General features: G+C 39.6%; 1 protein-coding gene across 1 annotated transcript; it reads right to left on the reverse strand.

The window, feature by feature from the left end:
• Positions 1-4954: 4954 nt before the first annotated feature.
• LOC119791919 (uncharacterized protein K02A2.6-like) lies at positions 4955-81585 on the reverse strand. The gene is made up of 7 exons (XM_038298306.1): positions 81417-81585; positions 81265-81367; positions 26127-26235; positions 15043-18528; positions 5477-5674; positions 5240-5346; positions 4955-5081 (listed from the first exon to the last, which is right to left on the reverse strand). The coding sequence occupies exons 1-7, from the start codon at positions 81583-81585 to the stop codon at positions 4955-4957; spliced, it is 4299 nt and encodes a 1432-aa protein (XP_038154234.1).
• Positions 81586-144179: the final 62594 nt, after the last annotated feature.

Here is a 144179-nt window from a genome sequence, read left to right on the forward strand (position 1 = left end):
CTGAAAGGCTGGAAATAAAAGCACTTTTCAAAAAGTCTTTAATTTCTTTTATTAAATGGAAATAAAGACAGAAGTTGATAAATCAGATTTGGGATTGCTAAAATATAAGGGTTTTTGTACTTTGTTTCTTGAAACTACTGTCTGCCCATTTCATAGACCAATAGGCAGAAGATGAACTTTGATTGATAAACAGTTCCATGTGTGTTCATAATGGTTTACATTGACAAATCATTCTTTATTCTTGGATGCATGGAAAATCCCTGTCTTTTCTGTGTTTTCAGCTGCTTATCTGCTGACCAGAACATGGGTTTACTATTGATTTCCAGTCCAATGAGGAAGATTGTAAAATCGAGGTTCGCCATCGTGAATTAAATGGACAAGTAGATAGACACCTTTCCCACCTAATGACGCAGTGAAGTATTTGTGCGAAATTTCAAGGGAATTTGTTTGTGTGAAAGAAAAGGAAAATGGCAAAGTTTGCAACATTTCTATCCAGTGTGAACACAGTATTAGAAGAGAGTGTGTTTATGGTTGGTTTATGTTGTTTGCTTTTGTGTGGCCCCTGCTGTTTGTACACTGCCTCTATTTTATCAGTAGGAAGAACAGAAAAATATTGTTGAAGAATTTCATATTGTAATTATGTGTCTACATGAAAACTCTCTCAAAATCTTGAGCTCTGTGATTCTTACACTGAAAGAAATTAAAACGTAAATATGTAATTTTTTTCTTAAAATAACTGCATCTGTTTTCAGGTTTGGTGGAAGTTAGTTGAGGACCTAAATGCAGAAATGATCTGCCCTGATAGCTAATCTTAATTGCTCATGTCGCTTACCTGCCAAACTTTACCCGGTTCCTAATCACTGCAGATCTCATCCACCTGAACGTTCTGCTCTATATTCAGTTTAGCCTAGCTATGGGGGCCAGATCATTGTTTGTTCCTTTATGCCGTTAGTTTGTTTGTTTTGTTAGTTAGGTTTATTCTTATGTTCATCTCCCAATTCCAGTGAGGAGATTGTTCTCGAGCCAATGTCTTCAGGCGAACTTCTTCCATAGCCAGTAGTGAGAGTGTTTCAAGGTGTTGTCTAATTTTCTGAATCTCTCCCACTGGTCCTGTCTGTCCCCATCTGATCTGTTGCCTTAACCATCTTTGGATTTCATGCATAGAGCTCCTTGCTCGATGCGTGGAGTCCATGGCTTCCTCCTAGGTTTGTATTTCAAGTTAAGTTAATTGTGTTTTTAGATGGCTGGTCTACAGTAATGACACCATATCAATGCTTTGGAATTACAGAACCATACCTGAGAAATCCTACACTACAGACAATACTTGAAATGAGATCCACGCCTTTCTCCGCCCACCAGTGCTCAAATACTTTCACTTTCCATTTTGACACATATAGCGCTGTTGTAGAGGGAGGCCATGCGCGCTGAATGGTGTGTATGAATTCTTGCGAAAGGCCAAGCCTCTCTAAGCCCTACCATTCAGCAGCCAGGCCCAGAGACACTAGCCTATTTCTGGATAACTTATGATCGCTCCTTCTGCCAGGAGGAGTGCATTCTCCCTCTACGGCAGCCACCACGGGTGGCCTGACAGCAACTGCTGCAGGAGGAGGAACCACAGAGCACCTGTGCGAATGAGGGCTACTACCTGAAGCCAAAAGGAGCCGCAATTAGCAGGACCGGAGGGAAAGCATAAGGGACTTTATTGGGTTATGGATGGGCAAAGGCGTCCACTCCTAAAAGTGGATCCTTTTTTGGGTTCAGGGAGAACCACAGCGGACATTATGCATTCTCTCATGTGGTCCACCACTGGCCCACTGAACCTGCTTCAGATCTGAGAGATCAGGATCCCCTCTGGACATGATGTCTGCTCCTCTGTGCAAGACACCGGGGATGTAAAATGCTCTGATGGAGAGCAGATTCATGAATGCACAGCACAGCAGCCATCTGGTGACGTTCAGAAGCTAAGCTGAGTGTGCGATGCTGCTGCCAATTTGTTGTCGATGTGGATCAGAACATGCTAATTCCCCAGCAGAGGAAGAAAATGCTGAGTCATCTTCAGCACCACGAGGAGCTTCAGCAAATTTATGTGGAGAGACATGTGGTTTGACCACTCTCCCAATACCTGAAACAGACACACCCTGCCTGATACGTTCCTCCCTGCATCTGTGAGCACCAGGATTTGGGACATAGGTCTGCTGAGGGGCATTCCATCTGACAAAATGTGGGGGGGTCCCCAGTGGGCCAGGTCGGCTCCCACTGACTGAGGGACTGCAATCACCTGAAGCACACCCAGCAGAACCACTATGTGGGCGACTGACATCATCCCCAGCAGCCGTAAGATGGACAGAGCTGTCACTGTGTTGGGAGTTTTGAGCAGCAGTGCTGACAGCGAGTCTGCTCTTAGTTTGTGAGAGTCGAGCTCTCATTGTCGCGGAGATTAGCTCCACCCCCAGATGAATCAGACAATCAGCTGGGATGGGAGAACAGAACTTTTTTTCCCCCAGTTTATGGAAAAGTCCAGTTCTGTACTGATAGGGAATTCCCTGGAAGGAGAATCGCAGATACTTGCTGTGTTTTGGGATGATGGGAACATGGACGTAGGCGTCCTTCAGATCTATAAGGTGAATTAGTCATTCTGCTGAATGTGGGGAACAGGAACTGCAGCCTGTAACCTCTGCTTAAAGGTCTGTCCACATGCCAGACCAGACGCTCTTTTTTCTGTTGCTTATTTTCTTCTTGCAGCTCTTCTGCCCAGTAGCTGCTGCTGCTGCTCCGTCTGAGGGCTGCCTAGTCTCTCCTGTCCCTTTAATGTGGCAGCGTACATAACTGTGCTTCGCTGTTTAACTCCACTCTCATTGGTTGTTCTGCCATACATTCATGCTAGAATACCGCGGTTACTACAATTATTATGAGGCTATGAAACTACTCCCAATAAAAAAAACTGAATATCATGTACGCTAAGAAACAAAAACCTTTTTTTTTCTTTTATAAAAGTAAATATTCTGAGTCAGCGAGGAGTTCTGAAGACTACTGGAAAAATGGGCAAATAAAGGCTGTAAGCTGTCAACATTTCTGATTCTTAGCCAAGCCGACCAAAAAACGAAAATGTGAGGGTTTCCTTTTTACGGAAATTTAGTTGGTATTACTGTTTTAATTTTTTAATGACTCTTTGAGGAAGTTCAGGTATAATTATTATCAGGTGTTATTTCTCTTATAGAGTATAACAACAAGAGATGGTGCCTAAACATCTGCTATTTTTTGTTTAAAAGGCATAATTAGAGTTCCAGAAAATTACAGTAGGCCTACTATTTAATTGACTATTTCTACTTCTAGAAACGGGATGAATACAAGAACAAACAAAGGAACACTATTAACATTGATTTTATCTTAAATAGATTTCCTCACAGTCTATAAGTAAATTAGTACAAACATTAATGTCTGGTAAATAATGCTTGAATCTGGCTGTTTATTTTGGATATTATTACATTACAGATAAATTAGTGTTATATTGCCTTTTATGATGAATCTTACATGTTTTGCCCACATGCAGAAGCACTCACAGAGTCAGAAAGAAGTTTAACAGTTCATTAGAACAAAGGTGAACAAAGTGACTAAACAACTGGTTTCTCAGCTTGGGGGAATCGAGCAGTCTGATAAACCAGAAGCGGAAGCTCTAGGAAGAGATCACAAATGGTGAGTTCAAGGTTGATGGGAAAACAGGCCAATTACTTCATTATAGACTGGCGAAGACTCACTGTTGTGGTTTTGAGGTTGCTCCAGTGTTCCTGTTTGTGGAGGCTTGAACTGTTTTAAGGGTTTACTTAGCTGGAGGGCGGACTGGCAGACTTTTGGTGGTCCTAAGGAGCAGCGGAGGAGACTTTCACTAGTTTTCCTAAAGTTGGTGGCGTTCTGATAAGGTGAAACGTTTCTTTCTTAGATGAGAGAATTCCTTCCAGGGCTTGAAGGACCAGCTTTTTTCACTGGATCTATAGGAATCCTGCCAAAGATTCACAGAGAATAACTAGGTAAGAACTTGAGGTCTCAGAAAAAAACTAAAACTCAAAGTATTGACTCAGCAAAACTCAGAGGGGCAAGAGTACCCAATACTGGCAAACCCTCTGGCGAGGAGATGGTGACAGTCTGCTACTCATATACTCCTCAGAGGGTGATGACCAGCTGCAGGTGTGAGTAGTTTAGAGCAGGAAGAGACCGTGTTGTGTGTTGTGTTTGTAGATGATGCCACTAAAAAAGAAAATAGACATAATGAGCTATTTAAACACTCAGACAGTAAGAAATATTGGATGACGATAAAAGGTTGTGTTACATTTAATCCTTTACTAATAAAAACACACTTATACATTATATGATTATAGGAAACATAGATATCCAGTAATAATGATGCAGGGCAGCTTGTAGATGAAGCATTGTAGATAAAAATATAAGGGTTGGGTTTCACTCTGCACAATTCTATATCTTCAAAAGAAAATACTGTATTTACCTTCTGTCTCAGTCGTTCAAATGAAACAATTCTCAAAGTGGAAAACAGTCCTAATTCCACATTCATCAGAGCCGGTGATACTTCAAACATTGATAAATAGCATCTAATGAGTGTAGTGCTCATAATTTTTTTATTAATGTAGCAAAATGCTGCTTTTCTCTTTAAACAATGAATTTCTCTTATCAGTACGGATGCTCACGTCAAGCATGAAAAAAAGGGCATGCATATTGCATAGCACCAATGACACCAGACCAATAGAGTCCCTACCAAAGTTCAAATCAAACCTACGGCCTTGTTTTAACCTGTGGACCCGCCTCAGGGTTTTGAGGGGTAGAAAGGCCGTGCTGAGGGGTAGTGTGGAGATCAACTCGCTTCAAGGCAGGCTACTGTGATGACAGCAATGATAATGATCAGAAAACCCCACAGTCAGATGATTGTGTTTGCTGGGGGGACAGGTCACTGTCCAGTGAGACCATTCGTCTTTGCCCCAAACACGGAGGTGAAGCGGGCCTCCAGAGGAGGAACAGGTGGAAAGCCCTGCTCGGACAACACTTCCACCACAGTTAAAGGCAGACACCCGCACCTTTAACATGGCGGCATCAGCAGCTGAATCTGACAGGTATGCTATGACAGCAGGGTGCAGAGGCCAGATCAGGTCTGGGTAACAGACAAGAGCCGAACCGAGCCATTCTGCCAGAACGTCTGATTGTGGCAGGGTTTGGGGCAACGGCACAGCCAAACCATAACGCTTCAGGGCATTCTGGATAATCGTTGGCAGCGCGCCAACAGCTGGGAGCAGGGTGGTAGTCTTCGCCCAACTGCTCCTCCTCTGCTACCATGCTTCCCAGCTGAGAGGCAGGAGCGGGCTGCTACTGCCATCATCGCTGGGGCGAGAATTGTCTGATTCCCTCCCAGCGTTAAAAAACACAATCACTTTGTCCAGCAGGTAGCTGTCTGCTGCACAAAAAGCCTCCCTACTCTCCATTGCTTGTCCTTAAGCAGGAGGAGCTCACATAGGGAGTAGGACGATTGAGGCGTGAGAGCGAGGCCTGCATGCCATGGACCGAGGCAGTGCGCGCAGACGGCATAGAGGTCAAACCCCATGCCCTTCTGGCAGGAAAGACACAGAAGGATGCTGTTGTTGCTGGAGATCTTGTTCTTAGTGCTCGTCAGTCGCTGAAAAAATGGGAGCAGACAGTCCGGTCTCAACGTTATATATTAAACTGACCGGAGTGGGGCAGACACAGCAGGTGGGTGTGGACTAAAGTTAGAGAAGGGCAGAATCATGACATTTGTTCTTGTATTGAGGAGGTAAATGAGACACTTTGCCAATGGAACAAGACCATTTATAGTCCATGTCAGAAAAAAGAATTACATTGTCTTATTTCAAGTGCATATTATCTAATTATATTATTTTAAGAGAAATAATACTCAATCCATTGGCAAATCATCTTATTTACCTGCTCAAATGAATGGTAAATTCATTTAATGTAAGAACGTTGTACTTATTTATTGATCTTTGTAGCACAAAAGTATTGCAATCAAATTGAATACAAATTAAACACAGTCAATATTTTTCCCCACTTGGTTTAAAATAACAGCATGTTTAGTAAATAGAACTACAAAAATATGATGGACAGAATAAAGTGAATGTTGTCATATAGCTAACTGTACATATCTTCAATAAGCCCTTAGGCAACACATTGCATTGCATTAGGCAACACATTTTCTTTTTTAATTTATTTTTATCCATACCACTATGTGCCAAACACTTCAGTGGAAATCACCTTCATGGTACTCTGTTGAGGAAGCCTAAAATCTAACACTTCCCACTTCTCCACCCCTGCTGTTATCCCTTTAAAGCATGCTCCCTCAACTCCAGCATTCACTCCTAATTTCAGCCTCCCCAAATCTCTCCAGATAACCTCCTTTAAAACATCAGAGCAGCTATGCCGTGTCCTCCTCCCTCCAGCCTCATATTCACCCATGAGCATGAAAAAAAAAGCTTTTGTTCGTATTTAAAATTTCAAAACAGCTTTTTCACTTTGACCGTGATGTATCACTGCACTCACCCCTGCAGCGCAAGCTTAATGTGCACGTAGTATGCAGGCTAAGTCCTCATTAAAATGCTAAGTGTGTAATAGGAATGTGTGAGAGAGAGAGAGAGAGAGAGAGAGAGAGAGAGAGAGAGAGAGAGAGAGAGAGAGAGAGAGAGAACCTTTGTTGGGCCATAAACTTGGAATTGTGATTTGTTCCAACAAGCGTCTTTCAAAATGGAGTCGGATACTTCCTCCTTCTCTGTTGCTTTGTCTCAGGAAAAATCAGGTATCCTTTGTGGTGAATGATGTAAAGCATTTTAGCTGAATTGGAGCAGAACATGTTACAGCAGCCCACAGATGGCTTTTAAATAATGCAACTTTGAGGAAAGAAGCAATTTTACACATTTAGTAATGGATAATCCCTGTTGTAGTCCCCACACGTGTACAAAAAACACACAAGCCCATAATGTCACACTATCCTTGAGGGGACATTCCATTAACTTCCTTTCATTTCCCACTCACTTCTATGGCCTAAACCAGACCCTTACCCTAACCCTAACAAGTTCATTGGAACACAATTTAATATATATGGCATTTAATAACATACCAACATGTTTCATTCCTAACCCTAAAATTGTTTGACTTCTTGCCAGACCTAATACTTAATTACTTATCATGATAGTTTTATTCCAAACCCTAAATTCTTTGGAACCCAATTTAATATACAAGATACTTAATAACTTACCTAGATGGTTTATTCCAAAATGTAAGGTCTTCGGACCTCTTGCCTAAACCTATTTAATATACAGCTATTCAAAATGTCCCCACTTTCCTTGATGGGCCCTTGGCTGGCCCTTGGTTGGTCCCCCAAATATAGTTTCTGTCCTGATTTGTGGACATTAAGATCAAAAGAGAAGCGTAATCTCCTGGTCAGACCCTGTATTTCAGTGAAAGGGTGGAGTCTGAGTAAAAAAAATGTGCATGCACAGGAGAAGGAGGGGGTCACTCCAGTGGCTGGAAGTTGGCTGCCATTGGGCATTTTAAATGGCTACCACTGTACATATTATTACCATGATGGCTTATCCCTAACTCTAAGGTCAGAAACAAGAACAGAGGACCCAGTATACTGGCGAGACAGACAGTGGGATTACTCAAAAAGTATTTATTTAAAACCTGCATGTAGCAGTTGTTAGGGTATCTACAGTAATGTTGGAACCTCTGCAGGATAGAAACACAGGTTAGTGACCATGACAATCTGACTGAGGATGATTATCCATGTGAGTCAATAACCCGGTTTACAGGTTCAGTCCATGCCCAGAGAACGAGCTAGTCCCAAGCCACGTCATGCAAGCAGATAAGAACAGGAACAGGCAGGCTCGGAGGTCCATGAATCCAAAGACAGCTCAGGCAAACCATTCAGACAGGAACAGGTAGGTTCAGTGATTAAGAGGCAGACCATGTAAGATGAAGTAATCAGAAACAATAAGGTAATGCTAAAAATACTCTCACCACTGGCTAGAGAGAACAAAATGATCTCGCCCAGCTGACTCGGAGCAAGTACCTTAAATAGAGGCAGGAGCAGGTGGATCAGATGAACAGTGATTAGAAGCCAGCACATACACCTTGTTCAGTTATGAAAACGGGAGATTCCAATGAACGTGCATTGGTCCGTGCATTGCCTTTGGTTTTTTTAGTCATTTGACTGTGTTCTGGGAGTCATCAAGAGAGTGTGCTTCACTTAACAATTTCCAACACATACCTAACCCTAAACCTAAACTACACTCAACTCACCCCCAAGTCCTAAACCTAACCCCCACCCGGAGAAGAGAACCTTTCCTCTTTTGAACCAATCGTTGGTCCTCACCAGAGATGGGAAGTAACGAAGTACAAATACTTCGTTACTGTACTCAAGTAGATTTTTCTGATATTTTTACTTTACTTTACTACTTATTTTTATGGCGACTTTTTACTTCTACTCCTTACATTTTTACACAAATATCTGTACTTTCTACTCCTTACATTTAAAAAAATTGACTCGTTACTTTAGTTTTGAATCATTTCAATGGAGTTACCGTTATTATTTTTCCCGTCATCAATACCAAATTCAATCTAATTGGATGGGAATCTACGTTGCATTTGACGCACCGCTACAAGATGAATGGACAGATTCGGCGGTATTCATTCGCGGCAAATCATTGCAGCTTGGTGGCGGTGGCGTTAGCATAGTAGCATGGACGACGAGATGATTGAAAATGAACACAACGGAGATCTAGTCCTATTGGCAGGCATCCATTTAAAATGTAGGCAACGGCATGAAAAAAGTGGTTTCTACTTTTACTTTTATACTTTAAGTAAATTTACAAGCCTGTACTTTGTTACTTTTACTTGAGTAAAGAAGTTTAATCAGTACTTCCACTTTTACCAGAGTATTTTTTAACACAAGTATCTGTACTTTTACTCAAGTACGGAAAGTGAGTACTTTTGCCATCTCTGGTCCTCACAAGTATCTATAAGTCCCCAAAATGTAGCATATTCCTGGGAAATCATCCCCAAAAGGTAACAAAAACATAGCTACACACACAAAACACTGCTGTTGTTTATTTATTTACAAAGTGCAATCCTTCCACTTCAGGTCCCACTGTGTTAAATATGCAGCAGAATGCTTTCATGCTATTGTCCTCAAAGTGCACTGAGTTTAAGTGTGATGCTAATAGAAAGAGAGCGGACCATTTAGTGAACAGAAAGCATAATTTAGTTATTTTTCCAACCTGGAGCCCTCACAAAGATATGCTGTTCATTCAGTGTGTTGCTGCCTGTGAAGAATTGTTCAAAATCTATCAGAGCACAGTGACGTTAAAATTGTGTGTTCAACTTATATATTTCTGTTTAAGCAGGCATTATATTTGTTGAAGGTTACAATGGTGTAAGATGACCTGGCAGAAACTTAGCAGAGTTTCTTAACAGGATAAACATCTGAGCAGAAGCTGGGACCAGTCAGTTTGAAATAGGTGTTGTTTAAACAGTAACAAGCAAGAGCAATTAGTGGTAAAAAAAAAAAAAAAAAAAAGAAAAGTTACTATGAAACACCTCAAGAGGTCAGTTCTGTGGTAACCATTGTGTTGTGCAAAAAGGTTTCTCTCAATGTTTTGTAACTTCTTTGAGCCACCCCAGTCAGAGCTCACTGACAGATTCTATGTAACTGTGAGCTGTCCACTTGCATGTGTTTAAATTAAAGGGAAGCGTTGTTTCTTGCAGTCTGCTGTGTCTTGACTGTGACTTCACATTAATGTGCTGTGAAGTCACAGCATAATCCTTTAATTGACCTCTCTTTTTACAATTTACACATTCTATCGTTTATTCGGCCTCATTTCTACATATTCTATTAGTCTTTTGTATCTTCTATGTTTTTCCACCATTCAGTTAAATATTTTAATTAAAATGTATTGCCTTATTTGAGAATCAAAAAGAAAAGGCATCAAAAAGGACACTAAAAACAGTTTAATGTTCCTTAATTATAGGCTTGTTTTACTTTGAAATATATATATATATTTTTTTTTTTTTTGCTTATGTAATACAAGCACTTGCTTTACAAGCACTAGGATTTTGTGACAGAATGAAATCCAACACTTTTGACAAATAGTAATATATACAACTGGAATCCACTTTTCACTCAGACTTTTTGTGTGAATCAATTTGATTGATTTTCTTTGCAATTATTTTATGCACTCTAAAAAAATAAAATGTGAATAATTCACTTTTTCATAAAATAAGTGCATTTGTTCTTGAATTGAGGAGGTGAGACACTTTGACAATGGAGCAAGACAATTACATTTAAAATAAGAAAATAACAATTACATTGTCTTATTTTGAGTGCATATAATATTATTATTTTATTTTAAGATAAAAAATACTAATTTCATTATGAAGTCTTTTTAATTACCTACCTAAATTAAGTGTAGACACCTTAATTTAAGAAATGTTTTCTTACTTCTAGGTGGTATTTTGGGAGTATTTTCTGAACCTAGATACTCATTATATCTGGTCGGGCGCAGTTTTTTAACTGCCATCTAGCAAGTCTGAGTCTATGTGTTTTTCTTATGTATGTGCAAATAAGGAGGTAAAAGTGTATAAAAACACAGTTTGAAGCCCATTAAAATTAAGCCCTTAAACACAAATTAACATGTAAGCTGACATTTTAACAGAATCCTGGGAAGAAAAATTCAAAATGTTTTAATGATTTTTTTAAAATGTGTTTTTTTATTCCTTTTTTTTAGATCACACAAAGTTGAATGGTAAACTTGTCCCTGTATTAGTTTACATCTCAAATCTTTAAGCAATCTGAATGAATCACAATTTTCTGATTTATTTCAACATGGAAAAAGAAAAAAAGAATCAAACAGCAGAGATTTCAATTAAAAGTTTTAGTTGAATGTTTCAAATAAACCCAAGGACACAGTAGAAACAATAAAGGAACTGCATTACATGGTTTTAATGCACATTGCAGGACCTAGAAAAACAGAAAAAGCGGAGTGTTCCTCCCAGCACAAAGTGCTTCAAAACCGTGCAATGCACAGTTGTAAGTTGCTCAACTGGCTTATAACATGGTCCAAATCACTCAACATTTTAGAACAAATCTTTATTTATCTTACAAAAGATGCAAAATTCTTTTACTTGTCACACAGCCTAGAATAGCACTTCAGGATGGAAAAAAATAGTTTCAAATGAGAAAGCTCACCAAATATGCTTTAAGGGGAATACCATTTGTTTTTACATTGGCCTCTTGATTTTATTTTATATACTGTTCTGAAGAAATTCGGTTTTGTTATATCCAAGTAATGTCTTCCTTTGGGGAATGAGTTGAAGGCACAAACTAAACTTTTCAAAATTTATCATTTATGGTACGCCAGCATTCAGAACATGTAGGAGAATCACTGTCCCCCAGACATCCGCCGTTATATTATTTATATAAATATCCTTTGAAAACAAAACGGCGTCATCTGCGCATGCCGGCTACCATTCATTCTTCCTGTCCGCTGAACTGCTGCTAGTTTTCCTCACATGCCTGGAAGATGTCTAGTGCTACTACCACAGATGATCTCACTCTTGAAATGGAATTGAACGATTCAAATTAGCAAGACGAACGAATAGAAGGGGTAGAGCTAGCCGCCTGTGGCCCGGGCTGCCTGACACAACATTAGTCTGAACTTCTTGTGGAGGCCTCAAATTTTATCTCTAAACAACCATTAGCATGGCTTTTATATCAGATTGATTTACCTACAGAAAATAAAACAGCTCTGAAGGAAACCATGACAATTAATGTTATTTTATGTATTAATGTTCCTTAAATATTTCCATTAATTTAATATTGTAGATATTGTAATATGTATTTACTGTTGTTTTAGATGAAATGAGATTCAATAAACCATTGCATTGGATTGGATGAAACACAACGCTAAATGAAACTGAACATCCCTCTTAATCGCAAGGTTGTTCAAGATAGATGTGTCGTTTTTTTGTGGGCCTCTTCCTCTGAGACTGGATATGCAGACTCTTTCAGAGTTGAGCCCGCTCTAAGAATACTTCTCCTTTTTTCCAATCTTCATTTCTGCACTGCAAAAAAAATGAGATCTCAATAAGTCATTTTTTCTTAAATAAGTGCATTTTTCTTGAATTGAGAAGATAAGTGAGACATTTTGCCAATGGAACAAGACAAATTACAGTTAAAATAAGAAAAAAAAATTGCTTTGTCTTATTTTTAGTGTATCTTATGCTATCTTATTTTAATAGTAGAACAATTGATTCCATTCAAAAATATTCCTATTTACCAGCTCAAATTAAGGCTAAATATATTAACACAATTTTTTTTACTTATTTATAAATCGTTTTTGCAGTGTGGGATGTAGGAAGTGCCGTCTATAGTGATCAAAATTGTTCCTTACTCATAGAACTTTGTTCAAAAGAAGGTTCAGCAGTGATAGTTCTTACTGAGGTAATTTAGGTTGGACAATCTTCCACAGGAGCTGTTGTCATCTTCTTTTCTTCATTTCTATCAAAAACAAAACAATCAATCTACCTTCTCCCATGTTTCTGTAAGGGTAGCGGTGGAGCTGGTGCCTATCTCCAGCATTTTATGTTGAAAGGTGGGAGTCCACCCTGGATAGAGACAGAGACACACAAACACAAACTCACACCTAAGAACAATTTTGAGAAAATCACCTAAAGCCTCTTTCCCACTGAAAATATCCAGTTAAAGCATGTTTTTCAAACATGGTTGGACCCGCTAACAATCAGCATTTGGTTCTCTTTCCCACTGGCCAAAAAAACTGAGCCTAACCCTTGGTGGCAGCTGCTGGCCTGTGTCCCCCCGCGCCTGCGTGTTTAGTGACACCATAGCGCTGACTTAGTGTTGATGATGTCACCAGTGCCACAGAAAACAACAAAGTAAACTATGAAGAGTAACATGGAAGGAAGCCAGAGCGTATTCAGTGTGCTTTATTGTTTCTCTCTGAATCCCTCTCACCAGAGCTGCTCCATGTTTATCGAATGTAAACAGATTTGATTCTGCTTGTTAGATCAGAAGTGACTGGCGTGGTGTGTTGATGTCCGTATGTTGCGTTCAAGGTATCAGGTAATTTATCGGGTCAACCCAATTCTGGTGTTCCCACAGCATGCCGTTCAGAGCAGAGGCAATATTAACGTTAGTCACTTGCTGACACGCGTCAGTTAACTTTTCCCACTGCCACTAAAAGATAATAGCTCCTGGGTTCAACCGGGTTTTTGCCAGTGGGGAAAGGGGTATAACACTCATACTTTTGGACTGTGGGAGTAAGCTGGAGAACCCAAACATCCACATGGAGAACATCCAAACTCCATGCAAAAAGATCCTCAGTCAGGTATCAAATCCAGCGCCTTCTTGGTGCACGACAAACTGCAGCACTGTGTAGCAGCTACTATGGAAGGAGAAGTAATCATAATTATTACAGAAGAAATAAATTTCCTTCACCTACTGCACAATTCTAGCACTTAGATCTGCTTGAATCTTTTAAAATAACATCTTAAATAGTTGCTGATGCCACCTTGATCAATGCAAGTTTCTTTGCAACCATAGAATAGTTATTCAGAACCAGAACCCCATCAGCAATGAGTGATCAACATGATATATATCAGGTCGTTACTTTGAAGCCTGCATTGTTTCGGCGTCTCTCCATAACTCAGCCCTTGATGTTCATCCACAGAGCCAATTATGATTACATGAAAATGCATGAAGCCCTAAAGGAACAAACCTAATGCAGTAGCTTGAACTCACAATGGACAAAAGAATGAGTAGAGATTTGTAAGAAAGAAGATCACAGAGCCCTTCTGATAGCTCTCATCAAAACTAATTGGTAAATCTTACTCCCACCACCCCCTCTTCTTCTCTCAGTTGAACTGTGTCACGTGGAGATACTGTGCCTGCTCATGCAAAAATAATTTCATGCATATTTAAGTTGGATGCAAATTAGAGTGCACAATGAACATGACTTTTAGCTTGAAATTTAATTACAAGTGTAGTTCCCCATTGAAAATGAGTTTACTTTTTACCCTGTCTGTCTTTATTTTTTCTTTATTTTTTTTTTTTTTGCTGCTATTCATTTTGCATGTGTCTTGCAACCCATTATGAGAATCCATGTCATGAATTCAAATCTCTGGTGTGACAGAAGAAGAAAAGAAATGAAGCCATTCCAAACACCCATCTCATATTTTATACAACAAAGAGGCTGTATTCACAGAAATGGAGACACAGAGAGAAGCACATATAGAAACTTTTGGCTGTGCGTTTCTTTTGATTCTCTGACTTTTCTTACTATATTTCCAGAAGTTCTTTCTTTTTTTCCACTGCATTGTGACTCACCTTGGCCCAGAGACTGGGAGGACAAGCTGTCAATGATCACTGCACTTCATTGGGGTTGGTTAAGTGCGAGCTACCCCAACCCCATGTGGCCTAGTTTCTCAAGAACACTCACACTATGTGACTGCTCATTACCACGTCCCTAGCAGAGCCTAACATGGATACATGAACTCTGAGAAGAGTTCAAGGACGCTCCAATGTCCACCACGTTTTTCCCTTTTATTTCCCCTCCTACCACTACTTCATCACCAACTCCCATCTCTTTGTCCTTTTGTGGTAAATTACAAGAGACTTCTTATTCCACAGGAAGGTGGTTTATTTTTATAACATGAACAGCATACAGCTTCACACGGACTTTTCTTTTCTACTCTCTTTTCTACTGACCGCACTCTTCTTCTACGGTCCATAACAATACCAACAAGTAACAGCGCTTCCTAGTGGGCATGTATGTATTACACTTAAACTCCACAGTTACTACATCCCTCCCCTCTTAAGCATTAACAACCAAACTTTAACTGTTCCACTAACAAGCTTATCTTTCATTTAGCTAACTGGAAATCTTTAAGGTAACTAGGCAACCTTATTTGCCTTTTCGATTGTCTCTTAACTGGAGTTACACTCTTTTCAGTTCCTTGTTCAGTCTCTGGTTTTTTCACAGCTTCCACAGCCGTTGGCTCCTCCAACTTCTCTCCACCGAGAACGACCTCCTCAGCTTCCAGCCATTCTTCATTTTTTCCTTCAGACCCACTAGAATTAACAGGGTCAACCGGTTGGTTGCTGTTGCATTTTTCTGGTTTCGGGTAGTGAGTGTGAATCTGATCCACATGTCTCCTCACTATCCTCCCATCCCCAAGCATCACTTTGTAGGACACCGGTCCAGTCACCGACTCAATGATTCCTGGGATCCACTTTGGGCCTAAACTAAAGTTCTGGGTCAACACTGAGTCTCCTGTTTTGAACCAACGTCCCTTCGCTTTTTTATTGTGATCTTTCATCTGTCTTTCTTGGTTCCCTCTCACTCTTTTGCTCAGATCTGGATGAATGGAATCTAATGTACAACATAGTTTCCTCCCAAGAAGTAACTCTGCTGGAGATAAACCAGTTGTAGTGTGAGGAGTAACCCTGTAGCTAAATAACACTCTGGCTACTTTGGTTGTCAGGGTGCCCTCTGGACATTTCTTCATCATTCTCTTGAATGTTTGTACACCTCTCTCTGCTAACCCATTACTCGCTGCATGATAAGGAGCAGAGGTTACATGGCGAATGCCATTTTTGTTCAGGAAGTCCTTGAATTCCATGCTTGTGAAACAAGTGCCATTATCCGATACCAACAACTCAGGCAAACCATGGTTACTAAAACTGGTTCGCAGGCACTCAATTGTAGTGGCTGAAGTAGCGGAGCTTACTGGATACACATCCATCCACTTTGAATAGGCGTCAACCAGCACAAAAAACATTTTCTCCATAAACGGTCCTGCATAATCCACATGTATGCGGCTCCAAGGCCTATCAGGCCAATCCCATGGATGCAATGGAGCGGGTGCAGGAATGTTGCGGTGCTCTTGGCATGTGGTACAGCTCTTTACAGTGTCCTCCACATTTTTGTCCAACCCGGGCCACCATACATAGCTCCTAGCCAATGCCTTCATTCTGGACACTCCTGGGTGGCACTGATGAAGCTGCCTCATAACCTGTTCTTGACCTGGTTTCGGCACAATCACCCTCGAGCCCCACAACACACACTCGTTCTGTTTACTGAGTTCATGCTTCCTTACTTCGTAGGGGGCAAACTCCTCCCCTTCCCGCTTTGATGTCCATCCATTTCGCACCATCTCCCGCACCCTCGAGAGCACCGGGTCTCTGTCCGTCCATTCTTTTACTTGATCAGATGTCACCAATGTTATGTCAGCGCTCTCCAGCATGAGTACTGTCTCTTCCCGTCTCTCTACTTCTGCTTTCACGGGCAAAGGAAGGCGGCTTAGGGCATCAGCATTACAGTGATTTTTTCCTTCCTTATACACTATTGTGTATTCATAGGCTCTCAATGTTACTGCCCACCTTTGGATTCTAGGGGAGGCCATCTGTGGTACGGCTCGCATCTCACTGAACAGAGACAACAAAGGTTTGTGATCTGTTACTATAGTGAATTTACGTCCATAAATATACTTATGGAACCGTTTTATTCCGAACATCACAGCTAGTCCCTCCTTATCCAGTTGTGAATAGTTTTTTTCCGCTGCGTTCAATGTTCGTGAGGTGAATCCTACGGGCCTCTCAGTTCCATCTGGCATGTGATGTGACAGCACCGCACCTACTCCATAAGGTGAGGCATCACATGACAGCACAATGTCTTTCTCTGGGTCGTAATGCACTAGTACTTGTGCAGACTGCATCATTTCCTTTGATTTTTCAAAAGCAACTTGCTGTGCTTCTCCCCACTGCCACCTCTTGTCTTTTTGAAGCAGTTTATGCACTGGAGCAAGAATTGTTGACAGATTGGGCAGGAACTTGTTGTAGTAGTTTAACAGTCCTAAATATGCCTTCAACTCTGTCACATTCGAAGGTGTAGGTGCCTCTTGGATTGCTTGCACCTTTTCATGAACTGGGTGCAATCCGGTTGCATCCACTTTATGACCCAGGAACATCACCTCCTCATTCATAAACAAACATTTTTCTCTTTTGAGACGTAGACCAGCCTCCTCCAGCTGTTCCAACACCATGGCCAGCGTCCGCAGGTGATCTTGGTCATCTTTCCCTGTGAGCAGGATGTCATCCAGGAAAATTGCCACCTGGGGAATGCCCTGCAGCAATCCCTCCATTATCCGTTGGAATATCGCTGGGCTGGATGATACCCCAAAAGGTAGTACTTTGTATGTGAACAATCCCTTGTGCGTGTTTATGGTCACATACCTCTTTGCTTCCTCATCCAGTGGAATCTGGTGATAGGCGTGACTCAGATCCAACTTTGTGAACTTTTGTCCACCCGCCAGCGTAGCGAACAGGTCCTCAATTCTGGGAATTGGGTACTGCTCCAACTTGGATATTTGATTTACTGTCAGTTTGTAGTCTCCGCACAGTCTTACTGTCTCATCTGGTTTTAACACAGGAACAACAGGCGCCGCCCACTCTGCATGTTTTACTGGTTCAATGATCTCTTGGGCAAGGAGACGATCCAGTTCCGCCTCCACTCTTCCTCTCATGGCATAAGGAACAGGCCTAGCTTTAAAAAATCTGGGGACTGCTTCCTTGTCTATGTATATTTTTGCTGGGGGGCCTTTAAATTTCCCTAGTTCTTTATTAAACACCTCCCCGTATTTTCCCAAAACCTCCTCTAAAGTTTCCTTTCTAACATGGTGGATTTTGGTTTCTGGACTCCCCTGTACCTCTACTGGGTTCCCCTCCAGGATGTGGTGGACTTGGGGGGTTGATCTCCACTGTAGGCCTAACTTTTGAATCCAATAACGGCCAATCAGACTGGGGCCTGACCCTGCTACGACTACTACCGGTAAGTCATGCACTCGTCCCTTATGATGCACCTTAACTAGTGCTGCTCCCACAACTTTTACTCTATGACCAGTGTAGGTTTTGAGTTGCACTTTACATGGGTGTAGCTTTGGTGCCTCTTTCCCTCTCAAGGTATTGAATACGGAGTGGTTCATTACTGTTACTCCGCATCCTGAGTCCACTTCGAACTGAGCGTCCGTCTCATTAACTGTTAGTGTCTCTATGAATGGAGCTACCGCTGGTACGTCAAGTTCATCTATTTTGTACAATGTGAACATGACTTCCTCTGCATCCATGCTCTCTTTGTCGTCCTCCCTCTGGCTGACGTAATGGGCTCCCTGCGTTCTCCCCTGTCTACTTGTCTGCCCACCACCCCCTCTAGTCTTCGACTGACCACCTGGGCCTTTGGACCTACATACTTTCTTAATGTGGCCAATTTTTCCCACATTTGTGACAGGTTTCTTTAATAAACCTACATTCACCCGCTGTATGGTGCTCACCTCCACATCTGTAGCAACCTTTATGCTGGAGCTGCTGCCGACTTGGGGTCTGTTTTGATGAAATTTTATGCACCACTTGCGGCGTCCTCCCATGTGATGCTGAAAAATCCAAAGATTGTAAGTCTTTTACATCTTTGCTGGCTGTTTCAATCGCCTGAGCTAACTTCAACGCCTTGTCAAAGCTCAAATCTGGTTCGGACAACAGTCGGCGCTGAATGCGGTCATCTCCGATGCCACAGACCAGTCTGTCCCGTATCATCTCCGACAACTTATCTTCTTAATTGCAGTCTTGCGCCAATTTCCTCAGGACAGCAACATATTCCATGACTGTTTCACCATTTTTCCTGTTTCTGGAATTAAACTTGAAACGTTGCACAATCTCACTGGGTTTTGGGTTGAAATGGTCCTTTAATAACTTGACCAGCTCATCGAACGTCTTGTCTCCTGGCTTGGCGGGGCTTACCAGATTTCTCATTAGGCTATACGTCTGACTGCCCACTGCACTGAGCAAAATAGCTTTCTGCCGACCTGCATCATCGATCTCATTAGCTTCAAAAAAATGGTGGAGCACCTCACAATATTCCTCCCACGTCTGGGTTTGGGAATCAAAAGGAGCGGTACTTCCTACCATGCCCGCCGCCATGGTCCTCTGTTGATTTACACGTCCGTTCTTCTTTTTTTTTAAACTTTGCAATTTAGCCGAGAGGCTTGCTCATTTGTCTGCCGAGGAATCCGCTGTGCCTTTATCCTCGGCTTGACTTTATCCTCGTCGCCATTTATGTGGTAAATTACAAGAGACTTCTTATTCCACAGGAAGGTGGTTTATTTTTATAACATGAACAGCATACAGCTTCACACGGACTTTTCTTTTCTACTCTCTTTTCTACTGCCCGCACTCTTCTTCTACGGTCCATAACAATACCAACAAGTAACAGCGCTTCCTAGTGGGCATGTATGTATTACACTTAAACTCCACAGTTACTACACCTTTAAACTCTCACACTGCATGATCTTCAGCTCTCCAAACGTGTCTGATGTATCCTGATCCATCGCTGAGTGCCAGAGGTCTGTCATAAATTTGTTAGACAAACCTCTAGCACCAGCAGAGAGTCATTAATGAAATCAAATCCTTTGAAAGCAAAGTTCTCTATGGCTTTAGTTTCACACTGTACCGATAGAAGCTACATGGTACAGTTTGCGTTTATAAAAGAGAATTGATCCATAAAGGTGTAAGAGTGAATTGACCATTCTGCTGTGTCATGGCCCACACAAAGTAATCAGCTGCTTAAAAAACGACTTGGTGAGAAATCATAAAAAAAAACATTTATAATTTTTCTTCTGTGAGGAAAATAATGTCAGTTATTCTGGCCATTGGTATATCTCCTACTCCAACTGCGGCAGTTACAGACGTTCTTAATTAGACATTGGAAAATGTTTCCTGTGGCTGTGAGGCTGCATTTGATCTGTATAAAAAAAGACTCTATCAGTATTTCTTTTGAGAAGGTTGGAAATCCAATGGACTCTGAGGTAGAAACTTAAATTAAAAAGTTAGTAAACGGCCTGTACCTGTATAGTATTTTTTAAGTCCAAAAAACATCAAAGAGCTCTATGCTACATTCAGTCATTTACGAGGGATTCACCTTTTTGAAATCTTTTAAAATCAAGTATATACTCCTGTGGATTCTGGACTATCTCACTGGCCGTCCTCAGTGTGTAGGACACAGGGATGTGTCTCAGCAGCACTGGGGTCCCACAGGGAACAATGTTAGCACTGTTCATCTTCACCCTCTAAACTGCAGACTTCTCCATTAACTCCCCATGCTCAAAATAAGTACTTAAAGGGATAGTTCGGTATTTTTGACATGAATCTATATGGCATCGCCATCACCAGTGTCATGCAATCACACTGACTTACCCCTGGCAGCGTCCTGTGAGCAGAGTTCTCGTCCAGTTTTGGTCAAGCCGAAAGTAGTCCGGCAGGTTTGCTAGAGCCAGCGAAATAAAACGTTTCTCTTCCCAAAACATTATGTGTTCAAAAGAGTGATATTTTTGCATCCCAAAAACGTTGTAGTGGAAAAAGTCACACGTCGTTATCACTTGGTCCTATTTTCTCTCTGTTCGTATCAGTGCGCGCCGTCATTCAGACAGCGAGCTCAACAACAGCCAGATGCATGTCTCCCTCCGCCTAGCTCCTAGCTGGGCGGAGGGAGACATGCATCTGGCTGTTGTCAGGTTAGTAGGCCCTAGCTGTCTGAATGACGGCGCGCACTGATACGAACAGAGAGAAAATAGGACCAAGTGATAACGACGTGTGACTTTTTCCACTACAACGTTTTTGGGATGCAAAAATATCACTCTTTTGAACACATAATGTTTTGGGAAGAGAAACGTTTTATTTCGCTGGCTCTAGCAAACCTGCCGGACTACTTTCGGCTTGACCAAAGCTGGACGAGAACTCTGCTCACAGGATGCTGCCAGGGGTAAGTCAGTGTGATTGCATGACACTGGTGATGGGGATGCCATACAGATTCATGTCAAAAATACCGAACTATCCCTTTAAGTACAGTAATCAAGTAAATGTATTTTTTTTACTTTCCACTACTTAACGTATGAGATCATGAAATGCTATTTGTTGTTGATCTATTTGTTTAGAATTCTGTTCTTTATTAATTTATTTAATATAAATCTGAAAAAATGACAAAAACCTTGTTTTTACTTGTTTTTTTTTTTGTTTGTTTTTTTCAAAAATGAAATAAAACAGTATCTGAGATTTCACAAATATGTTGTCTTCACAATTTTTAGTCAAGTTGTATCTTTGACTGTTGATCGTGATTTTTTTTGCACATTTTTTAACTACATGCCATAGAGAATTAAATAGGTATTGGACAAAGGCAAATCAGCTGGTGTGTATTTGTGTAATGAAGGAGTTAACCTCCTTCATTACACTAATGCACACCAGGCTGTCATGCCTGTTCAGCCTGAATCAAGGTGTAAATTACTATTAGGAAGCTACTTTTTCTTGGGCAAAATGGGCTATAAAAGAGATTTAAGTGCCCAAAGATGTAAAATTTAAATTCAATTGATCTTTAGCACCAAGGTAAGTTTCAAAGACAATTCAATCAGGTTATAGTCAGATTGGGTCAAATTTCCCTGTATCTCTTTCTGTTAATCTAGCAACACTTTGCTCCTTACCACTCTATTACAACAAAGGTGTAATTTCAAAATGTTTGTAATATCTGTTCTTATGAGGGAATTGGAACATCTCTTATATCCACTATAGTTGTTTGACCTCTACTTTCCTTCCTCAACCTCCGCATACACTTAACAAGTGGGTCAAAGAGATTCTGATCACTCTCAGCTGGCCACAAAACACTCAAATGTCAGGTTTTAACTATCCACCTACACACTTCACCTTTTCTCAACTATGTTCATCAAATGCTCCCACTCATCTAATCAAATATTCCCTTTTCCATCTTTTGTTCATGCTGTGTTGGAGCTGTGCCCCTATTTGATATTTTACAGCAAATTTGACATCAACTCTTCACAGGTGTGAAAAATTACTTTAAAGGGGCATAGCACAAGTTTAAAAAGGTAAATATTATAATTCATTATTTTCCATACATGTCTTTAAAAGCCCCTGACATGTATAATGAGCTTTTTCTTTTTAACCGTAGTTGCCTCTCTTAGACAGCTGATGGGATCAAATTCTCTTGCTCGAGGGTGTGACATGCTGGCTTCTTTTATGAGTTTCTATCTTTCTGAAGATGGTGCACAAAACACAATCACAAACTTCAGACGAGATTAGAAAAAATAATTTTTCTCTGGTGCGACAAAAAGGAAATAAACTCTTACTACAAATGATGTGGAATAAGATGACATTAAGTAAATATTGCAACTATTGAGAAGAGAGATAAAGAATGAGAGCAGAAAAAAAGATTTTTTATATATTTTTGTTTATATGCAGACAGTCTACAGAGGCGGTAACAGCTTGCATGTAGTCTCTTGCTGAGTTTGAATCCAGCGGCTGTGTCCTCCGAAGGCCAGATTCGTTGGCTGATTACGTCATAGTGCCATCAAAGTGGCGTAACCTGTTCGGATTAGAAGACTACTTGTTATCTGGCAAAACAGACAAATGTTTGTCTCTTTTTGCCCATTTTGAAGGACGAGTCCATTGGATACTCCAAATCGGGGTAACCTTCAGGGGCGTGCATCCATAGACACTAGGTGGTGCTAAAGCACTAGGAAGTTTGCCCTTTATCAAAGAAAATGCCCTTTTGAAACTCGTTTTTTTAATTATTATTATTAATATTAATAAGATTTTACTGAGGTCGGTTTTGAAATGATCTTTTGAAAACCTGAGCCATTAAAAACGACTGAAACAATGCCCCGAAATGAGCCACCTACTTGCGCACAAACGACACTCTCTCACTTCCTTTGTCACGTGAACTCGCGCGGTCGCCCGCAGGGCATGCCAGATGCGCAGCATCATAGCAGTTTTCAGATAGCAGGAACGGTCGCTGACAGGCTGCTTCTCCCGTGCCCCATTAGCCAGGTAATATACAGATCAAGCAAAATCATTTTGTTGTGCATTAAAATGTCTCATTCAGCAGCACCAAACAAGCATTTTGCCAACTGGTCACCAGATAAACTAGTCGTCTCCTTGTAAGATGCTATTTTACTTTTTATATTTTATATCCATATTTTTATCTTAAGTGTATATATTAGTCTATTTTATTGCATGACGTATACCCACAGTTTTTAGATATTTTTATAATTTTATTTACCTATTCCATATTATATGTTTTATGTTGTACGATTGTACCACAAAAAATTCCTAGTTTGTGAACTCCTTCACTAACAATGGCAATAAACCTGATTCTGATTCTGAAAGTTTTACACTGTAGCCCAAGTCAATGACAGATAACGTGAGGACGACCACATAGGCTACAAATAATTTTGGTAGAGTTTGCAATTGCAAATCTACAGAAGAGGATTAGGGCCACTGAAAAAAAAAAAAATAAGTTAACTGATTTTTTTATTTTATTTCAGTTTAACATGGGAAAAAAGTCAAAATTCTGACTTTTTTCTCAGAATTTTGACTTTTTTCTCATAATTCTGTTGTATAGGTTTTGTTAGGCAACATAAATTAACACATTTTGGTCTCTTTATTGTCTTAATTGTATATTGATTTAGTAATTGCAGTACAATGCCAAGAAAGGAGGGTTAATCGTATTGAAAAATCTTAGAAGCTGTTCACATTTTATTTTTAAGTGGTTTGTGAAGCAGGTATTAAAATAGCTATTATTCTGTAGGCTGCCATAAGTCATATCCACGTGACAAAACTTCCAGTCATGTTGCCCTAATAGCCCATTATTTAAACTAATCTGGCATATTTGTTAAAGCTGTTATTATTATTATTATTATTATTATTATTAATTATTATTATTATTATTATTATTATTATCATTATTATTGTCATGATGGTTATTATTAATATATTGTAGCCAGTCACAGCAGGGAAGCTCTATACCATCAACATCTACCAGGACAGGAGATGAGGAAGAGTTCAGGGAAGACACAGAGACAGAAAAAGACCAGGATGAGGGAAAACAGCAGGATGAGGGAAAACGGGGAGATGAGCCAGATGAAAGAAAAAGAAAGATGAGCTTTAGTCTGTTCTGTTGGTGATGTGACTTTTTTTCATTGAAAACTCACGTTTAGAGAATGTTACAAATAAAAGTCAAATTTCATTCAACATGCGTGTATTTTTTTTTTTATAATTAAGTGTTCCACGTGCGCTAAAAAGTGCCCCAACCCCCCCCCCCCCTCTCCTGAGCACCTGCCCCCCAAAATGTCTGTGCACGCCTCTGGTAACCTTATATAAAAATCAGCGGGGTCGGAATAAAGAAAATCATCAACCAGTAAAGGTCTGGAAAAATTTTGAATTATAATCTGTTACTTTAAATAGAATTTAAAACTGAAATAAAATTAGGTGTTTATGCATTCGTGTTATACATTGAATTTTTAATTAAAAAAACAAAAAAATTAAATTTTAAAATCTTAAGTGATTTTTGAATTAAAGAACAACAATGATTCATCAGTTTGGTATATAGACAATTTCCTGATTCACATCTTTTATAAAACACCTGAACTGAATGTCTGTTTAGTTTTTTTTTTCTTTCTTTTTTCTGTCTTAACGTTGGCAGTGGGCTTTAGGCTGCCCTGCAAGGCTTTAAACCTAGGTTTGAATGGAGACTAAGCCATTCTCAAGCACATATCAAAGTGCTGGTTTTGAGCCCAGATCCATGTGTATTTATGATTCTGTTCATGGTGGAGAATCCTGATTCACAGGAGTAAGTTTAACCAAGCATACTAAAATGTGCAGGGTCATCTTTCACTTTTCTTTCACCGCAGTTCTTCCAGCAGTCCACACTTTCTCTGTTCTCTTTTTCTCATTGTCTTCTCCTTCTTTCCCATCGCCTGGCTTGCCAGGTTTGTCTGCTGTGTCTAAAAGTAACTAGCAACCAGACTGACAGCTCATCGGCAAATATCAATGACGTGCAGCCTGGTCCTGGACGCTTCGGATGGCTTTACCGTATTAACAGGAGAAGCGGTGCAAGTGAAATTAGACAATGTCGTCAGACAACATGCAGTAATTTATTAATATTTTAAAACAGGTTGGATCCGGATCAGCCTACGGGTGGGTCTGGATCCGGACCGTGGTTCACCAATCCGTGACCTCTGCTCTATAGCCTTGGGTATCCCATGATTCATTGCGAGTCCAAGCAAGCTGGCTGCTTCGTGTTCAGAGGCAAAAGGGAAGTGGTGAATATTGGAATTTCAGTTATTTATAATACAAGTATGTGACTAGTTCCATCTGAAATTAATGAAATGTTTGTTTTAAATAGTTATTGAGTCAGATATGTGGCTGGTAATGTTTGGTTTATTGAAAGCTTTTTTATGTCCCTTTGCAAATGGGTTTTGCTGACATTTAAGGTCAAATTTTAATATTTCTGCAATGTGGGGACTATAAATGTGATATTCCCGATGTCTACTGCTGCTGAAGCTCATTAAAAATGTTATTAGTACCCAGAACATTAGTGAGAAGTTTGGTATCCATTTTTTGACTGCTTTGTATGTTAACTGTTACGGTTGCTAGGCGACAGAGCTTACGAACAGTGAAAGCCGGGGGTAGGCTGGACTTGTTTGAATCTATAGCTAAAACTCTTCCAGACTCCTTAATTTCATTGTCCTCGAAGTGTAGGTAGACCACTGAAAGTGTACACACCCTCTGTGTCCCCAAATAACTCCTTGATCAGCTTTTCTGATGTTCTGATGCTCGGATATCAGAAGCAGAGTCCGCTTGGATGCACCTCTCCTGATGCATGAATCTGCCGCTGGACCTCTTGACACTGCTTTGACACCCAAAGTGCTGGGTATAGGATAAGGAAACAGTAACTTAGTGGCTAGGAACAAGCTTTTTTTGAAAGGAGCATTCCCCCTTCACCTTTGTCAATAATATATTCTCTACCTTCCACTTTGATAAAAAAAAAGCTTGTCTCTGATGCGTTTTTCACTTAAAAAGTTCGACTTTTTCATCTCATAATCTTTATACTTGATAATACAATGTCAATGCACATTAGACAACATTAATGAAGAATTTATGGAATTAATCCTAAGATATAATGTAAACAAACCTTTTCATCACTTGTGGAAATAAAGCTGACATTGCGGAAGCCCATTTGTACAATGACGGCCTCCGTATTGTTGGAGCGCTGGAAGCAGTTGGGGGAGGAGTTCATGGTGCTGCATTTGGACCATAAGATATCACTAAAAATTATACACTGTTGCAACAGTGGTGTCAGATGCAGGAGTTTGCCCTGCAACTGGAGGCTAATTGGTTCTGGCTTTCAAAGTTGTGTCCATTAGCTCAACACTTCACCTACGTTGCCTGCTGATGATGTCAGAAGGCCCAGTTGTTCCAGTTTAAGGCAGCCTATAACAGGCATTAACAGCTCTCATCTTGTCTGTCAGTTTTGGTCACTGGGAAGGTCTGGTCTTGTGCTTATTCTTAAACTGATGAATTAACATTCCTATTAAACCTAGTTACCGTAAATTCTCTAATATTGGCCTGTATACAGTGCTGATAGATGGCACTGGTCGGACTCATTAATCTGGAAGAAGATGAAGAACTCACTTGTTTGCACATGCATAGTGCATGAGGTTCTGGTAATTCAGCTCATAGCTGGGAGCCGGCTTGGAGCACATCTGCCTGGCTGTGTGTTTCCTGTCACGGGTCTGCCTGTGGAGCTGGTTGAAATTTGCCTTTTGTATCTCTGCCTCTTTCTGTATGACTTCTTCTGTCTCCTTGAACCCCAATCAGCCTCAGCAGACTCACACTGAGCCTGGAACTGGTGGAGATTTCTTCCTGTTTAAAGGGAGTTTCCTCTCCACTGTCGCTACAAGCATGCTTAGTGTGAGGGATTGCTGTCCAATCAATGATTTTATGCAAGCCCATTTTCCTTAAATGGAGAACTTTGAACCAATCTGACTGGATGATCTGGTTCAATTGTCTCTGTAATGTGATTGAGATGAGATGATGTGAATTGGGGCTATATAAATGAACTGAATTCAATTCAATTCAGTTTATTTATATAGCGCCAATTCACAGCTCAAGTCATCTCAAGGCACTTTACAGTTCAACCAGATCATATAGTCAAATTGATTCAAAGTTTTCTATCTAAGGAAAACCAGTTGATTGCATCGACTCAAATGCAATCCCTCACACTAAGCATGCTGGTAGCGACAGTGGTGAGGAAAAACTCCCTTTTAACATGAAGAAACCTCCAGCAGAAACATTGGGTTCAAGGAGACAGAAGCAGAGATACAAAAAGCAGCTGTAAAAGGCGGCCTGGTCCAGGAAACATACAGCCAGGCAGACGAGCTCCAAGCCAGCTCCCATGCCAGAGGATGAAGAGAGCACATCCAGTTAGTCACAGTCAGAGAAACAGGACTACACTGGAAAACAGGCTTATTTCCAGCATCTATAAACAAAGGTGTTGATGGTAGCAGCACAGCTGATATTTCTCTCCAGGATGGAGTCACAGCCAAACAGGAACAGACCAGATGAAGCTACTATGAGAAAAAGCAGAGAAAGCAGAAGGTTGAACTAAAAGATTCTGCAGAGTGGAAGAATCTGGCTTAACGTTTCTGGATCCTGGGCGAAAAGAAATGGATAGGTTAAATCGAGAGATTGATTGACAAGGGTTAAGCCTCTTAGCAGACTGATGGTAAGATAAATCCTTATGATCCATCGGGACCACCACAGGATGTTCATCACCCTCTAGCCAATGTCTCCACCCCCCTAGGGCTAGTTTGATGGCAAGCAGCTCTTGGTCCCCAACATCATAATTTCTCTCTGCTGGGGACAGTCTGCGAGAAAAACAACCACACGGATGAATCTTGTGATCAAGGTCAGACATCTGGGAGAGAACTGGTCCTACTCCTGAGTCTGAAGTGTCCACCTCTAAAATGAACTGTTTGGTGGTATCTGGTTGGATGAGAACAGGTGCATTAGCAAAAAGGTTCTTTAACTGGGTGTATGCAGCATCAGCTTCTGGGGTCCAGATGAAGGGGATCTTGGTGGAGGTTAAGGCTGCTAAGGGTTGAGCTGTCTGGCTGTATTTGCGAATATATCGCTGATAGAAGTTAGCAAACCCGAGAAACCTTTGTAGCTGCTTTCTGGTCACAGTAGAGACAGCTTAGAACGCATTCTGTGCTGTCTCTCCTTTTGAGTCAACCTAGTGTGACCAACATGCATGGGTTCAGGACTCAGCTGGACTTGTGGGGCTGGAGAGAGTGATCTGGGTTTAGGATTTATGTTACTTCTTTTCACAGCGCAGGCTCAAATTCTATTATCCAGTCGAATAGACAGATTAATAAGGTCCTCCAAAGTTTCGGGTTCATCTAAGGTGGCTAGTTTGTCCTTGATGGAATCATTTAAAAGATTTGAAAAAGCACATTTAAGTGCAGCACTGTTCCACCCTGAAGCAGCAGCTTGAATGCGGATCTTAGAGGAGTCTTGGACAAACTTACTGGGAGAATGATTAAACTGAATGGTGCATTGCATTAAAAACCCCCGGCATTTCTTAGGATCACCATCAAACCTGGGTGGATTGGGCAGCTGGCATTTGGAATACGTGGTCAGGACTGGAGATTGAGGAGCTGAAAGCTGCGAAGTTTCACTGACTGGATTGGAGGACTGTTGAAAATGAGTACGGAGAAAATCAGTTAGATCCGCTAAGCTTCTGTTTGTTTCGGCTTGTTGGTTACCCAGAGTGCGTTCTCATGCTTCTGTCTTGAAGTTTGAAGGGCTCTCTGGATTGTTTTTGCTGGGCCTTCTGTTTGGCCAGAGTGTTCTGTCATGACGGGTCTAATACTTTTTGCACACATTCACAGAGAGATTGTCAAAGTTTGAAAGTTTATTTTATTTTTATTAAAACAAAGAGACAGAAACTGGGATATCTCAGCTTGGGGTACTGCAGCCGGTGTAGATGTACTTTAGAGTCTTTTCCAAAGGAGGAGGTGGCTCTGCTGTGTTTGGCCAGGTGCCTGTGGAGAAGTTGTTTGGTTTCTCCAATATAAAGATCAGACCATTCCTCACTGCATTGAACTCTCTTTAGTCTCTGTTTAAGGGTTTACCTGCTAACATAAGCATTTAGCCTCTTTTCTATAAGACAAAGCATCACTGGACGCTCTGCTGCGGGTTACTTGTTTCTGTAAAAGTCTCTATAAAACTCTTAAAATCCTGACCAGTTTTTTCTTCCACCTATACAAATATATCTCTGCACTGTTAACACAACCTCCTTAGTCGGTGACCTTAATTGATTCATCATATTAAGTCTGCTAAACTTGGTCTTTCTTCCAGAGCTCCGGCATGTAAAATGTTTTTCTATTGTCCTAGATAATAACGGGATCAGATCTCTCATTCAATATCCTTTCAGAAGCAGAACCTATATAAGGATTGTAGCTGATGATGAAAACTGTGGAACCTGCAGTCAACTGTCAGTTTGCATGTTGAAGGTAAGAAGCAGGTTGACCTGGTAAAAAAATATATCTGAGTAATATCAGAACATCTAGTTAAGACTTTTGTTTTCCATCAGAATGTATCAAAATAATAATAATGTCCCTTATTTAGCTCAAACTTGCCTTGAAACTGTACTCTCTGTAATAATCTAGAGCTGCGCAACAGCATCATAGGCTGTAATGTGTTGTTTCAAGTGAATTCTAATACTATCCTGCTCATAGCCAAATGAGTTATAAGAAGTTTATGACTCTGCAAACAGGAATGAATGTTTCCTGAGAGACGGTCTTCTGTTCTAATGCTTCCTTTGGTCTTACTGATTGGCTTGGACTAATTAATGTGATGAGCCAATCTGAGTTTAATTTAAGAACATTTTACTCAATATGGTGCTTCAAGATTGTTTTGGTTGTTGTTTGGTGTTTTACCAATAAAACTAATGACTGTTTGTTCAAGTTCTTAGCGTTTTATAACCCTTCAATACGTTAGTGAATGTTTGGTATTTTCCTCAATTTAAAATACAATATAACATTTCAATGCTTCTCTAACAGAAAATCAGACCTTTACTTGACTATTAATGATGAATGTTGGCTTCAAACTCACGCCAAGTCATATCCGATCCAGGGGCTTAAGTATTCAAAGTAAGACTATTGCATCATTCACCTCAACGAACCGAATCTAATTGGAAACCAAATTCATTACATCATTTGTTTGTGTATGTTTTAGCTCTATTTATTGATACATTTTGGGCCAAACAGGACTTGTTACTGCTATTAATTCAATAATCTACATCTACTGTTTTCTTTACAGCTTATCTTAGACATACTGTACATCCATCCATCCATCTTCTAACACACTTATCCCAAATGGGGTCACAAGGGGTGCTGGTGCCTATCTCCAGCCGTCGACTGGTGAGAGGCAGGGTACACCCTGGACAGGTCAACACAGAGACAATAGGGGACTTTAGAGAAGCCATTTTAACCTAACAGTCATATTTTTGTACTGTGGGAGGAAGCCAGAGAGAACCCACGCATGCTCAGGGAGAACATGCAAACTCCATGCAGAAAGACCACAGGCCGGTAATTGAACCCAGAACCTTGTTGCTGCAAGGCAGCAGTACTACCACTGAGTACTGAGCAGCCCACATATTCTCTGAATGTGTCATTGTTCACTTGGGTTTTGATTAAGGGTGTCAGTGCATCGAGTTGATCTAGAGACCATCTGGATTCGAAGATTATCCATCCAAACTGCAGGGGAGCGTCAGAACAGTGTTGCCACCCCCAACAATTTGTGGCATATTGATGGGAATCACAAGCTGATCAGGTGAAATTTTTGTACATGGTAGACTGAACACTGATCTTGAAAGAATGGATATTCATTGTCTGCTGCATCCTTCAACACATGACACTGGTGCAGACCAATGGTCCCTTAATTCAGAGCCTTAAAAGTAAACTCCGGTCAGCAAGGAATAATCAATGGATCATTATCTATACCTAGAAACAAATACATTTACGGGGATTGAATGAATTTAGCATTAAACAGGAAATCAGTAATTTTCGTCAGGATCACTGAGTCTGGATGCGCCCATTTTTGCACAAATATAGTAACACGGGTTACTGCAGTCCTGGTCGTTGGATTGGAAGAGGGAGGATTTGCCACCGAACTTCTGGCCAGAGAAAAAACACATACTTGATCAACAGCCGATACCGCACCGTGACGTCACAAACTGTTAGGTGGCAGTAGTGTTCTTTGAAAAACATGGATGCCTCCAGTAAAGTGCATTCAGATGAAAATTACTCTTAATTAAAAACACTTGTCATTTATTGAACTACTTTCAGAAGTTTAATTCTGAATATGACCAGACTCTCCCTTTAAACCTAAAATCTGCAACTTCTGTGTAAAACAAAAAATACATACTTCTTGAATCCGTGTATCATTCGTTCTTTCTATTTTCAATTGTCAATCAAAAAACAAAAAAGAAAAAATTGACTGTTTTTTTTGTTTTTTATGGTTAAACCAAAAACGAAAAAAGGATTTGTTTTTCATAGATCAATTCTAAGCTCAGATCAAGAATACGAAATGGAAAAACGGACAGCAACGCAGAATTTGATATTAATATTTAATCGGTACAGTTTACGTGACCCGGAAGTTTGGTGGAGCGTTAGCTAAAAAAAACAATTGGCTTACCCCCACCACGTTCGATCAAGCTGCACCAGATAAGGCAGTCGGACCTATCAGCCATGGACAGTTACGCTCGAGGATCCAAGCGTGTGACTCTTAAGGAGGAGGACATGACAACGGAGAAAATCAGCAGGATTTTCCAGGTATAACTTTTTTCTTGAAACTTTTCTGTGCACTGTACTTTTAACTAGCAACAACAAACAGCGTTCTAGCGTCGCCATGGTAGCCACTTCATCACCCCACTGCCACGCAAAGAGCTATTTCCGGGTCACGTAAACTGTACCGATTAAATATTAAAATCAAATTCTGCGTTGCTGTCTGTTTTTCCATTTCGTATTCTTGATCTGAGCTTAGAATTGATATATGAAAAACAAATCCTTTTTTCGTTTTTGGTTTAACCATAAAAAACAAAATAACCAGTCAATTTTTTATTTTTTGTTTTTTGATTGACAATTGAAAATAGAAAGAACGAATGATACACGGATTTTCTTGAAACTATCACTATATTGTTACAGAATGGTATGAGACATTGGCGTGAAACAAAAAATCGAACCCCTCACGGCCACTGAAAAAATGAAACAAAATGTTGAAACATTTTGCCCTTTTCACTGCCAATAAACCCGCTTAAACCCAATCAGCTTTTAGTTGTAGTTGGAAGAGCTCTCTGATGCTTTTCTACACATTAATATTTGAGACTACGTATGAGGTTATATGCCTTTTTTGTCAGTGGTGAGGTCCCAGGCTGCTAAGAAAAGTTCTCTGTCCACTCTGAGATTAGGTAGCTTAGATGGTTTGGATAAAACGTCACATTAATTATGAAGGCTGAATTATAGATCTGATCACCCTTTTAATTAACATAGCCCTAATTTAATACATTACTTCATCTTCATGTAATCTCTGTTAACCCGGTTGGAATAAGACTCCTAGGACTAAAAATCTGTCTAAAACACAATTTTCCTTTTTCTAATATTTTTGTTAAGACTTTATCTTATATATTAATATTAGTTCACATAAATTAATTCTACATATAATGTGTTCATAACTTTTAAAGACTTTTATTTTCAGAAATAGAACAAAAGTCTCATAAAGGTTGATGCTTTAATCTTAGAATAACTGAGTAAGCCCTTGACAATTTGGCTTTCAAATGCTGAGTTGATTAGTTCTAATTTATTTAAAACAAAAATAGTCCTTTATCCTTTGTTGAATCAATGACAGCCCTTCACCTCCATTTTAGATTGAGAAAAAAAAATATGGGAAAGTCTCAGCAAAGCTGTGTTGGGGAAAAAAAATTACATTAGTATCATGATGACATAAAAAGTCGAAAGTAGGTAAGAAAACAGTGAATAGCTAATAACAATAGCCTTTAATGGAGCACTCACTGATGTTGCTACTGCAAAGATGTATGGATGTGAAGCTGGATCCAGGGCAATGGTATAAAAGAGGGATTAAATGTGGAATTAAAATACAGACTACAAATGCTTTGAAATCAGAAATGTATGTAATTTACTACCACATTTGAAAGTCTCTTAAATTAGATAATAAGAGGTAAAAAAAACAAAAAAATAAATCTGAATTGGACTGTTTGGAGTGCTGTAAAAATGTGACGTGGGACGTATTTTGGAAAAACCACAAACCACTGGATTATTATTCTATCATTTCAGACTTACTAAGTACACTCAATTTAATACATTTATTGATTACTATACTGAACTTGATTCATGAATGTAAATAGATGTTTCTCCTTGGCTATACCTTGGCCAAACTGCGCCTTTACCTTTCTTATACCTCACCCAAAATATCTAGGTTATCCTCAGAAATGTTCTGCATTTGTGCTGCTATAGGCTTAGACATTCCAAAACAGTTAAAAACAATCTTATGGACTTTGTTTCCAAGTTGGAAGAGGTTTCTCTTCCCATCCAGGAAGCTTTTTAAATTCAAACAGGAAAAGGCAGACTAAAGGCTTAGACTAGGCATCCCCCAAAGTCAATGCATGCATCCCCAAAATGATAACAAAACTGAAAATATCTGTTTATGGTGAACAAAGTGACACCAATACCATGGTATTAAGGGGGAGAGCTGGGTAGCGCTGTGGCTAGCTGTGCCCACTAGCAAACAGGTTAGCCTATTTTAGCTTGGTTAGTTAGCCATATCAAGCTACACTACTTTTAACTTTGTGTTAACAGCAACGTTCGTATTCTAATAACTGTTGTTTTATTTGTCTAAAATCTCAACAAAACTCATTTATTAAGATGTCCCAGTTGTTCTCCTCTGCCGTCAGATCTTAATAAAAATAATAAAAAGAAGCTGAGACTTTTTTGCCACCTTGTTAAATGGCAGAGCTCAGGCTGTCTTAGAACGCAGTACTTGCTTAATTGTTAAGCAAGTACTACTAATTGTTTTCAACTTTTAGGTACTTTAGATTGCATGAGATGAATAAAATGTAAAATCATAGAAAATATAGCTAATAATATGTTGAGGCTTCAAAAGAGAGTTGATTCTTAAAAAAAGGATGCAATACAGTTTGTCCGAGTGGAGTTGCCATATGATGTGTCATAGGCTAAGAAGAACGGCACATTTTAGTGGGATAATAATCCTGATGAACTGATGACCAGAGGATGTTTGGAGGTGGACTTTCTTGTTTAAAAACATGTTAAAACAAATTTCCAACTCATATAGTAATAACGCCAAGGTGCTCTCTAGCTTGAAATTATAGAACAGAGCAGATAAACATCCATAGCGCAGAGCAACCAGATTGTCAAAGCGTCAAAACTACTTGACCACAGTTTGATTAAGCGTTCTGAGGCAGCATAAAAGCAGAGCCCAAGATGATTCAGTGCAACTGGCAGCTGTTAAAGCCTGACCAAAAGCCCTGTATTGTCTTCCCAAACCCATCTTTTTTCCCCTGTTCTCTTCATATTAACTTTTTATGAAATGTTTTAGTCTGGAAATGCTTTCAAACTGCCCCGTATAGATTCATTAGATGCTGCTGGATTTCAGCTTGCCTGAAAACAAAGCTGGATTTCTCATGAGGCTCAGGGAAACAAACCAAGATTAAATCTGCTTCTCCTCAACTATTCTGCTATATGAATGCCAGCAGAATCAATTTAAAGATTGGTCTATGTGCTGCCAGGTTGATTGTGTATAGCACCATTTACTTTATACTGAGAACGGGGGGATCACTTTGTGTGTTAGTGAAATAGAAAGCTTTCTAATAAAACTGACAGTAAACTCATCTTTCTGTGCATTGTGATATTTACACTAGAATAATTTAATATAGCTATGCAAGGCCTTTAAGTTTGAAATTAAACAGCAGTGTTTTCCATGGTTTCATTTTGTAAACTGGATTTCACCCACACTGTCAGCATTTCAGTGTTAAACACAAGGCAAATACTTTCTTAGTGGAAGTCAGACCTTCTCAGAGATTATGTATTTCAGTTTGTTGCACAGAAAAAAAACTTCATCTGAGTGATTTTGTGCCTGGAATCAACTAACACGCACTAAATACGTCAAAGCTATTTACCTGTTAACATCTACTACTTCCTACTGAATCTGCCTAATGATCATTAGGAGTGTATTAGCTTGTTGGAAAACGGATACTTCTCATCACCATCCGGTGCTCACCATGCCAACACTCCCCAGTATCATTAGGAGCGGCTACAGAATGTCATTTGTCTTAAAGTCATTTACTCTAACCAGTCTCAGATCTGCTCGCCCTCTTCCTCTCCTTCACCCACACATCTTCATATCATAACCTCCTAATTAACATTGCTGCTTAATTAAAGAGTCATATTTAAGGAATGTAACAGGGGGGAGAGGAGAGTGGAGGAAGCTCTCACGCATATTATTAATTGTCTCGTTCATTAGCTTTTTTTTCCCATGTCACTTCAGTACCCGCTAATGAACCCAAAAAAAAAGCAGATTTACTCCCTGGAATCCGGATGCAGTAATATGAATATAATGTATAAACTGAACCCTTCTGTGGTTAAGCCGCATAAATAAGATTAGCTACATATTCTAAATGTTATTTCTTGTTCAGTTTTTGTAATATTTTACATATGCACTAATTTACCATGGCACCACTATAGTTTTACACTTAGCAAAGAACATCTGCATGCATTGACTGCTTCATAATCGAACACCTTCTCCAGATCCACAAAACACATGTGAACTGGTTGGGTTAACTCCCACAAAAAATAAACCGTGGGAGTTATTCTTTTTTTTTTACTTCTTAATTGCTGTTAATTACTGCTTAATTTGCTTAACTACGTTTTTTGTTTTTTTGTTGAATATAATAGATTTTGCAAATATATATTTGTATACATATATTGTTTAGATTTACAGTACTTAAATCTTTCTTTTCCTTTTATATCCTTACATTTGCTTTTATTTTTTCTGTAACACTTTGTAATAACTATCCTTTATAACTAGTGTCGTGGGAAAAAAGTATTGAACTATTCATCCTAGTTAAATAAATGGAGATCGATGGATTTCACTCAGTCGGCACATTTATTGATAATCTTTGCAAACAGAGAACAGTCATCATATAGCCTTCATGGCATAGCATTCTGCTCTGTTCTGATCTGGGCAGGGTTCGTCCCCCCTTACTTAAGCAGTCAGAGTCATAACAAGTTACACACACTTTGGTTAACAGTAAACCTTGAGAAAGAATCTGGATTGTTATGGGAAGAAGCAATGTCTGGTCTACAAATACAAGCCTGGAGAGAAATGTGTGGCATTGAGAAAGGAACAGACAGAGTGAATTCTTTTATAGTGAGTAAATATGAATATTAATATATAATAGAAGAAAGATAAAAAATTTTCCCACAACACTAGTTAATATATAAATTGTAAACTGTTAACTAATGAATCATTAATTCAATTCAGTTTCAATTCAGTTTATTTATATAGCGCCAAATTCACAACACATGTCATCTCAAGGCACTTTACAGTTCAACCAGATCATACAGTCAAATTGATACAAAGTTTTCTATCTAAGGAAAACCAGTTGATTGCATTGACTCATTGACTCAAATACAATCCCCCACACTAAGCATGCTTGAAGCGACAGTGGAGAGGAAAAACTCCCTTTTAACAGGAAGAAACCTCCAGCAGAACCAGGCTCAGTGTGAGCGGCCATCTGCCGAGGCCGACTGGGGTTCAAGGAGACAGAAGCAGAGATACAAAAAGCAGCTGTAAAAGGCGGCCCCGTCCAGGAAACACACAGCCAGGCAGACGAGCTCCAAGGCAGCTCCCATGCCAGAGGACGAAGAGAGCACATCCACTCAGTCACGGTCAGAGAAACAGGACCACACTGGAAAACAGGCCGATCTCCAACATCTATTAACAAGGGTGTTGATAGAAGCAGCACAGCTGATGTTTTTTTCCAGGATGACGTCACAGCCAAACAGGAACAGACGAGGCAAAGCTACTCTGAGGAAAAGCAGAGAGAGCAGAAGGTTAGAGATTGAACTAACAGATTCTGCAGAATAGGAGAACAGAGAGAGAATGAAGCAGAATGATGAAATGGGGGTCCCTATGTCCTCCAAAAGTCTAAGCCTATAGCAGCATAACTATAGAGATAGCTCAGGATAACCTGAGCCACCCTAACTATAAGCTTTATCAAAAATGAAAGTTTTAAGCCTAGCCTTAAAAGTAGACAGGGTGTCTGCCTCACGGACTAAAACTGGTAGTTGGTTCCACAGGAGAGGAGCCTGATAACTAAAAGATCTGCCTCCCATTCTACTTTTAGAAATTCTAGGAACCACTAGTAAACCTGCAGATTGAGAGCGAAGTGCTCTGTTAGGAACATAAGGAACAATCAGATCTCTGATATAAGATGGAGCTTGGCCATTTAAGGCTTTATATGTGAGAAGGACGATTTTAAATTCTATTCTTGATTTAACAGGAAGCCAATGAAGAGAAGCCAGGATAGGAGAGATGTGATCTCTCTTTTTAATTTTCATCAGAACTCTGGCTGCAGCATTTTGGATCAGCTGAAGGCTTTTAACTACAGTTTGTGGACTTCCTGATAGTAAAGAATTACAATAGTCCAGCCTTGAAGTAACAAATGCATGGACTAGTTTCTCAGCATCACCCCTGGACAGGATATTTCTAATTTTTGCAATGTTCCTCAGATGAAAGAAGGAAATTCTAGAAACCTCTTTGATATGGGATTTAAATGACAGGTCCTGATCAAAAATAACACCAAGATTTTTTACTTTATTATCTGAAATCAGTTTAATCCCATCCAAATGAAGTGACTGGCTAATCAGTTTCTTTTTCAGAGACTCTGGTCCAAAGACTATAACTTCTGTTTTGTCTGCATTCAGAAGCAGAAAATTAAGAGTCATCCAGGTTTTTATGTCTTCAAGACATGCCTGTAATCTATGTAATGGGTTAGCTTCATCTGGATTTATAGACAGATATAGCTGGGTATCATCAGCATAACAGTGGAAATTAATCCCATGCTGTCTAATAATTCTACCAATTGGGAGCATGTATAAAGTAAAGAGAATTGGTCCTAGCACTGATCCCTGTGGTACTCCACAGGTAACCTTTGAGCGTGTTGAAGATCTATCATTAACATGAACAAACTGAATTCGATCAGATAGATAAGATTTAAACCAGTCTAGTGCTGTTCCTTTAATTCCAACAAAATATTCAAGTCTTTCTAAAAGAATATTATGGTCAACTGTATCAAATGCAGCACTAAGATCCAACAGGACGAGCACAGATACAAGTCCATTATCTGAGGCCATGAGAATATCATTAGTGACTTTCACCAGAGCTGTTTCAGTGCTATGATGAGCTCTAAAGCCAGACTGAAACTCTTCAAAAAGTTCATTATGGTGGAAGTGATCGCAAACTTGTTTGGCAACTACTTTCTCAAGAATTTTGGATAAGAAAGGAAGATTGGATATAGGTCTATAATTGACCAAGTCATCTGGGTCAAGAGACGGTTTCTTAAGCAGAGGTTTAATTACAGCAATCTTAAAAGCTTTAGGTACATATCCCTGTAACAGAGATAGATTAATCACATCTAAAATGGAGGAGGAGATCAAAGGGAATACCTCCTTAAATAACCTGGTTGGAACTGGATCTAACATACAAGTTGAAGGCTTAGATGAAGACAATAATTTTGCTAATTCAGAGAGTTCAACTGGATCAAAGCAGTCTAAACCCGGTTCAGATTCCATGACTACCTCAGGTACAATCGCGGATAGAGGAGTGCTTATGATCTTATTTTTAATAAGATCAATCTTATTTATAAAGAATCCCATAAAATCATTGCTGCTAAGAGCAGGTGGAATGGACAGTTCAACAGAGCTATGGCTCTGGGTGAGTTTGGCAACTGTATTAAAAAGAAATCTAGGATTATTCTTATTCTCCTCTATTAATGAGGAGAAGTATGCTGCTCTTGCTTTACAAAGGGTCCTCTTATACAGCAGTAAACCATTTTTCCAGACTAGGAAGGACTCTCGCAGGCCTGTGGAGCGATATTTTCTCTCCAGTTTCCTAGCATTTTGCTTCAAAGTACGCAGCTCTGCATTAAACCAAGGAGCAAGCTTTCTATTTTTAACGGTTTTCATTTTCAAAGGAGCTGCGTTGTCTAAGGCAATACGCAGAGAACTAGCAACCCCCTCAACAAAATCATCAACCTGTGAAGGGGAATAAGCTAAGCTTTTGCACTCTGCAGCACTGCTCAGTGACACAGAGCAGAGAGAAAGTGAAGCAGATTCTTTAAAATTTATAACTGCACTATCTGATAAAGATCTACTAAAATTGAACCTTCTTTTGGGGGAGGAGAACTCTGTTAAAGTAATCCTGAAGGTTATTAGAAAGTGGTCAGAGAGGACAGGGTTGTGAGGAAATACTGTTATTTCTTCACATTCTATGCCGTATGTCAGCACAAGATCCAAAGTATGAAGATGAGAATGCGTGGGACTATTCACATTTTGAACAAAGCCAATAGTGTCTAAGATAGCATTAAAGGCTGCTCTTAAGCTATCGCCTTCAATGTCAGCATGGATGTTAAAATCTCCCACTATGATGACCCTGTCAGTATTTAATACCAAATCAGAAAGGAACTCTGAAAACTCATCTAAAAATTCAGAGTAAGGACCTGGTGGACGATACAAAGTTACAAAAAGAAGAGGTTTTCTTGCCTTGAAATTTGGATCAGGGAAATTAAGGGTTAAATGTTCAAAAGAGTTGTAGGAATTAATTGTTTTGGGAGTAATCAGTAAGTCAGACTCGAAGATTGTTGCTACTCCTCCTCCTCGCCCAGAACTTCTGGGGATGTGAAAATTTAAATAGCTTGAAGGAGTTGCCTCATTTATGCTCACATAATCCTCTTGCTGCAGCCAGGTTTCTGTAAGGCAAAACAAGTCAATGTGATTATCACAAATCAAGTCATTAACTAGTAGACTTTTAGAGGAAAGCGATCTTATGTTAAACAGACCGCATTTAATTGTTTTAACTTTTTCCCCAATTGGAGTTATTTTGATTTTAATTAGATTATCATGATTTACTCCTTTGGGAATCTTTGCTAATTTATTAGATTTTGGTCGTGGGCAAGACACTGTCTGGATGGAGTAAAGAGTGGGTAATAGTAGAGAAGCTGCAGAGATGTGTGTTAAACTACAACTCTGCTTCCTGGTCTGCACCCTGGGTGGTCAGGGTTTTGGAGGACTAATAAATGTGGCCAGATTCCTAGAAAGAAGACCTGCACCATCCAAAGTGGGATGGATGCCGTCTCTCCGAATCAGACCAGGCTTTCCCCAAAAGGATTGCCAATTATTAATGTAGCCCACGTTGTTTTCAGGGCACCACCTAGACAACCAGCGATTGAATGACGACATGCGGCTAAACATGTCATCACTGGTCAGATCAGGGAGGGGACCAGAGAAAATTACGGAGTCCGACATTTTTTTGGCAAACTTACACACCGAAGCAACACTAATTTTAGTGACCTCCGATCGGCGTAACCGGGTGTCATTACCACCAGCGTGAATAACAATCTTACTGTATTTAACCTTATCCTTAGCCAGTAGCAGTGACGTGCGGTGAGGTTCATAGCTGGTGAGGCACTGACGTCATCAGAATCAGATTTGCAAATAGATGCATAGATTGACAGCAGTTTACAGGTTATGTTTCACTTCTGCATCCTTACACATACAAACTGTAGCTCACAAAACACACATTTCCTTAAAAAACAAAACAAAATAAATGTTATTACTGTCTTACCTTTACTTATAAATGAATAGAAGTCCTCCTTATCTTCCTTCAGTTTTAAAAGTCTCTCTGTCTCAATGGAGATCACTGCCAGGGAAGAAAGCCTTCCTTGATCCGTCCTGTTCCTGCCTTATGTTTTCAGTCTCTTGAGCACCCCCTGCCATGAGGCAAGAGAACTGCCTGCCTCACCTCGAACTTGTTCTCTGCCGTTTATAATCGCTCATTACACGAAACACGTTACACAAACACAGTTGGTGACAAAAAGCTCTGTACATTATATACATAAGCCAAATTATTAGAAATAAGTTCACATATTACATTTGTTTAAACCATTTTATTGACGCCGTACAGCAACATGCTCTCTCCGCTTTGCAGCCAGCGCAGAGCCAGGGGTTGCGCAATCCAAGGTGAGGCAGAGCTCGCTGCTGCCTCACCGGCATCGCTTCCAAGCATTTGAATGGGAAAATAAGAAAATTCAGCGATTTTGAACAAATAAAAATCGAAATTGGTGAAGCTACATGAAAAATGAATATTTTTTAGTACAAACCACCGGATGAATATAACAATTTAAATTACTTTATGATTATATATTTTCTTTCTTTCCATGATGGCTGGTGAGGCACTGCCTCACCTGCCTCCCCTGACCGCACGTCACTGGCCAGTAGTTTCAGGTAGGATTTGATGTCGCCCGTTCTGGCCCCCGGCAAACATTTGACTATGGTCCCTGGTGTCTCTAATGCCACGTTTCTGACTATGGAGCTGCCAATCACCAGAGTGGGCTTCTCAGTGGGTGTGTCACTGAGTGGGGAAAACCGGTTAGAAACGTGAACGGGTTGGTGGTGACCAGTGGGCAGAGATCCACGACTACGCTTTCTGCGTACAGTTACCCAATCGCCTGGCTGCTCAGGCACTTTTGGAGGACAGCTACGTGGGGGGCCTACTTCAACAGCCTGAAGCCTGGATTCTAACTCTGACACCCTCGCCTCCAAAGCTACAAAAATACTACACTTATTACACATCCCATTATCACTAAAGGAGGCAGAGGAATAACTGAACATCTGACACAGAGAGCAGGAGAGAGGAGAGGAAGAAGGAAGAGTTGGAAAAGAGTCAAGGGAGGGAGAGAGAGAAGCCATAGCAATGCTAAGCTAGCGCTAGCCTAGGCTAGCTACTTCTTGCTATCAGAAATAAAACCGTGTGAAACTGACAAGTGCTCAGTAGAAAAGTGCAGCAGAAGGTGCTATGTTTTAAAGTAGTCAGTTAGAGTTACTTAGATACAGAGATATCACAGAGAAAATAACTTAACTTCAGATGGAGATCCTCTAATCACTTGTTAAGTGTTTGTTAATAGTTTGCTAAGGATTAATAACTATAGTTAGTTAATAGACAATTAATAAACTGTTAGTGAATGATTTACTAATGCCTTGTTAAGGATCAGTTAATAGTTTATTTATGTTATTGGGACGTTATTTTAAAGTTGCAACAATTCCTTATTACTAACTGCTGGTAAATGAGGAATAGCTGCAACTTTAGAATAAGCTTATAATTAATACTTTACCACTACATTAATTCAACCTTTACATGTCACTTGATAATAGTTTGTGAACCAGCTACTAATACCAGTAAGATTTAGTAGAACAACAAATAGGTGACACAAGGTCAACGTACAGAAATGTAATGTGATATTTAAAATATCACATTTTTGTATCTCAACCTTCTTCCGTCTCTAGACTTTTATGTGAACTATATATTTTTTTGCCCTTTAATGTACAAAAACAAAAATAGTGAGTCATCACATGGCAGAACACTAGTATACAACAGTATACAAACTTTTGAGGTTTGGGCACTTTTTGTGCAGGAAATGAGAAAAAAGTAAATCAAAATCAAGCCATTGGCATTATTGATATGAACATACCCACAACCTGCTATACTCAATGAACTCGACCTGAGCCACAACCGAACTGCTTAGGGCACCATCACACAATGAAACAACACTAAGTTTTCTTAGACAGAGGAAGCAGTTTCCCCTTTTTTTGATGTTCAGCATCCCTCAAGAGGTTTGGATTATCAATCAACACCTCCAGACATTTTCTGGCAAAGTCCTGCAGTCGTTGCTGTGTTGTATGAGCAACCAGCAACTCCTTGTATTTTTTTGGTTCCACACAAGGGCGTAGGTTTGATTTGAACTTTGGTAGGGACACAATTGGTCAGGTGTCATTGGTGCTATGCAATATGCATGCCTTTTTTTATGCTCGATGTGAGCATCCGTACTGATAAGAGGAATTCATTGTTAAAAGAGAAAAGCATCATTTTGCTCCATTAATAAAAATTTTATAAGCACTACACTCATTAGATGCTGTTTATCAATGTTTGAAGTATCACCGGCTCTAATGAATGTGGAATTAGGACTGTTTTCCACTTTGAAAATGGTTTCATTTGAACAACTAAGACAGAAGGTAAATACAGTATTTTCTTTTGAAGATATAGAATTGTGCAGAGTTAAACCCCACTCTAATATTTGTACCTACTATTCTCTCTCTGTATCAAGCAAAATAATACATTCATTAAAATATTAACTTCACTATAAAAGTTGAACATCTGGGCTGTAGTTACTCTGTGTAGCCCAAAATGAATCGTATTAATTGATTATTTCAATAATCGTCAACTAATTTAGTATGTGATTCATCATTAACTGGAGTATAGAGACTTTAAAACATACAGTAATATAAATGTAAAATGTGCCTTTCCCCACTTAGATCAGTAATCATACCAAAATTGCAAAAATACAATATATACATATACAATATTATATAAGATTAAAAATTTTTTTTGTCTCTCAATATTCTCCATCCAGAACTCCTCATGGGGAAATATTTTAGTTTCACCTGGTTTATTTAGACATCACCTGAAGCACTGAAGGGCAGCTGCTTCACCTACAAGCTGCCCTGCATCATTATTACTGGATATCTGTGTTTTCTATAAATATATAATGTATAAGTGCATTTTTAATAGTAAAGGATTAAAGGTAACAAGCTTTTATCATCATCCTATATTGCTTACTGTCTGACTGTTTAAATAGCTCCTCATGTCTATTTTCTTTTTTAGGGGCATCATCTACAAACACAACACTAAGAATGAGCCTAAGTGTATTAAAATATAAAATCACTTTTAACAATTATAAAAGACAATATAACATTATCTTATCTGTAATTTAATAATATCCAAAATAAACAGCCAGATTCAAGCATTTTACCAGACATTAATGTTTGTACTAATTTGCTTATAGACTGTGTGGAAATCTATGTAAGATAAAATCAATGTTAATATTCTTCCTCTGTTTGTTCTTGTCTTTATCCTATTTCTAGAAGTAGAAATAGTCAATTAAATAACTATTATTATGTGGAACCCTAATTATGCTTTTTAAACGATAAACAGCAGATGTTTAGGCCCCATTTCTTGTTGTTATACTCTATAAGAGAAATAACACCTGCTAATAATTATACCTGAACTTCCTCAAAGAGTCATCAAAAAATGAAAACCGTAATAGCAACTAAATATGGGTAAAAAGGAAACCCTCAGATTTCCTTTTTAGTTGATCAGAAATGTTGATGGCTTACAGCCTTTATTTGTCGATTTTCCAGCAGTCTTCAGAACTCCTGGCTGACTCCGAATATTTCGTTTTATAAAAGAAAAAAAACGGTTGTTTTTTAGTGGTCAGGATATTATTTTTTTTTTTTTATTGTAGTAACCGCGGCATTCTAGTGTGAATGTTCAATGTTGTGCTCCAAGCACACGCGGACTAGAAAACAGCCAATCAGAGAGAGGGAAGGCGGAACTTAAAGCAGAACAACCAATGAGAGTGGAGTTAAACAGCGCAGTACAGTTCCATGCGCTGCTATGTTAAAGGGACAGGAGAGAACAGGCAGGCGGTCAGACGGAGCTGCAGCAGCAGCTACCAGGCAGAGGAGCTGCGAAGCCACTGCTGCAATAACTACTGCTGTAAATTATAAACATGTTGCTCACATCCAATTATTGGTAGGGACAATTAGGTCGGTTTAAAATTTTGGTAGGGACATGGCCCTATGGTCCCTATGCAAACCTACGCCCATGGTTCCACAACAGCCAGCTCACAGATGGGAGCACTGCCTGACACGCATGAGGGAAGCAGCCTTGTTTCCTTCCTCTCTACTTGCCATGTTGCTTTTTTTATTCTCTTTTTTCCTCCTCTTGTCCTTTTTCCTGAGACATTGGTGGTGGTGCGTCTTTTTCTTCTTGTGTCTTTTCTTCAATTACTTCTCTGAATCTGAAGAATCACTTGATAAGGATGAGGAGCTGGATGAAGAAGATGATGTGGAGTTGGTTGGGCTGGAGGATGAAGAGAAAGAAGATGCAACAGGAGACGGATTGGCCGAGGAAGATGTGTCAATTGTCTCAACATCATCTGTATATACAACATAATAGAATACACTTTACCAAATGCACTTACTGACTATGATGTTATAAGTCAACTTACAGACATTATTATCAACATTTACATTTAGTAAGACTCGGTTTTACTGATTCATAAAGTCTTGATCTCATCAGTTGGTCAGATGTGTCTGTTGTCAATCAATACAACAGACATTATCGTCCAGATATTAACTGTACATGTGTGTTTTCTGGGTAATAACACACTTTGTTGAAGGTCTTGTCACCATGAAATGTTCGCCTATCTTTTACTCAACTAAGTGTATATATTTCAAGTGCCAAAGTATAATTCTCAGGCATGCATGACAACATGTTTTTTCAGGAAAGTGTTAGGCCTACTTACTTTGAACTTGTTGGCGGAGGGAGTCTCTTTCCTTAGTCAGGTCACTGATTTTTTCTGTGAGTGTGTGCTCCTTCTTCTTGGCCTCACAAAGCTTTAGCTGCTTCTACTTAATATATAAATATGCTGATGGAGCTACAGTTGTCCCAGTATCTGGAATGATACGATAAACAATCATCAAAGCCAGGTGAGCTTTGGAGGTCATCAAGACTGGTTAAAGCACTATACAACTTTGTATGCACTCCTCGTTGCTCTCCGAATAGAATAATTCTACTAAATATAGGCCTACAACAAGACTCAACTTATACAGGCTGAGTTTTCTATTAGCTTTGAGCATCACACGCACATGCACACCCACACACACACATAAAACAGTGTACTGTTGACTAGTCGGGCTAACCCTTTTTCTAGCAGGACTTTGTTAACATGCAGACTAGCTTACCGTTGCTGTCCATATGCCCTGCATGGTCCACAGGTGTAGTTTGCGCTGTTGACTTCTTTCTCTTCCTCCCAACAGCACCTGGATTTACTTCAGCATTTTGCGGATCGCCGCTGAGAACACTTTTACTGCACATTTTGGATCTGGCGGGAGCTAGGAACAGAGACTCGGAAGTTTGTGTGATGTGTGTGTGGAAAGACCGAAAGATAAGAAAATAGAAACGCCCTAATCAAGTCGTATTGTGATACTGTGGCCAAATAATGACTGGTTTGGCAACTGAGCTAAGAGACCTCATTGAAGGCAAAACTAAAGCTAAAAGAAGACACAGAGAAATAATCAAATGGATGCAGAAGAAAAGGCTTCTAAGAAGAGGGATGAGATGTCAAAAATGCAAACACAAGATGATATTCAAGGAATCACTTTGTGATTGGTATGTTTTATTTTTATTGCATGAAATTAAATCAATTTAATTGTTAGCTATTAAAAGTGTCTACATATTATAATTAATGTTAACATTAATTTCTAGAAATTAATTTTCAGCACTTTTGAAACATTTAACATTCATTTTATGAAGGTACCTGGTACAAAATTATTTCAGATGGTATCCATGGCCAAATATTGATTCATTTGGAGGTCCTTGACATGAAAATGTTTGACACTGCTTTAGCCACCTCCCTAGCCTGTGTCATCCTTATCTTTATTTGTATATTTCCAGGATTTGCAAACACCATAACCACGGAGAGAAGAAACTAAAGAGGTCAATTAGACACAAATCTATGTTCAGCAAATCAAAGGTTTCCCTCTTCAACTGGATGCGCTTTGTGTACAGGTATACACTATGGTATAGGTATTTCATTTTAGTCTGACTATAATGAAAAGTGTTATTTCAGTAGAAATATTGTATAACTATGCTGTCAAACAATAATTTGAGACTTTGGAGTAAAGCTCATGAATATTATGTTATGGAGAATCTGTAAACTCGTGATAATAGCAGGTGCTTGGAGTTATTTCACTTTTGTTCATTTTGCAAAAAAGGTGTAGAGTGGGTGAAATAGGCCACCATTGTTCTAACTAAATATATTTCTAGAGGTGCTATTGACATGGGATTTTCACCAGAAATCGGTAACAATCCACACAATCAACAGATACAAAGAAATCAAACCATAAATATCCAGAAATTAAGTAATTTGTAAAAAAAGTGAAATGGCACAGGGAAAAAGTACTGAACAAACGTACTGAAATTTATTCAATACTTTGTACAAGAGCCTTTGTTGGCAATGACAGCTTCAAGGCCCATTCTTCCACACTGACAGTCTTTAAATTTTCTATCGGTGTTGCTGTTTTTGTCTACACTGGCTGACAGTTTTCATATCCTTGGGGGCAGTAGAGGCTAAATTTGTGTGTCAAAGACAAACAAACAAACAAAAGAACCACTTTATAACTGTGATATTATTATTTAGATTTGCACATGATCTGCGTATGCATCAAGTGGACATGATCAATGATGACATCTCTGGAAACTCAGCAACGTTTTCCAAGATGGCTCAGAAGCTGCGAGATGTTTGCACTACTGCAATGGACAGATAGCAGCGATATCTTGTATAAACAGGAATAATTCCTAATGTTTTATGTTTTTAACAGTACGGATGAGGACGAATGGCTGGTGGATGGAAATGAAGAAGTGGGTTTTTGGAATAGGTGTGAACCGGAGAGGGACCAGACATGCAAAGCCTGTTCTTCGCTTAGTCCAGAGAAGAAGAAGTTGAGATCTAGTACCGCTTAGAGCTCAACATGTTAAAGTCGGATCTACAATAATAAGTGATGAGTGGCGGGCTTATCGCAGTGCTTTACCTCAGCTAGGTTACACCCATTTCACTGTCAATCACAGTGTTTCATATGTTGATGCCCAAACAGGTGCACATACTCAGCACATAGAGAGGGCCTGGAGAACATTTAAGGCAAATGTGTGGGGACTCAGGGGGAATCGTACAGAGGAGTTACTGGTAGACCATCTCAGAGTTATTGAATGGTATGAGTGGCTTTCCCGTAAGCATCGCAATGGGCCATTAGGACAGATAATCCATGACATTGCTGTGATGTATCGACATTAAATGTCTCTCTGAAATATTCTGTTTATTAAATGTTTAGCACAAAAATTACCCAAACCTCAGTGGTTTGTATACTGTTGTATGCTGCTGTTCTACCATGTGAAGGGTCAGTATGTGTTGGTTTTTTGTAAACTAAAAACAATGTTCAACATGTTGTCTGTTGTATGTCTTTGCTAATATATAGTTCACATAAAAGTGTATGGGTGGAACAAGGTTGAGGTACAAGAATTAGATATTTGAAATATTACATCATAACTTGTTTTACCCATTTTCTGTTATACAAAGTTTAACTGGTATTAGTAGATGGTTCACAAACTATTAACAAGTGACATGTAAAGGTTGAATTAATGTAGTAGTTAAGTATTAGTTATAAGTTATTGTTTGTTATTGAAACGTTATTCTAAAGTTGCAGCTATTCCTCATGTACCAGCAGTTAGTAATGAGGAATAGTTGCAACTTTAGAATAACGTCCCAATAAACTATTAACTAATACTTAACAAGGCATTAGTAAGTTATTCACTAACAGTTTATTAATGTTCTATTAACTATCTATAAGGCACAGTTATAAATCCTTAACAAACACTTAACAAGTAATTAATATCTCATTAGTTAAAAGTTTACAATTAATCTATTAACTAGTTATAACGGACAGTTATTATAAAGTGTTACCATTTGTTCATGCTCCCGGTGGGCGTCATCTTTATTTTAGTCTGTATTCTCATGACGGTCTTTGCTCACTTTACAATAAAAAAAAAGAAATAAAAAGAAACAGCAGTGAGAACTTTTCCTGCATTTTTGGCCAACTGTCACATTTGCGAGTCAATAGAGCACACAGGCGATGAAAGCTGGGAAAGACTGGAAAGTTTCAAACCACAGCCAAAACTCTTCCTGTCTCCTTATTTTCAAGGACCTCGAAGGATCCAGTCCAGATAGACCGGGTACTTGGAGGATGCAGCCTCAGAAATCGAACACACCCGTTCTATTAAGGCGAGACGTGAGCTGTAAACAAATCACATGCATGCTGGGATATCTGTTGGAGTCTCGACCGTTGCCCCGCCATCTGGGCGAGAGGTGCTGGCGGTTAATCTATATACAATTAGGTATGTTTAAGATTTGGGGCAGAAAAATTTATTTTGGTCTCCAAAAGAGGCTTTGTGCGCCCATCTGTAACTGCCACGGGTATTGGAGTCTAGTACATTGGTAGCCATTCAAGATTTTCCCACTTTCCTTGATCGGCCCTTGGCTGGTCCTTTGCTTGTCCCCTACAATTAATTTTAAAATATCAATATTTATACTAAAATATTCTTTCTGTCAATATTTGTGGAAATTAACATCTAAAGGGATGTGTCACCTCCTGGTCAGACCCTGAAATTCAGTGAAAAAGGAAAGTGGGGAAACCTTGACTGACTACTACTGTTTAGGGATTTATTTTTATCTTATTTAACCTTTATTTTACCAGGAAGTCCCTTGACATAAAATCTCTTTTTCGAGACCAGCCAACAACCCAACGCACGAGTATATTTCAGCCTTTATTCCCCTGGTCTTATACTGCATTTATGAGGAATTCCCAGTCGGTCTGGGAGAAGACCGCCATGTTGATACTGGTTCTGCCAGATTTTCCTTTCCAAAAAGGAGTTTTTCCCCCCTCAATTGTTGCTCCATTCTTCCTCAGCATATAAACCTGCACCTTATTTATTCTAGCTGACATCCACCTTCATTCCTTCTCCTTTCCACCACCAATTCAGGCCTGGCGATTTAATCCCTATTCTTTTTCATCAGCTCATGTTGATGATCAAAGTAAGATTAATGTAAATCAAAGCTGATATTCCCCCCAGAGGTCTGAAGACCAAAGACACAAAGTATCAATAAACCTATTCTAATTGGCATTGAAATGTGTATGCACATGTCTGCATACACTATATTGCCAAAAGTATTTGCTCACCTGCCTTGACTCACATATGAGCTTAAGTGACATCCCGTTCCTAATCCATAGGGTTCAATATGACGTCGGTCCACCCTTTGCAGCTAGAACAGCTTCAACTCTTCTGGGAAGGCTGTCCACAAGGTTTAGGAGTGTGTTTATGGGAATTTTTGACCATTCTTCCAGAAGCGCATTTGTGAGGTCGCACACTGATGTTGGACGAGAAGGCCTGGCTCTCAGTCTCCGCTCTAATTCATCCCAAAGGTGTTCTATCGGGTTGAGGTCAGGACTCTGTGCAGGCCAGTCAAGTTCATCCACACCAGACTCTGTCATCCATGTCTTTATGGACCTTGCTTTGTGCACTGGTGCACAGTCATGTTGGAAGAGGAAGGGGCCAGCTCCAAACTGTTCCCACAAAGTTGGGAGCATGGAATTGTCCAAAATGTCTTGGTATGCTGAAGCATTCAGAGTTCCTTTCACTGGAACTAAGGGGCCAAGCCCAGCTCCTGAAAAACAACCCCACACCATAATCCCCCCTCCACCAAACTTTACACTTGGCACAATGCAGTCAGACAAGTACCGTTCTCCTGGCAACCGCCAAACCCAGACCCGTCCATCAGATTGCCAGATGGAGAAGCGCGATTCGTCACTCCAGAGAACGCGTCTCCACTGCTCTAGAGTCCAGTGGCGGCGTGCTTTACACCACCGCATCCGACGCTTTGCATTGCACTTGGTGATGTATGGCTTGGATGCAGCTGCTCGACCATGGAAACCCATTCCATGAAGCTCTCTGCGCACTGTTCTTGAGCTAATCTGAAGGCCACATGAAGTTTCGAGGTCTGTAGTGATTGACTCTGCAGAAAGTTGGCGACCTCTTCGCACTATGCGCGTCAGCATCCGCTGACCCCGCTCCGTCAGTTTACGTGGCCTACCACTTCGTGGCTGAGTTGCTGTCGTTCCCAAACACTTCCATTTTCTTATAATACAGCTGACAGTTGACTGTGGAATATTTAGGAGCGAGGAAATTTCACGACTGGATTTGTTGCACAGGTGGCATCCTATCACAGTTCCACGCTGGAATTCACTGAGCTCCTGAGAGCGACCCATTCTTTCACAAATGTTTGTAAAAACAGTCTGCATGCCTAGGTGCTTGAATTTATACACCTGTGGCCATGGAAGTGATTGGAACACCTGATTCCAATAATTTGGATGGGTGAGCAAATACTTTTGGCAATATAGTGTATGTAGTTAAGACTGCTGACGGTTACAGTGGAATATCACTTTAAAAATCTTTAGGAAAACAACATAATCTTAAACCAGCTCCAGGTTTTTCCTATTCTAACTTACTGAAAAAGGAGATACATATCAAAAGAAAAACAGGAGAGTCAACTTTTGGAGTTCCACTTAGTTTCATTACTGTCCACAATTCTGCATAATTCATTCTTGTGACCTTAAAAATGGAGCTTATGAAATCAACACTGGCATTAATATTGATAATGTGTCATTTAAGGGCTGTTTTATTCAAACATTACATTGTAATAATGGCAGGCAATCAGTATTGATATCCTGGCACAGTGGCGCACCTAAGCCAGGGGTAAGGCAATTTGATGTCAAGATGAAGAGATGAGAAATTAAATCAGCAGACTGAACATAAGATGCCTTAGGGCTCTTTAAAGAAAGCTAGAGAGGACACCTGAGCTCTCCGCAATGTTCATTTACAGGGAAAAATTCTAAAGCAACTCATTCCAAAAAGGTAGAGCATGTGTGTCATCGTTCAAAGCTATAACTGAACACTTACCCAGCTATTCTACCTTTTTTTCCTTTTCCATTCCTAAAGAAACCAGCTGCATTGTAAACAAATGCTTTCAGCAGGAAGGTTCTGGGTTTGATTTCTGGTCTGGGGTCTTTCTGCATGGCGTTTGTATGTTCTCCCCGTGGATGCCTAGGTTCTCTCTGGGTTCTCCGGTTTACTCCTACAATCCAAAATCATGAGCTAGGTTACTTGGCTTCTATTAATTATCCTTAGCTGCAGGGGTAGATTTAGTAATATTTGGGGCCCTAGGCAAATAAGTATTTTCAGTACCATTATTACGTAGTTTTTCAGCGATCCAGATCTTGTTATTCTGTTCCCGCAGGATGGATCGGGTAGTGAAAGTCCTAGCCACCATTAGACAGTTTAATACCTCTTGAAGGACTGAGTTTATTCTTTTTATTATTGATTTTTATCTGTTTTATGTTTTTTTTTATCCTATTCTTATCGTATTATCTTTGCTTTCGGGCAGTTGAGTTTCCCCTATCTGATCATTCTAATGAACAGCCTGAAGCAGCCACATCCAAAATGCATGTCTTTTATTTCTAAGGGCCAGCATTAAAAACAAATTATCTGTCCTTTTTTTTTTTAAAGTTATAGCAAAACCTAATAGGAATATATTTTTCAAAATCCAAAAGCCGTTTTCTTTTCATGTGTGTACTTAGATACAGCCAGTGTTGAGCACGTTACTTTGAAAAAGTGATGTAATTAGTTATAGTTATAGTTACTTCTCCCAAAACTGAGTTAATCCACAATAAAAGTAACTAGTTACTAATAAAAGTAACTATTGCGTTACTTTTGCATTTCTTGCCCCTGTAACCCTCACCGCCCGGCCCCCACCTTCTCGCCGTGTGTTTCAAAAGCCAGCTGAATAGAGCGGACGACAAAGACAAGAACCTGCAGAGAGTTTTGCATTTATTGGAACTCAACGTAAAAGACATCAGGGGGGAACGCTATCTGATGGGCTTCTAAAACCCGTCAGATAGCATTTCCCCTGCTTAAAATGGGGGGAACGGTATCTGACGGGCTTTATAGGCCCCGCAGATACCGTTTCCGTACGCAGATACTGTGCGCAGCTTGACATAACACCGGTATTTCCATCTGGAAAACGCTGTTTTGCTGCTGGAGTCCTCCTCATTCACCATCTCTTTGTGTGTGCAGTACGTTAACACCCGCCAGCAGAAACACCCACCTACTCAACTGACAGACCTAATCTGTCCACGACTATGCCTAGAGAGGGCCACAGCAGACGGGCTAACGTTAGCCCTGGCTGCAGTTAACCACAGGGATGTCAAAATCGTAATTTTTTTTTTAACGTATTAAATCAGTAAATGGGTCATGTAGTGAAGCTTAAAAGTATAACGTTTTGCCTAAAAGGATCTTAAAACGTACCTTTATTGAACAACATCAACAGAAAAGAGATTTTTAACTTAATACTCTGAGCTCTGTGAGCGCTCCATTGAAAACTGCTGCTGCCGCGGTGCATCCTGTGACAACTGTCAATCTCAAGAACAGACATGTCTGCTCTGATGTGTGCTGGTTAAAGAGTTCTTGTGAATTGGAACAGTAATAGGGCTGAGGCTGAGGCTGAGGACGTTTTTCAATTATGCGAGTACATGAGAATTCGAAAGTACAAATATTGAGAAACGGCTGATGACTGATGGCCGAGGTCCCAGCATTTTTTCTACCTAACTTCTGTTCATGCAAACACGCTACTTTTTGTAACATTCATGTAAAAATCTTTCTGATGTATCCAAAAATGAAAATCAAAGGTAAATTCCAAACTTAAAAAGGCTTCTCAAACAAATCATTGCACTCTCATTTGGATAATTTTTTATTTACTTAAAATTTCTACTATGGACCAAAAAAACATGTTCCTAATAGTTTGAGTAAACAGTTTTATTTCAGGAACTAAATCAACCAAATCACAACCAAGTTGTGTTATGTATTTATCTGCAGTATTTGACTGTAATAATGTCATTGAATACTGTTAGTCACTATATTTTACTGTGATGCTGGGATATTACTGTCAGAAATCCAGTTTGTGTGGTCTGTTTTTGTGTTTCCTTTCCTCCTCCACCAGGTGGTGCCCCGTCCTCATTGCGCCTCCCTGCACACCTGCAGCTCATTGCCTCATTACCTGTGGAGTGCTCTTAAGCTGCTAACTGCCACTACCTCGACGCCAGAGTGTTTGCCTAAACAGGGTACTCTTGCCATGCTTAGTTTAGCAGAGTCTAACCTGAGTCTTTGTTCTGCCAAAACTGGGCACTCTAGCCAAGCTGAGTTTTGCTGAGTCAAACTGAGTTTTTGTCAACCTGAGTCTTAATTTTGTTTTTGTCTTTGCCTCTCGGCAGGAAGGCATCCTGCAAACTGGATTTGTTCGGACCTTCTCTCTCTGGAAGGATCAACTGAGCTTCTAACTGAGCTGGGGTTCCAAACAGAAAGTTTGGATCCACTTTCCCCAAGAGGTCGTTTGAGCTTCACACTGAGCAAAGGTTTCATCTGCACCTTATCCCATTCAAGTACCGCAGGAAATCTGAGTGGCAGTCAGCTTCTCCGTTCACTCCAAACAGGAAGTTTGGATCCACTTTCCCCAAGAGGTTGTTTGAGCTTCACATCGAGCAAAGGTTTCATCTGCACTGCAGCCTGTTCAAGTACAGCAGGAAATCTGAGTGGCAGTCAGCTTCTCTGTTCATCCAAACAGGAAGTTTGGATCCACTTTCCCCAAGAGGTCGTTTGAGCTTCACACTGAGCAAAGGTTTCATCTGCACCTTATCCCATTCAAGTACCGCAGGAAATCTGAGTGGCAGTCAGCTTCTCCGTTCACTCCAAACAGGAAGTTTAGATCCACTTTCCCCAAGAGATCGTTTGAGCTTCACACTGAGCAAAGGTTTCATCTGCACCACAGCCCGTTCAAGTACCGCAGGAAATCTGAGTGGCAGTCAGCTTCTCCGTTTACCTAGGAACAACCGCAGTCTGAGTAATCCCAGTCCGCCTAACACCAAACAAGACAATCACTGGAACATTCCACACAGACTGGATTCCATAAAGGACACCTTTCTCTGAAGAAGTGAGTGCAAACTATTCCTCCAATTCAAGCCTAAGAATCAAATTTCCCACTGAGCCTGAACTAACCACAGTGTCTCCCCCTCACCTTTCAGTTCCGGTTTGACAGTGTTCTTAGCATCACTGGATTCATCACCATATTCTTAATAAACCTGTAAAACTTTTCCCGGGTCTCTCTGTTTGGTCTTCTCCATTTTGGGTCAGACCTTTAATTAAATCATGACAATTACAGACCTTGTGATATACTGTAACAGGATTTTTTTTATTGAGGGATTTTACAATAAAATAAGAACCAAATGCTGTTAAATCAAAGAAGTCTGTAATTTTTTACAAGTATACATTTGGATATTATGGTGGACTCCAGTTACTGTAAAATTATACTGATAATAATCATGGAAACCTGGTAATTTTCACAATTTTGTAAAAAAACAAAACAAAACAGATGTCTAAACCAAAAACTGATTCTTTTTTTAAAAGCAAAATATGGAGAAGCCTAAAAAAAAAAGAAACTTAACCAGAGCGAAGAACTTGTAATCTATTATTTATCCCACAGTAGGGGCTTCGGGATAGACTGACAGGAGAAAAACCATCAAGATGTTTGTTTCTGTAAGTGTGTATGTTGAGGCTGGTGGTTTGTGGACTAGTCCTAAAGGCTCTAGTCTGTGTGATGCTTGTCAGACTGTCACACTGATGTGACAGTGGCCACTCTCGCTTTGCACATCCTTAATAACAGGGAATCAGAGCTTGATGGGAGGAGGAAAAACCAAGAGTTAGACAAAGAATAAAACATTTATATATGTGAGTTAGAAGGAGATGGAGAAGAAGGTGAGTCCAAACCAGAGCCTAAATTTCCCCAGAGGCCCACTGACAGAGAGATGGATAGATGGTTGCAGAGAGAGCTTCTGAAAAGCAGAAAATGGCTAATCTTTCCACTAAACTATAAGATCTGAAGAACAAAAATCTGTATTAACAATATAATATTGGAAAATAAATCAATAATAGTTTGGATATTATACAATTGCATGTGAAATATATGCAGTCATTGCATTTAAGAGACATGTTTTTATTTCCCTGCCCTCAAGGTCTTGGATTAATGTGTTTTTATCAAGTACAATAGTAACACTTGGAAACAGAGGTGAATGATGTCCTCAGGAATAGTGAGAGCTGCTGTTCTTCTAGCCTCCAGTGCCTGTGTTCGCCTCAGAAGTCCCCAGTGACTTCTAAACTGTTGAGGAAACAACAAGGAACTCAGCAAGGACCATCTCCTGCCTTATTTTAAAAAACAATTCCCTGGACTTGGTTTCTGAGTTTGAAGACATTTTGCTTCCCATCCAATAAGCTTTTTCAATTCAAAATGTCAGGTTTTATTATAGGTTTTATAAAGTAGCCCAACAAAGGCTTGTTTTTGGTTTGAAAACATGAAAATTTGAAAAGACGAAGGGGTCCACCCATTTGGAATGGGGGTCGTTTGGCTTCTTTTGTTAGCCTGCAATGACCCATACCAACCAAGTGTCTGTTTAAAACACACCCTATGGCAAATTTCAAAATAAAAGCCTCCCATTGCGACTTCATCTACTGCCTTAAAGGGATAGTTCGGTATTTTTGACATGAATCTGTATGGCATCCCCATCACCAGTGTCATGCAATCACACCGACTTACCCCTGGCAGCATCCTGTGAGCAGAGTTCTCGTCCAGTTTTGGTCAAGCCGAAAGTAGTCCGGCAGGTTTGCTAGAGCCAGCGAAATAAAACGTTTCTCTTCCCAAAACATTATGTGTTCAAAAGAGTGATATTTTTGCATCCCAAAAACGTTGTAGTGCAAAAAGTCACACGTCGTTATCACTTGGCCTATTTTCTCTCTGTTCGTATCAGTGCGCGCCGTCATTCAGACAGCTAGGGCCTACTAACCTGACAACAGCCAGATGCATGTCTCCCTCCGCCCAGCTAGGAGCTAGGCGGAGGGAGACATGCATCTGGCTGTTGTTGAGCTCGCTGTCAGAATGACGGCGCGCACTGATACGAACAGAGAGAAAATAGGACCAAGTGATAACGACGTGTGACTTTTTCCACTACAACGTTTTTGGGATGCAAAAATATCACTCTTTTGAACACATAATGTTTTGGGAAGAGAAACGTTTTATTTCGCTGGCTCTAGCAAACCTGCCGGACTACTTTCGGCTTGACCAAAACTGGACGAGAACTCTGCTCACAGGACGCTGCCAGGGGTAAGTCAGTGTGATTGCATGACACTGGTGATGGGGATGCCATACAGATTCATGTCAAAAATACCGAACTATCCCTTTAATAACATGGAAAAAGAGTGATTTAACTATTGGAATACATCAAGTATCATTGATTGGTCTGACCCTTTCCTCAACACACAACCCTGTGGGACTTTCAAAATAAGACTGCAGGGACCCTACAAAATAAAAGCCTCTAGATTATACTCATGCATTAATCGATGCAAATGGCTCCACATTATGACCCAAACTCCACCAGATTCTTTCTATTAGACACTAGCGACATTTTCGAAATACACCCCAGAGCAAATTTCACAATAAAATTCTCTCATTTACACTCTAATACAGCATTTATTCAACTAATAACATGGAAAACAAGTGATTTAACACTTGGAAATTGATTCTATATCACTGCGGGGCATGACCCATCCTTTGATGCACATCAAAGATAGATTTTCAAAATAAGACTCCAGGGACTCTACAAAATAAAAGCCACTTCCTTATACACACTCATTCATTGTGGCATAGCTACTAGCCATGACCCAAACTAAACCACTTTTTTTGAATTACACTATCAGGGCCTTTTCACAAGACACCTCAGTGTGCATTTCTGAATAAAGCTCTTGCATTTCCTCTGTAGTAAAGCATCTGCTAACCTTGTAGCATGCAGCCTTAGCCTGCCAATTGGGCTTTCATCACTATATTGCTTGTAGCATGCAGGCTTAGCCCGCAAGTGGTGCTTACATCACTACATTGGCTTTAAGCATGCGGGCAGAACCCGCCATTGGTGATTTTATCACTGCAATGGCTCGTAGCATGCGGGCGAAGACCGCCAATGGGGATTTCATCCCTGCAATGACTTGTAGCAGGTGGGAGCAGCCCGCCAGCTGTTCTTTACCAACTGCAATTCAATATGGACAACCCAAATTACCCTTGTGCATCATACGCTGTGCACGTCTATTTCCCAGCATTCAGCCAAAGTGGTGCACAGCTCTCTGTGCCCATGGGCTTGGCCTCTTTCCTTCTTTCAGCAGCCCTCAAAGGCATTAGCAATCGGTCTGGGGAGCCCCGAGGTCACTTGTCAGGGCCGTATTGGCCGGGTTCCCCAAGCGGGCAGTAGGTGGCCCCGTTCAAAATTTCTTTAAAAATGTTCTAGGGATTAACTCAGTTGCTGCTTTTAAGTTTTTGGAAGTTGGAACCTGAGTCCAACCCCTCTGTTTGAAGCACCGTGCGATTTTCAGGGCTTCAGGGATTTTCAACAAAACCTTGTTTTTGTTTTGAAAACATGCAAATTGAAACGGACGAACAGGTCTAACCCTTTTAAAAGAAGCAAAATGACCCACATTTCAAAGGGGTGGGCCTATTCGTGTGAAACATTATCTTCACTAGTCATTAATTTGAGGTCACATTTATGTAAAGGGTTAAACATTAAATGGCCATTTATTTATCTATTGCTCCACTTGTTTTATGCATAGAAATTGCTTTAATATAATTATGCAGAGAGTTTTACAATTTATATGGACACTGCAATGTAAATAGAGCAGAAAAACAGAAGAAGAAAAAGGAAAAAAGAGAAGAAAAAAAGAGAACAGATGAAAGAAGATATAGAAAGGAGACAATGACAGAACATTTTCAGTCTGCTTCATCACCTGTAACGAGATGAAAAAACTTCAGCACAACCGAAAGACATGGTACGAGATATACAATAAAGTAACACCTTGAAACTATCGCTAAAGTAATGTACTCAGTGTTACCTAAAGATATGAATGTGGGGTTTCTGTATGGAAGTGAATCTCTGAGTACCTGGAGCCAAGCACCTGTAATTGTTTGTGAGGGTGCACTTGTGCATGTAAAGTTTATCCATAGAAAGAAATGCTCAATAGTGGTTGTGGAGAGCCGAAGGTGCTCACCCCCCAGAGCACTGAGTCCAGCGCCGGGAGACCCAAAGCCCCAGGCGATCAAAGGGACCCCAAGAGTGAAGGCACCAAGGAGGGGCCAGCCCCGGAAATCAGACCCCCACCAAGGGAGGAGGAAAGACAGCCCCAAGGAAGCCCCCCAGCCACCACCATGCTGGCACCCTGGGGAGCCGCGGAGACGAGTCCGCAGGCTCTGCCGGCAGCCGGCCACCCTGAAGTAGGGCCGGGCACCGAACACCGGCCCCCCCACAGCACCGACCGAAATGCCATTTAGTGGATGTGGTAAAAGCTTCTCTCTTTTTGCATCCCATCTTTCAAAGAAGCACCTCAGTGGTCCAGTTGAACATATAGAAAACTAATCTAGTCTAAGAACACTTACTGTCAGTACATCTGTGAATCAGCATGAACCATCTAATGTTATTTTCTTCGACGATGAGCAAGAAGTTTCTACTGCAGATGATGAACCTCTCTTTCTTCAGAATATCACACTTTTCTATCTAAAAATTCAGGCTAAACTAAAATACTAATTATTATGAGAGATATCAAGATGATATCAGTCAGACAAATCTGATCCATACATTAAGTGAGAAACTAACTGTCCTTGGAATCCCAGAGACCACAATGAAAAACATGGATGAAATGAGAAGACATGATCTCCTCACAGCCTGTAATAGTGGACCTTTGAGGAAAGACAGAAAAGAAAGATGGCCTTTAAGAAACATTGAAATTATGTTGAGCGGGTACCTCAGTTAATGGGAATCAATGAAAAAGATTTGCCAAGTGTATGCCTGTTAAAGAAACATTAGCTGCATTTTTCAAAAGCACGTTCATGCCGGAGCAGTATGCAGCAACACATTCTCAGCTATCATCAGAGAGTATTTTCCAGGATGTACATAAATGATGGGAATGGAGCAAAGTGTAACCCTTTGTTTAAAGTGGAGCCATCTTCTCTCAATCTTATACTTTACCAGGGTGCATTTAAAGGGGTTAATCCACTTGGTTCTTTTAAACAGAAACATAAGATTCTAGCAGTTTAGCTCGCTCTAACAGATATTTTGAATTATAACAAATCATCCATCAAATGATCAAATGTAGCTAATTTTCTTCTGTAAGTAGCAGGATTTCAAATATTATGGCACAGACAAAGTACTCGAGCCCTCAAAGAATTGACATTTCTAGAGGAGACTGGCATTGAGATAAATAATGGACCAATTGTCAAAGGTTGACTGTGTGCGATTTCAGATGATAACTTAGGGTCTCACAGCATTGCAGATTTGTGGAGGACTTTAGTGTGAGCCATTACTTCTGTAGGTATTGTGATTATATTAGAAATATTAGATTTTGAGAGTTATCCATTACTTTGTGGCAGCAAACAGATCAAGTTGGACTCTCCTTTTAACCAGCTGTCCTTTCATGTTTGCCCACCTTGCTTACCCCCATGTCTCGGCCATGACCTGTTTGAAGGCATCATTTTCAGCGACCTAAATTTGTTCATTGCTGATCTAGTTAAAGAACAACATTTCAGCAACACACAACTCAACAGGTGCAAAGAACAGTTTAAGTACCACAGAAATGATGCCAAGGACAAACCAGCTGATGTTTCACCAGGAAACAAAATACCTCTTATTCGCCTTTGGACTCTCAAGTTTGAGAGCAAACACATTATTCAAATGATGTGCTAGAAACTTAAAGAACTTCAATAAGATGCAGAGAGACAGCAGCTCTTACAGGCAAACATGATGGTGAGATGAAGCCTTATGAGGCACTTGATCCATTGGGCTAATTTCTTCAACGATCCCAACAGTTCATGAGGCCTCGTGCACATGTCACTACCAACTGGGGGAGTGCATAACTACAGTTAGTAATATAATTTGGGATGCTTTGCAACTGTTTGTGCTTTTTACCTATTTAAGGTTCTTTGAAATTGGAAGCAAGGGTTAGGGTTAAGTTAGGACTTGCTTGCCTCCACCATGAAGCAAGAGCTCATTCAGCTCTTGCTTCCTGGTAGCTGGTTATAAAGAAATAAATACAGTGTCCATTACCTGTTTGGGTTATTCATTTACTCAATAAAATAAAGAAAAATTGTGGCTTTGTATGTATACTATTCTAATAACTTACCATTGCTAGGCGTGGGTCCAGTTACCTCTTAATTCACATGCAGGGGAGGGTAGTGTCTCAGCATGGAGAAGGTGTTGTTATTGTATCCCAACTCCACAATAAACACTTCAACTATAAATACATTAGTAGTCAATGAAAATCAACAGCTGATAAAATTCAGTTTCAATTCAATTCAGTTTATTTATATAGCGCCAAATTCACAACACATGTCATCCCAAGGCACTTTACAGTTTAACCAGATCATACAGTCAAATTGATTCAAAGTTTTCTACCTTTGCTGCTAAGAGCAGGTGGAATGGACGGTTCAACAGAGCTATGGCACTGGGTGAGTTTGGCAACTGTATTAAAAAGAAATCTAGGATTATTCTTATTCTCCTTTATTAATGAGGAGAAGTATGCTGCTCTTGCTTTACAAAGAGTCCTCTTATACAGCAGTAAACTATTTTTCCAGACTAGGAAGGACTCCCGCAGGCCTGTGGAGCGATATTTTCTCTCCAGTTTCCTAGCATTTTGCTTCAAAGTGCGCAGCTCTGCATTAAACCAAGGAGCAAGCTTTCTATTTTTAACAGTTTTCGTTTTCAAAGGAGCTGCGTTGTCTAAGGCAGTACGCAGAGAACTAGCAACCACATCAACAAAATCATCAACCTGTGAAGGGGAATAAGCTAAGCTTTTGCACTCTGCAGCACTGCTCAGTGACACAGAGGAGAGAGAAAGTGAAGCAGATTCTTTAAAATTTATAACTGCACTATCTGATAAAGATCTACTAAAATTGAACCTTCTTTTGGGGGAGGAGAACTCTGTTAAAGTAATCCTGAAGGTTATTAGAAAGTGATCAGAGAGGACAGGGTTGTGAGGAAATACTGTTATTTCTTCACATTCTATGCCTTATGTCAGCACAAGATCCAAAGTATGAAGATGAGAATGCGTGGGACTATTCACATTTTGAACAAAGCCAATAGTGTCTAAGATAGCATTAAAGGCTGCTCTTAAGCTATCGCCTTCAATGTCAGCATGGATGTTAAAATCTCCCACTATGATGACCCTGTCAGTATTTAATACCAAATCAGAAAGGAACTCTGAAAACTCATCTAAAAATTCAGAGTAAGGACCTGGTGGACGATACAAAGTTACAAAAAGAAGAGGTTTTCTTGCTTTGAAATTTGGATCAGGGAAATTAAGGGTTAAATGTTCAAAAGAGTTGTAGGTATTAACTGTTTTGGGAGTAATCAGTAAGTCAGACTGAAAGATTGTTGCTACTCCTCCTCCTCGCCCAAAACTTCTGGGTATGTGAAAATTTAAATAGCTAATTTTAGTGACCTTCGATCGGCGTAACCGGGTGTCATTACCACCAGCGTGAATAACAATCTTACTGTATTTAACCTTATCCTTAGCCAGTAGTTTCAGGTAGGATTTGATGTCGCCAGTTCTGGCCCCCGGCAAACATTTGACTATGGTCCCTGGTGTCTCTAATGCCACTTTTCTGATTATGGAGCTGCCAATCACCAGAGTGGGCTTCTCAGTGGGTGTGTCACTGAGTGGGGGAAACCGGTTAGAAACGTGAACGGGTTGGTGGTGACCAGTGGGCAGAGATCCACGACTATGCTTTCTGCGTACAGTTACCCAATCGCCTGGCTGCTCAGGCACTTTTGGAGGACAGCTATGTGGGGGGCCTACTTTAACTCCTGGATGTTCAATAGCCTGAAGCCTGGATTCTAACTCTGACACCATCGCCTCCATAGCTACAAAAATACTACACTTATTACACATCCCATTATCACTAAAGGAGGCAGAGGAATAACTAAACATCTGACAAAGAGAGCAGGAGAGAGGAGAGGAAGAAGGAAGAGTTGGAAAAGAGTCAAGGGAGGGAGAGAGAGAAGCCATAGCAATGCTAAGCTAGCGCTAGCCTAGGCTAGCTACTCCTTACTATCAGAAAAAAAAAACGTGTAAAACTGAGAGAAAGTGCTCAGTAGAAACGTGCAGCAGAAGGTGCTATGTTTTAAAGTAGTTCTGGTCAGTTAGAGTTACTTAGATACAGAGATATCACAGAAAAAATGTTGTAGCTGTCTTCTGGACAGCTACAACACTCAGTTAATCCAAACAGGAAGTTTGGAATAACTCTAATAATAAAAAAAAATCAAATGAATCTTAAACAAGCTAGATTCAATAAATCAGGTTGATATGCTCCCACATAGATGACATCCTCCTCTTTCTAGCTGGCTCCATATCTATCCTCTCTACTATCTCCAAACCCTTGCCAGACACCAGACACTCTCAGAACTCTAAACTCTATCAAAAAACTCAAACGACAGGGACTCTCCTACAAACTCCCACATCATGACTGAGTAGTGAGGCTGTTTAAATGTCTGTCGAAACTCTCGGGCTGTCTGAACCACTTCCAGAAGTGGTCAAGTTGTATCACGGTAGCGAGGCTTCGGACGTCATGATTTTTGGCCCCGACCCTAAATGAATCATGCCTCTATCCATGCATCCGGGAAACTCCCTCCTAATTTCTTGACGCACACATCGAAGCATCAACTCATCTCATAACATCACTAGTTTCAGCCTAATGTGTTACTGGATAAAGCCATTACATTCTACTCAGATGACTATGGTGACAAAATCAAAGATGCTGTTGGTGGTTTACATTTTGAAGATACAGCAGCGTATCATGCAGTGATAGTGAAGGCCATGTCATACAAAAAGGGCATGCTTATTTTTGGGGGGAAAGCTGAAGAGCTGTTGGAGAAGGGCAAGATAGAGCTGGTCATTGTGCACCATGGCTCTGTGTCCCTTCTCTTATAAATATGTTGTTTTGTTAAATCGAGGGACATTGGGGTCTAGTGTTTTGGGGACACCCAGAGATCAGTTTGTTTGCATGAGGCATGGTGATCTACTGGATTATTATCCTTTGCCAGCCACCAAAATGTGACATCACAATGATCTGTCTCCATCGCTCTTTTGCAGAGACATATGGCTGTAGCTCAGGATGAGCTGAGGAGGGCTGTTCTGACAGTACCTCCAGATCTCCCTGCAGACACATTTAGTAACTTGATGGCTTGGCGGGAGGAACTTGGTGTTGAGAAAAAGGCTGACGGTTTTAAGGTTATATACACTAAGGTGGTGATGGTCACCTACATGGTATTTTATCAGGACTCAAGACAATTTCATTCTTTGTTCTGCTTAATAATTTAGGGTCGTGTTCAAAACTTGATATTTTTAATAATAACCAAAACAGGATATTGTCAGTATGTCAACACAACTGAAACAATGTTTGGTTTCCCCAATCCAAAAACAAAACAATACCAAAATGATGTTGAAAGTGATAATGCATGGATAACATTAGTAGCATCCTCTAGAACAAGAGTATTTTGCAGTGATAAAAAGACACTTTTAGTTTAGTCATTGATCAATTGTTTTTAGGACTGGCACATTAAAAAGTTTGAAATAATAATTAAAAAAAAAGAATCATTTGTTTTAGACATGAAAATGATAAAACATACATAATGGCTGTTTAATCACCATAGTATGTCTGGATTACGGGGGTCTGACGATAGATACTTCTCATGTTCCGCCACAGCCCTTCCTCCTCCTGGCATTCTACAACTCTCTGCAACCCTGTCTCCAGTGGGAAGTCTTGGTGATTGGGAGAGACGAACACTGTTCTGTGAAAGCATCTATTGTAACCTATATTGTGGATCACAAACATGGTGCACAATGCAAAGGGAGGATTATAGAAAAATGTATAGCCTGTTCCTCTTTGGAATACACATCCACCACTTAAACATGAAAAAACACATCTTTGGATCTACATAACTGGCTGTGACCAATTGGTTTTTGGAAACTCTGCCAAAGGCTATAGAAGGACCACATAGTGAAACTCTGAACAATTGTCTAAAGACAAACCTAATAAAGGTTGCAGCGCCTCAGACTGGAAGAAGGTGAGAACAGGTGAGAACAGCAGAGATGATCATGGGGGCTCCTCTTCCCTCCATAAAAGACATTTCATCCCAGCGCTGCGTGTCCCGAGCCTGAAACATCATCAATGACCCCTCACCCCCCTGCAGCCAGAGCTGCAGTCTGTGGGAATGGTGCTCGAACTCAGAACCTCAGGATTCCCCGCTCTATGCCCGAACCACTAGGCCACCACTCCCCAGTTGACTGCCTGCCTTTTGTTTCAATATCTACTTTTATCATGTTTTATCTTTATCTACTTTAATTTCATTTGTGTTTTTCTTCCATTTTATTCTTTAATTCATGTCAACACTTTTCTTCTTACTGAATTGTGCTACAGAAATAAACATGCCTTGCCTTGCCTTTAAGAAGAGTAAGATCTGTGTTTTGGGGGAGGCCATCAAAAAGCCCTGATATTATTTCTGAAATATATTTTGGGGCAGGGATGAACAGCTCTTCCTGTATCATAAATCTCACATTATATATGGACACATGAGTAACAGGTCATTTTGCACTCATGGTTTTCGTCATATTAGTCTTTTCTCAAGACTGAAATGGCTGCTTGCTGAAATGCAAGCCGTTCTGTTGGATGTTACTGTGGGAGAACACTTTGCAGAATGCTAGTTTTGCTCTCTGAGATCTCAGTAAAAGTATCGGTGACCACATTAGCCACAGAGGCCCTGTTCCTCTTTTAGATTCCCTTTACTGGAATGTGTGAAACCGCAAAGATGATGTACTAAGGTGGCTGCCTTGTTAACACGTTGCCATGACCTTCTGTAATAGGCTGACATCAAGAGGCCGTTTCCACAATTCTTAGACTGCTGACAGTTTTTCTTTTTTTTTTTGTTATTTGCTCATCAACAGCATTTATCTTCCTGTCCTGTTCCCTCTCCAGCCAGTTAGGAATGGGTAAAGAAAAAGAGTGGGAAAATGCGGATGAAGGAAAGTAAAAGGAATCAGGGCTGCTGACCAAGCAGATTTGCACTCTGTGGTACCTCAGCCACATCCATCATGCCCTGATGCTAATGGCTGTTAGAGACCTACCGACCTGCAGCCTCCATCTACGGCCCCTCAGAGTCCCCCCTCCTTCACCCTCTCCAAAGCTGCATGGCAGGGAGATTTGACACCAAAATGAGATGAAACTAATGACTCTAATGACTCTTGTTGCCCCCGTGCCAATAAGTGCCATCATTACTGCTGCCCCTGCAAGTTGCTCCGAATGTCTCTGTTTTTAGCGTGGCAAACTGCTGAGTCCCTTTACTGAGCAAGCACTGGGGGGTTGGGGGGGTGGTGGGTTCTTCCACCATCATTCTGGCAGGGCTTTGTCCTAATAAACAGTCAGTGGAATTTTTCAAACACTAAAAAACAAATGTATTACCTCAAGTCTCCGGGTGTTGTGTTCTGAATGAATGATCTCATTAATTGTGGGAAGAATATATTTTTTGATCCTATACACTGTGTGCTGATGGGGTCTGAAATTTTACGGCTTATTGTTTTCATCTCTGCCATCCATGGATGAATTTCCTGTCTTCATTTGGGCCACCCGTATGAATCTCAGAAATAGGAAATAGGAACAGAGCTCAAGTTCCTTTAAAATTGTTCATAAATAGTGTGAATAATGAAATGTTTTGAAAGCTTTTCATGTAAAATTTCTTAGGACAGAACAATCTTTTAAGGTTCACTATTTTTCTGTCATGTTAGTGACATAATTTAAAATGTTTATAAAAAAAAATAAACCTAAATGTTGGAACTGTGACCATACAGTCATATGATTACATCACGTTTTTTTAATCACAGTGTTTTTATCACTGCTGCTTACCTTTATCAATGCTGCACTTTAAAAAATGAAAAATCTAGAGAACTGTACTAAACGAATTTTTTTATTTTGCATGCATTTGTGTGTACAAAATGAAAAAATAAAACCTGTCTAACTCTAAGTCTCAAACCTCAAGCACACAGACATTTTGTGCTACTGTTGCAATGATGAGCAAAATGAAAAGTATTAAGTCAATTTTATTCAAAAATCATAGAATTTCAACAGTTTTTGGTTTTAAACTGGATGAAAGTTACTAGTGATTTTCTTCGTCCATGATGATAATGATGAACTTATTTTGTTGATGCTCCTTTTTTCATGACAAGAACGAGAACTGACAAGATAAACATGGATCTATGTTGACGAAAAACTTGACGACTCAAGGGTGTGCGTTTTCGTCAACCAGACGACACTAAATAAAAATGTTAGCAGGTGGTCGGTCAGACATTTAAAATGCTGAAATGAATTTGTTAGACAAGCCACGAAGTATCAGCATCCTGATTGGTCACACCCACTGCCTGCCGTGTGGCGCTGCACATTCTGCATGACCATACATGGCCCATGGCAGTGCGGCAGGGGGGAAAATAACCCAGAACAGTCCGGTACTGCGCTCTCAACTCTGACAAACTATGATCTTCTAGCTGTGCTTGCGCAGAAATGCCTCTTTGCGCATGAATAGCTCAGAGTCTGCACTTTATGCTCCACACTGATTGTTTGTTCTCAGCAGTATGGCTCTTCCTGCTCTTGCTACTTAATAAATTAGATGTGATTGATCATCCTCTGCCAAGCGCTAAAAAATCCCTTTGTCTAACTATCAAAATTTTATTTCTTCCAGCTCACAAGAGGTGATGCTAAATGTTCTTTAATTTCTACCAAAAGGAATCCCTAACTAATATACAAAGCAAATATTTCATTGCACACTGTTTTTTTTTGTTTTTTGGCTAAAGATCCAGATTAAAAGGTACATAGATCTTTGAATATTTCTTTCTCATTGTTTTAATTTTTGTCTACTTTAATATGCTTTCTAATCATCTGATCCGACACATCCACACAGATCTGTGTGTGATTATAGTGGACTATGGGCTCTGGTTTGGCTTTTGGGTGGATGTGGACTGGCTGAGGTGTGGGCAATGCTCAAACAAAAGTTTTATAATTGTCTTATGGTTCACTGATACGTCTGTGTTTTCCTGGAGGTGGGTGATCATCCTCAGACTCGCTGTCAGAATCGGAGCCGCTTCCTACCTAGTCCTCCTCGTTAATCTGTCCCTCTCCGCCTGAATCGCTATAATCAATATTTTGAAGTCTTTCCAAAGCTTGTTTCATGGTTAGATTTCTTCTGAAAGCCATTTTCCTGTATTAGCCGAAGAGTATGAGGTAGAATGTTGGTTACTAGGCAACGGTGCCTAACGTCAATCAGCCGTGGGAAGAATCTACAATGCAACTAACATAGCCGTCAAAATGACGACTGTGGGAGATCGATGTAAAATTTACCATATTTATTTTTTACATTTTTATTTCATTAAAACACCTATGTGAAAATGAAGGAAATATAGAAAAAGTCAGTAAACATGAGCAACATAAGATTAAATTTAAATAAGGTTCTTTCCCTTTAAAATATCAGAAGCGTCAAAATGACGGCTTTGGGAGTTCTAGTGTTAAATTTAGGTCTGGTCTTGACCCCTGAGCAGTGGTAACCTAGGGGCAAATTGAAGAAATAAAGCCGAAATTGCCAAAGTAGTAAGGAGAATATTTTTGTTGGGCATTAATTCATAAAAACGTTTCTATTAATTTTATAAATCAAAGTTTTCTGCCCAACAGCAATGATCAACTGCACGGCTTTATTATATACCCAGCTATTGTAGTATTTTGATAATTATTAATTCTTAATCGTAAAGGTTAACTTTTATTGCAACATAAAACTAGACTAAAACCTTTTTTAGTTTTAGTCGACTAAAACTAACTAAAACTATCACATATCATAATGACTAAAATGGTACTAAAACTAACAATAGTTGACTAGCAATCTTTTGTTTAAAACAACCAATATAATTTGGTGGTGTTTTTACTCAATCTACGGTATATTGGTAAAAGGGCAAACCAATACAAATTGGTCACTTTGACCAAAATACAGGTTAAGTAAAGCAACTTTCAAAATCCCAAACAAAGTCTTGAACGTAAAAACCCTACGATGGATAGGCGTAGTCTTACAGCAAACACCAATTTCTCCTCTAATGTTGCTGTAGAAAGTAAGACTAGTGAAGACAAACGATACAACCGAAACCATATATTGTTTCATCTAAACAAAACGATTTTAACAAACTAGATTGGTTGTTTTTCCAACCAATCTATTCTTAGAGTTTATCCAAACTCTATCCAATTGACTCAGCTCTCCTTCAAACTCCCAATGCTGTTTAAGTGCCTGTCAAAATTTGCAAGTGATCTGAACCACTTCCTGTCATCGTATTTGGCCCCTCCCCTAAATGAAGAAAGTCTTGATATGCGCCTCACAGAAATTCCCCTTCCACTATTGGACACATGCCTCGAAGCCTTGGCTCCTCGCAAAACATCACTAGTAAACAGTAATGAAAGCTACTGCCCCAGAAGGTACTTACATCCAAGTAATCCAAGTAACAACCTTTATTCCCAGTGCTTTGCCTGAAAGCGATAACTGTTTTTTCTCTCACTCTAATTGACTAGTCAATATAGAGGATACATGACTATAAAACAGTATCTATGGTTTAAGATCAGCGAATCTTAACCACACAGAGACGATTGCTCAGAATGCAACTCTGGCCTCCTACTACCGTCTTAGGAAGAAAGGAATGAGGTTCCACCTGGTGCTTATATGTTAAGCTTTATTGAAAATCATTAATGGAGTAAAATTGTATGCAACAAAGACAGAAAAGAAAAGACAGAGGGGATAAGAACTAAAGGAGATAGAGACTGTAAAGGACCCAGATATTTGTTATAACTAATATTTTCAGATATGCTTTCATTCACATATTGTTATTTGTTTTTTATGCCTAATGTTCCTGATTCCTCCGTTTTAAGTGATACATTTTTGATTAACAGTGAATTTCGGCAAAAGGGTTTACGTGCCTTTATTTTGAAGGGATCATTTCTATTTCCGGTTCCGGTAGAACGAAAAGAAGTACTGCGTGCCTACATCCTTACCAAATGGTTTTTCTGCTTGTTAAAGGACATTACGGGTTTCCATTCACATTTTTATATGGCATCTAGCTGGAAGGCGAACAGGTATAATTTGCTTTGTTGCGTAGTTTTATGTGTATAATAACTCTACGTTTATTTAGAGTTTATATATCCAAAAGAAGGTGAATAAGCTACTGGTAGCTAATGGTAGCAAATTGTATTAATGGTATTCATCCTATGTTGAGTGGATTAATTTTGTTCTTGTTTATCTACAGCTCTTACGGTGTGTCTATGGTGTATTTTAATTTCTGATTAATAAATGGGTTGGAATACCCCACCATATTCCATCAGTTATCATCATTGAGTGCGTTGTCTGAACAAAACAGCAAAAATAGCAAAGACAGAAAATATACAGTTATCTGCTTAAGAAAAAGGAAGAGAAAACATAACAGCAAGAGGAAGACAAGAAGTAAAGAAAAAAGAAAGCTTCCAGTGCAGCAAGTATTTCTTTGACTGGGAGTTGTCTTTAAGACTGTTAAATTAAAATAGACTTCAAGGTTTATCCTCACACTGTAGCAAGATAACAGCGTGTCTATGTGTCTGTAATGTCCACAGTGCCATTGAATTTCTGTTAATGTCTAAACTAGCAGTTTTTAGCATCTGTACTTCTTACCTGTTTTAAGTAACATATTGAAAGTCCCATTTTTAGTGAAGGAGTGATCAAGAGAGCAGGAGAGTATTTTCTCTCTCTTTTCCGTGCTTCTGCTCTGCATACTCACCACCTACTTTTTAACTCAGCTTCTACTTGCAGAGGTAGTTAAAGTATAATTTCAGCTTTAGAAATGTTAATGAGCTGCTGCTGGGTTTAAAAAAATGTATTGTTATTGTTGCTATGGTTACACAGAGTGAAAAATGTCCAAAAAGGGAAAAACATACCTAACAAATTCTTCCTGCTGCACAGTGTCAAACACCAGAGGCAAACAAGTTGGCAAAAAGAAATTGGTCCCCAAATGGAGGAGGAAGAAAACTTTTCTAAAGAAAGAACCAAGCTAGCAGAGTTGCTCCTACGTGCAGCATTCTTGATCATGTTATAAGATACTGTTACAACAAGCTGGGTGTTATATATCTCATACATGATATGCATTGATTCAGCCAGAGGGACTACAGTGATTAGACTTTCAGTTGTTTGTAAATACTTAGATTAGACTATAATACTATGCTCTTAAGACAGCCTCTAGTCAACAGGCCAGGTGTGAGGGGCTCAGAACGTTGGACCCAGATATCAAGCAGACAGATCAGGGCCATTTCGTAAACATGCAGCTACTCGTTGGCTGGGGCAGGCTCACTGTTCACAAGTGCTCCAAAAACTACTTAAAATATAAAAATATAAAGTAACCTTTAAGAAAAACGCCAGATGCCATTATATGAACTGAAAGCTACATTTTTCGACTATTTTGAAAAATTCTTTGAGATAGGGCCAAGGATGAGGAAAATATGATTTGTAATCATATATCCATATCTCCATCCTGGAGAGAAATATCAGCTGTGCTGCTGCCATCAACACCTTTGTTTCTAGATGCTGGAGATCGGCCTGTTTTCCAGTGTAGTCCTGTTTCTCTGACTGTGACTGGCTGGATGTGCTCTCTTCATCCTCTGGCATCGGAGCTGGCTCGGAGCTCGTCTGCCTGGCTGTGTGTTTCCTGGACTGGGCCGCCTTTTACAGCTGCTTACTGTATCTCTGCTTCTGTCTCCTTGAACCCCAGTGGGCCTCAGCAGATGGCCGCTCACACTTAGCCTGGTTCTGCTGGAGGTTTCTTCCTGTTCAAAGGGAGTTTTTCCTCTCCACTGTCGCTACAAGCATGCTTAGTGTGAGGGATTGCTGAAGAGTCAATGAGTCAATGCAATCAGCTGGTTCTCCTTAGATAGAAAACTTCTAATCAATTTGACTGTATGATCTGGTTGAACTGTAAAGTGCCTTGAGATGACACGTGATACTTTAGCTTTTGAAATTGTAAATATCAAACTTAACTGTGCTCTGTCTACCCAGGATCCAGCTCCACATCAAGCCACACCACCCACCTCCCTCTTCTCCAGCTGCTGCAAAGAGCTTGCCTTCCACCTCAAACTGCCCCTGCTTCCAGAGATGCCTTCCTTCCTTGTCTGCCTGTGAACCAAAAAATAAACTTTGCTCCTTTCTCCTAGCCTGGCTGTCTGCATTCTGGGTCCAGCACCTAGCTCCTCACAGATCCAACGTCATTAACAGGCAAAATCCAGGTAACAGTCCAGAACCAGATCAGGCACACAGAGCAGAACAGGGGCAACCAAACTAAGAAGTCTGGGGGAACCTCACAGGAAGGCTAGAAAACTCTCTCTCTCTCTCTCTCTCTCTCTCTCTCTCTCTCTCTCTCTCTCTCTCTCTCTCTCTCTCTCTCTCTCTCTCTCTCTCTCTCTCTCTCGAATAATCTGGCACTACTGGCTTGGATTGAGTAGCTCAAATAGAAGCGGGAACAGGTGGATCTGATAAGAGACAATGAGCGGTAGGCGGAGCTAAGCAGATGTGAGAAAAGAGGCAAATCCAGCCATAGGTGCCAAGATGATGACACCAGATCTGGTAACTATCAACCATGCTGAATCAAATTATAGGGATTTTTTGTAGTCCGATCCATCCCTTCAGATTTATGAGTACTGATTATTCTATTTCTGATAAGCCTCCAGCCGTCAGGGTCTTGGCGATGAGTTTGTCTACACGGAGCCTGTCCCACAGTGCCTCGCCCCGCTCAAACCATAGTAGCAGAGGGCCTACAGTATACCCCTAGCTCAACTTCGCAGTCATTGCGTGGCGCATGGATACCGGTGGAGGAGCTTGGCGAAAATAATGTCTGGATGTATGGAACGATTTTGTTTACAATGCGAAGGACAACACCGGAGGAAGGATGCCACCAAAGAGTCTGCTGCTTCAAAATGGCAGAGAAGAAGACAAAAAATCTCAAGCAACATCCGAGGTGCCAACATGTTGCCATATGGAAGAAGGTAAGGAACGGGTGGGCCTGTAGTAGTAGTACTGTGTGTGTGTGCGCGCGCCCACGGACGCGCATGCATGCGTATGTGTGCCTTCCTGTGACTGTATCTGTCTGTCTCTCTGTCATAGAAGAAAGGTGTTCTAATAATACACTGGATATTAATCGTTTAAATTTCTTCCTACCAATTAGAGACCTGATGCAGTGACATCACATCCAAATCCGAGGTTCTGGAAGCACGAGAAGTCTGTTCCAGAGATGAAGCCAAAGAGCAGAAAGTTCTGGAGAACTCAATGGCAAAGTGGATTGGGCGTTCTGGCCTGCCTGCAAGGACCATTAAGGATGAAGACTTTGTGGATATGATGAAACAAGCCGACAAAAGGTTCAATGTGTTCAGTGGGATATATGTTAAAAACAGAATCAGAATGTGGAGAATTTTTTTTTTCTGTACAGTGTGATATATATGGTACAAAGAGAAGCAGTGTGTGGAGAAGTTCTATAATTTACAGTGTTTCATTTACAAAAATGACAAAAGTTTGACTAAGACTAAAATTGATTTTCGTCAGTTAGTCTAAGACTAAGACTAAATTGGGAAGGCAATGACTAAATATGACTAAGACTAAAATTGATTTTCGTCAGTTAGTCTAAGACTAAGACTAAATTGGGAAGGCAATGACTAAATATGACTAGGACTAAAATTGATTTTTGTCATTGTGACAGACTAAATTTAAAAAAGCTGAAAAAAAAAATTAACACTGATTGGCAGGAAACATTGCATCAATTACACCATCTGGCCGAAAACCATTTTAAACCATTTTAAACTCAGGAATATTCGGCTTTTAGTGGCAGTGGGAACAGCTCACTAACGCGTGTTTAACCGGGTCAATGACTCGGTAAGCGACCAGCGCTAAAATCCCCTCAGCTCTGATATATCAGACCTGGTTTGACACGAAATCTACATGATATCATTGAACTCTGTCAACAGACACACAACAGAAGCAACACTGCTGCCAGCCAGGGGTTAGAACCAGCTTGTTTTGCCAATTGGAAGGGAACCAAATTTCGATTATTAGCCGGTCGACCCATGCTTTAAAGACACTCATTTTCCCAGTATTTTCAGGGGAAAGGAGGCTTTATTCACAACCATGTTCTCCCATTCTTCTTAGCAATGTTATGCCTATTCTTTTTTACAGTATATGCTAATAACCATATTTGTAATAAAAGGGAAGGACTACCTGATGGAACAATATTCTGTTTGACTACAGGAATGTGCTCATTGGAAATGGAGTGTGATTTTTTTTTTATCACCATCCAAACAGAAAACATGGGTTGAATTGTTTTTTGGATGATGGAAAAAATGAGCAAGAAAACTATGTCGACTACTGCCCATAGGATTGGCACACCACTCTGTAAATTCTGGGCTTATTCCATCATCATTTTTACACTGTGTCACAAAAAAGAAAACAAAAATATTTCCCATTAGTTTGCTGGATCATTTTAAAATGTCATAACTGTCACGGTAAATATGAACTGAACAGGAATAGAAAACTGTGATGCCTGTTTTCTTCTGCTTTAGTTGATGCTAGAGTAAGAATCCTAACTAATTATCTAAGGCCTCTGCTCCTCCATCTTGGCAGCCTTTTCCTCTGTTTGTGTCACTCAGTGATCTTCACCCTAAGACCACAATCCCTGCCAAACCCTCCCAGCATCACAATACTGTGGCATAGAGCCAGGGAACCATGATGCTACAGCGAGTCCCTGCTTGTCTGCCAAGGTCAACTGTATTTACCTCTACTTCCAGCCTTTGTGGGGGTGTTTAAGCCTGGGGGACTGTAGAAGGCCTGGAGGACCAAATAAAATTAATTTATCCTATGAAGAGTGAGGCTTCAGATGTTTGCTCTTGATTTGGTGAAGACCAAGTCACTTTGGTGATTATGCTCTCAGATGTTAAGTCATGGGTGGTTTTCCAGGGTCTTTGGTAGGAAAACAATAGAGCAGTGTTGAGTTTAGACAAAAAAGTCTAATAAAAAATAACATTAGTCATCTTTTCAGTAAATGTTTAAAATTTAAAAAGGGGACAGACTTTTACTACAGATTTTTTAAACAAAACCAAAAAAAAAAAAAAAAACAGAAATACAAGTTAACCAGGAATACAGTTCAGTCAAGCACAACAGGTAAAACATAGAGAAAAAAATGAAATAGAAATCCCTTTATTGTCCCATAATGGGGAAATTCTCGTAAATGTACCAGGGAAATAAAGCAGATAAACTAAGAACTCACAAGAACAGCTACTAAAAGCTACAACTTCTGTATATTATTTAAATATGGTAAACTGACTGGGTTATATTATAATAACCCCTTATTGTCCTACGAATGAAATCAACATAAACACATAAATTGCTTTTCTGCAGAAGAGGAGAGAAAACATAGACAGAGAATGAGACTGCCTGTCTGTGGTTAACTCTGCTGGGAACTCTCTGTCCCCTGCCTTTATCACCGGGGACAAACAACCAATCACACACACATTCACACCTAAGGAGAATTTAGAGAAGCCAATTAACATACCAGTCATGCTTTTAGACTGTGGCAGGAAGCTGGAATCCCTGGAGAGAACCCATGCATGCATCCAGGAATCTAACCCCGAACCTCCTTGCTGCAAGGTGACAGTGCTACCCACTGCGCCGCTGAGCAGCCCCAAGTACATGACACAACGACATTTACATTTTCTGACAAAATCCATGAGGTTTTCCAACTATCACCTCAAGAGTTTCCTCTGTCTCCCTATGACATAAACTGAACAACCGTTTCCTTTTGAAATAATATTTTTCTGTGAGTCAGGCTTTTTCACTCTGCTCAAAACAAAACAATTGTGTTATCAGGATATGGACAGTGGCAGACATTATACCAGACATTCCAAGTTCCAAAAACTAATTTCATGGAGATGCCTACCACCCAGGGACACCGTGCCCCATACACACACACTTAAGGCCAGTAACTTTTCAACAACTGTTTATTAACTAACAGTAATTTCTTAAACACTAAACAGAACAGTATTGGTCTTTTATTTTTAATACTTTCAATCTTCTAGCCTTGAACATCAGTTGTGCTTTCTGTTTTTCATGGAACTTCAGCATACAGTGCACCTCGCCACGGTGTCATCATTCCTCACCATGGCCGGTTCTAGACAGAGGCCAACGGGGGTCAGTGCCCCTGTAGAACATGTCCTGGCCCCTGTTATGGACTCTGTACTGAAGACATAATACTTAAAAGAAATTCAAATAATGATCTGCTATGGAACAGACATGGTTACTGATGGGTCCTTTGGATCTACTTCATTCTTTTTCATTACAAATTCTGTTTAATTAATTATTCAAAAACAATAAGGTGATAGCTTCAGTGGGATTGAGATAGGATCCCAGTTTTCATCGGCTAAATTTTTTTTTCCACAACAAATAAAAAAAATGCTCTGATTTTTTTCAGATGAATTTAAAAGTTTTTCTTGAGTTCTAATTTAAAGTTTATAGAAAACGGTAGTTTTAACTTAAATTAAATAAAAAAATATGTAAAATTCCTCAATCATAAATGTATATTGACTTTATTGAACCTAATTGAAAAGAAATTTCCATTCATGCAGCTCTCTTAATATATATGAATGCCTTGAGACGTAGATATACTCAAGTATATTCTGCTGTAAAATTATTCCTATATTTTTGTTTTTTATTCAAGGATTGAACCTCTGCCATTTCCCAGGATGCACCACTTTGATTGGTAACTAGGTGACTGTCAGAGAGTAACCCAGAGAAACTTATCGGACTGATCTAATCAGCTCTCTGATCAACCAGTCGTCTGGAACGCTGGTTGAACAGAGCATCGCTTTGGACAGATACGCTGCACCAGCAACCTCCTCCCTACACCCCGCTCTTGTTGTCTGAGCAGTCGCAGTAGTTCTAATCCGCACATGATGCACAAATTATTGTACTGCCTGTCCGCTCTCACTCGCATTAAAAAACACCACCTTCCATAGTCTAAAATCCGGGATAATTTATCCGACTTGCCAGCATCCGTGAACAATTATCTATATCAGGGAGACTCCCGGAACTTCCGGGAGATTTGTGATGTCTGTTATACCCAACTCTCCCCCTACACACACATTTGATTACCTTTGTTCTGTTCTTCATCATCAACAGTGTATTCAAAAGTTTGTTATCCAATTGAAACATAAAAAAAGTGGTAGCTTATTTTCTTGTGCTATAAAGATGTAAAAGAAAGGAAATTATAACACATTTTGTATCATTGTCTGTTGTCTGTGAACTGAATGTTGTTGGGTGGCACCAAGGATGCAGAACTTTATGTGGTTCTGTTTGTAAATACAAACACCAGATAAAGTCCTTAAGTTATTGCCTGAGTAGTACCCATTTAGCCATACAGCATGGCAGAGCAGGGTCATTCTTTGCTTTGCTGGAAGAAGAGGATAAAAATTGGAAGGGCTTCATGCCTTTTGTGTGTGTTGTATGTTTAACTTTCCAAATTTTCATTTTAATAATTTTTAAGAAAATATTCTAATTAATTCAGACAGTCTGTTTTTTTTTTTTTTTTATTGCGATAGATTCTGTTTTGCAAGCATCAGCCAGTCGGTTATAGGTTTATCAACCGCCAGTGGTGATGAGAATGGCTTATCCTGTTCAATTTGTAATAGAAGATTCCCCAACTACTTTCAAATAATTTGCTTGGCAGGATTTTGGGTTTCTGGTTGAAACCAGAATTGGTAAGAGAGTGACAGACCAGAGAAGGACATTATGTAAGCTCTGCAAGAAAATAATACTCTACACAATAGCACAAAGATACATTCAAAACCACTGTGCTTAAATCAGCACCACCTGTGAAGCCACTTCCGAAAGGACAAATGCCATTACACTTTGGGTTCCACACTCATGCTAGAGCTGCAATAATGAGAAGAGACACAGGGGTTTTATTGCAATCTTTAAGAGGCCCTTTGCTGTTATGAAAAATGGGGGATTTAGGAGACTTTTTCAGGCATTGGAACTCTAGTATAGCATTCCTTCACATCAACGGCGTAACAACACAACAATAGGCCCATAAGCAACATTATCTGGGTGGGCCCCATATGAAGTACAACATGTGATAAAGGTTCAGGATACGTCGACAGTTCCATATATCGACCAAGAAGATACAATTATGACCCCCCCCTGGATGTCCAGGGGTAGCTAAAGCTACATCACAATTGGGCGTAGCAGTGGAGCAGGTATAAGCATATGACCTATGTAGGGAGGCCTAGTCCTGGAGTTAGCTGTCACAGGTCCAAGTCCCAGCCTAGTAACCTTTCATGCATGTCCCGCCATTTTCTCCAGTTCTTTTTTCCTGTCTGCCTATCAAACATAAAAAAATATTGAGACTTGAACCTAAAAAATTAATCTAAAAAAAAAAAAGAAGAATAAAACCTACATCAGAATCACAGCACTCATGATCAACAGCAAATGGGAAGTGGCATAGTTTGTACTGCAGACTCATCCGATTTTTGAGTATTACAGAGGGAAAAGCATTGCTGAGTTTTGCAAGAAGAAATCGCTGAATAGGAGCTTGAGAGCTCAAACCATGGCATTGCTATTGTGAATGATATTTCCTTAATATGGAGGCAGCTGTGCGTAAGGCAGGGTTGTACTGCAAGAATGTTTTGAAAATGAGGTAAAAGTTCTTAAAATAAAATAATTGTATTTACCCTTAATTTGAGTAGTTAAATAAGAAGATTTGCCAATGGAATGAGCATTTCTACCCTTAAAATAAGATAATTAGATATTATGGTCTTAAAATAAGAGACTGCTGTTGTTTTTTACTCATTTCAAATGTAAATTGTCTTGTTCCATTGGCAAAGTGCCTCACTTATCTGCACTTAATGCACTTATTTTAAGAAAAAAAGGACTTACTTACTGTAGGTTTACACTTTTTTAGCAGTGAGGTCCAACATATAAAGTGCTCTGCCCACACTATCAATGTATCTGTTTGGGTGAGTTCAACAGCTACTGCAGTGTTAAAGTCAACAGTTACCACCATAGATGTTGAACATTGTTGCTGACGTCAGATGGTCCAGCACCCTGGACATGCTCAGGGGCAGATTTAGAAAAATTCGGGCCCTAGGTAAAGACAGGCATGGGGCCCTCTAAACTGAGAAGACAACACATAAAACTGATCCCTTATACAGATACAGAAATTTTAATAGAATAGACATATATTATTGGTTTTACGTTTTGTCCCTCTCTTCTTTTCCCCTTTCTTGTTGTTTTTCTCTCTATTTTTTGTACTCAGCTGACTTTTTATGCTGATCAATGAATGCTAGCGCGCCGGCTACCATTCGTTCATCCTGTCCGGTAAACTGCTGCTAGTTTTACTCACATGCCTGGAAGATGTCTGATGCTGCTAACACAGAAGATCTCGCTCTCCAAATAGACTTCAATGATTCAGATTAGCTAGAATGAATAGAAGGGGTAGAGCGTAGCCGCCTGTGGCCCGGGCTGCCTGTCACAACTCCATTCTGGCGCGTGGATGATGTCATACACACTCCGCTTTGTGTTTTAAAAAAATATAAATATAAAAATGTCCGCAGATGTCTGGGGACAGTGATTGGCCTACATGTTCTGAATGCTGGCGTACCATAAAGAATAAATTATGAACAGTTTAGTTTGTGCTTCAAGTCGCTGCCCATAGGAAGACGCTACTTGTCTATGGTCTAACTGAATATCTTCAGAAAGGCTCCAAATGACACAAAACTCATATGGATGAGTAGAACATGATGTAATAATGTAAAATCAGGGGCCCAATATAAAAAAAACTGGCATTCTCCTTTAATATTGTGTGTTCTGATGGCATTTTAGCAAAAAGATAAAAAAAAAAAAACATAATTAATGTGCACAAATAAGAAATAGTTGTTTTAACCATACATATAAGCAGAGTTTTATGTGGCCCCCAGGACATTGGTTAATCCCCCCTGGACATGCTGAATCATTACCTGGAGCAAGCTTCAATAACAGTAGCTCTCAGAAAGGTTCTAACTATTGATACTATGGAAAGCTGGAGAGATGCACGGATGAACAGAGCATTATACCACAGGAAAGAGGATTCCACCACTGTAGTCGACATAAAATATATTTTTTTCTCAATATTTTTGTCAGATGCAGTAGTGATGCTTTTCAAGGCTTACCCAAGGTTTCAGACACTGCTGTTTCCTTACCACAGCTGGCATGATGATATCTTTTTTAGGATAAACAAGAAGGTGTGAAGCTGCTGCAAAATTTCTTTTCGTTTGTTTCACAATAAAAAAAGCACTTTGTGATTATATGACTTTTTTTTTTCTAACCTCATCATTGTCCAAGAGAAATGTATTTAATAAATTAACAGTGTGTGTATTTTTTGCTGTTTAAAGACCACAGATGTGGAGGATGTGAAATGAGAAGCAATGGACGGCCCTCAAAGGAAAAGTCTGGTCATCAACGAATAATCAGTGGATCACTATCTATACCTAAAACGTTTGTGTTGATTTAATGAATTTAGCTTTAATCAATGATGACATCACATTGTGGTAAGCCTAGCGCAATTCTTCCTGCTTCACAAGCAAAATCAATGGGAACTACCAGACACATCTGCAATCAACAGTTCCATAAAAGTTTTAAAAACAATCCACTTGGTTTCCAAGGTTAGAAGACATTTTGTGTTACTAACAGTGTTACCTTTTTTAGTAAAGAGTAACTCAACTATTTACTTTGACTGTAACTATAACGCAGTTACCATTGCCGACACCCCATTACTGCGACTCAGGTCTCACAATGAACCTTTTTTTCACGGGCAGGTGCACTATATCTGAGCTGATTACAACCCTTCTTAAGGAGCTGGAACCAGGAGGAGGGTGTCAGTTTGTTAATGCCTCTGCGTTGGTACAGACCAAATCAAAATCTTGTTCTTGTGACTCAAACCGTAGCCTAAACTCAGCTCTGTAACCTTTCTTACAGAACCTCTGTCTCTGACCCTGAGACCCAGCCTGGAACCACAGACCTTGGATCCCCGTTTTAATACAACCTGGAACCCAAGAGGGTTCTCGGGCTTATCCACCGCTCAGCCCTCCTACCTGCGCTCACCTGCCTGTCCACCCTCGAACCATCAACCAGGGAGAGAGTACTGGTCAGCACTCGGACCACTGGAGACACCTCAAGATCAGACCACAGCCTCTCTACAGTGAGTGTCAGCCCAGCATTATCCTCCTGCAACTGTTTCCATACATTCACCAGACTCCTCATCTTCTCAGCAAAAGCCCAGAAGAACCTGACCAGACCAGATCATACTGCTTCCTGTTCATACCCACTATCTTGTTTTCAATAAACCTTTTAACCTACTACCTGCCTCTGTAGGTGCTCTTGTTCAGAGTCACCTTCAATTATAACAAAAAATTACAATATTCCACATATGAAAAAAGGAAATTCATGAAACCTCTTTGCTATTGAATTTAAAGGACATGACAGGTCCTGCTCCAAAATAATACCAATATTTTTTAACTTTATTATCTGAAATCAGTTTAATCCCATCCAGATGAAGTGACTGACTAATCAGTGTCATGTTGGGTTCAAGGCGTCTAACCCACATGCAGAAAACACTCTTGAAACAGGGAAAAAGTTTAAGTGATTTATTTACAATATTAACAAATGAATGATGCACAGGTTCTGGGTTCTTCAGACTGGTCTCGGGAGGAACACCACTGAGGAGGACAGAGCAGTTATCCAGGAAATTTGCAGTTTACAGATGACAGAGTTAAATACCTGCTCAGAGAGGATTCTGATCAGCAGGGGGGGAACCTTGAGGGTCCAGAGGCTAGTCGGCAGGCAGAGGGTTGAGGGCAGAGGCAGAGACTGAAACGGAGTGCAAGCAGGCAGATTCCAGACAGAGATTTCTATCTCCAGGATTTCAGGTTTCCAGAAAAGTCAGGATCTGTGAGGCAGAGAGAAACAGGATCAGACAGGTTCACAAAATCAGGGTTTCAGATCAGGCAGGCTGGCTCAGGTCTTGCTAACCATTACTGGCAAACACTCTGGCAGGCAAGTGTCAGCCTCCTCCTCCTTAAATAGGTCTCCTGATGAGCAGACAGGAAACAGGTGTGTAGGAGTAAGCTCATGCCCTCAGGAGGAAGATCTCAGGCGCCCTCTGGTGGAGAAGTGAACAAGCTTCCAGATCCCAACAATCAGCTTCTTTTTCAGAGACTCTGGTCCAAAGACTATAAATTCAGTTTTGTCTGCATTCAGAAGGAGAAAGTTAAGAGTCATCCAGGTTTTTATGCCTTCAGACATGCCTGTAATCTATGTAAGGGGTTAGCTTCATCTGGATTATATTCAGATATAGCTGGGTATCATCAGCATAACAGTGGAAATTAATCCCATGCTGTCTAATAACTCTACCGATTGGGAGCATGTATAAAGTAAAGAGAATTGGTCCTAGAACTGATCCCTGTGGTAGTCCACAGGTAAGCCTTGAGCATGAGGAAGATTTGTCATTAACGTGAACAAACTGAAATCGATCAGATAGATTAGATTTAAAATAGTCTACTCAATTCAATTCAGTTTTTTTCTATAGCGCCAATTCACAACACAAGTCATCTCAAGGCACTTTAACCAGATCATCCAGTCAAATTGATTCAAAGTTTTCTATCTAAGGAAAACCAGTTGATTGCATCGTTTCATTGACTCAAATACAATCCCTCACACTAAGCATGCTTGTAGCGACAGTGGAGAGGAACTGGATCTAACATACAAGCTGAAGGCTTAATGAGACAAATAAAGAATGTGTTGATTGTACCGTAGTTCTCTATCACAGAATCATATCATTATTTATTGTTGCTGAATAGAGCTGGGAAATTTCTTATTAAAAAAAGCAATTCAAACCCTTAGTAAACAAAATAGATATTCCTGTTTTTAGCCTACACAGTGTAAACTTATTCCTATTTAAGAATTGATTTAATTTTATAATTTATGACAAAGTTCTCTCAAAAATCACTTAACTTAAACCATGGAACATTTTTATGCTATGATCTTAAATTTTGGACCCTTTGTTTCAGATAAAATTATTAGCATTTTTTGCATTCTCAAGTTTGCTTAGTTTTGTTCTCTGTTGTCTTGATTTAGATTAGTTTTGTATTGTTTGTTTTGCTCTTCCTGGTTATATCTTTTCTTCATAATTTGTGGTATTATTTATTCCTTGGTCTAATTTTAGTTCTTCTTTCTCTTATCTTTAGCTTACGTTTTCCATGGCTTCAGTTAATTCCAGGCCCTTCTCTTATTCTCTAGTTTTCCACTTGGTCATTCCTTATTTTGTATTCAAAAACTTTATTTCCCTTTAGTCTTATTCAAGTTCTTTTCTAGCCACTTTTAGATACTGTCATTTCTCCCTGGTTATTTTTTGTAGCCTCCTAGTTTCCTTTCCTTTCCCCATAGCTCCTTTTATTTATTTCTGTCTACAACTGCTTCCTATTAGCTACTTAGACCTTCCATTGTTTCTGTCTCCAACATATACACCTCCTGTTCATTTATTCATTGCTGGATACTCGTCATTCTTTAGGTTTATTCTTCCCAAGTGTTTTCTAGTGTTTTGGTTCTTAAGTTTTTTTTTCAATCAGTAATGTACTTTTTCTTCTTCATTATTACATTTAGCAAGTAATCATCTCTACATCTCTTACTCAGCATTTGGGTCAACTACAACATCCACCAATCCTGATATGTTCATATGTTTTCTTCTTACTTTTTGTGGATAAAAAAGAAATCTGAAATTTGTATGGCTTTCTTAATAAACTTTAAAATCTCCAATCAAATTACCTCATGGGTATGGAATACTAGAAACCACCAGCCAGTAGTCTTTTGGAGGTGTAACAGAGAGCTGACCACTCTGACCCTTTGCAGTGTTATTCCTCATGTCTTTCAGGTGAATAACAAATAAAATTATATCCTGGCTTCCCTGGAGGGTTATCTCCAGGGAAGCTTGCAGAGTAGGAGGCTAAAATAAGGAGGACCATCTGTATCTACTCATCCTACTTCTAGATGCATTCATAAATGAATAACCATAACTGAAGGCATTCTGCTTTCACTTATAGTTTTCTGTCTGATGTTAATTAATGATATTCTGCTCCAAATATAGGTATGTGCACATTTTACAACTCTGTCCCCTCATTACTCTAATGATGCCCCTCTATATTGAGCCTTGCTGTTCTCTTCTCTACCTCTAAAGAGGTTCTAAACTAAAATCTTTTTACATTAATGTTTTTCTCCTCATGCCCATCATTAAAAAGTAGGTGCTACTTTTATTCAAGATTTTTTATTTAAGCCGGATTTAAGGGTATGTGAGAATAAATGGCTATTTATGTGTCAGTTCAAAACATCTGAAAATGAATGAAGTCCAGACTCTATTAAGGCCACTTCAACATTTTCACTTTGTGTCTTCCAGCTACTCCTGGTATATTTGCTGGTATGCTTTGAGTCATTGAACATTTAGAAACTAATGGCAAGCCATTTTCCCTCAGGGTTTTCTGCTAAAGAGCAGAAATCAGGGATCAATCAGTAAGATCATTTTTCACGGTTCTGTTTTTCTTAGTAGCTGAGCCACGCTATATGGTTTACAGGTGATTAAAAAATCTGTTTATTGTAACGACAAATTTAGAGGTACTCTAAACACACAGGTATTGCTGTCCTTTGTTGTTGCAAAGTGTTGTGGGAAAAAAAACATAATGACTCTAGCATCATATCGGCTGCTGGACAGACCAGAAAATTGGTATCGGCTAAGTAAAGATAAAAGTAATATAACATCTCCAAATGTTGGCTTTGGACTTTTTCCAGCTGAAACCTTTAGCAGATATCAGCACTTGATAATGGCTGATTTATGCCCAGAAACCAGGACATCTGTGTGTGTGTCGCAGTGAATGCCAATGTGCCTCTGCCCCTGCCGCAGACACTCTACTGCACCTCTCCAAAATTGCAGGTGACCGCAGACAGTGCCGGAGACAGGAGGCATCTGATTGGTCAAATCTACATCCGCTTTACACTATGCTGCTTTGCTGATTGCTACCTTACCAGCTTGTTTTTTTTGTATGACCGCCATTGTGGAAAATGACTCGTGAAGATTGACCAGATAGAAGAGCGAGGTACACGAGAACACTGGGACCCTTTGTTGTCACCTTGCCCTCATGTCTCTCCATTCTCGTACAAACCTGCCCGCCCTCCCTTACCTCCTCAGCCGTATCTAAACCCACAGCTAGTTCATGATTGTCCCTCTTGCGTTGTAGCGTTGAATAACATAGCACAGACCACGCTTCAATGATGGGTAAAAATCAAAGATATCTGTGACAAGCTCAATGTGACACACTGCTGCAGGAGTATAACCAGTCCTTAAATTGTTTAAGGATGCAGACTCTTGTAGGACATGGGTGGTACAAATTCAAGAGGTAATGTATATTTTGCTGTTTGAAATATATAAATATTTCCATGCAGTTTAGTAACAGGTGAGTCATGCAGCAGCCTACGCTGCAGACCGGAATGACCATGATTTAGCAACAGACTGGACAAATAAAGTCATAGTGAGTTCTCTGCAACTACATCAAAGATTTTTAATCATGTTTGTGATACAGATTGGACGCAAGTGGTTACTTGCGTCCAGTAAATGATAATTTTCACAATAGAAAAGTGATCCTATGATGGGAGATAGTTGTTAAATCTCTGCACTATTATGGAACGAAAAGAACAAAGCAAACAGGTTAAGGGACTAATAAATAGTCTGATTTAAAATCCATAAATCGTCGTATACAACCAGACACACAGTGAATATCAGCTATTAACTAACTTCTCCAATAACAAACCATGGATCAACCCTGAGATAAAGACACTTCTGAAAGAAAAGAGGAGATCGTTTAGATCAGGGAACAAGGAGGAGCTGAGGGCTGTGCAGAAAGAACTGAGGAAGAAAATCAGGGATGGGAAGAACAGCTACAAGAAGAAGATGGAGGGTCAGCTGCAGCAGAACATTAGAGGGATCTGGAAAAGCCTGAAGAAAAAAAATCAGAACACCCAGAATGTTGGAGACTTGAAGTGGGTTGAGTGAGATTTTTTCAGTCGTTGCATGCAGCTACACCTCACACTGTACGATGAAACCGCATGGTTTCTTCGTACAGTGTGAGTTCACAGCTCACAATGCATGTTCAGCCCGACGCCCTGATGCGATCTACCTGCTCACACTGTATGTCGGACTCAGCTCAGTTTTGTTTATCTGGAAGCCAAATTAGTAGAAGAGGAATATGAAGCTCACTAGAGTGAAATGTGCTGCCATGGCAATTTCTGCAATTTTGTGCTGAAAGCCCTAAAAAGAAAAGGAGACGGCGTATTTGGACAAAGACATGGCTGAGAAAACGTGGCTACTACGATCTGTCAATTTTACAGAAAGAACTCCATTTCACTCATTGCACTCCCGCCATGCTTCTGTGTTTACATCTGAGAGGAAGAAAAAGAACAGGGGGTAAGGAGGTGCGATCAGCCTCCCACGACCACCTCCCAATCAGGAATTGTGAGGTTGGGAGGTCTCCCGACCGTCGTCGGCACTTCTCTCAGTGGACAAAAAGAATATTTTAATACAAAGATTAATGTTTAAAAAATAAATCCCCCCATTCGCTGGATGTCCATATCTTAATTGAAACAACCCATGCCACAGCCAATGTGGGTGCACTGATCGCTATATCAACACAGACATGTAAAGATTAAAATGTTGTTTTGCACTGATCGTAGCACTGGAATAAATGCTACACTTTTATCTACAGTATGGAAAATATAAAAAAGGAAAATAGCAGTATTTTTATTGAAATTTAATGAAATTCTAAATTAAAACTGAAATAAACTAAAAATACACTTACATTTATTTTATTTGTCGTTCTATCACACAGGTATATATTACTGCTATTATGATGCAGCCTGTCCTGACATCAGCTCCTCAAACAGCAGTACCTATTAAAACTACCCTGAACACTTTTTTTTAACCAGGAGCAACAATTGGACCAAAAACAATTTGATAAGAATTATGAGTTTACAGTAATGATAGCTGGTTATTAGGTGCAGTCGTATACTATGTAGGCATATTCAAGTACCTGCTAGTTGAAGATTAAATAGTAGGTCTCACATGTCAGAGCAATGCAGTAAATTCTATTATTAGGTAAAAATATTGCGGTAAAACTGCTTTTAGCTCTTGATCATCCTGGGCAATAGTTCCAAAACATGAAATCGTATCCGTTGACCTCACCACAGCAACTTTAATGATTACTGAAAACTGCAGCTCAACTGGTCCCTAGTCTGTATGTGTTCTTAATTCTTATTTCTTAATTTCTTTCTAACTTCTAAAGGGAAATGGCATTGGCTACAAACTTTAATGATCAATGATCAGCAAAGTTAGATAAAATCCTTTTACAGCAGCCTTATCTACACAATTATCCATTGTTATAAGAAGGATGAAAGGCAGACTCTTCTTTATTGCAACCCAGTCTCATGGGAAAATGTACCCCCACTACGTTGGTCCACACTGCAAAACGTAGTGGAGGTACATTAATGGCCATTTTTTTGTGGTACTGTTACATTTCTTCTGCCTATACGCTTTCTATTGTTTTACGTCCTAGTCACGTGACTTTCAAGATTCCAGCTGGGAGAAGAAAAAAAATAAATATATGGCCGACATTCGCTCATTTTTTTGTGGAAAGATTAATGACTTGAGTTTGTTTTTGCATTAAAATGAGTTTTGATTACATTTCTAGTGAGAAATGTATAGTTTGTTGCCAGAATATTTACTCAGGGAATGTACATATTCACTTGCTTGTTCGTTTCTTGCAAAGATTTTTCAAGATAATGTGAAACTGAAACGTTTTGGTATAAACATGGCTGAGATTTCTCTAACTTTTAGTGGGAAAATCAATAATTTCAATCAGTTTCTGCATTTAAATGGGTTTTGATTACATTTACAATAAAGAAGAGTCTGCCTTTCATCCTTCTTATAACAATGGATAATTGTGTAGATAAGGCTGCTGTAAAAGGATTTTATCTAACTTTGCTGAGTGCTGTTTTCAAGCTAATTAATGGAAAGTTAGGTGGAATGAAAAGTAGACAAATAACAATTACAATTCCTTTAGGGAAAGGGGAAGGAAAATCATTTATTAAGAGGAAAGAAATTGAAAAATGGCAAAAAAAAAGGTGGAATGAAGATAAAAAGGAAGAAGGTTATATAAAGTACAAAAGTCAGTATTAAATAGAAATATTAATGAGAGAAACCGAAGGGAAGAAATAATAATGATCAGATTAAGAGTAGGTCATACTTATTTAAATGACAATTTATACTTAATAGGGAGGAAAAATAATGATAAATGTGAAGGATGTGGAGAGATAGAAAATGTATAACACGTATTGATGAACTGCAAAACATCTGGACCTGAAAGGAAGAAATTGAAAAGAGGACAGGCCAAGAATGGAGTCTTAAAGGATTATTGGGAAATAAAGGAAATATAAAAGATATTTATAGATTAAGGAAAGCATTATTTATTTATCTTCAGAATACAAAATTAAAAAATAGAATTTAATAGATGTAAAACAATGTTGCTACACACTCATGAACAGTAGGTGGCGGTATGCACGCCCCTTCCCTAGAGCCCGGTGGGATCGAAAACATTTTGAATGGAAATCAATGGGGAGAAATTAATAAACTTCTGGTCCCAGTCGCTCTCTGTCACTGATTCCAGATATGCTGGTTGTGTATTCAAATTGTTTTTTTTAGTTCCTCTTTGGTCAAAATCTGGTCAAAACCCATCAATGAGATCGGACCAAACAGGAAGTTAATTGCACAAAGGATCCGGTAGATTTCCAAATAAAACACATCCGATCTTAACCCATGATCCTTTTTTTAACTAGTTTAATTAGTTTCTCCCGTATGCCACGACGTAATGCATTGATCTGAAAATCAACCTCAGACGCAACGCACACAGTGGCGAGGGTTTGATCCGTCAGATGGAGTTAAATCACAAAGAATTCAATGTTGAATCGGGGCGGAAGCTAAATGCTAGGCTATAGGTAGCAGCCTAAACGTTGCAATTTCACATAATCCTGACGAGATCCGAAAAACGTAGCAAAAACTAGCAAGCGGGTGATTATGTATGTTCACTAAGTAAATATTATGTAAATAAACCCTACACTTCTCGCTATAAATGTAATCAAAACCCATTTAAATGCAGAAACTGATTGAAATTATTGATTTTCCCACTAAAAGTTAGAGAAATCTCAGCCATGTTTATACCAAAACGTTTCACAAAGTGTTGTTTTCAAGCTAATTAATGGAAAGTTAGGTGGAATGAAAAGTAGACAAATAACAATTACAATTCCTTTAGGGAAAGGGGAAGGAAAATCATTTATTAAGAGGAAAGAAATTGAAAAATGGCAAAAAAAAAAGGTGGAATGAAGATAAAAAGGAAGAAGGTTATATAAAGTACAAAAGTCAGTATTAAATAGAAATATTAATGAGAGAAACCGAAGGGAAGAAATAATAATGATCAGATTAAGAGTAGGTCATACTTATTTAAATGACAATTTATACTTAATAGGGAGGAAAAATAATGATAAATGTGAAGGATGTGGAGAGATAGAAAATGTAGAACACGTATTGATGAACTGCAAAACATCTGGACCTGAAAGGAAGAAATTGAAAAGAGGACAGGCCAAGAATGGAGTCTTATAGGATTATTGGGAAATAAAGGAAATATAAAAGATATTTATAGATTAAGGAAAGCATTATTTATTTATCTTCAGAATACAAAATTAAAAAATAGAATTTAATAGATTTAAAACAATGTTGCTACACACTCATGAACAGTAGGTGGCGGTATGCCCGCCCCTTCCCTAGAGCCCGGTGGGATCGAAAACATTTTGAATGGAAATCAGTGGGGAGAAATTAATAAACTTCTGGTCCCAGTCGCTCTCTGTCACTGATTCCAGATATGCTGGTTGTGTATTCAAATTGTTTTTTGTTTTTTTTTTAGTTCCTCTTTGGTCAAAATCTGGTTAAAACCCATCAATGAGATCGCACCAAACAGGAAGTGAAATGCACAAAGGATCCGGTAGATTTCCATATAAAACACATCCGATCTTAACCCATGATCCTTTTTTTAAACTAGTTTAATTAGTTTCTCCCGTATGTCACCACGTAATGCATTGATCTGAAAATCAACCTCAGACGCAACGCCGCAGTGGCGAGGGTTTGATCCGTCAGATGGAGTTAAATCACAAAGAATTCAATGTTGAATCGGGGCGGCAGCTAAATGCTAGGCGATGGGTAGCAGCCTAAACGTTGCAATTTCACATAATCCTGACGAGATCCGAAAAACGTAGCAAAAACTAGCAAGCGGGTGATTATGTATGTTCACTAAGTAAATATTATGTAAATAAACCCTACACTTCTCGCTATAAATGTAATCAAAACCCATTTAAATGCAGAAACTGATTGAAATTATTGATTTTCCCACTAAAAGTTAGAGAAATCTCAGCCATGTTTATACCAAAATGTTACGGTTTCACATTATCTTGAAAAATCTTTGCAAGAAACGAACAAGCAAGTGAATATGTACATTCCCTGAGTAAATATTCTGGCAACAAACTATACATTTCTCACTAGAAATGTAATCAAAACTCATTTTAATGCAAAAACAAACTCAAGTTATTAATCTTTTCACAAAAAATGAGCGAATGTCGGCCATCTATATATATTTTTTTCTTCTCCCAGCTGGAACCTTGAAAGTCACGTGACTAGGACGTAAAACAATAGAAAGCGTATAGGTAGAAGAAACGTAACAGTACCACAAAAAAATGGCCATTAATGTACCTCCACTACGTTTTGCAGTGTGGACCAACGTAGTGGGGGTACATTTTCCCATGAGACTGGGTTGCAACTTGCCACCCACATCATCCATAAAAGACAAACATCTTATTTTTAATCCAGCTTCCTTGGCAAAAAGCACAAATTATAAGATACCAAAAAAATAAAAATAAAAAATAGTGACATGTAAGGGCCTTTTGTATTTGTTCTATTTTAACTTGAATGCTTTACTGTAGGATGAAAGTACTGTTAGCTTTCTGTGTGAATGACATGCTGTGTGATCTACGACCTGGAAGTCTATATTAATTAGAGAAACCTGCCTAAACTCTCCCTGGATCAGTACGCTAAATCCCAGCTGCAAAATAAAAAGCAGATTAAAAGATTCAGACAAAAATGCCTCACATCACAAATGGGATACAGTTGCTGATTATTTCAATAGTCAAGTAATCTAACCATTTTTTTCTATTTATCAACCAGATCAAGAATAATTTTTATTGTTTGTTTATTTTTCTCACTCATTACACTCTGTTATTAAACTTACACTTTAATTGCTTTGTTGTTTTTCTAATTTAAACACCACTGAATGTCCCTTTAGTGCTCTTCCTGCCACCATCCTTTATTTGTTAATGCAATTCTATAGAGTATTTATCTAAAATGTAATGTAAATGTAAATCGTATCTAAGTTTAGCTTTACTGTTAAAATGTCAAACAAAAATCCAAATGTAGTTAGAAAAAAAACTTCAAGCTTTAACAATGCTTAATGTTTACAAAGAGTTTAAATAAATAAAAAACTGTAGCAAAGTGAGCAGATCAACATGTCAGGCTTTTTTCATTAATGAGGGAATGTTCTTAGCTTTAAGATTAATGAATAGACTGATTATTAATTATTTATTTCCGAAAATCCTTTCCATCACTCCGGTTAGACATCAAAGTTAAACAAAAGTATTCTGTTATGTAACTTCACATTGATTAAAACAGTTAATGTTGGTGACAAATTAAACACTAAGCTGACCAGAACATTTAACCCATTTACTTTTGATAAACATGGAGCAGCTCTGGTGGGAGGGATTCTGCTGGTGAAGATTCTCAGTCGTCCAGGTCATAGTTATTCCAAAGAATTAAAGTCGTAGGGAAGCAGCTGGTACAAACATTGCAGTTCCGAATTCTCCCGAGTGGTGCATGACTTTACACAAGTGAATAAAGTGAATATGATTGGTTGATTATCAAGGGGGCGGGGTTGTTTTGGCGGAAGGTTTGCAAGCTTTTTAGTTGTTAGCAACTTAGTGCTAGTAGGTTCCCAATGGGAAAAAACATTGAGACCAAGTAGCACTAATTTGGTGACTTAGAAACGACACTGCAGGAACACTAGAGGAGGAGAGTTTAGTGTCAGAAGTGGGATGAGTCTCCTCCGTCATACATTTTTTATTTAGAGGAGAAAATTGGGGATGAGGTTTTTGTGGAAGAGAACGCCAGGGTGGAAGACGGTGGGTTTGGTGTAGAAGGCTCAAAGCCAATACATGTTTGAGCCCTTGCCTCGTCAGTATGCCAGTTCTGTTAGCTCTACGCCTGCGTCCTTGCTGGGCTTGGGTTCTTCTCCTTGTTCTTACTCTGCCTCTCCAGCGCCTCATTTTCTACTCCGCTGCTACTTCCAGAAGTAAAAGCTGAAATATTATTTAAGCTTTAGGGATGTTAAGGAGGTTAAAAAAGTTGCTACTGTTGCTATGCATTTTAAAAAAGTAAAATAAAAAAAAATAAAAAATAAAAAAAATAAAGAAATAAAAAGAAACCCACTGGACTTTGTTTTCCAAGTTTGAAGATGTTTCGCTTCCCATCCAGGAAGCTTTTTCAATTCAAAATGTCTGGATTAGCATTGAGTGTCAAGCTTTATAGAATAGCCCTACAAAGCCTTGTTTTGGCTTAGAAAACATACAAATTCAAACCCAAAGAACAGCTCCACCCCTTTAGTAATAGGGAGTCGTTGAGGCCTCCCCTTTGGGAAGAAACCTCTGGCGGTCTTCCGCTGGACCGGTTAAGATGAGACAGGGAACACAGTGAGAGTCCGACACTCTGATGTAGCCTTAGCTATGGCGGTGGAGGAGGGGCTGGAGGTGGGTTGAAATGGTGTCATCTGAATGAAGTCACAGCGCATCTGCTGCCTGTGCACAGCAGCAGACAGGTGCGTATCGGAGGCCTTTTAAGATGAGCTTTGGATGCCGACTGGCTTTTGTGGAGGTGTGGGTCAAAGCTGATTGGTTGTGTCGCAGGTGGATGTATGAAAAGCAAATCAGTTTCTTCAGTTGAACTTCCGCCTAGGCTCCATTTATCCCCTTTTACACTCAACCCCAGCAGACTGAATATTGGCAGGATGTAAAACCAGAGGGTAATAAAGCAGCTGCTCAAGTTAATAATTTGTTTTAAATTTTGATTTAACAACGAAAACTCCTGAACACTCCCTATTAAATATAAGTCAAAGTGATTTTAGAAGCACTCTGCAGCTCCCTGCTGAAGCCAATGTATGCAAAGTAGGAACATTTAAATTAGGGTTTTTTTATACGCATCATAGTATGTTAATGGAAACAGCAAAATTCTAAAAATAAAAATAAAAAAACTACTCCCCTATACTGACTGAGAATCTTAACCAGCATGCTCCTTTATATTCACAAAAAAGGAGGCTTTTGTGAAACAGGGTTGATGTGCTAAACTTGAGACAGAAAGACTGTAACCAGCTACAGCGTTAAGGTCAATAAATCCTCTTTTATATGTGTTTGGTTTTTGGTCTGTTGAAATGTTTTAGTAATAGTCATGTTTTAAAGGAAGAGGTTCCCAAAAACAATTTGTGCTTAAGGCCTTTAAAACCTTGTAACACCCCTGCTGCTCATTCTGAGTTAACTTCTTACCCTTCTTATTTGCCTTCTTCTTCTTTCAAGTTGTTCACCTGATTAACTTAAAGGAACATCCCAGGACCAGAGCTAGTTGATAATTTGTTATCACTGCATACTAGGAACTTCACTTTACGGTGTCTGTTTTGCATGTTTAACAGATATCTGCCTGTATCACCCAAAAACCTTTGTGTGTAACTGCTCTTTCTCTCAGAGACATTGTTCATGAGCAAAAACAGTTTCCTTCATCTTCTCATCTACTGCTACACTGTTTTTAACACTTTCGCCATTGGCTGCACTCATAAATCAGGTCTATAATTTTTGTCCTGTTGCTTAAGCGATGATCGCATTCTTGAACTTCACAGCTGTGACAGAAGCTATATATATAAATATATATATATATATATATATATATATATATATATATATATATATATATATATATATATATATATATATATATATATATATATATATATACTGTATAGAGCTTCTTTATTATTTTATTATTTTTTCCTAAGAATTTTCTAAAGAAGACTGCTTTGACCAGACACCTAACAGATTCCCATGCTCCTTCCAGCTCTTCTCTGTCTGTTTAAATCTCCCTCTGATGTCTGATTGGATAAAACTTTAAACATGTTCTCTACCATGAATAAATCATTGCCACATTCAATCTGGACTACATATATATAACATCTGTAAACAAATGAAGTGCTTAGCTTATTACAGCCCCTGACTTGTCACATTCTATATGCCTCTTGGATTTGTCCATTTTACTATTTATAATAGAACACTCCTTGGGCCCAGATTAATGAACCTCAACTTTAAATTCTCAGAATCCTCTCACAGAGCTCCTAACTAACCTAAAAACCTTTGCCAGAGCTTAAACTAAAGAATGATTTAGATCGTTTTTTTGAGAAACTCTATACAAAGAGCTGACAGAAATTCCTACAGTAGCAGACATTCAAAATGGCCCTTCCCAGTCAAATGCCAGCCGAATGGCAGCCCACTTTCCTCCAACTCCCAGCGAAATCCCCTTCAACTATCTGCTCCATCAGCTGAACCATCAGTTCCTGATCTGACCAGGAGCTGATGGTTCTCTTTAGATCTTATATTATCTTTAGATGTCCACAAATCATAACGGAGGACCAGCTAAGGACCAGCCAAAGAAAGTGGGGACATTTTGAATGGCTACTACTGTATCTTTGAAAACTATGGTTGATCAAGTAGGTAGGAGCAATATGGTCTTCTAAGAGCTGTAACTGGTTGAGACACGAACAAATCAAATGTAAACACATAAATATGTTCAATAAGGAGAAATAAACTGGTTTTAGAATTCAAACACAGATTAAGAAATGTGCCATATAATGGATATTTATTATGGTTTAAATGGAAGCGGCGTAACAATTTCTCCTTTTTACTGTCTGAAATTGATGACTGCTTTTACTTTTCTTACTATTGGTTTGTTACTACCTCCTCTGCTTTTCCAAAGCCCTGCTAATTACTGGCAGCCCAGGGTGAGGCTATTGATGTATGCACACCTGATGTGCTTTGCCTGGCAGACAAGGTGAGGGCACAAATAACACCTAGTAAGGCAGCTGCATAAGCTTCCAAGTTGTGTGAGAGACTCATGCTGCAACCTCACTACAAAAAATTGAGGACCCACTGACAAAAGACTGAAGAAGTAGCCAGTAAGACATATTACTGTTATCTAGGATTCTACTCCTGCTGTATGGAGGACCAACTCTGCTATATTTGAAAATAAATACAGAAATACATAAATGCTCAATAAATAAATAAGCATACAATTAATTGCCACCAAAAATACAATAAACAAATAAATGTAAGTGGAAATTAAATTATACAGTAAAACATAAATGCATATAACTCTTTTAATTAGCTTCTTTATTTATTTGCCTTTGTAATATTTACCTTATTTATTTTTTTGTCCTTTATAACCTTCAACTTTATTTTTTAATTACTTTTATTTTTAAGTATCTATTTATGTGCATGTTATAATATTTCTGTCTGTTTTTATTCTTCCTTTGTATTTTTTTACCTTAGTTATTTCTTCGCCGCTATTTATTTCTGCCTGCCCTTTTTTCTGCTGGCCCCTCTTCTCTTCACCCTATACTCCTCTGACTTCCACTACAATTTAGAGCTGTGTCATCAGCATACTAAAGTATGCTGATGACACAGCCATAGTCGGATGCATCAGGGATGACAAAGAGGAGGAGTATCGTCCTCTGGTGGGTGACTTTGCCCTTTGGTGCCACACAAACCACCTGGAGCTCAACACCTCTGAGACAAAGGAGATGGTTATAGACTTTAGGAGGTCCAGACAAAAGCCAAGACCAGTCGTACTAGAGGGAACTGAGGTGGAGGCCGTGGACTCCTACAAGTACCTTGGGGTGGGGTTGGACAGCAAACTGGACTGGTCAAAACACACCAGCAGCGTGGAAGGCAGCACATCCAAGAAGGACACGTCCAGACTAGACAAACTGATCAGGTGGGCCGGCCCCGTGGTCGACATGAAGCTAGACGGTGGTGACGGTGGCAGAGGAGAGGACACTGAATAAACTGATGGACATCATGGACGACAGCAGCCACCCTCTGCACACCGTCATCAGCAGCCAGAAGAGCCTGTTCAGTGACAGACTGCTGCTTCCCAAGTGCCGGACCAATAGACTTAAGAACTCTTTTGTCCCCATCAGACTGTACAACGCCTCACTGGGGGCGAGGAGGCGACACAGGACAGGGGGAAGAGGAAAGGAGTAGCAACACTTGTATTTTTAACTTTTTCTGTTAAATGTGAACTCCATATTTATTTGTATTTTGCTTAATTCTAACTTAATTTAACTTAATACTTTTTTGCCCTGTAAGCTGCAGGTACCCTTAATTTCCGGAGGGAGTCTTCCCAAGGGATCAATAAAGTACTGTCTAAGTATAAGTCTGAGACTAAATTTTGTTGGATCAGTCCAGGTTCTGAATTCTTGAAATTCAGGGCTTTACTACCAAGTCAAGGCAAGTTGTGTGACCATTTTGTATGATCAGACTCAGCTAAAATGCATACTGTAGAAATGATTTTAAAGTTCCCTTTCATGCCAAAAGCCAGCAAAATCACATCCAGTTACCATTCAAGTTTTAGTCAAGTTTCAGAAAATTTTCCTTCAAATTCCAGCCGCTTGAGTGACCGCTCTCTTTCTGCTAGGAGTATCAATGCTTACTGTAATTCCTGTGTTAACAGAATCATTTATGTACCTTTCCATAGCCTTACATTATTTATCAGAGACACTAAACAACCTTCTGGATGGTAATGAGGCACCCAGAAGGAGGTCAATGGCACAGTCGTGCAGATGATGGGGAGGAACAGAAAGGGAGAAAGAAAATGGTTAAGCTCCACAACATTAGGATGATCTCAAAGATTGAGGTTTTCAGTGTGTTGGTTGAGATGGACAGAAACGGCTGACTGTAGGTTGTGATTATCAAAACCCCAGGAGTTAAGTCATCATGGCTTATTAAAGATTCAAGTAAGGATTTAGCTTTATAAACCAGGGGAGCAAGGGCCAACTAGGGGCCAGAGATGGGAGATGTAGAGTCAACAAATCGTCTCCATCACAATATTAGTTCTGCACAGCATTTGAAGCTGAGTAGTTCAATTTGCATTGTGAAATAAATTGTGCAGATTGGACTATTCAGGTTCAGCAAAACAAATACCTGGAATGGAGATGAAATGTGCATCTCCCATCTTATGCGATTTTCTTATCACATAAGATTAGAAAAATTATTAAACTGGATATGCCTATTATAATTTTCATATAATGAAATAATCAGGTTTGGTCGGAAGGGTAATGTTGTTTCCCTCAAGTGCACCTGCTTGGAGGAACAAGCAGGGACTAATTATGAATGTTCAACATTTTAACCAGCTCACAATGAATTACATTTTGCTTGAACCCACAGTCAATGAGGGACCTGACAGGGAATGTACGACCATCCATATCAAGAGCGGATGGAGTGGTGATTCTGGGGGACTTAGCAAAAGTAGTTATACCCACCAGGATCCCCAGGCTTACTGTCAAGGTAGCTGTTTTGGGCAAACATGGCAGCTGAAAAGAAAATACTTACTGTAGGAGAACCATAGTAGTAGCAATAACCCATGTTAAGGCAATGGTTTCTGTCCTGTGTAGTTGATCTTGCTATGGCCCTTTGCAGGGCTTCAACTGATTCAGAAATATGAGCAGAATCTTTTAGAGAATAAAAGTAGAATCTTTTAGTCATCTGATGGTTTACTAAAAAAGAACTGTTTGTTTTATATAACTGTGAGATGAGCTCATCCAAGGCCTTAAGGTGGTCTCTTATGGCTAACTTGTCCTTAAGCTGTTTTAATAATGAGTTTAGGAAGGCTCTTTTTTCATTCCAGCCTGATTCTGCTGCAAAGAGCAAGAAAATCAATGTCGAAATTCAGCCGCAGACCCACTTTCCTGTTTGAGGGACCAGAGTCTATTTTCGGCTTTTGTAGATTGACTTTAGGGTTAAAAATTTATTGGAAGAGTTTAAATAAATTCAGAGCAAGGGAACTGAGATCAAGGGAATCAAATAATGACTGTTTCAACCCATCTTAAAGCCTGATGTCTTAATAGTCCCACAATATAAGATATCTTATGGCTTTCATCATGAATGACTGAGGTGATCGATGAAAAACAAGGTTGCACTAGAGGCAGAAATGTATACACTTACCAAAATCGTCTTAGTAAGTATCAGGTGTTAATGAAGAAACTAGGAACTACTGTTGTGTGAAAGCAGAGAGGCACAGAATCTGGAATGGACGGAGTCTAGTTAGTCATGTAGCTTCCTGGTTGTTTCCTGTAGTTGCAGAGTTGGCTGATTTAGTTATTAATATAAAGAAGTCTGCTGTTTAATCATGCTTTACATAGTGGAATCAGGTGTTCCTAGAATAATTCCCTGTTTAGAGAGGGTGATTCGTAGTTGTGCTGCAAAGTTGTTTCACAAGGTTATTCGAGTAATATTTGCCAGGGTAAGCAGCAAACAATCACCAGTCAGGAAACCAGTAAAAGTCAAAAGGTTTACTCTCTTATTGGCTATAGATGAATAGACAGAAGCTGGATAGAGGAGCGGGAACAACTTTGGAAGCCTTCGTTTTGAGAAGTTGATGTTTTTTTTGAGAGAGAGTTCTTGCAGATTGAGAGTTTGGTAAAGGATCTGGGCTTATGGGTTCTTGTGGTGGATGATCCTGAGTTATGTCTGCCAGCCTACTGTGTTTTTGTGGCTAAGTTGAGGTTGAGGTTTCCCAAGTATCGGCTAATCAGCCGATACTTGGGGAAGAGCTTTGGAGGAGACCACTTAAGAGCTAGTTTCCACCAGAGGTTGGTAGTAATTGTTATACTAAACTGACTCTATAAAGTTAAACATCAGGTCCTCCAGGTTACGTACATTTTCTAAAATAGGTTATATTTATATATATATATATATATATATATATATATATATATATATATATATATATATATATATATATATATATATATAAGTGCATATGAAGTCGATACAGCTACATGAGCAGCAAACCTAAAACCTAATTTTGAAAGAGATGGAGTAATACTCATCTGACATGACTTTCATGAGTTTCAAGATCTTTGTAATAGATGAGAATGTCATCCAGATAAACATAGATAAACATTCCACCTTGACTCGTAGGGCACAATAGGTCAGACGGAAAGCAATGACCAAATATTCATAATGCTCAGTAAAAGCGTTTAACGCAGTTTTCCTCTCATCCCCCCCAATGTAGATCAAATCATAGCTGATGTGGACATCAAGCTTGATAAAAACTTAAAATCCTTGGATCTAATCAACAGTCATGTTAATAAGGAGTGGATACCGGTTCTTTATGATTATATGGAAAGTCCATGAACATCTGTGCAGGGTATAGGTACTTAGACAGATTTATTTTGTCATTTTGTATACACAAGTGTAGACAAAAAGAAATTTCGTTTAGAACAGCTCTCTAGACAATAAAATTTTTTAAAGTGCAGCCTTGATAAGGTAAGCAGCAGTTGATGATGAGCTACTACTATTGCCTCCAGCTCCTGAAGCACTCCTTTCTCTTCACTCAGGGGAGGAAGAGGACGATGATGACGATGCTGTGAGGGTGGTAGCCCCCTGGGTTAAAGAGGCTGATGTAGTTGAAGCAGCAGAGGTGCCATCGGCAGGTTTAGCAGCGACAGACAAGGCTGGAGAAGGTGTGAATGCTGGAGGGGGGACAAGAAACTGTTTGATCTCAACATGTTTGGCAAATGTCTTATCCAAAAATTCAGGATCTGCTCCAGACTATAGTTTGGTGAGAAATAGTGTAAACAGAAATCGATGCAGGTAGAGAGAAAGGAGAGGAGGCAACGGTGATTTGGCTAAGAGAAATCTCTACCACAGAAGAAACACAGGTGTGTTTTCTTTTTCTTGATCTTTCCTCTAACAAGATATTGGTTTATGATCAGGCAATTGACTCTGATCTGGAGGCAGAAAGTTACTGGCTCTCTCAACTGTTATAGAACTTTAAAGATGAATCTTTATAAAAAAATGTTTCTTCTGTGCTCAATTATTCAAAGATCTTTCCAAGCGGCCAAATCTTCAAGCTCTTTTTGTAGTCTTGAGTAAGAAACCATCCTTTGTTTAACCCTTTCATGAACACATCCATTAGTTTCCTGGTTTGAGCTGCAATTGGCTGTCAACAAGTAAAAATTGATTATGTACACCATGACAAATTTATTGCATCGCTTCAGAGACATTGAACCCTTGCAGATTATTTGTAGGGTAAAATAGGATCAAACACTGATAAGTTCCTTGGAAAAGGCTGAGTTAAATAAATATGAGGGAGCGTTGTTTTGCATGTCAGCTGTGACCCGTTTGCTTTGCAACAAATAATTGAAATAATGAAGCTATTTTAGCCAGGAAGGACAAAGGTTGTTTAAAATGCATCTTGCACAAGCTCAAAAAGGAGCAACATTGTTCAGGGTTCTTAAACAGACAGGCAGCAAACATATTTTGTAACAAGGACATGATCTTGAGTCTAATCTGGCTATGGTGTTATACACATTAAAACCCCACAGTTACACTGTTAACAGTTTCATATTTGGCCAGATTTTCTATAATGACAGTCTGAGGATCAGAGAATTCAGCTAGACACAAATGGGAATGTTTAAAAAATTTATTCAAAATAAATCCTCTAGATAACAGCTCGTCATCTGCAACAGGAAGAGAAACGACTGGGAAGGGAGAGCCAGGTTAACGGCAGGAATGTTGGATGACATTATAAACACTTTCCGTTTCACAAACCATTTCAGGACTTTTACAACATAGCGAGAACCTAAAGTAACTTTGCATGTGTAGTTTTAATGGGCCTTAGTTTCTCAGCCAAGAGATATATCTATTTATTGAGAGTTAGATAAGAGACTAAAAACCATTCTTGTATTTTCTTTGTTGCTTTGGAGAAAAAAAACAAAAACATGGCTTTAAAATTTAATTTCAAGTTCAAATTTCCTTTTGATGAATTTATTTAGCAATTTCAGCATGCCCTTGTTATTTAATGTGAGTGACAGGAGGGTCAGAAACTGTTAAATCCTCAGCTAAAAAGCAGGGGCCTTAAACATTTAACAGGGAACCGCTGCTGAACTGGAAGCAGATCTTTGATGCTGTACCTTGAATTTGCCGAGGCTTGGATCTTTTGGTAGTTTCTTTTTAAGTCATGGAGCTCATACATGATTTAGACAAAAACTTGGATTTAGCGCTTTGCTTAAAGTTTAAATGACTAGCCTTTCATATCTGCTGTCTGAAGAAAAGGTAGGCTTCATAAAATCAGGAGGAAAACTACAGTAGCTATACCCTAGAATCCAATCAAATCACAGCATACTTTTTATATATTCCCCAAAACTAAGAGCATTTAATTAAATGATTGGATGCAAATTATTGGTACTTCAACATACCAGGAAGCAGATGTCTCAGTTCGTTCAAAGTATTTATACTGAGAGGCTTAAAAGTTTAATCAAATCCAGTCAAAACTTTCACAACTTCAAAGCAATCTTGTTATTGCAGGCATGGATGAAGAGATGCTGAGTTTGGAAGTAGAAAACAAACATAGTTCATAAAAAACAATTTTGTATGATCCTAGTCATCACAGCTACAAAAAAACCACACACACAAAAAAATGTATACATAAGTCGGGAGGAACCAGCAAGGCTGTAGGCTTTACGTTGCGCAGGGGGTCTGGAGCGTAGCGCAGCGATTGGGGAGGATGGGGGATTTCGTGGTCAGCCTCTGTATCAAACAAACAAACAGAACAATGAGCAGATCCAGGTTATATTCATTAGACAATCATTCAGCTCCAGGAATATGCCAACACCCAGTTACAGCTCCACCCACACACATTAATATATACCTCTAACACATGCGTCCTACCCCTAGTGACAAGACAAAAAATGCATCCTTGCCTCTACACACTTATTAAAGAAATAAGTCTGCAAATATGGGGCATTTACAGGCATTAGTACTAGACACTGACAAACAATGCATGAACCCCCTATCGCAGCTTCATAACTTGTATGGCCTTACATAATTTCCTCCATGAGCTTCATAGATAATGAAACATTCAGTCTGTCCTTAGCTCAACTGTCCCTAAATGTACAAAGGGTATAAAGGGTAATTTTTTTGCGTAAAATGGCAGATGCAAGAGATACAGACCCAGCAATTGTTTCTTTTTTTGTGTGTGTGTGTGTGATCCGTTTGTATACAAAAAACCCTATTGGGGACAAGAAAAGTGCAATAATGAAAATGTCTTAGTACTGTATTTAGCCTATAAACCATATTAACTTTAAGGTTAATGTGGTTTATATATTCTGTTTTCTCAGTCAAGTAAAATGTGAACTAGTGGCTTCCGACATCATATAGTCACATGTTTCTATTCACCGAAGGAAACCTCACAAAATGGCACACAGAATGTAAATCTATTTGGAGTAATTGCTGTAAATTTTGAAATTCCTGATTAGTTTTTTGTTTCAAAATTTTGATATAATTGATAAATGGCCAAAAAATTTTAGTCCCAACACTGGAAACACTTGACACTACCCAGCCAGCATGCATGGGTGGGCCCCACATGGGTTTGTTGTGGGTACACGGGTAATGAATGGGCATTGGCCTTATATGGACTAACTGCATGGGACCCATATGGTTAACCTAAAATGGGAACAATATGGGCTGGCCTGTTTAGGCTAAATGTATGGGCTCCATTCAGTAATAATGTGGGCTAAGTTGGGCCTAGTCCTTTTTCATGTGGGCTAACTGTGAATGGGAAAGAAATGGGCAACACCATGTGGAACCCACATGGTTTCAATGTCATTAGCCCAACATGGGAAACCCATATGGACTGACTACATTGAACCCACATGACATAAGCATGGGCTGACCGTACATGGGTTTGACATGGAAATGTAGGCCCTTGTAAATTTCTTTGTGGGATAATGGGACAAAAATGGAACATCTTAATAGACAATGTGGTTACCCTGTCACTTTAAATTTTTTAACTAACGTATTTTCGTGACTATAAGGCGCATATAAACGTCCTTTTTTTCCCCTCAAATGTGCGGTGCCCCCTATGTGTGTTGTTACTGTGGACGTTGTTGAGACCACCATGAGAACGTTAAAGGGGGAAGTGTGGGCGTGGATTGTGTATAAAAGAACAGGTATGTGCTTTATGCAGAACTCCTCATCTCCTCATTGAGGAGATGATGAAAGAGTGGCTGAGGCAGGTGAATGTAAGGAGACCAGGTGGTTTTTTCCACGCATCACCATCGCTGTCAATCTGTGACTCCATGCGTGCCCATCTCACAGCTGATGTGAAAAACATGGTGAAACAAATGAACGCTGTGCTTGCTGTTGAACGTAGCATTACTTTGAACGGCTGGCTCACACCGGACGCAGCAAGAGCAGCAAAATCGCGTCTGCTGCTTCATTTTTGCTGCTTATACCAGTTAGTTCTAACGCGCGGCTGAAGCAGCTTTGCTGCGCGGTGCAAAAGTGTGTCTGACGTGCGTTGGGCGGAGCTTCACTATCCTTTCTTTGCCTTGCAGCTATATTTGCTGTGATCAGTGGGATTAAAGTAGTTTTAAAATGTTTTCAAGTGAGAACGTCCACCTGAAAACTGGATCATTGCAGTCAGTTCATCCAGAATATAATCCCACCTTCCAATATTATATCTGTCGGAGGCGCTCAGACCCCCACATACCGGTGGCAGCCTCTAAAATTGACTAAAACTATCACATATCATGATGACTAAAATGCAGCTAAAATTATTAATAGTTTTCGTCTTTCGACAAAATCTAAGATAGTTGTCAAAAACAGCACTGTACAACATATAAGATTGATGGCCTTTGCCAAGGCAATTTTTAGACATCTGGCCTGTATTGGAGTTGATATAAGGTAACTTATAGAAGCAATTACATACTATTTTCGTTCTACAAAAGGAAAAGCTCTCCTTGGAGGTCACCAAGGTGTATTGTATTTTAACCTAAAACACGTTCAATATATGATCTCTGCATCTGGCTCATTTACTAACACCGGCACAGCACTAGGCTTTAAAAAAGAATACAATAAAAATAGTGCTTCGATGCTTTATTTTTGTAATGAGTTCAGTATTGCTCTAGCTACATTTTGAACCCCTAACATTTTTTCTTTTTATTATTTTACACTAGAACAGTCCAGTCCAGTCCAGTCCAGTCTGGATCCATCTATCCATACATTCATCCATCTTCCTCCGCTTATCTGGGGTCGGGTCGCGGGAGCAGCAGCCTTAGAAGGGAGGCCCAGACTTCCCTCTCCCCAGCCACTTCTTCTAGCCCCTCAGGAGGAACCCCAAGGCGTTCCAAGGCCAGCCGAGAAATATATAGTCTCTCCAGCGTGTCCTGGGTCTTCCCCGGGGCCTCCCCCCAGTGGGACCTGCCTGGAACACCTCACCAGGGAGGCGTCCAGGAGGCATCCTAACCAGATGCCCGAGCCACCTTAGCTGGCTCCTCTCGACGTGGAGGAGCAGTGGCTCTACTCCGAGTCCCTCCCGGATGACCAAGCTTCTCACCCTATCTCTAAGGGAGAGCCCAGCCACCCTACGGAGGAAACCCATTTCGGCCGGTTGTATCCGTGATCTCGTTCTTTCGGTCATGACCTAGAGTTTATGACCATAGATGATGGTAGGAATTTAGATCGACCAATAAATCAAAAGCTTTGCTTTTTGACTCAGCTCTCTCTTCACCACGACGGACTGGTACAGCGCCCGCTTCACGGCAGACGCTGCGCCAATCCACCTGTCGTATCAAAGGGCCTGGCACCCCGTACTCCCTGAGAACCCCCCACAGGGCTCCCCGAGGTACACGGTCGAATGCCTTCTCCAAGTCCACAAAGCACATGTAGACTGGTTGGGCGAACTCCCATTCACCCTCCAGGGCCCTGCTGAGGGTGTAGAGCTGGTCCAGCGTTCCATGACTAGGACGGAAATCAAATGCTTCCACCCATTTAAAGGGTGAGATTGAGCGTGGAAGTTTCCTTGCTGGAGAGTTCAAGGGAAATAATTGGCTTTTCTGGTAGTTAAGCTTGTATCCAGAAAGCTTGCTATATTTTTCTAGAATGTTAAAGAGCACTGGGAGAGATGTATGAGAATCAGAAATGTATAAGAGTAAGTCATCCGCATAAAGGGACACTTTATGGGTTACACCAGATCTCAGAATACCCTTAAAGCCCTCCTCAGCACGCAACCAGATGGCCAGAGGCTCTATTGCGATAGCAAATAGCAAGGGACACAGGGCATCTCTGCCTAGTGCCCCTTCTGAGAGGAAAGGGTGGAGACACTGTGTCATTCGGTTTGATCGAGGCCACTGGTGAAGAATACAACAGCTTAACCCAGAGGATAAAATTATTATTGAAACCAAATCTTTCCATTACTTTATATAAAAACCCCCATTCGACCCGATTGAGAGCCTTCTTGGCGTCAAGAGATACAACTATTTCAGGAGATATGGTGCCTGGCATATGGATAATAGTTTGAAGATGTCTGGTGTTATGGAATGACTGTCGCCCAGTCATGAAGCCTGTTTGATCTGATGAAATAATAAGGGGAAGTACTCGTTGGAAATGTGTTGCAAGAATTTTAGATACAATTTTCAAATCTACATTTAGGAGGGAAGTAGGTCTATAGCTACTGCATAGTGAGGGTTCTTTATCGTTCTTAACAATCAGTGATATTGTACAGTAAGGTGCTAGGCAGGTGTTTGTTTGAGAAGGCCTCATTATACATATCTGTCAATACTGGACCCAAAAAATCTATAGAGATCTTGGAGTATTTCGAAGTGGCCAGGAGACTTCCCCAAACTTAAAGCTGAAGTCTGTAAGTTTTTAAAAATCACTTTTTTGTCATATTGGCTAAAACTGTCCCTATGCCCAGACAGCAGTACATGTGATATGTAACCTGTGAAAAAAACTACTTCAATTGGTCCCGCATACTGCCTGTATTTAAATCTGGAAAGAATAATTCGGGACGAGTCAAAACAACCAATCACAGCCAGAGGAGCGTCTGATGGATTGTCAATCACAGCTCACACACGCTAAATCCCCCAACCCCCTACCCCTTCTGGTCGCATGCGGTAGCCGCGCAGATGCTGTGAGAGGGGTGGAGCTTGGAGGTGGGGCATGAGTGAAGCAGAGAGGGTGGGGGAGTGGAATGAAACCTGTTTTTCTTCAAATTTTCAGTCAAAGTCTGCTCTCTTCTCAATGTTACAGACTGCAGCTTTAAAGACATGAAATAATCTTGCACTTCGTTTATAGTGATAGGCCCCCCAAACCCACCCCAAGATCATTATCTATCCTTGGAAAATTGATGTCTTTAAGTATATCATGTGAAAGGGGAGAGGCCAGGGAGGTATAAAGAATAGAATGACACAAATCTGTCATTTTGTCATGATGGGTATCTGAATTAAGCCCAAAATGCAGAACACACTCGGAAATGGGGTAAAAGTTCAACAGAGTTCCCAACAGTAACTCCAGCCCTAAGGGAAAATAACAAAGAGCAGAAGGGGATCCTCTGCGCCCTCTGGTGGGCAAGCCTGAGGATCCCAACACATTTATCTTCTGTGGATCAGAAAGAATCTCCCATGTGGCTGATCAGACGAATGGGATTAATTTGGATGTTGCCTGAGCTCATGCTTGGAAAGCTAAAAGTTTCCCCACTTTGTCGCCAGATTCAAAAAAGCGCTGCCTTTTCTTGGTTAGCTGAAGCAGTGCATTTGTAGATGTAGTCAGAATAAAATTGGTTTGAAGTTTTACACATTTATTGTAAAGGTAATGGTAAAGGGTTGCTGCATATCTAGAATTCACCTCTTTAATCTGATTCAGCATGTCATTGATGTGACGTAACCTCTTTCTTGTGAAATTAGAAGTAAAGCTAATGAGCTGACCTCGTATATATGCTTTGGAGGCTTCCCAGAGGGTGTCTCTCGATATGCCAGTTGAATCATTAAGATCAAAGTAAAGTGAAAGCTGGTTTCTTAAAAACTGTTTGTAGTCCTCCCCTGTAAGCAGCATAGAATTAAATGTCCAAAATTGAAGGCAACAAGATTGAAAGAGTAATTCTAAATCTAAGGAGACTGGTGAGTGGTCAGATATAGCTATAGTATGATAATCACAGCCTTTACTTTAGAAAGCAGTCTGATATCCATAAGGAAGAAATCAATGCTTGTATAGGTACGTTGGACATGGGAAAAGAAAGAAAACTGCAGAATTGCTGGGTTCCCATGTCTCCACTGATCCACCAATACCAACTCAATTTTTAAAAAAATTAAGACTTTTAGCAGCCTTAGATAATGAGATTGGTTTCTTTGAGGATCTGTCAAAAATGTTATCCTGGACCATATTAAAGTCTCCTTCTAAAATTAAATAATAGTTTTCAATGTCAGGCATAGATGAAAAGAGTCTAAAAACAAATGTGTTGTCATACCAATTCGGACCATAGACGCAAGCTCGTATGATTAGATAGTTTTGCAACTTACCGAACACATTTATGAAATAGCCCTCTGTGTCTGCCATTATTTTGTGTTGTTCAAACACGATATTATTACGAATAAGTATGGCTGTTCCTCGAGCCTTGGCGTTGAGTCTAGAATTAAATACATGGCTAATCCAATTTCTTTTAAGTCGTATTATTTCTCTATTAAGAAGGTGTGTTTCTTGTAAGAAGATGTCACCTTTGAGTTGCTGCAAATCAGCCATAACTTTAGCAATGTTTGTTGTATTTTCCGGTCCGCTCACCTCAAATTATTACCTGTGTCAGTCATACCTTATTATTCCACAAGAGGTGTACACAAAGCAGTATGGTGATCTGAATTTGGCTGAAAGGAGACTGGTACTTGGCATTTTGTTGGCCAAGAGCTGTAAGAGAAAAAAAAAAACACACACACACACACACATCTATACCCTGGCTAAAAGCACCTATATCTGGACCCAGCCCCCCTATAAAGGAAAAACAAATATTTACGTGTCCATCGAACAGCAGGGTATCTTCTGTCCTCTGCAGGACTTCCCTCATTTTAGACTAACATTTTCCTCCTTCCAAATATAGAATAATCACTTGTAAGAACACAACCAGGTCAAACCAGACAACTACAAATTCAACCAATTTGACTGCAGAGCTTCACTTGGATCCAGCTATCAATTATTCCAATGGCGGGGTAGAGTTGGGCCAATATAGCGCTTGGCGTCCTCAGGTGAAGCCAGGAACCTTCTCCCATTCTCAGTCATGATGAATAGTTTGGCTGGGTAACGCAGAACAGGCTCGAGTCCTCGATCATACAGTTCTTTCATGATCCCGCGGTATGCTGAGCGCTGCTGTAGGATCTCTTGGCAATAATCTTCAAAAATGTGAAACGGTGCACCTTTATACTACAACTTACCTTGTAATTCCCTGGCTTTGCGTGTAACCAGCTCCCTGACTAGATAGTTGTGAAAACTCTCCATGACACAAGTCAGCACCTCTTTGGATGTTTGATTTTGGTAGATGTAAAGGAAATTGAGTTTTTAAACATATTCAATGGACCAAAATAAGAATAAATGAAAAAAGATAAGTAATAATAAAACATCCCCTGATTCATCTTATATCAATCCTGGATAACTGCATTGTTCTGCACATCCTCTCTGAATGTCGTTGGTCTTTTCTTGGGTGGCTAATCTTTTGAAGAATAAAATGTCATGGTTCTTTCTCTTTTTGTGGATCTCCTGTTGGTTTGTAAAGAAAACCTATAAGCTTTAAGAATTTAGTTTAGTGTTGGTTTAACTAGTCATAAAATCCAACGGGAGATTATTAAAATAAACTGAGCAATAATTATTTAACTTGTGAGCAAAACTGGGACTAAGTCAGGTGAATGAATTAGAGCAACAAGGAGTAAAGCTCAGTAAAAAAAAGCACTAGGTATAGAAAAAACAAACCTTTTGATTTGATCCTACACTCAGTCTCCACAGTGATAATTTAAGCTAGATGCTGTATATTTTATTCATATTTACCCAAGTGCTAGACTGCTTAAAATCTATATTAATTTACAAAGTGAATTATCCTAGTCCAGATAAGATCAAATTAAAATGACAAACCTCGTAATAACTGCTCAGTAATTTATCAATATGTGGCACAAGTTTCTCAGCTCCGCTGCTCTCAGCACAGTGAGAAAATACGGACTGGATATGAACCTGGCATGCCTTTGTGTTTTAGCACGACGGTTGTGTTTAAAACGCGGACATGGATTTGGATTTGGAGTGTGAGCGTGTGAAGACACTAATATGCGTGAGTCTCAAACTGTTTTGCTCTGTCAGTTTGTTGTCTACAGCAGTGTGTCCCAACTAGAGGCAAGTGTACCCCTATTAATCCACGAGTGCATTGCAAGGGGTACATGAAAATATTTTATTTCTTAGGTCATAAAATACAATAGGGTTGGGATCAGTTTTGGTTTGTGAGAACCAGGCACGTGCAGAGGGGGGGGGCTAAGGGGGCTTGAGCACCTGCCCCTTTTGCTCCATGATCCCAATGTGCCCTTTTGGTCCCTTTTTTTTTATTTTAATTTTTTTTATTTGACACATGTACTGAAATTATTATTATTATCTTTTTTTTTTGGCAAGAAAAACAATACAATAAGCCCTCAGGTCACATTGTTACCTTTGACCTTTTGCCGGTGACGACGCACTTGCCTCTCGCACAGTCAGATAAGGCGGCTAACTGCAGAGCTAAAGGTAGCGAATATTCCACATTACACTGTGGCCGCTGCTCATTTGGCCCTAAGCAAGATCAACCATGATCGGACGGATGGCTGTCTTCAGTCTGCACCGCCTCTCCGCAATGTCAACCTGAATACACATGTAAGTGAAACCAAATGAGCCCCATGGATGATGCAGTATTGTTTGATCTAAAACACTGTTTACTCTGTGCTTTTAGTCTTTTACATTGAAAATTATGTTTTTTAATTCACAAAAAACTGTTCTGTAATGATTACAGAACAGTTTTTTGTGAATTAAAAAACATAATTTTTGATGAAAATACTGGAGTAGGCTTCCTACTTGTCAGACAACGGAAAACTTTGAACGTTTTATAATTTCTCTACTTTAGCAAAGGGTAGCGGTTTAAACGGAGGAAAGTATAGGACGCGGCGCGCCTTTCTCTGAAGAACTACTGAGCGGGAGGAGACAGCCAGGTGAGGAAAAGCTGTTCTTATCTATCGATTCAGTATTTTTATCATACAGACATTAGGCTGTTGTTCTTGTGCTATGAGCTAGCTGCTAGCTAATGACTTTGCTAGCAAAGCAAGATAACTAAAAAGCTTCCCTGTGTCGTTAATGATAGTAGGACATTCTTCAGTATTACTTATGCAATAGGGGCACATCGCCCGTCAAAAACCTATCATCTCCATTAAGGATATATGTCTGATTTTCTCATTTCCTTTGCTGCATGATGTACATTTCATTTATTCTAGCGTTAGGTAAATGTATCTTAAAGGAGAACTCATCCAGAACTACCATGATAGATATATGATAGATATAATGTATGAAGCTGGTGAAAACAAAACTGCGCAGCTTATGCAAGGAGGATCGGTTGTCAGACCTTCTTTTGTTGGCAATCGAGAAGGATGTGCCAATCATTCACAGTGAGGTTATTAACATTTTTAAAGACATGGCTAACAGAAAACTGCTGCTGTGAACAAAAGAGAACAAAAATAGCAAAAATGCTTAAAAGTTGGAAATTTGTTTTTAAACAGTTAAATCACCATGACGGAAAATACGTTTTTGGATCATAATCTTGGATTTAGTTTGGGGGGAAAAGAAAGGCAAGAGACTGAAATAAATAAGACATTGACCTTCACTCAACACAGAAAAGATGAGACAATGAGGAAAAAAAGAAAAGAGAAACTGACAAGAAAAAATGAAGAGGAAAGATTGAAGAAAATGTATATAGGTACTTACAGAATACACTAAGACACAAACAGAGTAGGCTTTTCTCATGGTGACATGCATTAATAAAATGTTTGTTTTGTTCTTTTTTTTCTGCAGTTCTAGTTAAAGTTTGATGCAGCAGCTCTGCTTTTCTGAATGGACCGTCTCCATCTCCACTGTCAGTACAGCAAACCAGGCAGACATTCTTTTTTATAGATTACAGTACACTAAAAGGTTGCATTGTGCCCTTGTATGCATTTTTAACAGTTTAATTCTGTAAAGACAAAATATGTCTGGTGGTCCAGTTCTGATTTACATCTTTGGCTAAATTGCAGGTTTGAATATTGTAATACTTTCCTATAACAAAATAGACCTGCAGAAAGAAATTACTACTAAAATATTTTACATATGCATAGTTCTATGTTCTATGTAGAGATTTCCCTTAGCTTTGATTGTATGTCTCACAATTTTGTAATTTATAATTGTTCATTAAACTCTGAAAGCTATGTGACTTTGTTAATATTCTGTCCTAAAATGCGATAAGATGTGCCCTTTTTTTTTTTTTGAGCACCTGCCCCTTTAGTGGTCTCTGCACGGCCCTGGTGAGAACCCAGTTGAAAAATTAAAACAAGCATTTAAGAAGTAGGTTTTTTCATATATGTTTGTGTTCAGCTTTGATCCAAACCAAGCAGAGGAACAGACTGGGTGTAGAGAACAGCCTGGGATCAGCTGGTTTTCACTCTGAGCTATTGGGGCTTATCAAAGCAGCTCATGTGTCTTGATGAAAACAAAATAAAACTGAGTTAGTCTGACAATAATTTGTCTTCTGTATTTTGTTCTCAATTCATCAAGTTTAAATGTTATTATAAGGGAGGGATCCTAATAAGATTATAATTTGTTATTTTTCCTTAATGAATTACAGGCACCATATGTATGTTGTTTCTTTTATTGGAGATTAAAAACCTAAAATTCTAAAAATGAAATGCTCAAATTAAAAGATTAAATAAACTAGTCTCTATTTCAGTTATTGTTTGTTCCACTTTTGGAAAATCATCAATGCTTTTTATTATTCGGAATGGCGGCCTAGTGGTTAGGGCATAGAGCTTTGAATCCTGAGATTGTGAGTTTGATCCCCCACTCCCACAGACTGCCATTCTGGGTCCCTGAGTAAGTCCTTAATCCCTGGAGCTCACTGCCTCCCAAGGGGATGGGTTAAATGCAGAGAAGTAATTTCCCTCTGGGATTATTAGAGTATAAAAAATAAAATAATAAATAAAATTCAAAAAAGGATTGGAAACACTGACCTATGGAGTAGTCTTCGGTTTTCTGAAGGTCAGAAAAAAGTCCAAATTCTGACTTTTTTCCCACACTAAATATCAGTTAACTTTTTTTTTTTTTCCAGTGGCCCTAATCCTCTTCCGTATACTTGTGTTCTAAATTTATATCAAAGATAAATCCATAGAGAGGCTATTTTACTACACAGGTTCAAAATTTGAAATTACAATTTTATTTAAAGAAATTGATTCCCTCCAAACATCTCCCGCAGACCACCTTTTCACATTTATGACAAACGTAATATGAGCGTTTTCTTGCTGAAGCTCGACAAAGCTGCGACGGAGAGGCTGGAAACCTGCGGTCTGCTCGCAACCGTTTTACCAGTTCAAGGATAAAATCTCTTCATGAAAAACTGATCTTCAAACAGCTCCTGAACAAAACCAATGCGTTTATAGCTGATATTTCCAGGAGCTCGTAAAATATCAGCCACAGGCCACCTTCGCGTCACAGCTTTTACAGAATCCTTTCTAATCATCTGATCAGACACATCCACCCCGAACTCTGTGTGATTATAGTGGACTATGGGCTCTGGTTTGGCGTTCGGGTGGATGTGGACTGGCTGATGTGTGGGCAGTGCTTGAACTAAAGTTTTACTATTGTCTGATGGGTCAGTGATACGTCTGCGTTGATCATCCTCGGACTCGCTCTCTGAGCCGCTTCCCACCCAGTCCTCCTCATCAGTCTCTCCCCCTCCGCCCGAATCACTATCATCAATATTTCGAAGGATTTCTAAAGCCTGTTTCGCTGTTAGATTTCTTCTGAAAGCCAAATTTACCGTATTAGCCAAAGAGTTCTAGGTAGAAGTTTGGTTGCTAGGTAACGGTACCGAACATCAATTAACCGCTGGAAGAATTTACAGTGCAACTAATAGAGCTGTTAAAATGATGGCTGTGAAAGATTGAGGTAAAATTAAGTTTTTATTTGATAAAAAAAAAAACTATGTGGAAATTAAGGAAATATAGAAATAAAAAAGTGAACTAACATCAGCAACATAAGATTAATTTTAAATATTGTTATTTCCTTTTAAAATCTACGAAACCGTCAAAATGACGTCCTTTGGAGTGCTAGTGTTAATGATTGAGGGGTGTTGTCTTATTGGTGTTTTTTTTTATTGCACTTGTGAAATATCAATTTTAATTCCATACCAATTTTACATCCTGAAAACTCCATTTGTCCTTTCTTATCACCTTTTATATTTCAACTAACACATAAAGTACCTTAATAGTCAAATTTATATGATTAATCACTGCGTTAAAGTTTTTGGCAAAGACAAAATTAGATTTGTCTTTAGAGAAGTATTCTCTCATATTCTTAGTAAATAGCCACCTGAAAGTGTGCTTTGTTTGTGCTTTACAGAATTACAACACTGGATTACTATTGCAGTTCTCGGACAAAAAGAAGACAAATTAAAGCCAAAGTTTCTGAGCATTTACAAATTTTTTAAGACTTAAAGGTCAAAATTGGCACATTTTCAGATTTGGATTATGTTTCAGAAGTGGACTACCAGATACACAGTGAAGACTGAAACTTTGAGTCTCATACGAGGGAATACAAAAAAAGAGTATGATTTACAATTTGATCATGAAAATGAAGAACAATCATTTGCTGGAAGAAAATTTACTGTCAGTAGCATTGAAATAGATTTGAAAATCACCTCTGAAGAAACTGATTCCACACCAGAACTTAAAATTAGGCTTTCTGGTTGGGCAGCAAATTGAAATATCTCTCACAGTTCCTTGACAGAGCTGCTACATATTTTAGCGCACTATGGTTTGGATTTACCCAGGGACTCTAGAACTCTTTTGTCTACTCCCAAAACCTTTGAAGTGAAAGAAATGGGAAATTGTATCTACTATCATTTTGCACTGGCTAACATACCAACTTCACAGCTGTTAAATGACTCCCATCTTTCATTGAATCTCCGGGTGAACATTGATATCTTATTTAAAAAAACAATAATAATAATAAAAAAAACGAGTTGTGGCCTATTTTGGCCATAAATAAGGAATTTCCAAAGTCTGTTGTGTTTATCATTGGCTTATATGCATGTGTGGCAAAACCTGACTGTCATGAAATACTTAAAAGAGTTCATTGAAGACCTAAAGTCAGAAAGTCAAGAGGGTTTGAATTACAAAGGAAAACATTTTAATGTTGCACTTCCTGATGCCTTTATCTGTGATGCGCCTGCTCGTGCATTGTTGAAATGTACCAAAGTCATTCTGGCTACAGCTGCCGTGAACACAGTGCAAAGCATGGTGTTTACATGGATAAGAAGATTGTATTTCCAGATTGTACAGCACCTCTACAAACAGATGAAACTTTTGAAAGATGAAGACCACCGTCATGGAGTATTACCCTTGCAGCAGCTTGGAGTAGCATGTTTTCTTCTTATAGCTGGACTCTTCTCAGAGCTGGATCCTTCTCCGAGCGAGACTCTTCCGAGGGTGTGATTCTTCTTAGAGCTGGATCCTTCTAAGCTTGAGACTCTTCTAAGAGCTGAATTCTTCTCAGAGCTGGACTCTTCCCAGGGCATGATTCTTTTTAGAGGTGGACTCTTCTCAGAGTGGGACTCACTTTACTTTCTTGAAGAGAAGGTCTTTTTGTAATTTTATTTTAAAACAAACATAAAATGTATTATCAACTGGCCTTGTTTCATTTTTAAACAGAAATCCAAAAAAATAACCATACACAGATTATTTTCCACTTTTTTCGACACAGTAGGCTTGCTCGATTGAGTAAAAGCAACCATTAGATTTTTAAAACAGTAAAACACAAAATACTTTTTTTTTACTACTCTTGTTAGCAATAGGTGCTGTAGAAATGTATAATTGTGATTTTCTCTGTCCCTGATTATTTTTTTCTGCACATGCTGAGTTGTAGAAATCAGCCGCCTCAGCCGAGTGAAATTAGGCAGATTTCTGAGAGGTCACATAGGAATTCAAAATAGCTGATAAAACCATGTTAAAGCTGTGATGGATAACATTAGAAAAAAAAAAAGCTTGGTTTAGTTTTCCCGGTGTCATCGTCAGTCCCAGGTCTACTTTCATAGTCTTGGGCTACAGATGCTGTTTCTACAGTAGCAAGAGGGCAGGGGGGGATTTACTATTAGGCAATACTAGGCAGTTGCCTAGGGCCCCAAGTTCCTGGGGGCCCCATAAAACTCTTTTTACATGTTTGGTTAACACAACTATTCCTTATCGTGCAAACCAATCCTGTTTTTTGATAAAAATCCTTTAGTTAAAATGCCATAAGAACAATTATAATGTTAACTTTTGTCTCAGGAATGCAACAAGAAAATGCAAGAAGAGAGGGACAAAACTTTGAACAAATAATGTATATATTCTATTAGAATTTCTGTATTTGTATAATTGATCTGTTTTATGTGTCGTCTTCTTAATTCAGAGGGTCCCCTGCCTGCCTTTGTCTAGGGCCCCAAATTTCCTAAATCGGCCCCTGCACAAGGGCATGAGGAAGTAACAAAGACAGCGCAGAGAACAAGGGAAACATATGAGAAAGAGGGAGAAAACATGGTAACATAAGGAAAAAAAAGAGGGGACATTATAAGAAGAAACTAAAGCAGATTCATAGGTCTAAAATGTCATGTTATTAAGTGGATAGAACTAGGGCTCGAGGGAAGAGGAAAATTAAACTGCACTGCTCCACCACTCAGGACTGACTTCATTTTCTCATATTTGCCTCTTTACCCTTAGTGGTGTTCTAGTCAAGAATTCTTTTTTTCTTTCTTCCCAAACCGTTTTCTACCCAGGGAGACTAAACTCAGTAGAGCCTGAGATGAAATCAGAGAGGAATGGAGGTCAAGAGAAGTGGATGAGGTCTCTAATTTAGGTCAAGGATGATAGAAACTTTTGCTCGCTCTGTTGGGAGTTGAAACAGGGCCAGCGTAGTGAGGCAGTTAGGGACGTTTGTTTCAACTTCAAGATTTCCTGAATCTTTTCTATGAGCTACTGAGGCAACCTTCAGTCTCTTAAACGCAGGTGGACTCAGACAAAGAGGGTCAATTTGTATGTTTCCTCATGGTTTTCCATCTATAAAATAATAAAAATCACCTATTGGTCAGAGAATTATAGTATCGTATATGATGAAAACCATCAATAATAATTCAGACAAATATTAGTACATAGATCTATCTGCTAGGCCCTGGGTCTGTTCTGACTGCACCTCCTTCTGTTATTTCATCCCTTAGAGTTTAGCATGATCCTAATATACCACCTAGTGTTTAGCATTACTTGACATCCCTACTTTCAAAATTGCATGTGCTCAGCTTAGCTATGGCTGCAGAAATAATGCTAAAAAAAACCAAACACCCCATGTTCGACACAGATACCTTTTCTTATCCTTCAGTAACTCCTCTGTATATATATATATATATATATATATATATATATATATATATATATATATATATATATATAAATATGAATATTGTCCCATATTTTTGCTTTTTTTCTCCTTTCTTAGCATGTCCTGAATGCCCGTCTATCCCTCAGAATATATTATTTTAGTGCCAATGAGAAGACCAACCGTTTTACTTTCACTAGTGGAAGATTTAGGCTTGATATATGAAAATAAAATGAATTGATCAGATATTATTAATTAGTCAATAACATATTATTTTAGGGATTATTAAAATGCAATGGAAACAGAAATGTAAACAAAAACAAAAGGAAGACAGGGATGTGAGGCACAAAGAAGGTGAGAGAAGGTGAAAAGACTAAAGGCTTAAAAAAGAGAATAAACATCCTAATTGTGCCTTACACCTGTACATAGAGAGATACAAAAATAATAACAGAGCAAACAAAAAGTATCCCAGGTAGCAATATCTATAGGATTGATGCACTAAAAACTAAAAATTATAATTTACGCACAAGACATATTTAGTTGAATCTAAATAGGTTGACCTTGGCAGATGTACGTTCACACGGAGCCTGGTTCTTCTGGAGATTTCTTCCTGTTAAAAGGGAGTTTTTCCTGTTTTTGCCAGTGCAGGACATGTTGGCCCCGTCCCCGGAGAGCTCTTAATGGGGTTGTTTGGTCCGGGTGTGGGGTGGGGGGCCGGGTCCGAAGCAGGAACAAGATGGGTTAGTGTGGCGGTGACATCACTCCCCTTCTCCACATCCAGATTCCAGGGTCAGCTATTGGGTGATCTGGTAATCCCGGGACCTGCCACCGGCACCGCCGGGTCCTTAGTCCTGGGATTATTGGTTGTCAGTGTTATGTGTGAATGTGTCCACGTTTTTTTTTCTTCTTCTTCAGTCTGTGCTAATTGCAAGGCCAATTCCCACCGTCCTGCCCCCCTCCGCTAGCTGGCACGTGGGCTCGCCGGTGCATTGGTGGTGCTCGGTGTTTGGGGGTAGATGCCGGGGCCGATACTGGCTTATTCCTGGTGGCTGCCGCAGGGCCTGTCCCCGGGGCCCGGTAGGGGCTCCTGCCAGGAGGCGGGGCGCCCCTGGGGCCTTGGGTCCCATGGCGTGATCCACTTCGGGGTGGCTTCTTCTGCCTTGGTGGGGGTTAGATTACCTGGACTGGCCCCTCCTGGGCGTCTTTGCTCTTGGGGTCCCTTTGGGCGCCTGGGGCTTTGGGTCCCCCAGGCGCTCACCTCAGTCCTCTGCAGGGGGGGTGTCTTTGGATATTCACAACCACTATTGAGCATTTTTCCTTTGGATGAACTTTACATGCACAAGTGCACTCTCACGAACAACTACAGGTGCTTGACTCCAGGAGATTCACTTCCATACAGAAAAGAAAGCCCATAATCTTATCTTGAGCTACCACAGAAATTTGGAGAGGAGAATAAACATTTTAATCCATCAGTGTTCAGAGTGAACCAGCTGGTACATTGGTCCTCTTGGTTAGGAGCTGGGCATCCTGAGTTTTCATCGCCTACATGCATGTTGATATTGACATCACCCCAGCCATTCATGTTCCCTCGAACCTTAAGTGCATTTATGATCATTGGCAATCTGGCTCCCTTTCTATATAACCTTCTATACCTCCAGATGCATAAATCCTATCCTAACCCCTCATGTGATCTCTTTCGGATTTCATCCATCCAGACTTTTGTTCAGTTTGTTTTTTTCTGAAGGAGCCTTTGACAATTCAATGCCAATGACAACTGTCTATGGTATGCCACAGACATGTTGAGACTGATAGAAACAGGTATGGAGACAAGTCAAGTATTGCTTTGGAGATTATTGAAGAGCTTGAGAAACTTGCAGCCCTGAAAAGAAACCAGCCAAGGAATATTAAACTTCCTACAAACCAATGAAAAGGCTCTGGCTGATTTGACAGACTTGGTTAATACCGGAGACATAAAAAATCCTGTGGTTACTAAACCTTTGAAGCACAAACTACCAGGGGTCCGTTTCACAAAGCAGGTTTACCAAAAATTCTAAGTAGTCTAAACCTGAAAACAGACAAACTCTGACTCTTCGTTTAACAAAGAGAGTTTCCTGTATTATGTTTCACTGTATTAAAGGAATAGTACACGCATTCAGCGTCTGCTCTGCTAATAATGCAAGCGTAGAAGAAGAAATGTGCTGTTTACCTGTGCAAAGAAAGAAACAACGAAAGAAAAATGTCTGAGGACTTCAGTGTCGAGGAAGAGCATGAGTTCTTTGCCGAGCTGAATGCACTGGTTTGGTCTGCCGGCTTCCGTAGCGTCGTGAGCGCGCATGTGCGCGCTTTAATGAAATCCTATACACTACTGTTTATGCTCTAAAAACATTCTAAATGACTTCGTTTCGAGTTAAGTCTGGATGCTACCCACTCAGGACACTTGGAATACATTGGAAGAGCAGTATGGAGGAATATTGACACGTTTTTTGTGGACTTTTATGGACCTTTCTGCCTCGGGCACCATAGACCTCCATTATTTGAATGTCAGCAGACAGCAAGAAGCCTCCCAGATCTCTAGATGCATTTGAGATATCAAAAAAGTACTCCAGAGTGTTGTTCCGCATGGGGGTGAGTAGAAAATGAAGGCTAATCATGTTTTGGGTGTACTATTCCTTTAACATTCCCCCCAGAGCTAACCTGGTCAGCAGCACAACTCAGTCGCCTCTGTCTCCGCTCTCCTTACAGCCATCACCCTGTTTTATTTCCTGATTCAGTCCGATTTTTGTCATAGTTTTGTGCATAAAAAAAAAAAGAGTAGAATTCACTTGGTCCGTTAGACACATTAGGTTTAATAAACAAACATTGTCTGTTTGTAGAAGATCTTGTTAAAGAATTATTGTCTCTTTTTTTCACAAAGAATTGAATATTTATATGGAGAAGATTCTACATCTCAGTTAAAAGGACATGAGATTAGTTGTTTTTGGCTTGTTTAATAGATGCAGATCATTTTATTTTTATTTAGTTATATTAACAGTACATGAAGAACTATGGAAGTTATTTTCAGATTACACATAAACAGATTCATTAGGTCCACTGGGGAAAATGAATTACCTTTGGATTAGGATTCACTTGATTAAAACCTAGTGAGCCTACTGGCACAATATTAAGCTATTTGAAGCTCGGCTACAAACACATACTTTACTGTATAAAAGACTGAATCAACATGAGTAGGGACGTATGAGATGATCCACAGGTTCTATATATTAGAGCAACATTTTTAGACTTCATTTTAACCTGCTGCCAGAAGATTTCAACTTAATGGAGTGAAAGGTGTTAAAGGTGTGAATATAACGTCAGTCATTCATGGTGTCATGAATGACAATCAAAGTTAAGACAAATAAATATACAGTATGTTAAAAATCAGAGACACATTGAGGACCAGAAATAGCTCATTGACTCATTTGTTATGGGCTCAGTGAGATTGGCAAAATGCACAAAGTTATCCAACCACAGCAACTAAAAACGTTTTTGCCAGAAAGTTGACTTGGACGATCTCAAAAGACAGGATACCATTCAGCTAAAATTAGCCACAGAGAAGGTAGCCTGCCCCCTCGGAGAGTCAGAGTTGTTGGGGAACTGGTCCTAACAGTGGGAGGAGCTGATGAGGCTGATGTGAGAGCACACCAGTAAGAGGCACTGTTTGTGCCATCTATGTGCACCGGTACAGTAAAATATGAGTCTGCAGTCTCAAAGAATTCAAAGCTGACAGTAAGACCCATTTCGTAACAAAGAGTTCATTGACTGGTGGAAATTGGAGAACATAAGAGAAGCTTGTGAACCAAGATGTGGTGGATGTTGCTGTGGTAATTGTCCGAAATTAATGGAGGAGAAAGATCTTGAAATAATAAAAAAAGGTCTTACTTTTGTGGAAAGAGATACTGTACCCACAGTGATGTTCAACATTGGTATGTAGAGTATCTTGGGGCTTTAGAACCTCCCTCTCATCCCAATAAGTGAAGGGATGTGGAATCAACTGTTTCTGAGAACAGAGAGACACTTGAATAAATAACCTGACTGTAAAACAATTTATGCTGACCAACTGCAAGACATGCTGCAAAGACAAGCAGCAATAAAATGTTCAGAGGAAACTCTAACCAGCTGGTATGTGAACCACACCAAATCCTCACTCTGTAACCACTCCAATGCACCTTTAATGGAACAGGAACCAAAGGTTTGAAGCACTAAGAAAGGTCCTGATATGTTGATCCTACTTGTGCTGTTTTACTTACCGGTAGGTTAAGAAGAGGAGTGCATGCTGCCTTGGAAGACATTAAAAAGTGTCTAGTATCTAGTGTGGTCTTATTAATCTCAGTCTTCCTCACTGTTCTCCTCAGTTTTCCCCCCACTGTCCACTGCTTCAGACTCCTGCTTGGTTAATGATGAAGATGCTGCAGCACTTCACTGTTCTTCATTTAGCTTTTGATTAGCTGTTTCCATATGCAGGTCAATAGCTGGCTTTGGGTCAAATGTCTCTGTTGTCTGCTTTGACAGGTGAATGTGCATCAGGACATTGCTTAAAGGCAGTGTAACAGATAGATTTGCCACCTTGTTAATGTTGGAGTAAGCAACCAGGTTACTTGTTTTCCTGCCTGCTTTAGCAGACATCCCAAGTCTCCGGGAAGTTCAGGGAGTCTCCATGATATTGATAGTTGTTCACGGATGCCTGAGAGGTGGATAAAATATCCCAGATTTTAGACTGCGCAGTGGTGTTTTTTTAATGCGAGTTAGAGCGAGCAGGCAGTACAGTAATTCATTCATCATGTGCAGATTAGAACTACTCAATTGCGCAGGAACAACAAGAGAGCGGGGTGTTGAGAGGAGATTGCTTGTGAAACCTGTGCAGCGTATCTGTCCAAAGCGATGCTCTGATCAACCAGCGTTCCAGGCAACTGGTTGATCAGAGAGCTGATTGGATCAGTCCGATAAGTTTCTCTGGTTTGCTCTCTGGCAGTCACCTAGTTACCACTCAAAGCTGTGCTTCCTGGGAAACGGCAGAGGTTGAATCCTCGAGTAATAAATGTAAATATAGGACTAATTTTACAGCAGAATATACTAAAGTATATCCACGTCTAGTGAAGGTGAGGAACAGTGGCAGATCTAGACCAAATGTACCAGGGGGCCAGGAGGGGGCCAGCGTGTTTTCATGGGGGCCCAGAAAAGCAAGAAATAAAAAAACCAGGGCAAGGGATTCAAATATATTAATATATATAATGTGGTCAGAGAGCTGCATGAAGTAAAATTTCTTTTCAGTTAGGTTGGATAAAAATTGCATTACTTATGATGTCAATATACATTTATAATTTAGGAATTTTACATATTTCTGACTTAATTTAAGTTAAAACCACCGTATTCTATAAAATTTCGATTAGAATTCAAGAAAAACTGTTAAATTCATCTGTAAAACTTAGATAATTTTTTATGAGTTGTGAAAAAAAAATTAGCAGGTAAAAACTGGGATCCTATCTCAATCCCACTGAAGCTATCACCTTATTGGTTTGAATAATTAGTAAAACAGAATTTATAAAGAAAAAGAATGAAGCAGTTCCAAATTACCTATCAGCAATCATGTGTGTTACAGCACATATCATCAGATTAGAATATCTTGTAAGTATTATGTCTTCAGTACAGGGGCCAAAACATCATCTACAGGGGCACTGGCCCCCTTTGTCCCCTGTCTAGAACCAGCCATGGTGAGGAGTGATGACAGCGTGGCAAGGTGCACTGTATGCTGAAGTTCCATGAAAAACAGAAAGCACAACTGATGTTCAAGGCTACAAGATTGAAAGTTTTGAAATTTTAAAATAAAAGACCAACACTATAAGAAATAAGAATAAGAAATGACTGTTAGTTAATAAACAGTTATCAAAAAGTTGCTGGTCTTAAGTATGTATGTATGTGGCACGGTGCGGGTCCGTTATCTGGGGGTGGGGGCGTGGTGGGGTTCCAAAAGCTCCCTGAAATGAGCTTTTGGAACTTGGGATGTCTGATTTAAGAGCATCCATTCTGTCTCAGTGGTGTCTTAATCAAGCTGCAAGGCCGCTTTGTATGTCTTCAGAATGCTGCAAAACTGTTGTGTTTCCAAAACTGTAGAGGTCTTTAATTTCCTCAGGCCATGTTAAAAGATCAAATACTAAGAAATGATCACATGACTTTAAGGATTCATATCTGATTTCAAACTCTTCAATTAACCCACTGAATATGTTTGTCTTGTCTCTGTCAGCATCCGGATTAGAAGCAGTGTGCCCTGTAGTGGCCTTCACCATCAAACAGAAGTGCCAACTGTCCAATGGCTACCATGAGTTCATCCTCACTTTCTCCAATGGTCAGCTTTTCCTTCTGAAAGTTGATGGATGTGGTCTTCAAAATGTTTCCAATATCAAGCATATTTGACAAAAAGCAATTAAAACGCTCTCTACGGATTTGCTGCAAATCACTGTCATCACTTGTCGCCAGCTGCATTTTAATGGCCGGTAGTAGTCTTGATATTTTTAACAGTGTTCCCTTTCTCCATGCAGACCACCTGATATTATGAAAATTATCCAGTTTCACAAAGGAGATCCCATTTTCTTGACACGGCTTCTTCAGTGCAGCATTTTTTTGCACCACCTTTTTGCAATTACATAAATCTTGCCCTTCAAAGGCTTGGTGAAGGCAAATCTATATGTTGCATGGTCCAATATGGCATCACAAACTTTAATAATGGAGAAGCTATTAGAAAAAGTACACTACAATATATTATTGTCCATTTGAATCCCAGCTTGTTCATTCTTCTTTCCCTTTTCTAAAAAGTGCTTTAAGTCAGTCCTACCTGTCTTTATCCATGCTGGGTCAGACCCTGACATTGACAAATGAGGCAAGTAAGCTGAATACAACCTTAGCCTCGCTAAATGCAGTTAGCCAAACCTTGTAGCTAAACCATGTTGTGGAAGAAGACATTTTTGTGCCATTCCTCTCTCTCTCTCTCTCTCTCTCTCTCTCTCTCTCTCTCTCTCTCTCTCTCTCTCCAATGGGTCTCCGACTCCTGTGACTCGACCTGCCAATCATCCACAAAATGTCTGCTCTGTGGTGGGAGGCCACTGCAGGTCGCACCTTAGCTGCGCCCTGGGTGAAAAATGGAAAGACACTTTACTAATAATTAAAGATTAAGTATTTATCTTGCACATCTAAAATATATATATATATATATATATATATATATATATATATATATATTAATATATTTCCAAATATTTTATCTTTTTATCTAAAATGAAATTACATATTTTTTTAATGTCTTAATCCGGGTCATTGTGTGGGTGGGGCGGTGCACTAACACCCTCTATTTGGCAGCTGCCACTGGTTAAGCGTCTAATATTTCTGCTCACAAGGTCAGAAATACTGGCATAGAGACACTGGAGGTAGGGATGCAAGTAACAGTAATCAGTGACATTCTGGCTGATCACTGCCAGGACTTCCAGTTCATCCAGTCTGTTTTCCAAACATTACATTTTATAGGTTGATTGATGGAAGAAATTGCTTGAATCAACTCCTTTATTTTTGCTTCTCCACTGCATCCTCAGGCTCTCCTGTTTAATTCGTCTTGAACTTCGGATTGTTTTTAAATCATCTTTGAGGTGTTGATTTGCTGTTTCTGGTTGTAAAAAAAAAGAAAAAAAGATATGATGGAAAATACTTCCTGCTGAACAGCATGCAACACCAGGGTATAAAGTCATCCAGAGCAAAGAAAAGGTCACAGTGAACAAGAAGATTTCATCCTCCTTTAAATGAACAGAGCAGCTCCTGCATCTAGCAGCCTTGAGCAGCCCACTTTAATAAAGAAGCGCTATTCCAGAAACTGAATTGGTGTTAATTTATTCTGGAAATAGAAGCATCTCATAGTGCACTACTGCACCCCAAGGGTTGACCTGAAAAAAAGGAAACACCCAGCTTACTTACGTACTTATTTTCACCATTAACACTCTGAGCCTATATCTAAATGAAGAACTGCTACGCTGTTCTCTTTGTCTGGTGAACTCTGCTCTTTGCTGAGGAAAGCAGTTCCTTTTCAGAGCAGCCAATTAAAAGCAATGCTGATTTAATCACCACAAAATAGGTAACAAAAGGTGTTTAAAAAAGCGCTTCTTACACAGAACCGTGTCAATAAGAGAACAACCTTCCTCAGAGGGCTTACTTTCTATTTTAGGTTAGTGTATCGCATCCCTGCACACACATTTGCCCACTGACACTTACACTCAGCTGCATGCATTGATACAAATACACACACACATCCTCCTATGAACACACAGTGTCTTTGTCTTGGTCAAATGCTGACAAGAGGTATTTAGTGGATCTGATTAATGCACTGCTTAAGAATCAAAGGTCCACCGTTGTTTTCATTTTAACCACCCCAACCCCACCACCACCAGCAGCCATGTCTCTTTATCTTTGTGAGGAATTTCCATTGACTTCTATTCATTTCTAAGCCATTTCTGCAGCCTAACTGCGATGCTTATAATTAACATAGCCACTATGGATTCATTCCTAACCCTAGTGATGTTATAAGATCAGCCGAGGCTTTGAGGCATGTGTTGAGTATTGGAGGGGGAGTTTCTGCGCAGCGCATATCAAGGCTTGCTTCATCACCTGCAGTATTCAGTCAACAGTGTCTGCTTTAACTTATTTCACTAAAATGGCATAAAGTGTACCTTAAAATATTGTTCTCTAAGACATTTTATCCACAAAAAGCCCTACGAAACATGTTGTTATACACACAAATCATGAACTATTTCAAAGGAACTTAAATGGGGAAGAAACAACAATAAAAACAAACATAAAAAAATCACAGATTTTATAAACAAGTGTAGTTCTGCAGTCCACCAGTAGGTGGTGACATGTTCATATGAAGCTTCATAAACTGTGGGGATCGTTGAAGCAATTTTGGCAAAACGGTTCAATGCCTTATGAGGTTTCCCTTCACCATCACTACCTGACCTAAAGCAAATTACACCTTGGCCCTAAACCTTACACCTACTGTAAGCTTAAACAAACTAAAGGAAAGAAAAGAATGAAGAGGATCCAGCATTGGGGAAGCTTGTAAAGTTCAGTTTAGGTAAATGGCTTTGAAGTTTTCTAGAAGATGTTTCTCCTCTATTCAAGAGGCTTCTTCAGTTATAACTAGTTTTGGGGAGCACTAAGGTTAATATACTGTAGGTCTAACAAAGAATTAGGGATCAAAGGCAGTTTTTGCCCCCCTAATACTTTGTTAGACCTACAGTACAGTATATTAATCTCAGTGTTCCACCACTAGTTAGAACTGAGGAAAGCCTCACGGATGAGAGGAGAAACTTCTTCTAAAAACTTCACAATGGAACTTTTTCCAGCCTGACCATGATCTGGATGACTGAGAATCTTCACAGACAGCAATGAGGAAATGCACAGGAGGTGTATATATGGTAGAAAGAACAATGAATGGGCTAATCAGCTGATTGGGTGCAGGTGCTGATAGAAGCAACTAAAAGGGAGCTAGCAGAAAGGAGACTGGCACAAGTGGGCGACAGAGTAGTAAAAAAAACACAGCTTAAATATAATTAAAAAACAACTAGAATGACACAAAATAAAAAAAGAAACCAATGACCCAGAAAAAAAAAGAATGACATTGATCAAAGTGTAAATGGAAACCCAAAAAGAAAACATAAACACTACCATAAAGTCCACAAAGGAAAGAATCATGACACGGGAGTTGGTCCCCACTAGAGCAGTTGGTCCCCAGGATGTGCCATGATTTCTGGAATATAGTCCCCACAATGTAAGAAATACACAAAACATGCCGAGACACCTCAATAGGTAACATAAACAAGTATCCATCCTCCGCACACACTCTAGTCTCCCTACAGGCAGTGAGAACCATGTGTTGACTTCCATTTATTTTCAGTAATTTCCAACCCTTTCTATACCCTAACATTCCTGAACCTAACAATTACCATTGCACACCTGAATGTAACCCAATTAACACATTAGTCCTAAACCAAACCATTAACAAAATAGCTTGTGAGGAGCAGCGACATGTGCTGACTTTACAACAACCTTTCCTCAATGAAATGGTGAGATCAGGAAAAGGGTCCTCACTGTGATCCCTAGACAGGAGCACAAACACACATCCACACACACACACACACACTCACACACGGTGAGGCACTGGGAGGCAAACACAAGAAGCCATGAATAATTAACACAGCACATAATTAAGTAAAATTCCACCTTAATCTGCGTCACATTTCTGAAATGCCAGGAGACTGAATTGTCTTTCTTTTCTTGTTTGTGTTTTTATCTGGTAAGAAAACACATAAGGGGCTTTTCCAATGACTTTAAAAATTTCCAGGCTTTTGAAAAGCCCAGGGCTTATCAAAGCCCTGATAGCATTTCTATACACATTTCATGTCTCCAGTGCTTTAGTGCCTGATGGAGAACGAGTAGAGTCACAGAAAATGAAATACAACCATTTTAGAATAGAATACAATAGAAAATCCCTTTACTGTCCCACAATGGGGAGATTGAGGTACAGCAGCAAAAGCCAAAAGCGGTCACACAACCCTGGACCTTAAAAAAATTATAGAAATACAAAATATGTGGCAGAGTAAAAAAAAAATTTAAATAAAATACTTTACTGCACAGTGTTTTTTAAGTGTAAATATTGTGTATCTCAATAAAAATAATGTGGACATTTTTACAGTGATGGTCTTCCAGCTGCTGGGAGGAAGGATCAGTGATAACGCTCCCTGGTGCATTTAGGGTGCAGCAGTCTGTCACTGAAGGAGCTGTCCAGTTCAGCACCAGCTTCATGCATGGGTGGGGAGACATTATCCAAGAGAGAAGTTCATTTAGTTAGGATCCGTCTGTTTCCCACCTCCTGCACTGAGTCCAAAGGGCATCCAATCACAGAGCTGGGCTTCCTGATCAGCTGATCCAGCCGCTTTCTCTAAGCTACAGAAGAGCCACTGCTCCAACGGGCAGCTCCATAAAAGATGGCTGATGCCACAGCAGAGTCATAGAAGCTCTTCAGGAGTGGCCCCTGCAGACTGATTAAAATAAGTAATAAGGTCCCTTTCAGAGCAACAGGCTGACAGAGTTGCTTTATATCCTGAGGCTTTCAGTGGAAAAGTGTCTTTAGGCACAAATATTGCTTTCACCATCTGGACAAATGGTTCTCTATATCTCATAAAAGAAAACAAATATGATCAGTAGTCATCCCTTTACAATCATTAACCCCCCCCCCCCCCCCCCCCTCCATGCACAGTGTTTAATTTCTTTTAGCATATTTGACAAAATACAAAGAGTTGAAGTTAATTTTTATCTTCATAATACCCAGAGCGTTTCCTCTTTGAAGAAAAAAATGTAGACATGTGTAATTGTAACCACAACTTAATAAAATCACTCACCTCTTTCCAGAATACCTCTTAAGCTCGCTGCTTTGATCCATTGTTGCTACAGGACAAATTAAGAACAAAGCCTCCTATGAGTTTCAGTTACATCAATGTGTCTGGGAACTCAAAAACCAAGCCTCTCAAAGAAACATCTGAAAGCAAAGAATTTTCCTATATCACAGAGAGGTCAAAGAGTGGAAAATCTGAAATCCATTATGTGCAGTATCACCTTCAGAGGTGCAACACTTCGGGGTACAACAACACCCATTGATCACAGCTGGGAGCACTTATTTACAACACAGACATCAATGCATCCAGTGAGCAGCAAGAGGACAAGAGATACGACTCCAGATTAACATTGAGAGACTGATGAATGGGCTTCTTGTATTGCTGATTCATTTGATCAATTAATTTCATCAATTAACTGTGACTGTTGTGCAATAAAGGGAGGGAGGCGTCAGCGGGAGTATCAGTTTGCCCCTAATTATCAGCATTCAGGGCTTTGATTAATGGATTTTGATGATGAGATACAAGATGTGGCTACTAATGTTCAAAGTGTCAACAGTTGTGTGTAAATATAGAGCATAAGGTGACTACCAACTTGTTTTTTTTATGGGATCAAAGCATGTGCAAACTGATTGAGAGTATTACAGCGAAACTAACCACAAAACCTGTTCTGACGTTTTCCTTACGTGCCTTTTCCTTACCCATTTAAAGAAAACAAAATGGGTGTGAAAGGAAAAGTCCAGTCTGCAAGGAATAATAATTGCATCATTATTTATACCTAAAACTAAAACGTTTGCAGTAATTTAATAAATTTAGCATTAATCAGTAAAAAAAATAAAAACAATAATTTTCTTAGCGATCACTGAGTCTGGGAGGGGCCAATTTTAACCATATATAGCAACCCCTCCCTCCTGCCATCTTCCAGCAGTGACGTCACGGTGCGGTAAGCCTAGCACCATTCTCCCCGCTTTACAGGCAAAGTCAATGGGAACTACTAGACACATCTGCAATCAACAACAATTATTGAAGATTTCCAGAGGACTTCACTATTGAAATTCACCAGAGCTATAGTGAAACTTTGTTCTTTTACCTTTCCGATTCCTTATCCACCACGGACGGGTTGGTCGTTGGATTGCCAACTTGAAGAGAGGCCATTGAACATCTGGCCAGAAAAAAAAAACATCTAATATGTAGAAAACATTTGGAAGAAGAATGTTTTCAAGATGACTTGGATAATAGCACATTATGACAAACACCAGATACAGCACTGGGACTTGATCTACAGCCGATACCGCACCGTGACGTCACAAACCAGTAGGTGGCAGTAGTGTTCTTGGACAAACATGGATGCCTCTAGTAAAGCACATTCAAATGAAAATAAATTACTCTTAATTAAAACACGTATCATTCATTGAACAGTATGTAATAATTTCATATTTAAAGTAATTTCAGAAGTTTGAATTCTGAATATGAGCAGACCTTTGCTTTTAAAGACAAGATCAATTATCCATAGATAAGCTGTCTCTCTGGGACAACAACTCTCCTGTGTTACAGTGGGTCAGGAAGAAGATGTTTGTCCCGTTCCGTCTGTCTCAGTCACTGTGTCTCTGGGAAAGGCACTTTACCCTCTTTGACTGCTGTTTTATGGTCGGAGGGCCCAATGATGCTGATTTTATGCCAGCTGCATGACTGAATGTAGTGTAATGTGCTTTTAAGTCCTACTCATTAAAGTTCTATGAAAGGATAAACAGACTGTGATTTTCAATCATAAAGTCATCAATGATAAAAATAGCAGTACACAAGCAAACTCCTTTCTAAAGCAAAGGCTTAACATAACTTATTCAGAAATTACAGTTGATGGCAAAAACTACAACTATACATCTACAGAAATGCTAGGAGAGACAAGACTAAAGTTCAAGGGCAGAAATCTGCAAGCACAAACTCTCATGCAAAAACTGATTTAGGAAATTTCGAGCCCTAGGTTAAAACAGGCAGGGGACCCTCCAAATTCAATTCAATTCAGTTTATTTCTATAGCGCGAATTGATAACTCATATAATCTCCAGGCACTTTAAAGTTCACTAGATCATCCAGTAAAATTGATTCAAAGTTTTCTATCTAAGGAAAACCAGTCCATTGCATCGACTCATTGACTCTTCAGCAATCCCTCAAACCAAGCATGCTTGTAGCGAGAGTGGAGAGGAAAAACTCCCTTTTAAAAGGAAGAAACATCCAGCAGAACCAGGCTCAGTGTGAGCGGCCATCTGCTGAGGCCGACTGGGGTTCAAGGAGACAGAAGCAGACATACAGAAAGCAGCTGTAAAAGGCGGCCCCGTCCAGGAAACACACAGCCAGGCAGACCAGCTCCGAGCCAGCTCCCATGCCAGAGGATGAAGAGAGCACATCCAGCTAGTCGCAATAAGAGAAACAGGACTACACTGAAAAAACAGGCCGATCTCCAACATCTTTAACCTCTCAAAACCCAACGGATCACCGGCGACCCGTTTTAAAGCGTCTACAAACAATAACTCAGAATGCATGAAAATTACACTGGTAAAATGTTCACCTATATAGACATGTTAGACATCGTTGGAAAGCTTAGATTCTCCACAATTCAACCACTTGGTTCATTTTATGGACATAATGAGCACCAAAGTACAATTATAGCAGCATGTCGAAATGTAGCATGACAAAGCAGCCACAACAAGCAAGCATGTCTTTAATACTGCTGTTCAAAGAAGACTTATTACATTTGAGAATATAAAAGAAACAGCTTTGAGTCATTTTTAACTGATGCAGCTTGGGTTTGATGCAGTTTGGGTGTTTTACTCACCCAATTTTCATGTATATATTCAGATACTAGAAGGTGTTAGCTTTCAAATAACATATCACACATGTAATCTGGGCTTACAGTACAGCTCCTCAGTTATTTGCTTTGCCATTTCGGTATGTAAAATAGGCAAATTCCTCTGAAATGAGGTAGATCTTAGAAGGTAAACAAAGTTGTTGATGGCAGCAGCACAGCTAATATTTCTCTGTTTTTTTATGTGTTGTCTGAATTGAGACAACACATAGAACAAACCAATTATACAGATACAGAAATGTTAATAGAATAGACATACATTATTTGTTCTATGTCTTTTTTTCCCTCTTGTCTTTTCCCTTTTTCTTGTTTTCCTCTCTAGATTTGTTACTCAGCTAACTTTTCATGCTTTCTCAACCCATGATCTGCTTATATTTTCTCAATTTTTTCGTTTGGATGAAATAATACCTGCATGACTAGGGGCTTTTTTTATCTAGAGGACTCTGAAAAGTTGCAAAATATAGTGACAAAAGCTCTAAGTCGTTAACACTGCACTGTTTTTTTATCAAATGGTTTGGTGCTGTCTTTTTGGGGGGTTGGGGGGGATTGGGGGGCTGAGGCACACTTAATATTATAAGCGTTTGGAAAGAGTATGGGGATATTGTTACACTGGTGTGAAAGAATTCTACACCTCTGTTTTGTTGGGAGACCCTGTAGTGTTTCAGTTTAGATTTACCAAAAGATGGTCAGGGCTATAAGGGTAGGGGAACTGCAATAGTTCCACTTTTCTCTCAGCAGTCCTCATTTCTCCTAAATTGAAAACCTAAGTATATTATTTAGCAAATGTGAAACAGACCTATGTGTTCTTATTGGTCAGCAGTGCCTTTCACTTTGGCTTACTAATGTTCTCTTTATGTAATTTTTGTAGAATGGCTGCTCCTTAAAAGCTTCACCACCGTTACATATTTTCATTATGACTGGATGGTGACTCTTATCGCTGTTTGTTGGATGTTCTTAGAAATAACTTTGTAACCATGTCTGGGCTGATACATTCTGATAAAAAGCCATAGACTTGAAATCAACTTGAATATTTAATTTAATGGGAGTGTTGGCCTAGAGCAGTGTGCTTGTGCTCTGAGAAGGTTTCAAATACCCAGTATGGTCCCTACTGCCTCCACTTTGGGTTCTTGAGCGAAACCCTTATGCCCTGAATGATCCTCGGGCGCCGCACAATGGTAGCCCACTGCTCCCCAAATGAATCAAATGGGTCAAATGCAGAAGTAAATTTCTCCAATGTGAGATCAATGAAGTTCAGGATGTTTCTGTAGTGTAATGGTCATCACCTTTGCTTAACACATAAAAGGTCCCGGGTTTGAAAGCTGGCAGAAACAGTCTTCAGGGGTGAATAACCTTTATACAAAAGTTGTAAGAATATGCCCAAGTTGTGAGGGAATCACACCAGCTTTGTTCTATACAGGCTCTATGATGCAATGTATAGTTGGACTTCTAAACAAAGGTTGTGAGTTCCAGTCCCACCAGAGTTGTGTCAGTATATGCATCTCGAAAACGCTATGTTGGAAATAAATCAGTGATAGTTTAAGGATTTGCTACATCTCTCTTGCATTAATAACCTCTTTACCCTTGGGATTAAATAAAGCTGGATATCTAGCCAAGGGAAAATAACATTTCTCCCTGTAGGGGAGTGGTGGTCTAGTGGTTAAGAGTGAGAACTTGGAATCCTGAGGTTGTGAGGCACTAAATGTCTGTGATGGCTTGGTAAGCTGCTGCCAAAACAAGCCACACAGAAAGTGACCAGAATGCATCTTGGGGCGAAAAAGAGCAACAAACATCAAGTGAGGACATGATGTTTAGCGGTGGGGTGGGACTGGATGATTATTAGGACTACAGGCCAAGCAGAGATAAAGAGTACCTCACAGGAAGAAAAGGAAGTAGGGTTTGGTATGTCACAGCTGCTTCACACAAGTGTCATAGAAATACTGATATGTTCTCTAGCAAAGAAACTGTGCCTGGTTTTCTCGCAGATGTTTGTGGCTCTAGTGCTTTGTGGCTGGCAGCCAACAGGGACTTAGTGCAGCTTGTTAGTAAGATTCCAGGGGCTGCAGCCAAAACCCTGCCTGTGTTTGGCCAGCTAATATAAGAGAGGTTAGAAGCCGTGGAGGGTTCATTACCCAAGCAATCACTGTGCCTCACTCTGGGCCAACAAAGCCAGAGGATGAAGCGGAGCAAAGAGACAATGCTAATATCCCTTTGCAGAGAACAACCAGGGAACCACCTGTTTCCAGGACTAAAGAGAATATCAGTATTAAGGATGAATTCAAAAACTACACGGCTTAAAATGAGCAGTTAAAATGAGTAGGTATGTAAAATTAGCTTCAGGCAAACATTAATAAAAACGAGTCAGTAAGTCAGTGATAAAAATGTTCTGGGCTGTTTCTCATCCAAGCACTTCCAGTAACTGTCCCTGCATGATTAAATGCAGCTCATCTAACAAATGCAAATATTACAGCCCATTTGTCAAAGGACCTTTACTATATTTAATAAACTATTTCATGCCAGCGTTCTCTACTCAAACCCTACTCCCTAGAATAAGTATTTTGAAGGACAAAGTGATCTACATCTTTAAAACTGTGAGCAGTCTAGCTACTCTTTAAAGCAATATGTTTTATTTAAGTAACTGAAACCAATTTCATAATTCAATCTATTTCTTTAACTGAACATGAGTAGGTTAAATTTGCAGATGACTTGAATATCATAACATTTAGTGTTCAGGCAAAGAACAGATGCTTACTGTCAAGAGTTAGTGGAGGTCGGTTGAGGGACCAAATATAGAGGCGGAAGGTGAAGTGGTATCTTGCAGTTTTAATAAAACAAAAGGTGGAAACTGAAGCAAAAATCCAAAAATAACAAATATGGAAAATCAAAATCTAGGAGATCTTTTGTTTATATTAACACTTTACAGTACAGTATTTTATTGTTTATCTTTTAACTCTTCACTATTATGTTCTTCTTATACATTTTTCTAAGGTCCATATTTGTGTGACCATTTTTTCTAGAATCTTTTTGCTGCTGTAAACACCAGAATTTCCTCATTGTGGGACAATAAAGGGATTTTCTATTCTATTGTATTCTATTCTATTCTAGTCTATGCAATATAAGTAAATCTGAACAATGTATGTCTAAAAAACGTATCTGCAAAATCTCTTATAATCAACAACAAAAAAGACAAATTGTGCAAAGTAACAATTAGAAATAAAAAACCTATCAGATTTATAGTCCCCACACTGCAGATATGTTAGAACCTGTCCTTAAATTACAGCCAAACCCATTTACACAGGAACAAATAAAACGTTTAGATAAACCAAACACTACCTCTCACATATCTGACTCAATAACCTTTCAGATGGAACTATTCACATAATTGTATTATATTAAACTGCACTAACAATATTCACCACTGTTCGTCTCCTAGTACCTTTTTCCTCTGAGTACAGAGCAGCCTGCCTGTTTGGACTCACAATGAATCATGGGATACCCAAGGCTACGGAGGACCCATCCTTCAAAATGGGCAAAAAGAAGGCTGAAATTGTCGGCTGCATAACGAGGAGTCTTGCAATCTGAATAGCCATGCTATGGCGTAATCTGGCCTTCGGAAGGTCATGTGACCTTGAAGAACATATAGGCTCCTATCTATTTACAGATTAAGTAAAAACTTTGCTCCTAGGATACAGTAATGTATATCTTTATTTTTTTCAATGTTTTCATGGTGCTGTGGTTGTTTCTGTGCCGGCGCAGTCTTTGTCTATACATGGTTGTTCGGCACCAATTCCCTCTGCATAAGGCAATCTGTTGCAGTGTGCCTCACTTTCCGTTCTTTTGCAGATGCCCTGAAGTAACTCCGTGTTTCCTCAGAAAACGGGGGACAATGGCAGATGTTTAGTAGAAGCAAAATAGAGGCAGTTGTAGGTCTAGCGCCCCTAATGGCCAAAAGTTACATAGTGTGCCTTTAAAAACATTTAAACCATTTATGGTAATTTGCTCAGAGTATATTTAGACACAATTGAAAATTTTTATTTAAGCAAGTTTTAAGTATTAAGTAAATACATGAATTACTAGACAAACAAGTAATTCAAGTGAATAGTCCCGTTATCTGCATTTGTGAGTGAAAGTGGATGGTAATGTGGGACTGTGATCTTTCTTTGATTTAGGAATTAGTGGATTAGCAGCAGGTTTGGAGTGTTTGATGAGAGGTTTAAAGTCTGCTTAATTTCAGTCATTATTCCTGAGGGAAAAAATCAGTAGGGGAGGCATGTAATGACAGTTTCTGGCATCTAATGAAATCAGAAAAAAATGTTTTTGGTGTTGTGGGATGCCTCCTTCTCCCATATGTTCCTCCAGTACTGTTCAGTCTCAGCCCTGAGTGGATCTGATCTTGTATTATTACCCTGCCACTGTGAGTACACTTTGGATGGGTTGGTGGAGAACATCTGGTTTATTTTCCTGGCTTCTGCTTCTCTCTTGTATGTCTTTAGGTGGGTGGCCAGGGCGGTGAGTCTTTGTTTGGCAGTTTCTAGAGCCTCAGGAATCGACAGCTTGTTGTACTTAGGTAACCTCTTCCCTACACCTTTCTGTAGGTCTGAGAGTTGACTAACCTCTCTTCGTGTTGCCTTGATCTTGGCCTCCAGCCTTCTCTTCCATGGGGGGTAAAGCTCTTTGTGGTCTCTGGTGTTTATCTTATAGCCAAGCATCTCTAGGATTACTGTATCTGTGGCGTAGATCAGCTCATTGGTCTCAGTTATGTCTTTAGGGATAGTATGTAGTGGAAAAACAGTTTACTTGAAGGGTTTTTATGATTTTGACTGGAAGATGAGTACAGCAGGAAATCCAATGCCGGGTCTCACTGAAAAAACAGGAAAACAGATAAGTACGAGTTCCAAGTGATAATAAGATGAACAGTGAGGGCGGACATACTAGGAAGAAGCTTTGGTGAATATCAGCTGGCGGACTTCTGCGACCCCCCCTTCTCAGCCAAGACCTCCAGGGGCCAACCACATGGTGAGCCACAGTGCTGGTTGCAAAACAGACCTTTTGCAACACATTTCTCTTGAGCTTCAGAACTTATAGAGCCTGCTGTGAGCCACTGGGACAGAGAAAGAGACTGCCTTGCTGTGGCATGCCTGCTGAACTCCAGCTGGATGGAAACTCAACCTTTCCAAATGTACATGGACAAAAAGGTTTGCAGGTCTGGCATGATTATGGACAGGAAAAAAACAATATGTCTTTTGATGATGGGTAGACAGCTAACAGGTTGGACTGCATTCCATGCTACAGGAATATGTGTTTAGGTGTTGCTGAAGCTTGGACAAGCTTTATGTCAAAAAGGGTCTAAACACTGATATGACATTAGTGTTCATGTGTTTCTAAGATGCACATTACATTTTGATTACCAAGTCTGACCAAGAGTCATTTAGTGGAATCCTGATGTCTAGTCGCTGCTAGCTATTCCAAAGAGGGTAAAGAATCATTTAACTAAAGGTTATTGGTTCTTGATTTAGGAAATCATTCAATAAGACATTATTTGGCCAAATAAAGTTTTTTTTGTTTTTTTTCTCATCATGGATTTGTATTGTGAATTGGTCTGAAAACATTCCAATTTTTTTTTATTAGTGAAAAGCTAATTTGATCATATCCTAAAGTCTTCTAGATAAACTTTGGTTTCAAACACAAAATCCATCTTAAACTGTAATAATTAGTTTGGTTTAGTTTTGCTAGTTTTAGTTAAGAGTTTTACACTGAAATATGTATGACCTGGAGCTAAATGATTTTTGTTAATTAACTCTGAACAGAAGTTGTGGTGAATTTATTCCATGTATGTGCAGAATTAACTTTTTCTACCATGATAAGAGCTCAAATCGCTCTTTCATTTATTGTTCTAACACACAGCTAGTAGGACATGTGTTCATGAACAATATATTACAGCCGAAATAATATCTGATTAAATGAGATATTTTACCCCCCCTACAGGGGAGGGCAATAAACATCTTAAAGTATCAGAAACATAAATTCCCAGCTGGCTGGGAATTGAGCAGAACATTAAATCACAACAACAGTATCAATGAAGAGGGAGCGAAATCCGTGGAGTGATGCGGTTCTTCTGTTTTGTTGGAGGGTTGAAAGGCAGGTGAGTTCGCTTGTAGAGAATCCTGGAAGGAAGCCTTTGGGAGGAACTGAAAGCATCGCTGAGTGAGGACCAAGCAAAGGAGAAGTTACCAGGATCCCGTCTTCAGCAGAAGGTATACTGAGGAGGAATCAGAGAAACACGAAGGTAAGTAAGAGTATGAGAACAAGTACAACTATTAATTGGAAGTCTGATGAGGAACCCAGTTACCACTAGTATTAGGTAACCATCTGTCGTCTGCCTCAGGGAATCTGCTCCTCTAAATACTGCTTCCTTGATTGTTGATGATGGGTGAAAGCTGGGAGCCACACCTGCCTGGCGCACCCTGAAAATGAAGGTGAGAAAGCAAAAAAACAAACAAACAAACAGTCAAAAAAACAATACACAGCTCTGTGACACAACATTAACAATTTAATTTCACCAGTCGAAGGAAGCTCCCAACAAAGGAGTTTTTAACTCTGACTTCAAAGACCTCAGGCTTTCAGCTATTTTCCAGTTTTCTGGGAGTTTGTTCCAGATCAGTGGAGCGTAGATGCTGCTTCTCCGTGTTTGGTTCTTGTTCTGGGTGAACAGAGTGGGCTGGGACTAGATGACCTCATTGGTCTGGGTGGTCGATCCACTGACAATAGAGCTATTATGTATTGAAGTGTTGATTCATTCAGTGATCTCTAGACAAACAGTAGGATTTTAAAGTCTATTTAATGAGCTACAGGGAGCACAAGTACACATATTGAGAAATGGCCTTTGTTTGTCTTGTACAGTAGTCATCTTCATTTTCTGTTTTCAGTTCCAGTTAAATTCCCTCTCGGTTTGAATATATTTCTGACACACACGTCAGGCAGTAACAAGGTTATGGGTGAGCCTTCACCTGGTACCTTGTATCTAAAACCAACCTGCTTTGTGGAAAGCACTTTTTAAGATTTGGCTCTAGCTCTAGCTTCAAGCTAATTACACTTCCTGTGTGGTAAAAAGGACTAATAGATGTGTTATAGAGGTCCCAGTTGCTATCCAAATAAAAATAAAATAAGAATACTTAAAAGGGAACGTTGGACCAGTGAGTATCTGTCCTGTTCTTCTTCTCTTTAGCAGAGAGAAGATGCTTTATGTTGTCTTTTAATCATTTTTCCTTGTATATAAGCTTTGAATTCAATAATTAATTAACATGTGCTTTATAAGATGACAAGAAAGGAATATTATTATGGTCTCAGTTTCATCTTAAATTATCTTTGATGCAATGGCTTAATCTAAGAAAGAATGAAACCAAAGAGGGGAATATTTTCACTGAAATGTTCTTGTGTTGCAATGGAGATATTTCTATATTAAGAATTCTACAATATAGTTCTGCTCCTCGATGTAAGAGCCATTCTATTATTCCACTGAATCACGACTTATAAAACATTTAATTTGGTGGTTACTAGTTAACTTTCCATATATTTGCTCTAATATGGAAATGAGTAAAATCAGCTCCTTAGGCTAAATGATTTTCGTTAATAAGCTTTTGCTTACAGTTTTTTACTCTTATAATTTAAATGGAAATGATGGTGAATTCATTCCATATTTGTGCAGAATTATCTGTTTCACTATGATTTTAGCTAAATTCACATTCAATTTTTTTGTTCTAACGCACAGCCAGTAGGGCACTAAATCAAACATGGATGCCATTTGAGACATACAGTAGTAGTAATTCAAAATGGCCCCTCCGAGTCAAACGCCAGCTGAATGGCAGTCTAATCCCCTGCGATTCCCAGCAAAAGCTCCTCCAACTTCCAGCCACTGGTCTTCTCCTGGGTGTGCATATTTTTTTTACTCTAACTCCACCCTTTCACCAACTCACATGGTCTGACTAAGAGATGACGCTTCTCTTTAGATCTTAATGTCCACAAATCATGACAGAAAGAATATTTTAGTGCAAAGATTGATGTTTACAAAGGAATTGTGGGGTACCAGCTAAGGACCAGCAAAATGCCCATCAAGGAAAGTGGGGACATTTTGAATGGCTACTACTGTAACTCTACAAGCTGTTCTGCTTGACTTGGGAAAATAGGGCCTAGGCCGAATTTCAAATGACGAAACTCATTGTCACCTATAGTACATCCGTCGACATCTAAAGTTCATCTTTAAAGGCCTCTGTTCCGCTCTTGTCTGCTCCTGTGGGCAGATGGGAGATGCGCTGTGTGACGTCATTCAGATGACAACTCAGTGAGCTTTGGATCCTCCGCTCCGGCTGCTGCTCGGATTCTATCCTCTGACACACCTGTTGATCCACGCAATACTGCAGAGATTCGTGGCCTCGCCACGCCCTGTTCCCCGTCTCCAAACATTTCTGTGTTTCAGCCATCAGCAGTCAGCTGGCTCCCTCTGCGTTCAGCTCACTGACACTGATTCTCTTCCGATGAGACGCTTCAAGGCTCTGGTGTTTCCTCATTCATACCTTCTGTCATGATGGGTCTCTGTGATTAAACCCACATGCAGAACACCACAGGAGACTGGGTAAAAGTTTAATAGTTTATTAGGATAAACACACACAGAGTAAATATTTGCACTGGTTCTGGTACAGGTTCGGGACTGGGTTCACAGAGTTATCTGCAGAGAGGGATTGTTCGGTTAGCCAGGTAGCTATGATGTCTTGACAGTGTTTGATTCAGAGTTGTACCGGATGAGGTTCAGACTGATCGGTGGAGTGAGGGAACCGGTTGGGTCCAGAGACTGTGGATTCAGCAGAGAGCTTAGCAACGGCAGAGCTTAGCTTCAGGCTAGCGAGGATCAGACCTTGAGTTGTTCTCCTAGTTCTCTCCTGAGAACTAACCGGGAGATTCAGGCTGAGGATCTTCAGGTTTGGCTTCTCAGAGCAGGCAGGCTGGTTTCCAAACATGAGCTCCACCAGAGCTCCAGACTTCCAGCGGCGTAGGAAGCGGGGGGGACGGGGGGGACATGTCCCCCCCAATATAAAAGCCAGGTGGATATGTCCCCCCCAAAAATTGTACCGCAAAATATTAGATTTTGACAATTTTTTAACTATCGTGCTTTTATTTTGAAGGCGCAGCATAGCGTTACGTCACTGTACTCCCCCTCCCCTCTGTGAACTGTTGAGTGTTTGAGCACTCAGAGGGAAACAGCGATACAGAAAGTCAGAAACTTGTGAATGAGGTAAAATGGTCTGTCGGGATGCTGCTATGAATATTGCTTATTTATAACGTCTTGTTGTCAGTTCACTTTCATATATAGAAACAATCTTTTTGGTTTAGGCATCTTAGTCTTGTAGGAAGAGGATTAGGGCCACTGAAAAACGTTAACTGATTTTAAATTTTTTTTAGTTTAACATGGGGGAAAAAGTCAGAATTCTGAGATTAAAGTCAGAATTCGGACTTTTTTCTCAGAAATCTGACAGATGATTAATGTTTCTAATCAATTTACAGTTTTTTTTGGTGGTGGTGGTGGTGGGGGGGGGGGGGGGGGGGGGTGGGGGGGGGGTACTATACAGATATATAAAAACAAGAAGGTCTAACTAAAAAATAACCAGAATATATGTTTAGAGTAAAGATTGACTACTTGTGTTTACACAAGCACACAATTTCAAATCTGCTGAGCTTGCTGTGCAAGAAAATGTAAAATACACGTATAAAAAAATATAACAGGAAGTACTGCTAAAACAAACTAAATGTTAAATAATGTAGATATTGGTTTAAAAAATTCTTCAGATTTGGAAATTTGGAAGGAATACATAATTCTGAAATTAATCAACAAATCTGGTAAAAAAATAAATAAAAAATAAAAGTTGCACTTTTTTACTTGAGGAATTTGTTGAATAACTTCATAATTATGAGTTTAACTAGTTGGAGGTAATGCTACACTTCTCTGCTTCCTGTCCTGCTCATAAAAGGTAAACATTATTAACCCACCATTAATTTTCTACACTATTTGGAAAACACAACACAAATGTAATAGAACAAAAGTATGTTTAACAACAAACATGTTAGCATCAAGCCATAGCCATGTCTCTTTTAGAGACTAGCTCTCTTGTTTTAATGACCTTCTGCTCCTCCATTAATGAGGGGACCCCTCGGGCACGTAAAAAGTTGCCTAATTCTGTCATTTTCCACCAATGTGTCACTGGCCACCTCAAACAACTCACATCTTTGTCAGTGAAGCTGAGTGCTCCACATCTCTGCCTTCATGGTGCCCATCTACATTAAGATCCAAAATTCTGAGATTAAAGTCAGAATTCTGAGAAAAAAAAAGTCTTAATTCTGAAAATAAAAGTCAGAATTCGGACTTTTTCCCCGTATTAAACTGAAATAAAATTTAAAAATCACTTAACTTTTTTTTTTCAGTGGCCCTATCCTCTTCCGTAATCTTGGGCTGATCACTCATCCAATATTTAACTGCTAACTTTCTGTAGACGTTTGCCACGCTAGCCAAAATGTTTTTTCTATATATTTTTTTTTATATCTCATTTCAGTACAATGCCAACTAAAAGGCTGAAACAGCAGTAGGACTTACTCAGATTTTTTTAAAAGAGAAACGTCAGTGTGAGTAACAGTCACCTAACAGTACTTGTGTTGAAATTAGCCCGGTCTGGGCGTGCGTTTTACGAGGATTTTTTATTTTTTGCATGGTTTTGATTCGCCGAAATTGACAGATGTTATACCTGCCGCGCTCCTGATTGTTAGTTAACCACAGGGAGAATTAATTTTAATTCTTAGCAGCAGGGGCGGCCGCATTGGTCGTGCAGCGGACTGCTGCACAACCACTAATTAACCAACTAATTAACTTCTGCATCTTTATTTCCTCAAATAAACTGCTGGCTCCTCTTTTTACACTATAAACAGATTAACACAACATTGACAACTCTGTAGTTTTCTCTGTTCTGTACTGCAAATTGGAATTAAAGGCGCCATTTTTACCAAAGGTCTGGACAGACTGGCCACCTGTCTAGGGTGTACCCCGCACCAGCACCTCCCGACCCCACTAAGGGACAGGGTGTACAGAAAATGGAAGGATGGATGGATTTCTACCAAAGGTTTAGAATGCGTTTTTGAACCAGATGCTTCAAAGCGCCCTGTCCATAATTCTTCAACACACTGTCAGCTCCCTGTCAGTCAACCTATATAAATTCATTTTTGACCATTATTGCAAGTTTGACAAAATAAAACATATCAAACTTTGCACTTGTGTGGCTTAGTGAATTGTTTTGATTTTCTAGTGCGTATGCGGACACTAAATATGCCAAGGGTTGAAGCCCTTGAAAGACATCTCCCTTTGCTTAATAAAAGACTCCAGTCATTTTGTTTGGTGATATGCTCACATCTTATGAACAAATGCATTATGTTAATTTTAAATGCATTATTTTTGCAAACACATTTATAAAGCAATAAAGTAAAAGATTAAATAGCCTTTTTTTTAAGTAGCGTACTTAAGATATGTTTCTGTTGAATATTTACGAATCTCAGATTTCCGACATGTGTCCCCCCCAATTGTAAACATATTCCTACGCCCTTGCAGACTTCGATCAGCTTTTTCCTATGAGGCAGAGAAGACAGAGGCAGGTTAGAATCAGGGTTACTCTCCAGAGCAGACAGAGATTCTATGTGCAGACTGAGGCTCAGGTTCTGCTAACCAAAACTGGTCAACACTCCGGCGCTGAAGGGAAGTCAAGCCGCTGCTTATGTAGCTGGTCTCCTGATGAGATGAATCAGCCTCAGGTGTGCAGGTGGCTTCAGCTCAGGAGACCCAGGGCGCTCTCTGCTGGAGAAAGGTGGCAGATCTCCAGATCCCAACACCTTCAGCGCTTTTCTATTTTTTTTAAATAAAAAAGTGAGGGTTATGCTTTAAGCTATTGTTACAGTTCGTCTCCTCCCGGGAGGAGACCCAGGGAGAGGCCCAGGACACTCTGGAGGGACTATGTTTCTCAGCTGGCCTGGGAGCGCCTTGCGGCTCTCTTGAAGGAGCTGGACCAAGTGGCATCCCTACTGAAGCTGCTACCCCCACGACCCGACCCCGAATAAGAGGAAGAAGATGGATGGATGGATGGATGGATGGATGGATGGATGGATGGATGGATGGATGGATGGATGGATGGATGGATGGATGGATGGATGGATGGATGGATGGATGATGGATGGATGGATGGATGGATGGATGGGTTATAGTTCGTGTTTGAATTGTGATGTTCCAAAGAGCTTTGCTAACCTCTCTATGAACAATGTTTCCTTTAATTTTTATTTCAGTCATGTTATTTGCATTTTTTTAAATATGTTATATCCCTATGAAATAAATTTTATTACGAAAAAAATATCGTGAACGTTCTTATCTGTAGATAGATTTCTTCTTCAGCTTATGTTCTAAAGAGCGATTTCATTGAAAACCATCACAAGCAATTTAAATTGGTGGATATTTCTTTTGAACCTACAGTTGAAGGTAAGATTAAA

This window comes from Cyprinodon tularosa, unplaced genomic scaffold (assembly GCF_016077235.1).
Source record: "Cyprinodon tularosa strain WSP-4 unplaced genomic scaffold, ASM1607723v1 ctg405, whole genome shotgun sequence".
Taxonomy (NCBI): Eukaryota; Metazoa; Chordata; class Actinopteri; order Cyprinodontiformes; family Cyprinodontidae; genus Cyprinodon; species Cyprinodon tularosa.

What these genes read in the sequence shown, in the direction of transcription:
- LOC119791919 (XM_038298306.1), bottom strand. Translation starts at nt 81,585, where the DNA reads ATGAGGAGTCTGGTGAATGTATGGAAACAGTTGCAGGAGGATAATGCT. An exon ending in AGAGCTGAGTTTAGGCTACG is followed by an intron (nt 26,236 to 81,264) that starts GTTTGAGTCACA and finishes GTCCAAATGCAG; the next exon opens with CACCATGAACTCCTCCCCCA. An exon ending in TTTCCACAAGTGATGAAAAG is followed by an intron (nt 18,529 to 26,126) that starts GTTTGTTTACAT and finishes TGGATTTTTCAG; the next exon opens with CATCACATGGGAGGACGCCG.